The 144,179-nt window shown below is 32.8% G+C and overlaps 4 protein-coding genes and 1 long non-coding RNA gene across 14 annotated transcripts; 1 reads left to right on the top strand and 4 right to left on the bottom strand.

Annotated features, from left to right (window-relative positions):
- Positions 1-18,997: 18,997 nt before the first annotated feature.
- LOC146992866 (uncharacterized) lies at positions 18,998-20,775 on the bottom strand. 2 transcript variants are annotated; one of them, XM_085809081.1, is made up of 5 exons: positions 20,029-20,775; positions 19,593-19,952; positions 19,413-19,470; positions 19,225-19,303; positions 18,998-19,124 (listed from the first exon to the last, which is right to left on the bottom strand). In XM_085809081.1, the coding sequence occupies exons 1-2, from the start codon at positions 20,744-20,746 to the stop codon at positions 19,777-19,779; spliced, it is 894 nt and encodes a 297-aa protein (XP_085665207.1). In that variant the 5' UTR covers positions 20,747-20,775; the 3' UTR covers positions 18,998-19,124; positions 19,225-19,303; positions 19,413-19,470; positions 19,593-19,776. The 2 variants fall into 2 exon arrangements, with proteins under 2 accessions (XP_085665207.1, XP_085665206.1); XM_085809080.1 differs by having other exon boundaries at positions 19,083-19,303.
- Positions 20,776-40,421: 19,646 nt separating this feature from the next.
- On the bottom strand, positions 40,422-49,362 carry LOC146992865 (uncharacterized). Its single transcript, XM_085810100.1, has 8 exons — positions 47,954-49,362; positions 46,867-46,948; positions 45,911-46,088; positions 45,113-45,175; positions 44,773-44,838; positions 44,205-44,273; positions 44,002-44,070; positions 40,422-42,861 (listed from the first exon to the last, which is right to left on the bottom strand). Exons 3-8 carry the CDS (start codon positions 46,046-46,048, stop codon positions 42,751-42,753), a joined length of 516 nt encoding a protein of 171 aa, XP_085666226.1. The 5' UTR covers positions 46,049-46,088; positions 46,867-46,948; positions 47,954-49,362; the 3' UTR covers positions 40,422-42,750.
- Positions 49,363-68,768: 19,406 nt separating this feature from the next.
- Positions 68,769-116,467, bottom strand: LOC146992863 (uncharacterized). Of its 8 annotated transcripts, none has more exons than XR_015039229.1 (4): positions 116,326-116,467; positions 114,748-114,854; positions 104,214-104,276; positions 68,769-69,401 (listed from the first exon to the last, which is right to left on the bottom strand). It is a non-coding gene; the product is annotated as an uncharacterized LOC146992863 (long non-coding RNA). The 8 variants fall into 8 exon arrangements; XR_015039231.1 differs by having other exon boundaries at positions 116,382-116,434; XR_015039230.1 differs by lacking the exon at positions 116,326-116,467 and adding an exon at positions 115,507-115,780.
- On the bottom strand, positions 85,003-86,865 carry LOC146992864 (uncharacterized). Of its 2 annotated transcripts, XM_085809303.1 has the most exons (3): positions 85,905-86,865; positions 85,290-85,829; positions 85,003-85,180 (listed from the first exon to the last, which is right to left on the bottom strand). In XM_085809303.1, exons 1-2 carry the CDS (start codon positions 86,668-86,670, stop codon positions 85,321-85,323), a joined length of 1,275 nt encoding a protein of 424 aa, XP_085665429.1. In that variant the 5' UTR covers positions 86,671-86,865; the 3' UTR covers positions 85,003-85,180; positions 85,290-85,320. The 2 variants fall into 2 exon arrangements, with proteins under 2 accessions (XP_085665429.1, XP_085665428.1); XM_085809302.1 differs by lacking the exon at positions 85,003-85,180 and having other exon boundaries at positions 85,187-85,829.
- A 9,217-nt stretch (positions 116,468-125,684) lies between the features above and the next one.
- On the top strand, positions 125,685-135,925 carry LOC146992862 (uncharacterized). The gene is made up of 2 exons (XM_085809000.1): positions 125,685-127,279; positions 127,957-135,925. Exon 2 carries the CDS (start codon positions 129,045-129,047, stop codon positions 131,496-131,498), a length of 2,454 nt encoding a protein of 817 aa, XP_085665126.1. The 5' UTR covers positions 125,685-127,279; positions 127,957-129,044; the 3' UTR covers positions 131,499-135,925.
- Positions 135,926-144,179: the final 8,254 nt, after the last annotated feature.

Here is a 144,179-nt window from a genome sequence, read left to right as displayed (position 1 = left end):
ATTTTCTGTTTATTTAGCCAGTTTTCGATATAATGGCTAACATAAAATATAATTTATGTTAGCCATTATATAGAAATTTCTGTGTCCTGTTTTAAAAATTATGTATATCTTAATTTAAGTTTGTCTCATGTCAGATGAACAATGCTGCTAGTCTGGTTGAAAAATTAAGAAAGTCTGACCATTCCATGAAAAATCTTTTAGAACAGCTCACTGATTAAAATACATATACACACCAATTAACTGTGCTCATCAAAAGTGCTGTATTATATAATGCTTCTTCTGATGAGCAAAATTCAAAGCATTATTTCTCTTGTTTTCTGTGTATGAAGTTTGTAGCAAAATGGAATTATTATTTTTTTTAATTTCATTCAATGATATCACTATTTTGATATGTCTGATAATGATCTACTGCATAAGTAATATCTATATGCAAACATAAACCAAAATCTTGCTTTAGAAGAATACCCACCGGTGTCGGTTCTCGAATAGATAAGACACAGAATACTGGTGATACAATTTAGGTTTGAATTCTATCAAGTGGGTTAGCTACATCTCAGTTTTTACAGTTTTCCCTATGTTTAATACGAATACAAGTCAGTTTCATTCAAAAAGTGCTCAAAGAAGGGCATCTCTTCTTTTAAGCAGATAGCCCTCAGGACCTTTGCCATAAAAATTCAACAGCTGAGCATGTACTAAAAGATAACATAGTATACAAATGTCCATTTTATAACTTTCAAATGAAGTGGTCGATTTAAATTTAACATCTGGTGCTATAGCAATATATGTGAATTGGGTAAACAGCCAGTTGATATGGTCTAAGGAACAGGGTTTTTAATTTTATTTTCTTTTCGTATAGCAAACTAGCTTGCCTATGCATATATGCAAGTCTAATTTATTTTTTACAAAAGATTCATATTAAAATACATACACATATGACAAAGAAATGTATGCACATAAGCTATAACTAATAAATCAGTTGAGCAATATGTGAACATAGATGCTAATGGTTCAAGTGTCGTGTAGCAGGGTATGACTGCAAACCCTATAGTGGTGCTGCAAACAAAAATTAGTGTCTGATTCAAAGCAGGCATAAAAACTAGTATACAGTTTGTCCCCATATGATACAAAACAAAAAGTATGTAATCAGAAAAAATATCATGTAGACATTGATTTACCCAACTTATAAGCTTTGGTAAAGGCCTTATCATTCGCATTAAATCTGTAGAATGATCGGCACCCTTCTGCTTTGGAAACAGCCCCAGAAAGACATGTTAACCTAATCCACACTACAGTAGAACATGTGACTCTGAACCATTACCATCGAAACTGCGAAACTGCAATTTCAGTCACTATGTACACTAATCTCGATATTAAAGCACTGGTAGCTCTATTTGAGATTGTGCTATTGTAGATGAGTGTAGAGCACCATAGAACGGTGATGTATAATATTAGGTTTATTTAGGAGCCAAAAAAAAAAAAAAAAAAAATATTAGAAATGACCTATCCTGGATTCGAAATCTGGGCTTAAAGACTGCCATCCAGAAGTGCTTCAAATTACATCATGAAAGCATGCGTTGAGAAAAAAGAAAATTCCGTACATTCTTCCCCATTTAAAAGGCAGTTGGGGAGGTGGTAACCTAATCGCCACCTGCTGGTGGTGAAGAATTATCGTCTACCACATTTTAGTTTGGGAACCACTTGGTTAGTTGGTTGAGCCTTTAGGTATTTATTTGAAATAGAAAATATCAGCGAATGACCGCCCCAGGATTTGCATTCTGGACTTCCCTATTGCCAGCCGAACGTGCTTCTAATTAGAACTCGAAGCCAAGCGGTAAGGAAAGAGAAAATTAGTGACTTAGTATCTTATTTTATTTTGGCTGCACACAGTTCCTATATGTAGCTAAGCGAATTTCCCGGTCAGTAGCATAAATCCCAACCTTCCTAGTGGATAGCGTGCTTACGCTCCTGTAAAATATTGCGATTTAAGAAGTCGTCCACGATAGCTGATCAGTTCTGCAATTACATAAATAATAAAAATTAAGAATGAAATGGAGAAATTAATGTAACGTTAGTACAAACAAGAAGATGCAACAAAAAGATCAATTAGGAGATCACTTAGGGTCCGGTAATTGTACAGCATGCACATATACGTAGCATGACATCTATGGGGTGTAGGAGAGGGTATAAAGCATGGTGTATGCTCAAAACATGAACAGAAGCTACTACACTGTACATTCGGTTTTAACAACATCGATTTGTAGTCTCAGCGTGACAGTTCTATAGACAATATCTGGACGACTTTGTCTGGAAGTTTGAAAGAAGGCCAAAGGGGACTATACACATCATGTCAGTAGTTTGGATTACATTTCGAACAAAGGGAGCAGCTATCTGAATGTTTAGTAATGCTCATTGCCAAATTAGACTTTTATATGCCCGTAGCACTTCAAAGATTTTGCTGCCTCCACATACATCTATAGTATAACGCCTCTTTCTCATCATTCCCTCTTTCTCGGGCTTAGATTAAGTGCACTAGGTATCTTCTAAAATCTGCAGTGAGAATTTTATTTTTGTGGACCCTTTGCACTCTTTCTTTGAATCTTTAAGCACCTTTTTGTAACGCTGCCTTTACCTGATGCCCTAAGCACGTGCTTACTTTCCTTAATGGCTAATCCAACTCTGGTAGTGGTTTTCCACAAACAACCGCGCCAGGATATGAAGAACTGATATCTTCTCTTACAGATGATGAGTTGGGTTCAGTTTATTTAGTTATGGCGAAACATTCGAGGGCTACCTGTCTAAGGAAAGGGATGGCTTCGTGAAAGACTTTCTAAGGGAAATTGGACTGTATATATGTTACACATATGGAAACCATGAAAACGCTTAGTTAGCAGCCAATCTGCTCGCCGGGATTCGAGCCCCGGCCCGAGTTTATCGGCTTTACCGCTCGGCCACTGGAGAGCCGTCTTTAGATGATGCAATATCTATGCTAATGACTCCCATCATCTGGTGGTGGTGACAGTGGGTGACATCCTAAGATGCATGCAATCTATTACTGGACATCCAATATGGCTAAAGACTTGGCTATAGTTTTCAGCGCCTAAAGACAACTGCAGATTTCATACACCCTTCTGTTTTCTAAGTATGGAAACTGTTTCATTCTAAAACTTCGTCAGTTTGGCATTTCCGTGACACTACGCCCAGGGACAGTTGTCCACCCTCGCCCGTCTCTAGCTATAACACTGATATCACTACGAAACAATCCCATGGTGTTTCGATCGCTTTGCGGATTTTCATGCCTTCTCGTCGGAGGCAGTGTCTTCTGTAATGTTGCAAACAAAAGATCTGAGTAGCTCCAGTGGGAGTGGCGAGCATAACTGGCGCCCGGGGCAAAATACCTTTTTAGCGCTCTCCTTCCCGAAAAAAACACAGTGATATGATGAAAATCTTGTTTGGAGACCATTTGGCGCCTCTCTGCGACCGGCGCAACATACAACCCCTTTACGCCACTGAGTAGTTCAGCAATGGAGTTGAGCTTTAAGGATAGCAGCAGTTGCTGGCAAGACTAAACAGGTAAAGGGTGTGTCATCCAGTTTTCTAGGACAATAGAGCAGCCGCTGCAATATTATATGAGGCGTTATCATCCCGGTTCAAGAATAAGATAACAGCTTTAATCTTCCTATATTTAGATAATCTAGCCATCCTGGAAGTCTAAATATCTAGATAAAGCAGAGATTACGCAGTCGTCCCTCTGAGATCATCGAAAGGAAACAGTTTGCAAGTGCTCAAATTTTCGTTTGTGGTGTAAGGATCTTAAGTTTTACTAACGTTTATTTTATTTTAAATCTTTACTATCACTTCTTATTTTCTACTTCCGGTCAGAATTATAAGCGTTAAAGTATTTATGCAAAATTTGTCTGGCGAACGCCAAGTATTTAAGTTGTGGCTTTTTGCCAAGCGAGAGAGAGGAAGCAGTGAGTCGAAGCAGGCCGCTTACCTTAGAAGTTTTACGCAGTTGCTGGTTGCCTTCCAGGCCAGAGGTTCTAATCCTCTTGATAAATTTTAAACATATTGTAATGTTCACAGTTCTCTGTACTACATACGGCTTCCTGTTAATATAAGGCCAATCTTCCACGTTTATTATTTTAAAGTTAAATTAGAGTTTAGTTCTATTTTTATATTTTTACATTAGACCCCAAGTAGCGGGTCTGTGTATTCCGAAGTACGGAAGTTATTGTAAATAGGGAAAAATAAAGGGTTTTGTATACCCTTCTTGTGTATCCTGTCTACGTCCCACAGTTTTGAACATAGCTTTAGTAAGCTCTCTGTTCCGAGTCAGGTCCTTGCATGTTCCCGAAGAAGGTAAGACGGAACATTGATCCTGATAGTGGCGCCCAACGAAGAAGAATAACCATGGCCGAGTTTCAAGAAGAACCTGTGCTGCCTGCAGAAACGGCTCAGAATCCAGAAATGCCAGCTGCCGCCCTGGAAGGATTTGGTTACATCGTCCAGACCATGCGCGCTTCGATGAAACCAGAAGCAACATTTAATGGAAACTCACCGGTAACCAGTTTTTTTGAAAAATTGGATGACCACTTCATGCTCTACCCCGTGCACGAATTTCAAAAAGTTAGCTTAGCTACCAGCGCTTTGAGGGGCCAAGCGCTTAACTGGTTCAAATGTATAGGCAGAAGTCTCTTGGGTCAAGCAGGAAGTCCCACCTATACTTACGAGAATTTCAAGACTGCCCTACTAAAAGCCTTCCCTGTTATAAGGGATCGTGCGAAATTAGAAACGGAACTTTTTAGTATATATCAACACAGAATTAAAAACCTCTCAAGCTTTATTTTAAGAAAAATTCACGTCTTCAAACTCTTGTATGGAAACCGTCCGGATCCTGAGATAATTCAAGTGATTTTGCCGAGGTTACTGCCCCAAGTGCAAGACTTTATTGAATTAAGAAATCCGACTACACTGGAAAAGTTATTTGAGCTAGCAATCCAGTTTGAAAGTAGAAGAACGGCGGACATTGCAAGAAGACGCCAATATCAACAGCGAAACCAATTTGGTGCGCCAAAACTACAGCAAACTCAAGCACACGGCTACGGAAGCAAATCGAATCAGTGGGCAAGGAAACCCGAGCTTCAAAAACAGCCGGCGAACGTCGACAGTTCAATAGCAATCCAGGAAAAAAGTCTCAAGGCCAGTGGAAAAAGAAGGAAAGCACGGAATTGAAAAATAAGTTAAACTAAAACGGATTTCTGCTGACGGGAGTGTGCGGAAATCCGAAGGCCTAGAAAACCCCTCTTCCTTCAAGTTAAATATAGTAATAGTGAAAAATTTGACTCTTCCGAAGATTGAAGTGTTGGTGAATAATATCCCAGCCACCGCACTCCTGGAATCAGGCGCGCAGTGTTCCTGTGTAGCAGAAGAATTTTTTAGGAAGTATTTTCGGAAATACCGCATATATAATTCGGATAATACGACAGTGTTAGCGGCGCAAGGAGAAAAATGTAAGTGTATAGGTAAAGTACCTCTGTATGTCCGTATCAAGGACGAACAAGTAAAGGTGATGTTTTTTATAGTAAAGAATCTGCAAGCACATATAATTTTAGGAATAGATTTTCTTTCAGACGCACAAGCAACGCTGGATTTTAATGAAGCGTCCCTCAAGCTGACAATGAAACCAGTTCGTGCAGAAAAGGCTGAACCGCCGATGTTAAATCTTGACCACCTGCCTAATGACGAGCAAGGAAGAATCCGACAAGTTGTAAGTGAATTTGCTTCGTTATTTAGTGATATTCCAGGATTTACTCAGGTTACTAACCATAGTATTGACACCGGAGATTCAATGCCAGTTCGCCACAAAGCATACCGGTATGATAAGAATAAGGAAAAAATTATAGAATGGCATATCACCGATATGCTACGTAAAAAGATCATAACGCCCATCTCAAGTAGTTATGCTAGCCCGGTGGTTTTATGTAAGAAAAATAATGACTATCCTTTGACACATCCAAAAAGGTGGAGATTCGCGATTGATTACCGTAAATTAAACTCCATAACTAAATATCCGGTATATCCGTTACCTATTATTGAAGAAATTCTAAGGAACATAACATCCACCAAATATATGACGACTTTAGACTTAACGACTGGTTATTTTCAAATAGGGGTTAGGCCTGAGGACGTGCCTAAGACTGCTTTTATAACCAAGTCTGGCACTTATGCATTTTTGCGTATGCCGTTCGGCCTTTCAGGGGCCCCGGCAACATTTCAGCGATGTATGGACATTGTCTTAAGACCTGTTCTTGGAAAGTCCACATTTATCTATTTAGACGATATCATTATTACTAGTGATAATCTCGACCAACATGTACAGGATTTAAGACAGGTGTTTTCTTTATTAAATGAGGCCGGTCTAAAAGTTAATGTCGAAGAGTGCAAATTTGCAGCCCCTGAATTAAAATATTTAGGTTACAAGATATCTCAGAAAGGAATAGAGACAGACGAATCAAAAATAATTGCTGTACAAAAGTATCCGACTCCAAACACGGCAAAGAAGCTCTCTTCTTTTCTAGGACTTTGTTCATATTATAGGTCCTTTATAAAAGATTTTGCAGCTATCGCTGAGCCATTGTTAAAATTAAAAAGGAAAAAGGCAAGATTCTCGTGGACGGCCGAAGCCAATAGTGCTTTCGAAAAATTAAAACAAGCATTAACGCAAGCCCCTGTGTTGAAATTTCCTGAAAAGGATGAGAATTTAGAAATTTCAGCGGATGCTTCGGATTATGCGGTAGGAGCGGTACTTTCGCAAAATCAGCAGCCCGTGGCATTTTTTAGCCGAACTTTAAATCAAACACAAAGAAACTATTCCGCGACCGAGAGAGAGGCACTTGCAGTTCTGTTAGCAGTGCAAAAGTTCCGAGTCTATTTTGGAAAGGCGCCAATAACAGTGTACTCTGATCATGCGGCGGTAACTAGATTGTACTCAGGGAAAAACTTATCCCCAAGGTTAATAAGATGGGCACTCAAGCTACAAGAATATAATCTGGTAATCAAGCATACCCATCGGAAAGGAAAATATCGTAGCAGATGCCCTATCAAGAATTAAAATAGATGAACAAGGTAATACTGTAAAGGTGGCAATGCTCACAGCATGTACAATAAATTCCCGAGAAACTGTAATAACCGAACTGGGTAAGGATCCTGAGTTTGGAAGCATTTATGAGTATTTAAAGGATCCTGAAAATTTTAGCCACCAAGATATTGTGGCGATAATAAATAGGGCGACCCATTACGAACTAATAAATGGTCTATTATTTTATACAAAAACTACAGATTCCAACAACGAATTTCGACCTGTTATCCCAGCTAGTCTTATATTAAATATCCTGCAGGAGCTCCATGACAGCCCTTTAGCTTCTCATGCTGGTATTCGAAAAACTATCCAACGCGTACGCGAGGCAGTCTATTTTCCTGAACTGCAAAAGTTAACAAGGGCGTATGTCCAGTCCTGCCCAACATGTCAAGCAGTTAATTATATTAATTTCCGCCCGGCCGGGTTTCTAAATAGTATTAAATCCGAATTTCCAAATGAAATAATTGGCATCGATTTATTGGGCCCTTTCCCAAAAAGTCAGTTAAATAAAAGTCGCCATCTCCTTGTTATGGTTGATCATTTTAGTAAGTGGACCGAAATTGTTCCCTTAAAACGAGCCTCCGCGAAATTAGTTACTGATTCTATTTTAAATAAATATATTTTAAAATACGGGGCGCCCCTAAAAGTTATATCGGATAATGGTCTCAATTTGTAAGTAATATATTTGAAGACATGTGCCAAAAACTGGGCATACGTCATTTAAAAATGGTCCCGTATCGGCCGCAATCAAATATAGTGGAACGGGTCAATAGAAATATAGTGAAAATTATCTGTAGTTATGTTAAAAGTTTTCATAAAAGCTGGGATAACTATGTCAATGAATTTGCTTTCGCCCTTAGGACCGCAAAACATGATACAACGGGCAAAACTCCTGCTGAGTTATTTTTAGGCAGAAAGATTATAACGCCGTTAGATAAATTATTTTATGTGCAACAAAGAGACCCAGAATTTAAAAGGGGTGATATAGAAAAACTAATAAAAGAAGCAAAAAAGAATACGGAAGTAGCACAAAGAAAACAGAAGCTCTATTATGATTTGAAACGACGGGGAGTAACTTATAAAGTAGGGGATGAAGTTTTAAAAATTAAGCATTCACTTTCTTCAGCACCAGAAGATAAAACTGCCAAATTTTTTCCACGATTTGAAGGACCATATGTTATAGAAAAAATAACTCACGCTGTAGTAGTGTTAAAAGCCAGAAATGGTGAAACCTGCTCCGCAAACATTCATCAAATGAAACCCTACTATGATCGTAATAAAATGCAAATATTTTCAGAACTTTTGCAGGATCCGGCACGGCAGACACCGCAGGCACAAGCTCCACAGGTGGAAAAATGACAAGTACAAGGGCAAGCCATTAAGAGGCAGGAGCAAGTGAAAAGAAAGTTTCCCCGCGGAAAAATTGAAGGTAGCAAGAAAAAGAAGCCGTTCCACCCTCCAGAAAAGAGAGTTCACGAACACCCCCAGAAGGAAGAAGGGAGAAGGACGACGTATGCAAAGAGAACCAGGAGAAATGACGGCAACTATAACCCGGCTCTAAAACGGAAGATCTACTCATCCGACAGGACTCTCCGCAGCAAATGTCGCCGAACTGCGGAAGGGCCATCAGCGGCGGAGGAAAAGTTACAAGGAAAATTTAAACGGCCAGCAACGAGGTCCAAGCAGGAACACGAAAGAAGTTTCCCGGTTCCGCCAAGACCAGCTGCCATCAAACGACCAAGACCACAGGCAGAAGCGAGAAAGAAGGTATTCAAGGGTGACCGAACTGGAGAAAAAAGAAAGCATCTAGAGGAAGGCACTGAAGGGCGAGCCCGGTACAAGAAGGAGGATAAATCAAAAAACTATCTGCACTACCTTTAAGGACTGGGCCCAGAAAAGAACGTCCGAATATCACAAAGATAAGTAAAATTTTCTGTTACTTTGCAAACATTAAGTTAATCTTTCATTCTTACTGCAAGTGGCAGATTTCAAGAAGTTTTACCTCATGCGAGGTCTACCTTTATCGCCAAAAGGGCCAGAAATGAGTTGTTACCGATTTTGGTATTATGTTTTTCAATTACTCGCGCGTAAAACTAAAGTTGATGTATAATAGCGTTGTGTAAAGACTTAAATATTGTAAAAAGTTATTGTATAAATATTATTTAAAACATTCTGGCAAGAAAGAAGTTGTAGTCTGAAAGACTTTTTGAAATGTATTATTTCAATGTAGAAAGAATTGGCACTTGCTTTGAAAAGAACAGAAGTTAACAATGTACTACTAATGTATGTTTTCAAATGTATAAAATTAACGGCATGTTAATATGTTCTTATATACAGTGTGAACTGTTATTTTAAATGTTAAGAAATACCGTGATATGGTAAAAGTGAAAGTAATGTTAAAATTTTTTTTATTCGTGTGACTGTAAAAAGACTAAATCATGGTGAATATGTGTTAAAGGTTGAATGATGTAGTTAGGCTCTCTGACGCTACACTTCAGAGTTAGCCACTTTCAGAATAGTACCTCAGGGTTTAGAGTTGAAATTAGGGTGTGTTACGAGGTCTTGGTATGTTGAATTTTAACACGTTAGTGTTTTGATTGTAGGAGGAAGTGTTGAACACTTAGACATAAACACATTCGTGTTTGGTGTTCTTTTACAACACATGTCTGAGAACACGGGGAGAGATAATTAAAATATTCATGAATGAAATAAGAATGTTTAGAGAAATATAATTATACATGTTACCTGCCATTTCATTTTGTAACATTTCATTAAACTAGTTTTCCTTCCAGATCTCTGGAAGGATCCAGATTTGAATAAAAGCTCCTGTTTAGATGCAGTACAAATGAAAAAAAATTGTGTGTCCTGGGAGCTGCTATTGTAAAAACAAATTTCTTTCTTTTAAATTTCTAGTTTCTAGCGAAAAATGTTTGTAAAAGATTGGCCTCGCGTTAGATTCTAGAGCTAAAAGTTTTCAACAAGGTCGTTTTAGACCTCAGTTTTAAAATAATTAACTCTGGCGGGAAGTACGTAAGGATCTTAAGTTTTACTAACGTTTATTTTATTTTAAATCTTTACTATCACTTCTTATTTTCTACTTCCGGTCAGAATTATAAGCGTTAAAATATTTGGGCAAAATTTGTCTGGCGAACGCCAAGTATTTAAGTTGTGGCTTTTTGCCAAGCGAGAGAGAGGAAGCAGTGAGTCGAAGCAGGCCGCTTACCTTACAAGTTTTACGCAGTTGCTGGTTGCCTTCCAGGCCAGAGGTTTTAATCCTCTTGATAAATTTTAAACGTATTGTAGTGTTCACAGTTCTCTGTACTACATACGGCTTCCTGTTAATATAAGGCCAATCTTCCACGTTTATTATTTTAAAGTTAAATTAGAATTTAGTTCTATTTTTATATTTTTACGTTAGACCCCAAGTAGCGGGTCTGTGTATTCCGAAGTACGGAAATTATTGTAAATAGAGAAAAATAAAGGGTTTTGTATACCCTTCTTGTGTATCCTGTCTACTTCCCACAGTTTTGAACATAGCTTTAGTAAGCTCTCTGTTCCGAGTCAGGTCCTTGCATGTTCCCGAAGAAGGTAAGACGGAACATTGATCCTGGTAGTGGAAGTGAAATGCTTTGTCGCTATATGAAGCTCCATACATCTGAAGAAGATTAATTCACTACTGACTGCAGTTGTGCTAATGTGCTTCTCCTGACGTGCATCTTTTCCAAGATTCTTCGCGAACAATAGTGCTACACTTCATGGTATACCAACTGTCGCTAGCTTGTTAAGGAGTGAAGATATAGCACCTGTCTTAGCGTAGGCATTCTGAAGGCTGTCGTATGCTGCAACTTAATATATGGTGTATGGTCTGGGGACTTTTGACAACCCGTCGCTAGTGCCTTTCAATGCTTTCATAGCTGTAATCAGCCCTGCAAGAAGAATTGAACATAATTTCTCAGAAATTCGTGGACGATCTCGTACAGAGCATGAATATACAGTAGAGAGACTGCATCACAATTAAGTAGGATTATATCCTCTAGTGATAATTGCGTTTGTGTTACCCTTATCATATGGGCATTCACCTTCTGATTTGAGTAGAATACAGATCTATTTCGAATCTGCTTTTGTATCTTTTGCATTCCTTTCTTAGTCAGTGTTGTCACATTTCTCACTGTCTAATACGTTGACGATGTTATACTATGCTTTGCACCATTCTAATTACTACTTGCACATGAGACATAACATGTGAAAATCTATCTGTCTCAACCAATATACACCAATACCTGACAAAGAATCCAAGCACGGTATTTCAGTAGGATAAAGAACGCCACTCATAGCTTATTGCCCAAGACTGGTTACGTCATTTACTGACACTTACACTACCTACCTGCTCCAAAAATATGTCCCTTGTTGAGTATAAACCTACCAGTAAATTTGGTGAATACTGTTAGTTCGACTGGTTTGAAATTCCAGCGAACGGACTGGTCGCATGGGAGTTTTTAATGTTTTCTTTTGCGCAATGTGAATGCCAGCTAGTTTTCTTCGAAAGGACCATCATGAAGCCATCAAGAATCTTTGCTCTTCTTTAGACAAATAGCCCTCAAGTGCTTTTCTAAAATCAAACAAACCAAATCGAACCTTTAAAAAGTGCTCCACAAAAGCATCCCTGTTCTTAGGCAGAAAGCCCTTGCGGGCTTTGCAGGGATCAAAATAATGTGACTTAAGCTCTATCTGGCCTGCGTAGGCTGTGCTTCGATGTCCTCAATATGAAACACATTATCTAGCAAGTGTGGAATGTTTGCCATAGGATTATACGAGTGCCTGTTCAATTTTATGCCTCAATGCATTGTGGTCAGTACTTAATTTCTAAAAGAAGAAGGACTATGAAAGGTCGTCAACAAAGATAAAAATAAAGAAAAAATAAAAATAAAATGTAAATTAATAAATAAAATTAGATAATTCAATTTAATTAATGAAAATAGTTCAGTAGAAAATTGAAATACCGGAGCTCATCTTAATTTAGACTCCAACAGGAATTATACTTTTGCTCAAATAGTGAAAAGTACTGGGACTGGATATTAGGTGGATTAAAGACGTGACTATGACTTGAGATCGTACTGAAGATGATTTCACTGCATGCATATCCTTCTTTAATTGACCTGCTGCTCTGTTTTGATGAGCAGATCTCAAAACAAGAGAATAGATAAACAAGAGCTAACTTCAGAATCCAGAAAGCAAACGGAATTAATATTTTTTATGAAGAGCATTGCTTATAGATTATAGGTCACATAATATCATGATAAAAGGTGTTTATTACGCTAACCTGTTGACTCAACTTGTACTAGGCCCTCCAGCGGCCGAGAGGTAAATCCGCTGAATGCTAGTAATTCGCTCAGAGTTTTATCTTGACGAATAGGCTGGCTCCATAGGAGATTTTGCTGTTTTCCTCATGTATAAAGTGAAACAGAGCCAGTTTTCCTTATATTGTTCCTTTGAAAAGGCATATCTTCTTTTAGACACATAGTTCTCACATTTTTTTGACGTAATAATCCAATACAATTCCTATTAACTATAAAACTGTGTAGCAAACTCAGCAGTAAAATTCCGCTATGCATAAAAACGCTGCAGCACACAAGACTAAAATTTGCCAGATTGCTGTTCCAGGAATAATAATTTCAGCTTATACCCTATGCACAATGTTCACTAGAACTTGTCATCATTCTTTTTTGTTTCAAAAACAGAAGTATTTGCATATTTCATACTGCAGTCTGATGATGATTTGAATGATGTTCAGGAATGATCTGAAGGCTGTGATAAAAAATATTTTTATATTGGAATTCAATGCGTAATTGATTGCTGTACTAAATGCAAATGTAAAAGTCTACATAGGAATTTGAAAATGCAATTTTAGACATTTATCTTCTACAAATTTATTATGCTTAAACTTACTGAATATCTCTATATATGGAATAACATTAAGCAGAGAAAAGGAATATTTCACAAATGGCATGACATGACAAAACTAAAATGTACATAGGCTGTACAATGAAATTTTCTACCATTATGAAGATGTAAGACACACAGCTCTTAAGTTGTCTGAATAATTTAAAAATAATACACTTGTTATGAATCCAGGTAAACATTGAAATTTAAAATGGAAGTTAGATATTGAATGTTGATCATAAGTTTCAAGGCTATTAAGTTAAAATGCAGAAAACTTTTCAAAAGAGAAATTAAAAAACTGAAAACCACAAATTACAGAATTAATGTATTCACAAAAAAAAAAAAAAAAAAAAAAAATCACACGAGTTCACCAGACAAACCAGTTAAGAAAAATAATAATTGAACTAAGGAAGCAGCTGTTATTTTGGAAACAAATGAACAAAAACTTTTCATTTGAAAAATAATAAAAATATATAGAGAGATTTTAAATCATTAATGAAAAGATCATTAAAAATGCCAGTGTGGTAACTGTATTAGAAATCTCAGCTCTTCTACATATAAATCCATTAGTAACTTTAAATAAATAAATAAAGGTAATACAAGACATTCTGGTTGTTCTGATAAAGTCATACATGTGTGCTGATTCATTGCAGTTAGCAATATTTCTTGAAATGTGTTGGTCCTGAAATCAGTTTCTCATGTATTTCAAGGTTTTGAAAAGAAGTAAAAAAAGTATCAAATTGGTTAAAATTTATTCAAAGGGGTTAAAACAAAAAGAGCGGCATTTATCTCATGTACATATTTTAATTCTTTTAGAACTTGTATTTTAGAACCATCAAAAATTGTTTTCAGATTTTTTCATTAAATAGCTTCACAAAACTCACTTCATTCTCTGACAACTGAAAGTATTAAATTATACTGCTTGTATTATTTGTTACTGTACTAAAAATGGTTTGCCTTAATAGATGTTGTGTATTATTTATTTTTAGATTATTATATTAGATAAAGTTTATTCTTATAGGAAAAAAAAGTAATAATGTATATATGTTCAAGATAAGTTGATAAAAAGGTCAATTTTTTTTATTGTTTACTTAAAACATCCAACAGAAGTCATACACTTAAAATTTATATGTACTATAAATTGATTCACATATTTGCATTAAACTGAATATTTTTAAACACATTATCTTAGAATAATAATGTACTTATGTAGAATTTACTAATATTTTACTCTATATACATACAAATATATTGCATTATTTCAGACTTCCATATTTATATATTTGGATAAAAAAGGCCAAGCATTTTTAGATGTCACATCTGTAAATAGTATAAAGCAAAACTCTTACAGAAAAAAAAAAAAAAAAGGGGAAAAGAAAAGGACATTTGAAGTACAGTTCTTATACTAGAAATTAGGTGCTTTAAACCTATAAGTTCTTTTGATAAAGTTAATGATAAGACATAGTGCTGCCATTTATTTTTAAATAGAATATATAAATATGTCATCTATTACTTGAATATAATATATATATATTAATATATAAATATGCTTGAATATAATGTATAATTATCTTCAGGAAAATATTCATAACATTATAATTTTTCTAACAAAAATAATCATCTGTTTACTTACTTCAATGACTTTCCTGTATAAAGTTTTATTTTTGAGCTTATGAGGACAGGATATGATAATAAAACAAATACTGCATAAGTGATTTGTAAGCGATTATTTTCTATATTCAGAAGTCACATATATTTATAAAAAATACCTTAGAATTATCTTTATTATTATTTTGTACATATCCCCCTCCTTCTTTTCAATATTAAATATAAGAGAGTCAATTGTGTTTTTAATAAATCATCAGGTACACTATCAAAAGGTCAAAAATTTTCACGTCTTTATATTAAATCACGAAAGTGTCTCTGCGCAACTAGTCGTACGTTTAGCATTTTTACCATGTTTCAGCTAAACGTCCGACGTCGTACGGGTAGACACAGCCTAAATTTTACCACCGCCATTTTAGTTTTTTGACAGTATTGTATGCCAGCCGTTGCTCTTGCATAATATTCTAGCATTGTGTACAAAGTTATTTCATTCTGGATAGATTAATTCTTAAAAATGAAATTTGCTTTTTTTGCGAAAAGATATTTTTAATTTCGTTGTAATTTATTTCGACATTTATGTAATGTGCATGATGTACGTTCCGAATCAATAGGAAGTAGTTTAATTGGTTCATCTTACGGCAGAAATTCATTAACCTAATCAACAATTAAGAGAGCATATTGGGGATATGCACGATATTGTACTTGAATGTGATGAACTTAGATTTTCGAACTTCGAAAATAAGAAAATCTGTAGTTTATATTTATTAAAATTTCTATCATTTCTTTGAAAGTGACCTTATAATATTTCATCTTGGCCGCCATCTTGGATTTCAGAAATGCGCCAAAAAGCGCATTTCGAAATCCAAGATGGCGGCCAAATATTGTTTTCCCTATCCGAGGGAAGTGGACAGGGAAAACAATTCTGAACAACCAAAAGGAAAAATTGAACTTACCCTTGTTCATGTTGACATGATGACACCTGACATTCCCTGTTTCTTCAATGTTGTACAACATAGTTAATGTTATATTACTAAGCATGATATGATAACTTACTAATTGTAATTCAGTCTAAAGTAATAGAACAAGAAATTTTAATTAACGTGTACTTTAACGAGTGAAATGTTTTGCATGAAACGCTATAGGGCGAAGAAGTACTTAGGCTCAAACTGTAAACAATTGATTTAAAAGAAAGCTTCCAACCTAAAAATTTGACTTGCATGTAATTTCGGCATTATATTATTTGGCATTTAAATTAATAATGAATTTATATTTAAATTAATTATGTTATGCAGGTAAGTGTATGATAGTTAAACATGATATATATGGATGAGAAATGAAAAATTAGAACATTTATTAAGCTATTTGTAATATATGCTAAGTTCTTTTTAAGAAACTTATTTTTCAGTATATAGCACTCATTTTTTTTATTTATTAATCAATTTGAACATATATTTTCTATTTTTCCCTGTGTTAGAATTTCAACTTTTTTTTAATTAATCAATTTAAACATACATTTCTTAACTTATTTTTCAATATGCAAGAATTTCAACTCTTTTAATTAATCAATTTAAACACATATTTTTTAACTTTTGTTTCAATATGTAAGAATTTCACCTTTTTTAATTAATCAATTTAAACATACATTTCTTAACTTATGTTTCAATATGCTAGAATTTCATATTTTTTAATTTATCAATGTAAACATATATTGCAAAATGAAGGTACTTACCCCTAGATGATATTGCTTGTACAATCTTTGTCTTCTTAAATTATGTTATTTATATTTATATAAAAATTTCACTTTTTAACAAGAAAATTTTTATCCAGGTTATCACAGTTTCACCTTTTCACAAGAATATTTTTATCCAGGTTCTCACAGTTTCATCTTTTCACAAGAAAATTTTTATCTTGTTTCTCACAGTTTTGCAAGAAAATATGTATCCAGTTTCTCACAGTCAACAAGTTCACAAGTAACTGTGTATATGATAACCAGGGCTGGAAAGGGAGCATATGTCCGTGGGCACATCATCCAAGGGAAGCCAAAATGATGTTACGAATTTTTAGAGTTGAATGTTTTCCATTTTTGGCCAGTAGTCGGGAGGGGCACAAAATCTTCAGTTGTCCCTGGGCGCTGAAAACAGTAACTATGACTCTGCCGATAACTTATAAAATTTCATTTTTTCACAAGAAAAACTGTTATAGATTCATTCCTTGTTAAAATCCAATGCTTCGTTTCACTGAATTCCACTCTTATAGATCGAGGCCTGTTCATCAGATCTGAAAAAGAACAATTTTTACAAGCATTTTGAAATTAGAAATGATTCCATTTCCACATCACCTTAAGACTTACACGTACTTAAAAAAAGAAAAATCTTTTCTTCTGCTTTTTGACTATTCATTTTAATTGAAGCATTACCAAATTTTGTAAATTAGAGTTTTTATAATTATATTTAAATCAGTTATTTATAAAAAATATTTATGCGGGTATTATCATATAATTTCGTTTAAAAAATAGGCACTATCTATTTTCACATTACTTGACGTTACATGCAGGTTAAAGTGATTTTTAATTAAATCTAAATTTGATAAAAAAATTAGAAACAGTAAGAAATGTGATTAATGATATTAGTGAAACAAAATAGTTACAAATAATCCCAATTTTTAAGCTAGTACATGTAAGACTAGGAGATAGGAATCCTGATGCGTTTTTTTTTACGAGGTTTCGCCAGGAGCCATAATCCTCTAATTTTAATGTGCACACATATATTTTATATTACTTACCATTCAGCACCATATTTTGCATTTTTCAGCAGTATTACTTGGCAGTTCACTATTTGGAGTTTTTTGTAGAGAAAATATCCATGTTATATATGTTCAGAATACGAGATAAATAAACAAGATTTTAAATTTCATGATCGTCGAGATTTCCTGTGGTGGCTGCAGTTGCTCAGTTCCTTCGCTTTCAGGTGTGGCCCGCATCAGTCGTTTCAACTCGGATGTGTTTCTTGAAAGAAAAACCTGGCTATACCCACAGGTACTGGGTTTGTCATCCGAGTTGATTTCTCCATCTGCTTCTTCCCTCGTCTAAGTGGCAGCAAAATGTTATTTTTGAAGTCCCTAAACAAAATATCCATATTATGCATATTCAAAATACAAGATAAGTAAACAAGATTTTAAATTTCATGATCGTCGAGATTTCCTGCAGTGGCAGCAGTTGCTCAGTTCCTTCGCTTTCAGGTGTGGCCCACATCAGTCGTTTCAACTCGGATGTGTTTCTTGAAAGAAAAACCTGGCTATACCCCCAGGTACTGGGTTTCTCATCCGAGTTGATTTCTCCATCTGCTTCTTCCCTCGTCTAAGTGGCAGCAAAATGTTATTTTTGAAGTCCCTAAACAAAATATCCATATTATGCATATTCAAAATACAAGATAAGTAAACAAGATTTTAAATTTCATGATCGTCGAGATTTCCTGCAGTGGCAGCAGTTGCTCAGTTCCTTCGCTTTCAGGTGTGGCCCACATCAGTCGTTTCAACTCGGATGTGTTTCTTGAAAGAAAAACCTGGCTATACCCCCAGGCACTGGGTTTGTCATCCGAGTTGATTTCTCCATCTGCTTCTTCCCTCGTCTAAGTGGCAGCAAAATGTTGTTTTTGAAGTCCCTAAACAAAATATCCATATTATGCATATTCATAATACAAGATAACTAAACAAGGTTACGATAATGAAAACATAAGTTAGCGTATATATAAACACTTTTATTAAATGTTTTAATATTTTTCTAAAAGTGTTCTTTCTGTTGTTTAGTTTTAATCTTTTGTTAACTACATACTCTTTTGAACTAGAAAATAATAATTGAACATAGTACAAAAATACACAATTACCACAAAAGGGTGGCAAGTTTAAGAAATTAATAATGTAAGATTGAATCCTTATATTTAAAATAATAAATAAACGGTAAAATTAAAATAATAAACGTAGTATGAAAATACATACTTAAAATAAACAGGCTGGAAACATTAAAAGTAATGAATTCACCTGTATATTTTCTGATTGAAGATTCATTTATCATTTCTGCAATATTCTTTACCTGAAAGGGGTGATAAATTATCCTTAACAATAAAATGTTTTCTGGTAAGAAGTAGGCTGGAAACCTTTAAATTAATCAACTCACCTCTATGTTTGTCAATTTATCTGCCAAAATTAGTTTTCTTCTTTCTTTTATTTATTTTTTTTTGGATTACCTAATTTGCAATAAAGTTTTTTTTACTGAAAAATAAGTAGGTAAACTTATACTAATAATAACTAAATAAATTTTACAGTTGCTTTTACTGAAGGAGTAGTATTAAAATAAAGTGAAGCACTAATTTGAAACATAAGCTGTGAATGGTTAAAATTTTGTCTTACCTCTGTCATAGTATTTCATGACATTTTGGATCTGCAGCTGTGAAAGAAAGTTTATTTTAATGAAGGAATAACAAAATATATAAAGAATAGCTCTCATGTCAAAATAAAAGTTGAGAATAACTGAAATACACATTTACCTCTTTATGTAAAAGATATGCTACATTTTCGCAATATTTCCATCCTTTTGTTTTCTGGGCTCTGTTTTTTGGTTGAATTCTAAATGGAAATAAAAAATAACAATTTCATGTAGTGAAAAACAAAAAGGTATTAAATCAAAATTTGTGGACCATCTGAACATTTACACAAATTATAGTAAACAATTTACTTGTATGCTTTTCTTATCATTTATTCCAGTTTTAAAACTTGGTCTGTGTTCCCTTACTCTGAAAAATAAGCACATAGATTATAATGGTATGCAATTTAATATTTAAATGCAATTTTTGTATGTATATATATGTAAATAAATAAATTATGTCAAAAATAAAGTTATATTTGTTGGTTTTACCCCATTTATCATCATCTTCCTGAATGAATGGTATATCATCATCTTGTCGGGCAGATTTCTTTGGAGGCATCAGGTCCTCAATTCCTTCGCTTTCTGATGTTGGTTCCTCCAACATTTTAAGTTCAAGGCCGACTTTTCCATGGCCTGGATACACAGCTTTAATGTCCTGTAGAAACTGAGCAAGTCATTCTCCATCATAAGTAAAGGGCTTCAAGCGGAATTGCCTGTAATAATGTACAGCCATGTACTGCGTGCAAATATCATCTGTTCTCTTGCTCTTTATAGACCTCTTAAAAAGTTTGTTTTCACCCTCAAGATCATTTATAGTGTTCTGTTTATCATCGGGATCTACGAATACGCCTGTAAATAAAGGATTACTGAATGTTAAGGATGAAAAAAAAAATGTCACTCATTAAAAAAAAAGACACATATTTACCTTTCTTGTGATTGGTAGTTTTATGTGTTGCTGCCGGAAATAAATTTTCTATCCTTTTATATTGTGGAGCAGAGTCAGTGTATATGAAGGTGGTTTCTGGGTGAACATGATGTTTAATGTAAGGCCACAAATGCCTTTTGCTTTTTCCTTTAACCTTGAAAAATAATCCTTCTTTGTCTTCTCGACAGTAGATGCCTAAAACTACGATGGTCATATTTTTGGTTACCCTGCCGCGGTTGTACTTGCGGCGGGTCAAAAATGTTTCATCAATTAATATAGATTTTCCTTTACCAACTAACATTCTGCTATGATGAGAGGCAAAAATTTCGCATACCTCACGACAATATGATAAAAAGTCAACAATAGTCTCATTTGCAATTACTGGTAATTTTTGCTTTTCCCTCCATAGCTTTAGCTGCTGATTTATGTAGCTGAAACTGTGATCTAGAACAAAGCACACAGTTATGACTAAAGCTTCCCTTATTGGGATTTTTGTACCTTCAAAAAATGTGTTTTCAATGGGGTTAATCATGCCAGAGCAGTTGTTGCGATTTCTCAGGCTGCAGACCCAACGCCATCCCAGCTTTGATTCCTTTCTCTTGTTGCTTCTCATCGGTGCCTGGCACTTGGGGCAAGGTGGTGCCTCATCCTCTCTGGGAAGAAGTCCAGCATCGGTGGCAAACTCGAGTGCAGCTGCCTCTGTATTAATTAAATGCATGTCAGTAATTAAACAGAAATATTTCAGTTTTTCATGCAAAGAAGCCATATTCAAAAAAGTCAGTACAGTGACAGAAATAGTTTAATGAAATTTATTGTTAGAAATTTCAGAAACTTGGCAATTATGCAAAAGTCAAAACTATCAGAAATAAAAAAGTTTAATAAAGATGAAAAGTAATTATAAGTTTAATTAAACAATATTAGTTCATTATAGGAAGATAGAGAAGTGAAAAGTTCAAACTAGAAAGTAGTGTTCCACAAAAAAAAAAAAAAAAAAACGAAAATAAAAATAATAGTAATGATATGTATCTATGAAAACAAAGTATTAAAACAAATTTCAAGTGAAAAATAATATTAAAAAATGTAATGGATGAAAATAGATTAAAAGTAAACTTAGCTTTGGCAAAGTCCAAACCACGTAAGTACCAAGGTACTGATTTTTTTCAGTACCTGACAGACAGACAGACAGCTGCACGGGCTTAACCGCGGCAAAATATGATCGCGAAAAATCTTCTTTTTAAAATTTATTTAAAATATTTTCGAAAAAAAAAATATTTTACTTTACAAATAAATGTTTTTCGGTACATATGTTTTTTTAAAACATTTCTAAACAGAGATGCAGAAGAATAATAGGTATTGTTATTTTTGTGTGCAGATATGCGTGCGTGATGAACTAAAAAATGATTTTGAAGGTTTCGTGGCATATTTATCCTCTCAAAAATATGCAACTTGCTCAACTTTTCGATTTTATTAAATTAAATAAGGCCTATCGATTTTTTTTTTTTTTTTAAGCACTAACAATGAAAGCTGTTATGTTCTATTTTTGCGTTTTTATCCCAAAGCGCATTAGCCCAGAAGGGCTATTAATTTCGTTTTCGCATTTTGCGTTGAACTGTTTCTACCGAATATTATCACTGTGTGTTATATTTAAAGATATTTAATAATAAAGAATCAGCATAAATATACGTATGTTTAACGTACATAACATTTATGCAGATACTGTGATAAAACAACGGTACCTACAGCTATGAAATTTTGAATATGTACGTCACCACCCGAATATGGGCATCTGAAAGCTCAAATTTGTAATTTGTTTTATTAACTATTTAACATTTTGTAAAGCATTTATGTGTTTTTGATTAAGAAACTCGACGATTTCTAAGCGAGCAATGGCAACACCGTTCGGCGCAAGACTGTCTATCGGAAATTCTAAAGATATGCTCTTCTTTTAAATGTTTTGTCATATTGCTGCTTAAGAGAGAAGACAGTTGAGATGTACAAAATTTAAAGACCGCATGTCTGTTGATTTTGAAAATTCATTTCCAATGAATTTGACAATTGTTTTCAGTTGGCGAGAGGTATACATCTCTGTTGTACACTATTATTGGTAACCTTTAATTGTTGGTTATTTGTTACATTTTTTTGTCTTTCATATTGCCCTGGCTGCATTGGAAATTTCGTGGTTTTCCTCGTGTGTATACGAGCCAGTACAATTACACTAATGAATCATATCACTTAAATAATGTGAATAATTATAGAATTATTATATAAGTGTAGAATAATTGGGATGGTTGTTATGTTCACGAGTTGTGTGTAAATGTAATTAATTAATGAAGATTTCAGCAGCGGCCTGGCGGTAAAGTGTGTGAGCACTGGTAGTTCTGTCCGAAGTTCGAATCCCGCTAATGCGCCGGTTGCTTGTTATGTTCACGAGTTGTGTGTAAATGCGTGGCTTTGTGTGATTATGTCATTAATTAATGAAGGGTTTAGCAGCGGCCTGGCGGAAAAGTGTGTGAGCACTGGTAGTTCATCTCATTACACATATACTAGCTACGCATATATACATTATAGACAGTGGTGTAACTAGAATTCTTGGTCCCGTATGCAAAATAATTTCCTGGGTCCCTAAACCAATAAATTTAATGTGCTTAAAAATAAAAATTAAAATAAAGAAAAAAACGTGAAAAGTAAAAAAAAAAAAAAAAAAAAAAAATCAAGGATTCCTGGAGCCTATGTTTTCATGGTTTTTATCACATCTGGATTAATTGTTAAAAAATAAAAGCACGTTCTTAGGGAACCATTTGAAAGTTATGTAATATGAAGAAAGAATAAAAAGGAAAATATTTGCCCTTTGCTAACTGGTGAAATGCAAATTTGCTTTAGTCTGGGTATTTGACGTCAGATGATTTTAATTCTGTAATTTAAGACTTTTTGTGTGCGTGCGTATGAGTGATAGGTAATTGATATTGACAGACAAGATAATTGATAAACGTACAGAAAAAATATTACATCAATAGATAGTACTCTGTGATTTACTCAACTTACAAACATAATTTATGCAATAATATACAAGTAATAAATAAGAACTTTTATGATGTAAATGATACATTTGTTAAATATAAAACATATTTATCATAAACTTCATAAAGAAAACTATTTGAATATACAATTTTAGTAGAAAATATGTAATATTTTTGCTGTCCTTTTAAAAATCCTTTTGGTACACTAAACTACTTGAATACATCATTTTTATAAAAATCCATGAATGCTAAAGATTTTTCCTGTTTCTTTTTAATTTTCCCTCAGCTCGTACTGCTGTTCTTCTCTAATCCCCCCTCAATAAGTGTAATTATAACACTGGTGACCGAAATTCATCATAAAGACAAAAATCTTTTTTATTAAAATTTGCGTCTCCTAACCTTCAATTCCGCAAAATTATTTATCAATACCTGGACGTCCATTTTCACAGCCATTTCAACTTCAACGCTCAATAGAGATAGGTTTAACAACCGATCTTGTATCATAGTGTTTCTTAAATATGTTTTTATTATTGAAAATGACCTCTCTCTCGTGGCTTTGTTTACAGATAATGAATGATAAATACAATATAAGTTAATTGCACTCCCGATTAACTGCTTGTCATGTCATAGTATTTTACCATTGCTAATTTAGCTAAATCCTTAACGGATTTCAAATTTTGGATATCTGTTCTGAAAGTATTTATAAATAATAAAAGTTGTACTTCCAGTACATTAGCAAAGTCTTATTTATATTTTTTCTGTATTTTTGAAACATTATTAATAATTTCCGTATTTGTTAACAATGACAAATACGGAAATTTAAGTTCCAAAAATGAAAACATCATTGCGATTTTTGTTATTCCAGTCATTCTGTATTTTAACTGAGTATTTAAAATGTCGAGAGCAGCATAAAAAACTGTTACTTTAAAAGACATTTCGGAATTTTCAAGCCTGTTATCCTCACATAACTCATCAATATTTTCTTGTCTTTATTTTCTTCTATTTTTCAAATTTAATTTCTATGTCCCATTTATTTTATATACAAAAATTTGTATATAAATGTATTTGTATTTTTGTGAATATACAAAAATTGTATATTCAAAACTCTGCTTCTTTCATAATGTCTTCAAACTTCTTTCTCATATCTTGCATATTAATAGAAACGCTTTTTACATGTTGGTGAGCTCCATTCAAGTCGATCGATTTTCGATTGATTGATTGATAGATCCTGCAGATACAGCGCAGGACGTGTTTGTTTTTAATTTTTGGCATTTTGCCAGAAATGTTTAATAATTTGTAGTTAAGCTCATCGACACAACGTATATTTCAAGATGAGAACTCACACTCTGTCACATGGATTTTAAAAGTAGTACACATAAATACTTGTTTTATACTTTCCTAAACAAGTATAACGTTTCTTCATAATTAGTTAAAATAAAGTTGTATGAAACAAGTTTCGCGTACTTTGCAGAGAAATACGCAAAACTTCATTTAATGAAAATAGGTTTGTGGTGGATCAAAAAGCAAAAATCAGATAGGAAATGCTGATATATTTTAGGAGCATTAATATTTATGATTATTGTTTTCTGCTTTATTTGCATCTTGAAAAACTATTAATGTCTCAGAATAATGACCTCAGATTTCCAGTTTTTACGCTGCTTATAAATTAAGCAGTATCAATTTTTTTTAAATCTATCTATCATTAATTTATTAAAGACAAAAATATAAAAAAATAAATATAACGTATGGGAACATATATTAACGGAAGCTATTTATGTCTTAGAAAAGTTATGCAGTGGTTCTGAAATGAAAGATAGTAATGTACAAAGGGATTATATGAGTGAAAATCGCTTCATTTATTATTAAAACGTATTAAATAAATTTTTTAATTTGCGAAAATTATTGAAATATTGCAATAACGGGGGAGAATTCTTTTCTGAAATATTCCATTCGTTTGTGTGGTGAAAATAGCAATGTAATTCGCGTTCTTTCAAATGTTCAAATGCAACTTAAAACTATTAGGTCCAACGCTGCCATTGATATGCTTAATATTTTCAGTAATTAATTTATCGAAATTTACGAAGTAGTATATACTTTTAGTTGTGTGATACCATTATTATTATTATTATTATATTATTATTGACGGTTTCACGTACTGAATGCTGTAGAAAGTAAATTAAAAGCACCACAGCAGTACTTTTGAAACCACTACGAAGCAACAGAACTCTAACAAATCTCAGACTTCTGATAATTATAGTGTGATTAACAGTTCAACCTCACTTCGAATATTACAATACAATATAGAGAAAGCACCAATTCAGACACTTCAATATGAAATTCAAAACCTACGAAATTAATGAACAAATGCTACCCTAAACATTAAAACATATTGTGACACGTTCATGTAAAATAAATAACTAGTAAAGCTCCAATATAAAGCAACATGTGAAAAGGGATGGACAAATTATAACATTCAAGTATTTCTAGTGGAAATAAAGTTGATATAAAACAAGAATTACCAGCCACAGATGTCTTTTTGCTCTGCATTATTCATCCGTTCTTTTTCTTTTACGATATCATGTTCTGCATTCCAAGAGCGCACATTGTTACTAAAAGCATGACTGCAATGCAGGTACTCTCATCCATGAGAGAGGACAGCTTAGTCCGATATACCAGAAATTATCTTGAAATATTACCAGGTGACTTTAATGTAATTATAGAAATATTTCACTCAGGGAAAGAACATATTGTATAGCTGCCCGGGTTCGAGCCCAGCTTTAATATAGCAAGCTAAAACACATCAAATGCCATTGAATGATACAGCATTTTGAAATGTTACAAAAAATTTAAATGCAATTTCGTGGAAGAGCTATTGCAATTACCTACATACTAAAATTTTGACCAAAAATTCAAGAAAACTAAGATACTCCTTTTTCTTTTGAAGGAATCAAAGTCAAATACTAATGTAGGGATGCTCAACCTATTGTACTATGAAACCTACACATAGGAATGAAATTTTGTCACCTATGTGAGATGTCCAATACCCAGAAATTCCGTAAATTGTAGAATAGAACCTGCGTCTGAAAACAGACGAAAGGTAAAACATTATTCAAATACTTTACCTTTAGCCTTGAAGCAGGTGTTCTATATTAAACTGTGTTAATTCACATACAGAATTAGTAATATAATAGCTCAAAATATTTTAAGAACCAAACACACATTAAATAAACATTAAAAAATCTATATACATTTATTAGTGTTATGAGGGTTTATTCTGAAATATTATCAGGTCACTTTCAAAGAAATGATAGAACTTTTCACTCAGGGAAGGGACATTCTGTCTGGCTGCCCGGGTTCCATCCCAGCTTCTGTTACAAAAGTTTCATAGAAGAATTTTAAAAATCCTGAAACAAAACTTATGAAGAAATTATTGAACACTAGCTGTACCCGCCCGGCGTTGCCCGTGCATTTAGAAAATGCAGATAAGTGAATAGCGCAGGAATAGTAGTGTAGGACATGTAGACTGTCTCTCTCTCTTCCCCCCCCCACAAGCTACAAAAAAGAAATGAATTGTAATTAATCGATTTAATGTATCGTCAAAACAGCAAACTAACGCTAGAATAAAGAAATCAATTGTTACAATCGAACGTTATTTGAAAACAAATAATAATATCAGTGAGTCAAAAAAACCGTGCTTAATTAATTATAAATAATAAGCTACAAAAAAGAAATGAATTGTAATTAATCGATTTAATGTATCGTCAAAACAGCAAACTAACGCTAGAATAAAGAAATCAATTGTTACAATCGAACGTTATTTGAAAACAAATAATAATATCAGTGAGAAATCGAAAATCGGGCTTCGAGGTCTGGTGGCCAGCCCCTTTGTGCTTCCGTATAAAAAATTCCAGGTCCCTGCGTGCGATAGATTTGGCTGGAGAGCTCGGTCAGACAGACAGACACATTACACTTGCTTTTATTATTATAGATACCTGGTTCTATGATTTAGCCATTCTTACAGACATAGTAACTAAATCTTAAATTTGAGGGAGGGGGCTAGAGAACTAAACTAGAGTCTTTGAATTAAAGGGTATTATAAATTCATTTTTAATCAAAATTAATTTTGTGAAAATATTACACAAATATGAGGAATATACATTTTTACCATAATGTAATGTACGTTTTGCCCCTTTGAAAATCTGGAGAACTAAGGGGTGAAATATAAAAAAACTGAAAGAATCATTTGGAAAATCTCATCAAGCTTAAATTAGTTTCTAAATTAGATGTTTTGAGTGTATTTAAAATTAGGCTAACTACTTCATTCACTTCAAACCCATTACATAATACTAGTATTTAAGAAAAATGGTAAAAGATTGCAAATATGTTAAATAACAATTCTATTGATCTAGAAATGGAAATAACTGATTTTCATCCTAATTAAGATCAACAATATCACAAAAAGCCATTTGAATAGTCCTAGAACAGAAACATCATGAACAGTTAAAATTTTAAAAAGATAAATTCCTGCTTCCAATCTACTTAAAAATGTGAAAGAGGATTTTCAAGAATGAACTTGTTAAAATCAATGTTTAGATACAGGATAACAAATCAACATCCCAACGACTGCAAGGATTTAGCCATAACATCGCATGTATCAGAGGCAAAAAAAAAACTCGCAGAACAAATGCAGTGTTAAATTTCACATTAAAATACGATTTCCCTGTATTTAACTTTCATCTTGCTGAATTTTTTGTAAATAATACAAAGAGTATACCTTTTCTTTAACATATTATACCACACATTTTTATACTTTGTGTAATGTATTTATAACTGAAATATTAAAACTGCACTATATACTTGTGCTTGCCAAAATTTTATAAAATCAAAATTGGCTCCCTTTAAGTTAAAGTTGCACATAACTGCACTAAGGGAAGGAATCCAATTTTATTTCTTTGTCTGTATTTGGTTTCATTTTCATACAAAAAGAAGAGTTAAAAATAGGGTTATCTAATTTTGTTATCTAGGTAACAAAATTTAAACATACATTTTCAGTAAAAATTACAGAATAAAAGATTTTGTTTCCCTGAAGATGCAACACCTCGCTATTCCAGGTATGGTACAGACTGCATACTGTCAGAAAGAAATTCCTTTCTTAAACAGGGAATCCATATACTTTAATGTGTTTTTACACAAGTACTGTTTATGACTAATGGTCCAGGAGTAAAATACTTTATAGTTAATCCATCTAAATTTTTATTATTTCCAGTCATCTGTATAGACTGTTTATTTATCACGACTAAACTACCAATCTGCATTCTAGATACCTCATATGATTCTTCAAGTCACGTTTCGTAGCCTATCATTTCTAATACAACAGGTACTTGCTGAGCGCAGACTTGTAAAGCGTGATTTCGCGTATAGCAGTACCTTACAGGATTCCATTTAATTTGTCCACTGCTAGAATTTCATTCATACGTGGTTCGACATTCATCCATCAACACCAGAAAGAATTTATCTGCTACTTTAAGCAATTTCCATAGACTGAAAATGAAGTTAAAAAAAATCTTACAAATCTCAAATGCAAAGCATTCCGAAGAATTTTCACATATGGAAGATAAAGAAGTCAAACAATGAATCAGAAAATTACAAAAGAAAAATTGGGTGCTTATAAAACCCCTTGATAATAAAAGCGCTCATTACGAGAAACAGCTTTTAACTGAAGATTAGATGAAGGAATCGTTAAATAACAGAGAAGCAATGTCTGATCTTCTAGTGGAGATGGACACAATTAAAGAAAAAAACGGACACTTTAAAAGTGCTACAGACAGACAAAGTAGACAGATGTCTTGTTTTGCACCTGCTAAGTCTTTCTGCACTGATGGGCGAAAAATCAAGCATAGGTGCGAAGGAAAGGTATATAGAAAGAGGGGCAATTTCGTATTTGAGGAGAGTAAAAAGGAACTTCGTACATCTTGTACGAGTTCAAAAGGCCAGGAAGAAAAGATGGGACAAAATAAAATTTAAAATAAATGGCCCAAAAATAATAGAGGGAAAAAGAAAAAAAAAAAAAAAAAAAAAAAAAAGGGCCTATAGAAAGAAAAGGAAAGGAAGTAGAAAATATCCTAAAATACGATTGTGTCCATGAGTGTAGATAAAAGGAGAAGAAACTGTCTTCATTTACAATAAATAGTGTCTCACAGGTGTGTTTGTGTAGTGAGTGTGTTTGGTAATGGTGAATAGATGTGTTACTGGGGAAAAAACAAATATTGACGGTGTTAAAATGCTTCGTATCAAGGTATTTAGCATGGAATATAAAGTAATATGTACGCATGGAATATAAAGTAATATGTCATCAAACAAAAGTATATATTAATTTAACCAAAGTAACTTATGCTACTTTCATTCTCAACATTTTCATACATTTTTCAAAAAGCAGCAGCAGACTAACAACATAGAAACATATACAATACAAGACCACAACCGCACACACCAAATATATAATATATATATATATATGTGTGTGTAAATTACTGAGTATATGTATTAAAAACACAAATTAAACAGTATTTATTAATTTAACTATCATAATTTATTACAAGATTAATTATTTTACTATCATAATTTATTACTAGTTAAATAATGTTAATATAACACAATGAGGCTCACTGTTATTTATATAAGCTCATAGTTCTAAAAATTCATTTAAGGCGGTGAAGAATAAACCATCCCTTACATATGGACATTTAACAGATAGCAAAGAACAGTACGAGAAAAAATCGGTGAGGTATAATATTATTTATAGGCGAAACTATATTCAAGCGATCTAGAAAGAAAAGAGAATCCAGAAGATCCGAGAGGGAAATAGCGCGATGCCCAAATTATCCCTCTCATCCCCAAATTTTCCCTCTCTCGAGATTCCTTAAGGGCTTTGTAAGTGTTGACAGACGTGAACTGATAATGCTGGCGTCTGTTTCGAGTTGATACACAAAGGAAGCCACAAGCAATGGCAATTTCAAGTATTTTTTAATGCTTTAAACTGATGAAAAATTAAGATTTATTGATTTAAAGGCACTTATTTATAGAAATTTGATTTAGTTTAGATGAAAGAAAAGTACTTATCTTAAAATTCCAGTCTTTTGAAGTATATCCTTACATTGTTCGCTGTTTTATTCTCGTCAACATCGGAGCCGAAATTCATTGGAATGATATAGGTTTTGTAGAGGAAAAATAAACATTTTTCAAAGAAATTTAATTGATAATCACCAAGAGGAAAGGAAATATTTTCACTTTTTTACGGAGCGCAGCGATCGTACTGCCGCTTGCCTCGGTGATCACACAGGTCCCCCGAAACGCAAATACTAAACCTTTAAACCGCTCCTTAAAAGAGCTACTGGGAAATATGTGCTCTTTACAGCGACATGGTTACAGTTGCATCAGTCATTCTTATAAGCAAAAGACATCAGCTTTTTCAAAAAATAATTCTGTCATGTATTTGCCAAGAGAACGAAAACAAGTCCTAAAGAAACTTTCAGAGTGCTTTTCAAAACCAAGTTGAAAGTTAGTCTGCAGAATTTTACTTCGATAATAATAAAACATCTCTGATTTTATTTCAAAATGAATATTTTTTTATCGATTTTAAAGACATCTTCGCAAATTGGTTCATAAAACTTCACAATATGCCAAAATTGTTCAGATTAGGGGCAAAATATTATAAAGTATGCTTAAAACAACTAAGAAAAAGCACATTTTGAGCATCCTTAACAGAAGACAATTTGGCTCCACTAACTTTCTTTACGAGTATACATTAAATTTTTATTTACATTTCTTTTTTATTCAACACTTAACTTTCAATGGTTTTAAGAGAAACAGCAGTTGATAGAGAGACTCTAAATTCGGAAAAAAACTGAAACAAAATTGGTTTATACCCAGGCAGTGCAATTACACTGGCCTGTTGGGAAGAGAAGACCCCGTTGGACATGGAAAATATTAGGCCACACAGAGAGGAAAATGTTTAGCCTCCTCCTCGTAATGCGAAAGGAGGCCACTTGGGACAAAATTACACCACAGCAGTACTTTTGAAACCACTACGAAGCAACAGAACTCTAACAAATCTCAGACTTCTGATAATTATAGTGTGATTAACAGTTCAACCTCACTTCGAATATTACAATACAATATAGAGAAAGCACCAATTCAGACACTTCAATATGAAATTCAAAACCTACGAAATTAATGCACAAATGCTACCCTAAACATTAAAACATAATGTGACACGTTCATGTAAAATAAATAACTAGTAAAGCTCCAATATAAAGAAACATGTGAAAAGGGATGGACAAATTATAACATTCAACTATTTCTAGTGGAAATAAAGTCGATATAAAACAAGAATTACCAGCCACAGATGTCTTTTTGCTCTGCATTATTCATCCGTTCTTTTTCTTTCACGATATCATGTTCTGCATTCCAAGAGTGCACAAAAATGATCACAAATTACACTAGAAGGGGCCAAAAGGGGAAAAAAGGAATCATTAGATTTTAACTACTTTTATAATAAAGAATAATTATACACAAAGAGAAATATATAATATTGTTTCTTAATATATAAAACTTCAAGAGTCGCCTTCTTTGTTTTAAACTCCAGCAATGTGCTACATTGTTCTAAAAGCATGACGGCAATCGATAGAAAAGCTGATATTCCTAATACGACAGAAGTACAGTAAGCGAAAGGGGTTTTTAATATATGGGTACAACATGAATAATGAAAGAAAAAAAATTAGACAGTTATTACGGATACACAGAATAAAAGGGATAATGTTCTTCGAGAAGAGTAAATAATTGCAGCGCTGGTAGAAAGATGGCACCAAAAGACAAAGAGCAGGTAATTTTAAATCACAAATAATCAAAATAAACTTTACTGCTAGCTTTGAAGCAGGTGTTATATATTAGACTATCTTAATTCACACACATAATTAGTGACATAACAGATCAAAATAGAGTAATCAAACTCGCAATACATTAATATTAAAAGAGCTATACATATATACTTTTAAAGATTTTTTTTAAAAAAGGGCACAAAAACACCTCTCCAAAACCAGACTTGGAAGAACATCTTGGAAACAAAAGTCGTATACCATAGAAGAAATATTTCATTCAGAATTTTAACGTAAGAACCGTTTCTAATTTTAAGTTCTCTACTTAGGTACTCTCATCCATGAGAGAGGACAGCTTAGTCTGATATACCAGAAATTATCTTGAAATATTACCAGGTGACTTTAATGTAATTATAGAAATATTTCACTCAGGGAAAGAACATATTGTCTAGCTGCCCGGGTTCTAGCCCAGCTTTAATATAGCAAGCTAAAACACATCAAATGCCATTGAATGATACAGCATTTTGAAATGTTACAAAAAATTTAATTGCAATTTTGTGGAAGAGCTATTGCAATTACCTACATACTAAAATTTTGACCAAAAATTCAAGAAAACTAAGATACTCCTTTTTCTTTCGAAGGAATCAAAGTCATATACTAATGTAGGGATGCCCAAACTATTGAACTATGAAACCTACACATAGGAATGAAATTTTGTCAGATATGTGAGATGTCCAATACCGAGAAATTCTGTAAATTGTAGAATAGAACCTGCGTCTGAAAACAGACGAAAGGTAAAACACTATTCAAATACTTTACCTTTAGCCTTGAAGCAGGTGTTCTATATTAAACTGTGTTAATTCACATACAGAATTAGTAATATAATAGCTCAAAATATTTTAAGAACCAAACACGCATTAAATAAACATTAAAAAATCTATATACATTTATTAGTGTTACGAGGGTTTATTCTGAAATATCACTTTCAAAGGTCACTTTCAAAGAAATGATAGAACTTTTCACTCAGGGAAGGGACATTCTGTCTGGCTGCCCGCGTTCCATCCCAGCTTCTGTTACAAAAGTTTCATAGAAGAATTTTAAAAATCCAGAAACAAAACTTATGAAGAAATTATTGAACATACCTGGTTCTATGATTTAGCCATTCTTACAGACATAGTAACTAAATCTTAAATTTGAGGGAGGGGGCAAGAGAACTAAACTAAAGTCTTTGAATTAAAGGGTATTATAAATTCATTTTAAATCAAAATTAATTTTCTGAAAATATTACACAAATATGAGGAATATACATTTTTACCATAATGTAATGTACATTTTGCCCCTTTGAAAATCTGGAGAACTAAGGGGTGAAATATAAGAAAACTGAAAGAATCATTTGGAAAATCTCATCGAGCTTAAATTAGTTTCTAAATTAGATGTTTTGAGTGTATTTAAAATTAGGCTAACTACTTCATTCACTTCAAACCCATTACATAATACTAGTATTTAAGAAAAATGGTAAAAGATTGCAAATATGTTAAATAACAATTCTATTGATCAAGAAATGGAAATAACTGATTTTCATCCTAACTAAGATCAAGAATATCACAAAAAGCCATTTGAATAGTCCTAGAACAGAAACATCATGAACAGTTAAACTTTTAAAATGATAAATTCCTGCTTCCAATCTACTTAAAAATGTGAAAGAGGATTTTCAACAATGAACTTGTTAAAATCAATGTTTAGATACAGGATAACAAATCAACATCCCAACGACTGCAAGGATTTAGCCATAACATCGCATGTATCAGAGGCAAAAAAAAAAAACTCGCAGAAGAAATGCAGTGTTAAATTTCACATTAAAATACGATTTCCCTGTATTTAACTTTCATCTTGCTGAATTTTTTGTAAATAATACAAAGAGTATACCTTTTCTTTAACTTATTATACCACACATTTTTATACTTTGTGTAATGTATTTATAACTGAAATATTAAAAGTGCACTAGATACTTGTGCTCGCCAAAATTTTATAAACTCAAAATTGGCTCCCTTTAAGTTAAAGTTGCACATAACTGCACTAAGGGAAAGAATGCAATTTTATTTCTTTGTCTGTATTTGGTTTCATTTTCATATAAAAAGAGTTAAAAATAGGGTTATCTAATTTTGTTATCTAGGTAACAATATTTAAACATACATTTTCAGTAAAAATTACAGAATAAAAGATTTTGTTTCCCTGAAGATGTAACACCTCGCTATTCCAGGTATGGTACAGACTGCATACTGTCAGAAAGAAATTCCTTTCTTAAACAGGGAATCCATATACTTTAATGTGTTTTTACACAAGTACTGTTTATGACTAATGGTCCAGGAGTAAAATACTTTATAGTTAATCCATCTAAATTTTTATTATTTCCGGTCATCTGTATAGACTGTTTAATTATCACGACTAAACTACCAATCTGCATTCTAGATACCTCATATGATTCTTCAAGTCACGTTTCGTAGCCTATCATTTCTAATACAACAGGTACTTGCTGAGCGCAGACTTGTAAAGCGTGATTTTGCGTATAGCAGTACCTTACAGGATTCCATTTAATTTGTCCACTGCTAGAATTTCATTCATACGTGGTTCGACATTCATCCATCAACACCAGAAAGAATTTATCTGCTACTTTAAACAATTTCCATAGACTGAAAATGAAGTTCAAAAAAATCTTACAAATCTCAAATGCAAAGCATTCCGAAGAATTTTCACATATGGAAGATAAAGAAGTCAAACAATAAATCAGAAAATTACAAAAGAAAAATTGGGTGCTTATAAAACCCCTTGATAATAAAAGCGCTCATTACGAGAAACAGCTTTTAACTGAAGATTAGATGAAGGAATCGTTAAATAACAGAGAAGCAATGTCTGATCTTCTAGTGGAGATGGACACAATTAAAGAAAAAAACGGACACTTTAAAAGAGCTACAGACAGACAAAGTAGACAGATGTCTTGTTTTGCACCCGCTAAGTCTTTCTGCACCGATGGGCGAAAAATCAAGCATAGGTGCGAAGGAAAGGTATATAGAAAGAGGGGCAATTTCGTATTTGAGGAGAGTAAAATAGAACTTCGTACAACTTGTACGAGTTCAAAACGCCAGGAAGAAAAGATGGGACAAAATAAAATTTAAAATAAATGGCCCAAAAATAATAGAGGGAAAAAGAAAAAAAGAAAAAAAGAAAAAAAAAAAAAAAAAAAGGCCTATAGAAAGAAAAGGAAAGGAAGTAGAAAATATCCTAAAATACGATTGTGTCCATGAGTGTAGTTAAAAGGAGAAGAAACTGTCTTCATTTACAATAAATAGTGTCTCACAGGTGTGTTTGTGTAGTGAGTGTGTTTGGTAATGGTGAATAGATGTGTTACTGGGGAAAAAACAAATATTGACGGTGTTAAAATGCTTCGTATCAAGGTATTTAGCATGGAATATAAAGTAATATGTACGCATGGAATATAAAGTAATATGTCATCAAACAAAAGTATATATTAATTTAACCAAAGTAACTTATGCTACTTTCATTCTCAACATTTTCATACATTTTTCAAAAAGCAGCAGCAGACTAACAACATAGAACCATATACAATACAAGACCACAACCGCACACACCAAATATATAATATATATATATATATATGTGTGTGTAAATTACTGTGTATATGTATTAAAAACACAAATTAAACAGTATTTATTAATTTAACTATCATAATTTATTACAAGATTAATTATTTTACTATCATAATTTATTACTAGTTAAATAATGTTAATATAACACAATGAGGCTCACTGTTATTTATATAAGCTCATAGTTCTAAAAATTCATTTAAGGCGGTGAAGAATAAACCATCCCTTACATATGGACATTTAACAGATAGCAAAGAACAGTACGAGAAAAAATCGGTGAGGTATAATATTATTTATAGGCGAAACTATATTCAAGCGATCTAGAAAGAAAAGAGAATCCAGAAGATCCGAGAGGGAAATAGCGCGATGCCCAAATTATCCCTCTCATCCCCAAATTTTCCCTCTCTCGAGATTCCTTAAGGGCTTTGTAAGTGTTGACAGACGTGAACTGATAATGCTGGCGTCTGTTTCGAGTTGATACACAAAGGAAGCCACAAGCAATGGCAATATCAACTATTTTTTAATGCTTTAAACTGATGAAATATTAAGATTTATTGATTTAAAGGCACTTATTTATAGAAATTTGATTTAGTTTAGATGAAAGAAAAGTACTTATCTTAAAATTCCAGGCTTTTGGAGTACATCCTTACATTGTCCGCTGTTTTATTCTCGTCAACATCGGAGCCGAAATTCATTGGAATGATATAGGTTTTGTAGGGGAAAAATAAACATTTTTCAAAGAAATTTAATTGATAATTACCAAGAGGAAAGGAAATATTTTCACTTTTTTACGGAGCGCAGCGATCGTGCTGCCGCTTGCCTCGGTGATCACACAGGTCCCCCGAAACGTAAATACTAAACCTTTAAACCGCTCCTTAAAAGAGCTACTGGGAAATATGTGCTCTTTACAGCGACATGGTTACAGTTGCATCAGTCATTCTTATAAGCAAAAGACATCAGCTTTTTCAAAAAATAATTCTGTCATGTATTTGCCAAGAGAACGAAAACAAGTCCTAAAGAAACTTTCAGAGTGCTTTTCAAAACCAAGTTGAAAGTTAGTCTGCAGAATTTTACTTCGATAATAATAAAACATCTCTGATTTTATTTCAAAATGAATATTTTTTTATCGATTTTAAAGACATCTTCGCAAATTGGTTCATAAAACTTCACAATATGCCAAAATTGTTCAGATTAGGGGCAAAATATTATAAAGTATGCTTAAAACAACTAAGAAAAAGCACATTTTGAGCATCCTTAACAGAAGACAATTTGGCTCCACTAACTTTCTTTACGAGTATACATTAAATTTTTATTTACATTTCTTTTTTATTCAACACTTAACTTTCAATGGTTTTAAGAGAAACAGCAGTTGATAGAGAGACTCTAAATTCGGAAAAAAACTGAAACAAAATCGGTTTATACCCAGGCAGTGCAATTACACTGGCCTGTTGGGAAGAGAAGACCCCGTTGGACATGGAAAATATTAGGCCACACAGAGAGGAAAATGTTTAGCCTCCTCCTCATAATGCGGAAGGAGGCCACTTGGGACAAAATTACACCACAGCAGTACTTTTGAAACCACTACGAAGCAACAGAACTCTAACAAATCTCAGACTTCTGATAATTATAGTGTGATTAACAGTTCAACCTCACTTCGAATATTACAATACAATATAGAGAAAGCACCAATTCAGACACTTCAATATGAAATTCAAAACCTACGAAATTAATGCACAAATGCTACCCTAAACATTAAAACATAATGTGACACGTTCATGTAAAATAAATAACTAGTAAAGCTCCAATATAAAGAAACATGTGAAAAGGGATGGACAAATTATAACATTCAAGTATTTCTAGTGGAAATAAAGTTGATATAAAACAAGAATTACCAGCCACAGATGTCTTTTTGCTCTGCATTATTCATCCGTTCTTTTTCTTTCACGATATCGTGTTCTGCATTCCAAGAGTGCACAAAAATGATCACAAATTACACTAGAAGGGGCCAAAAGGGGAAAAAAGGAATCATTAGATTTTAACTACTTTTATAATAAAGAATAATTATACACAAAGAGAAATATATAATATTGTTTCTTAATATATAAAACTTCAAGAGTCGCCTTCTTTGTTTTAAACTCCAGCAATGTGCTACACTGTTCTAAAAGCATGACGGCAATCGATAGAAAAGCTGATATTCCTAATACGACAGAAGTACAGTAAGCGAAAGGGGTTTTTAATATATGGGTACAACATGAATAATGAAAGAAAAAAAATTAGACAGTTATTACGGATACACAGAATAAAAGGGATAATGATCTTCGAGTAGAGTAAATAATTGCAGCGCTGGTAGAAAGATGGCACCAAAAGACAAAGAGCAGGTAATTTTAAATCACAAATAATCAAAATAAACTTTACTGCTAGCTTTGAAGCAGGTGTTATATATTAGACTATCTTAATTCACACACATAATTAGTGACATAACAGATCAAAATAGAGTAATCAAACTCGCAATACATTAATATTAAAAGAGCTATACATATATACTTTTAAAGATTTTTTTTAAAAAAGGGCACAAAAACACCTCTCTAAAACCAGACTTGGAAGAACATCTTGGAAACAAAAGTCGTATACCATAAAAGAAATATTTCATTCAGAATTTTAACGTAAGAACCATTTCTAATTTTAAGTTCTCTACTTAGGTACTCTCATCCATGAGAGAGGACAGCTTAGTCCGATATACCAGAAATTATCTTGAAATATTACCAGGTGACTTTAATGTAATTATAGAAATATTTCACTCAGGGAAAGGACATATTGTCTAGCTGCCCGGGTTCGAGCCCAGCTTTAATATAGCAATAGTTCAACATCCTAATTCGCCGGTTCATATCACGTGACTCCAAGCGATCTCATCTCACGTAGAGCTACTAGAGATACAGGCTGACTCGTCAGCCATTTTGAATCTAAGCTTTAGGGTTGCAATTTAGGTGTGGAGCGGCAACTTTGGCTCTGTAGCGCTGTCCGCTAAAATTTAACATTCTAGAGAATCCGAATTTCAGCTTTTTTCTGCATCCATATAAAAATGTGGGGTTTTTCCCTTCTTTTGTCTGCAGTTCAGATTCTTTCTCGTATTTTTTTTTTTAAATTGCCAAATTTCTCGTATGATTCAAGTTATTTTAAAAGTTTCTAAAACATGTTCACAAATCATATTTCAAATTTGTATTTTTAGTTAAAAATACTTTCTTTTTGAATTCCTTTATTGAATTTTCAATTTTTGCTTTTAAATACACGCATAATGTTATTCATCTCAAAATGTATTTTTTGACAAGAGCTTTCCCTCAACCTCCATTAATTTAGGATAAGGTTTAATCTTTAATTCTTGTTTTTTATTTTTAATATGTTATTTGAATTTTGCTCACATGGAATCAAACGTCTATTACTGTAGCAAATTTGTTAAAAATGTTATTTTGTGTATGTTTCCAGAAAAAGCTGCTAAACACTTTATGATTTTAAATACTGATTCAGGATATACACCTTTAAATTATAATGCTTTTAGAATGAAGTGCAGAATGCTATAAAAATTACTTCAATGCTCAGATGACTGTGGGATTCATAGATTTAATAGAGTAAAAAATTCCATTAAATATTTTTTTTTTCTTTTCTTTATTTAGCTAAAAACAATATTAAAATAATACACAGAGAAATAAATAAAAATAAAAATAATACCTTTACATACAGAATTTACAGATACTATTTACTTATAAGTTTATTTGTTGTTGATGGTTACTTTTAATTATACTTGGAAAAATTATACTTACATACATATGCTCTTAATATTACACGTATCTGAATATTTAAATGATAATTCCATAACATAATAAGATTCAATCTATATCACAGCAAAGACAATACTTAAATCACAGTTCTTTTTATTAATTAATTTGCATAAGTAAAAACATAAAAATATTATTTAGCTTAAAATCTATAAAATAAGTCCTCTAGTAACAAACATATGACAAACACATATAGTGAAAATAAAGATAAATAAATAAAAATGTTTTGCTTTTTTGTTTAATGTAGTGCAATTCAGTCTATTATATTCAAATTTTATTAAAACATACTGCAGTAATTGAATTTTTTCCATTATACATCAAACTGTTTTATATAGAATGATATTATATTAGTTTTACTAGTTTTACTTTTAAAACTAATATAATATAATTAATTCTCATTTATATGCGGAGATGTTTGAATAAATGCAAAAAACCATCTGAATAAATCTTAGCCAACACTATTCAGATAGTATTCTTGTTTTCAAGGTATATCATTTTTATTTTGTTCTTTTTCCATTAAAGGAACTAACCTAAGAGACTTATTTCATTTACATATATCTCATTGATATTATAAATATAGCTTAAACATGTTTTATGTGCATACTCAAAGGGGGGTGGAAAGTAAGCCTTGATTCAAAATCTGTTTTAAAGCAATAAGTAAATAAATAAAATACACTGGTTCTATTAGAATGTCAAAAAATACTGTTATGTATTCTACAAACAAATACAAATTATCACATCATACCACATAACCCTGGTACAAAAGAAGAAATGTCTGATTAGGAACATACTCTATTTATTTGGTAAAAAAGAAGAGTAAAACATATGCAACATCTCATTATGAAAAATCCTGCAAGCCATTACAATACTATAAGACATTGATTAGTAAGGTAAACATCAGTTGATCATTCTTTCACAACAGCAATAAATGTTTCATTCAAAATTCCTAATAACATGCCAAAACAGATTCACAATTGATGCCTCATTTAAGGTCACACAAAAGTAATCCGATTTAGCTGATTATGAGATCTTCTATTGTAGAGGACTTTCTAAGGAGAACTGGCTTGTATTCACATTATACATGGGGAAAAACCACAAAAAAAAAACCATGCAGCCAGCCTGTTCGGAAATAGAACAGAAGATGGAACTCCCAGCATTCAGTAACTTTAACCATTCAGCTGTTGGTGGGCCTAATTATTATTCGAAGAGACAAGCAGTAATTTTTTCAGTGACAACTACTCTACTTTTTTACAGACAGAACTGAACAGCAAAAACTTCTTAAACTCTTGATTAGATTCTAGTTTACTTTCTTCCTTTTAAAAACAGGAGATGCAAAACTTTGCCGCTGCTGCCTTTTATTTTGAAGAAGCTTCTTGAGACCAATTCCACGGGCAGTCAAATAATATTTTATTATCTTTGTTTTGATATTGCAACAGGAGGGAATATTTACCTTGCCTGCTTTCTTACAAATCATATTAACAAATTCCACATCCATAGTTACATTTCCATGTATTATTTCGTCTCGAAAATTTTGAATTATTTTTTCACACAGAAGGCACAATTTAAAAATTTCTGGAGGACATTTAAGCCCACCTAAATTTGCAAAATTAATTATGTACTGCTTATTTTCCTCAATGGAAGGAGTATTTTGCTCACAAACTAAGAGAAACTGTGAGCATGAATTACAAGCATTTTTCAAAACAGAATTTATTGCAGCTCCTGCAATATAACAGACGTTATTTTCCTCACTAAGGGTGAGATTCTGTAGAGATACATCAGAAACTTCTGGTATGGTAACAGGCTCTAAAGCTTTTTTCTCCTACAGAAATTCAAATTCATCTTTTGCATAGTTTAATAAGTAAATATCTGAATCAGTAGCATAACTGGAGTTCTTAATGTCAGATATAAACTGAGATAAACAGATAAGTTTTAATGCTTTCACAGCTTGCAAAGCACTTGGCCTCAAACCAGCTTTTCTGCGTATCTGAGAAAATACATTTTCTAGAGCATCTTGTGTCAATCTGCTCGTCAAAATAAACTGAAAATCATTCAGAAAACATGCTTCTGCTAACTGTATGGCTGATAAAGTAGAAAGAATCAAACCAGTATGTAATGGTTTCCACCCTTTACCAATTTCTATAAGCTGTATAACATTAATAAATTCAAAAAGTAACTCAATTTTTTTGCTTTTATTTGTCACAGAAATTGAGTTCTTTCTACATCTAGAGGATAGCATTTGAAACCACTGACATATAAATCTTATCCACCATGCTGTTGTAAGAGCATTAGGGCTTATCTCTTTTAAAGCTACTGCCTTCTCCAATTCCACAGCTGTTTTAATTGAAAAAAACCTCACAGCAGAAGCAACATTCATTTTATCAAAATGTGAGGGGAAGAGGTCTTCTTTGCTGAGATGATGCAATAGTTCTCAAACCACAATTTTGGTTTGTTTCAGTAATCCAGATGTCTTTTATAAATCCTGCAGATACATGCAAAGTAACCAAATTTTCTTTACTGCAAACATAACTGGGCAGTTTTATACTATGATTAAGAGTTGCAGACCAGAGATTTTTTAAAAGATGTGGCACATCTGCAAATACATAAATAATTTTGCCCTTAATTTCAGTAGTGAAATTATTTCTTTGGTTTCGAGAAACAGATATTCCCAAAGAATTCCACAGGCTTCTATTTACTGCTGCCATATCGCTAACAATACCAACAACATTAAATCCAACAGAATTGACAGCTTCGATAACATTGACAACAAGTTGTTTGAGCTGGCATCCTGTTACCTGTCTAGTTATCTCATGGGCAACCACTTGCTTCCATTTCAGCTTCAGAGCTCTTAGTAAAATAACTAAATAGTGATTTCCTGCACCCTTTTGATTTCCTAATGTACATTTACCAATAAATTTACGTTTTGAAATATCAAAATCAGGATTGCCAGAAATCTCCATTTCATCCAATGATAAAATGCAGTCTTTATCACTAGCATTCATTTTTTTCTCATTTCATTTTCAAAAGTTCAATCATGTCACTGATGACTCCAAAATTCATTTCAAGACCTTGAAGTCTTTTATTTAAAGTGCTGTATGAAGGCACAGGAAAACCTATTCTGTGCAAGTAATTATAACCATGCTTGCCCAAGGCAAATCTAACTTTGAGGCCTTTTATTATTTCCCCGTCAGACCATTTTGCAATGCTTCTATGAGGAATTTTCAACATTGCTATTTGTTCATCTGAAAGAAATGTTTTCACTCCTTTCAGCAATTCCTCATGCTGTACTTGAAGGTCATGAAGTTGAATTTCAGTGCTATGCCATTTTTTTAAAACATTAATGTCACTTTTTTTTTTTGGTTGCTCTAAGTTCTTTCAGTAATATTTTGTTCTGGCATTGCAGAAGCGAGATCAATTCAGTCTGCTGTTTTATAAAATTCCTTAAAAGAACATCCTGGAATAAAGAAAAAATCTATATGAATAATCATCAAAGAAGGGGGGAACACAACAAACAAACAAAAAAGATCTGAAAGGTTTCAGATTTTAAATTACACCCAAAGGGGCTTTTTTTGACATTTTGTGTTTTACCTTTATTTATTAAATATCAAGTTTTTCACACTTAAACTATAAAATTCACTTCAACAGCAATATTGCAAGATAATTTTAAAATGAACATATCTTCAGAATTCCCGATTCATTGTCTCACACGCCGGAGATAAAAGTGTCTTTTCTGTACAACATTGCCATTGCCCGCTTTGAAATCCTCAAGTTTGTTAATAAAAAATTCGTTAAAGTTTTACAACATATAAAATCTATATTAAAACAAATTCCAAATTTCAAATTCGGGCTTCCAGATGTCCATATTCACAGTAGAATTAAGTCATTCAAAATTTGATGGCTCTAGGTACCGTTGTTTTATCAGAATGCGAAAAACATACATGCATTTATGCAGATTCTTCACTATATAATAGGGTGATAATATTTCGTGGCAACAATTTGAAAAGTGATGCAGCCGTTTATAGTGTTTCAATACAAAACGAAAACAATAGTCCTTCAGGGACAAAGCCCCTTTGGATTAAATAGATAAAATAGATAATAAATCTATTAATTATTAATCTATTTATTATCCTTAAACAGATAATAAATCCACAAAATAAAAATGAAACTTCCAGGTCTCTTTTCCTACACTGTGGTGGGTTTTTAAATTTGACTCTATTGTTTTCAGCATTTTCTAGATTATTTTTGTTTTATTTTCTAATATTTAAAATTTATTTCACTTAAAAATAGATTTTAAAAATTTATTTCCAGCTTTTCAAGGGATCGATTATCTCCATAATCATGAGCAATTTAATAACACTAATTATCAACTTATATCGCAGCCTTCACAAATGCTGATGAAATTAATTAAAATTAATTACAATTTGGTTGCAAGATGAGTCTAAAGGTTGTTTTTGCAAACAAAACTGAAATTTACATAGAGAATTTGCAACTATTGATGAAGTTAATTACATTCCTTTTACCAAAAAATTACTTTATAGAACATTTTAAATGTATATAAGGAAGCAATTTAATTATACATTAGTTATCAACTTACATCAGAGCCTTCACAAATAGATGGTATTTCATTGCAAAATGAGGCTAAAGGCTGTTCTTGCAAACAAACCTGAAATGTACACAAAGAATTTGTAAATGTTGATGAAATTAATTACATTCCTTTTACCCCCCCCCTCAAAAAAAAGTTAATAGAAACGTTTTGTATAAGCAAGCAATTTAATAATACACTAATTATCTACTTACATGAGATCCTTCACAAATAGATGGCATTTTATCACAAGATGAAGTTGAAGCTTGTTCTTGCAAACAAACCTGAAATATATATATAAGAAATTTAGAAATATAGATAATATAAACTACATTCATTTTAAGAAATAATTATTTTACATAACATTTTATAATTCATAAAAAGATAATAAATTGTTAACACTCAAAATTCAAAAATAATTCCATAGCACAACAGCCAGATATAGTACAGCTGTTTAGGAACCATAAGACAAACAATTTCATATTTCAGAAATCGTACAAAAATTCATCAATACATGTAAAACATATGACATTTAATAGCTGCTCAAATGAAAACATAGCATAGATTCTTTACTAGCAGCGGTTATTTAATCAGAAGGTAATGCTAAATTTTGTTGCAAACACACCTGAGATGTACTGTAATGTACACATTTGCAACCACTGGTGAAATGAAACAAAGTGCATGATTATGAAGATGGAAACATTTAAAAAAAACATAGTACAGTTTACGAATAGATGTTAAAAAACTATTAAAATTTTTTAGAAGTGCAAAATGGCAATTTACATCAAATACTTCGGCAGCAAAATTTATTTCTCCAAAATATGAAGCTGAAGGTTGTGGCAAATGAATCTAAAAGAAATTATAATATATGAAATATGTGGAAGTGAAAGAAATTATAAACTCTGATCAGATAAAAATAAATACAAATAATCATTACCATTTTAAAAGTAACTTTCAACTTATAAAAAAGCATAAATACATTGGACTGTTCATAGCATTCATACTTCTTAAACATAAGTAAATATTACGTTAACATATTTTTAAATTTTAGAAACAGTGTTAATACATTTTAGAAAAAGTTTATAATACTAAATATTTAATAACTGTTCAAATGAAGACTTACAACAGATGGTTCAGCAACAGAAATCGCTTCAGTTGATAAAGGTATACTGTGCAGCAAGCCACCCTGAAGATGCAAAAATTATGAAACACATATAAGTAAGGATACCTGAAAATGCTGATAAATAAAATATACTTAATGTAACTTTAATAATAAATAATATAAATAATCCTAATAAGTTTTGTAAATCTTTAAACAAAAAATAACAACATTCAGACAAGACATATAAGACATTAAAATATACATTTAAATCAATGTATTATAACTATATTATTGTATTACTCAAGATTAAAGTTATTAATTTCAATATTATTTCTTTTACTTATACATATTTCTCTCTATTTATCTGGAATACATATTTCTCCATACATATTTCTCTCTATTTATCTGGAATTTAAAATTAAGCAAAAAAGCAACTTTAGTTTAATACAAATTTTGATTTAAACTCTTTTGACTTTGAAGGCAATCAGATACAGGTTTCTTTCTTTTAGGAGCAAATTTGAAGAAACCAGACCCATGTATGACTGTCCTTGAAAAACTACAAAAACTTTATCCAAAAACTACATCAAATTGAGGTTTTATGCCTAATTTTCAATATATGATTATAACAAAGTACATACTTAATTACATATATAACAACAGCAAAATTTTAATTTTTTAATCTAATCTTAGGGACTGTAATTACAGCTTTATCACATAATGCCTTAATTTCAATATTTTTATTCTTTTATAAAGCAATTTAGTCCATTTGTAATAAAAACATATTTTTTTATGAAAACCATAGAAATAAAAAACACATACATTACAAAAATCGGATGTAAGTGAACGGTGCTTTGGTAAACCAATGCCTTTTAGACGCTGTGGGGTCAACAGTTGTGGGGGATTAGGCACATTGAAAAGAGTTGGCACAGCATTGGGCTTGAGTTTTTTTACGCCCATCTTGCCTAGAGCATTCAAATTGATTTTCTTCAAAATGTACCTGCATATTTAACAAAAGCATGCATGAAATTTAACATTAAAATCAAAAGCACTAGTATTTAATTACAGTTACATATATTATATTAATTTAAGAATGTAATTTTCTGATAAATTTAATTTTTTTTATGAAAATAGAACAAAATTTTTAAAAAGTAATCATGTTTGTAAAACTACTTAAAACATATTTCCTGCTCACACACTAAAAATAAATTTAAAGGACCTATAGTTAAAAATACATTAAGATTTACTACTACAATAAAGGATAATAATGGGATCAAAACGATTCATCGAATATTTAAATTAATATTTAACTTCTTAAAAATGTCTAAAAATACAGAATATATTTATCTTACTATAAAGAAAAAACAAAATCATTTATTATTTGGATCATACCATCCAGTTTTTAACATTGGCGCCAAATATCCGATTTGGCGACAATACATCAGAATCAAAACATAGAATGCTACTTTAAATCACCAATCGTACAGTAAAATTAAAGAAAAGAAAAAGGCACATCACATTTCTAACTGAGCACAAAGTTTACATGAAATGTATGATACAAATTTTACAAACGGTATAAACTTTTCACGATAACAAAAGAAACAACATGAAACAACGATATTTTACTGCATAAACACATACACATTCCGCAGTTGATTTTGTACTTATAAAATTAGTTGATAGTCAATAAGTGACAGTTAAATGAAAATACATATTTTAAAGTACCAAGAAGAGTAATTTTTCTAACATTCTATGGAAAAATACGAAGCTGAACTTACCTCACAAAGATACGCTCCTGGGCCCGGGATCCATTGACCTCGACGAGAATTAACTATCCATTTTCTTCGTCTTTCTTCATTTCTAGGGAAACGAAACATCCTAAAGTTATTTTTAGACTGATTCGAACAATTTGGTGCAGCACAACCACCCATATTTCTGAAAATTAGGTCGGAATCGATCCACAAATATGTCAACAAATCAGTGCAAATCCAATAGCGAATACCAACAAGTTAGCTTCAAAATGGATGATGATTCAGCTCCCCTTTATAGTAGCCTTAATCTCACGTAAACTACTCTAAAAAATCTAATGCTCTCAGTAATTATCTACATTAATTTCAAGTTAAATCTTAATTTGAAACACAAGTTTAAATGCAAGAAATATTTCAATGCGTACGAATAGCTTACTCAGAAATTATGTAAAACTGCAGTGCTTTACTTCACTAATGCATTCTCATTAGAACTCATGAATTTAACCCTTGACTTTCCTTTTCTATATTTTCGGCTTCGGGTAAGAGCTGTGATAGCATCCTAATTGACCTAATTACCGAAAATGGCCTTAGACATAAAACTGAACTATCTGATAAAAATTCTATGTAATTATATACCAGTATTGAAAGAAACAATCAATCTGATAAGAAAAAGCTGCGACTTGTTTTGAAAATGAGGCGTAAAAGGTTACCAGCGAGAATATTGCGTTTGGCATCGGTTGTACCATTATTGGCGACTTTATCGCTTGCGCCGGCAAAACGGAAAAGTACCAAATTTTGTCAGCTATGTGAGATGTCCAATACCGCGAAATTCCGTAAATTGTAGAATAGAACCTGCGTCTGGAAACAGACGAAACATTATTCAAATAGTTTACTTTTAGCCTTGAAGCAGGTGTTCTCTATTAAACTGTGTTAATTCACATACAGAATTAGTAATAAAATACCTGGAAATATTGTAAGAACCAAACGCGTATTATATAAACATTAAAAAATCTATCTACATTTATTAGTGTTACGAGGGTTTATTCTGAAATATTATAAGGTCACTTTCAAAGAAATGATAGAAATTTTAATAAATATAAACTACAGATTTTCTTACCTTCGAAGTTCGAAAATCTAAGTTCATCACATTCAAGTACAATATCGTGCATATCCCCAATATGCTCTCTTAATTGTTGATTAGGTTAATGAATTTCTGCCGTAAGATGAACCAATTAAACTACTTCCTATTGATTCGGAACGTACATCATGCACATTACATAAATGTCGAAATAAATTACAACGAAATTAAAAATATCTCTTCGCAAAAAAAGCAAATTTCATTTTTAAGAATTAATCTATCCAGAATGAAATAACTTTGTACACAATGCTAGAATATTATGCAAGAGCAACGGCTGGCATACAATACTGTCAAAAAACTAAAATGGCGGTGGTAAAATTTAGGCTGTGTCTACCCGTACGACGTCGGACGTTTAGCTGAAACATGGTAAAAATGCTAAACGTACGACTAGTTGCGCAGAGACACTTTCGTGATTTAATATAAAGACGTGAAAATTTTTGACCTTTTGATAGTGTACCTGATGATTTATTAAAAACACAATTGACTCTCTTATATTTAATATTGAAAAGAAGGAGGGGGATATGTACAAAATAATAATAAAGATAATTCTAAGGTATTTTTTATAAATATATGTGACTTCTGAATATAGAAAATAATCGCTTACAAATGACTTATGTAGTATTTGTTTTATTATCATATCCTGTCCTCATAAGCTCAAAAATAAAACTTTATACAGGAAAGTCATTGAAGTATGATAACAGATGACTATTTTTGTTAGAAAAATTATAATGTTATGAATATTTTCCTGAAGATAATTATACATTATATTCAAGCATATTTATATATTAATATATATATATATTATATTCAAGTAATAGATGACATATTTATATATTCTATTTAAAAATAAATGGCAGCACTATGTCTTATCATTAACTTTATCAAAAAAACTTATAGGTTTAAAGCACCTAATTTCTAGTATAAGAACTGTACTTCAAATGTCCTTTTCTTTTCCCTTTTTTTTTTTTTTTTTTCTGTAAGAGTTTTGCTTTATACTATTTACAGATGTGACATCTAAAAATGCTTGGCCTTTTTTATCCAAATATATAAATATGGAAGTCTGAAATAATGCAATATATTTGTATGTATATAGAGTAAAATATTAGTAAATTCTACATAAGTACATTATTATTCTAAGATAATGTGTTTAAAAATATTCAGTTTAATGCAAATATGTGAATCAATTTATAGTACATATAAATTTTAAGTGTATGACTTCTGTTGGATGTTTTAAGTAAACAATCAAAAAAATTGACCTTTTTATCAACTTATCTTGAACATATATACATTATTACTTTTTTTTCCTATAAGAATAAACTTTATCTAATATAATAATCTAAAAATAAATAATACACAACATCTATTAAGGCAAACCATTTTTAGTACAGTAACAAATAATACAAGCAATATAATTTAATACTTTCAGTTGTCAGAGAATGAAGTGAGTTTTGTGAAGCTATTTAATGAAAAAATCTGAAAACAATTTTTGATGGTTCTAAAATACAAGTTCTAAAAGAATTAAAATATGTACATGAGATAAATGCCGCTCTTTTTGTTTTAACCCCTTTGAATAAATTTTAACCAATTTGATACTTTTTTTACTTCTTTTCAAAACCTTGAAATACATGAGAAACTGATTTCAGGACCAACACATTTCAAGAAATATTGCTAACTGCAATGAATCAGCACACATGTATGACTTTATCAGAACAACCAGAATGTCTTGTATTACCTTTATTTATTTATTTAAAGTTACTAATGGATTTATATGTAGAAGAGCTGAGATTTCTAATACAGTTACCACACTGGCATTTTTAATGATCTTTTCATTAATGATTTCATTAATGATTTCATCCGAGTTGAAACGACTGATGTGGGCCACACCTGAAAGCGAAGGAACTGAGCAACTGCTGCCACCGCAGGAAATCTCGACGATCATGAAATTTAAAATCTTGTTTACTTATCTTGTACTTTGAATATGCATAATATGGATATTTTGTTTAGGGACTTCAAAAATAACATTTTGCTGCCACTTAGACGAGGGAAGAAGCAGATGGAGAAATCAACTCGGATGACAAACCCAGTACCTGGGGGTATAGCCAGGTTTTTCTTTCAAGAAACACATCCGAGTTGAAACGACTGATGCGGGCCACACCTGAAAGCGAAGGAACTGAGCAACTGCTGCCACCACAGGAAATCTCGACGATCATGAAATTTAAAATCTTGTTTATTTATCTCGTATTCTGAACATATATAACATGGATATTTTCTCTACAAAAAACTCCAAATAGTGAACTGCCAAGTAATACTGCTGAAAAATGCAAAATATGGTGCTGAATGGTAAGTAATATAAAATATATGTGTGCACATTAAAATTAGAGGATTATGGCTCCTGGCGAAACCTCGTAAAAAAAAACGCATCAGGATTCCTATCTCCTAGTCTTACATGTACTAGCTTAAAAATTGGGATTATTTGTAACTATTTTGTTTCACTAATATCATTAATCACATTTCTTACTGTTTCTAATTTTTTTATCAAATTTAGATTTAATTAAAAATCACTTTAACCTGCATGTAACGTCAAGTAATGTGAAAATAGATAGTGCCTATTTTTTAAACGAAATTATATGATAATACCCGCATAAATATTTTTTATAAATAATTGATTTAAATATAATTATAAAAACTCTAATTTACAAAATTTGGTAATGCTTCAATTAAAATGAATAGTCAAAAAGCAGAAGAAAAGATTTTTCTTTTTTTAAGTACGTGTAAGTCTTAAGGTGATGTGGAAATGGAATCATTTCTAATTTCAAAATGCTTGTAAAAATTGTTCTTTTTCAGATCTGATGAACAGGCCTCGATCTATAAGAGTGGAATTCAGTGAAACGAAGCATTGGATTTTAACAAGGAATGAATCTATAACAGTTTTTCTTGTGAAAAAATGAAATTTTATAAGTTATCGGCAGAGTCATAGTTACTGTTTTCAGCGCCCAGGGACAACTGAAGATTTTGTGCCCCTCCCGACTACTGGCCAAAAATGGAAAACATTCAACTCTAAAAATTCGTAACATCATTTTGGCTTCCCTTGGATGATGTGCCCACGGACATATGCTCCCTTTCCAGCCCTGGTTATCATATACACAGTTACTTGTGAACTTGTTGACTGTGAGAAACTGGATACATATTTTCTTGCAAAACTGTGAGAAACAAGATAAAAATTTTCTTGTGAAAAGATGAAACTGTGAGAACCTGGATAAAAATATTCTTGTGAAAAGGTGAAACTGTGATAACCTGGATAAAAATTTTCTTGTTAAAAAGTGAAATTTTTATATAAATATAAATAACATAATTTAAGAAGACAAAGATTGTACAAGCAATATCATCTAGGGGTAAGTACCTTCATTTTGCAATATATGTTTACATTGATAAATTAAAAAATATGAAATTCTAGCATATTGAAACATAAGTTAAGAAATGTATGTTTAAATTGATTAATTAAAAAAGGTGAAATTCTTACATATTGAAACAAAAGTTAAAAAATATGTGTTTAAATTGATTAATTAAAAGAGTTGAAATTCTTGCATATTGAAAAATAAGTTAAGAAATGTATGTTTAAATTGATTAATTAAAAAAAAGTTGAAATTCTAACACAGGGAAAAATAGAAAATATATGTTCAAATTGATTAATAAATAAAAAAAATGAGTGCTATATACTGAAAAATAAGTTTCTTAAAAAGAACTTAGCATATATTACAAATAGCTTAATAAATGTTCTAATTTTTCATTTCTCATCCATATATATCATGTTTAACTATCATACACTTACCTGCATAACATAATTAATTTAAATATAAATTCATTATTAATTTAAATGCGAAATAATATAATGCCGAAATTACATGCAAGTCAAATTTTTAGGTTGGAAGCTTTCTTTTAAATCAATTGTTTACAGTTTGAGCCTAAGTACTTCTTCGCCCTATAGCGTTTCATGCAAAACATTTCACTCGTTAAAGTACACGTTAATTAAAATTTCTTGTTCTATTACTTTAGACTGAATTACAATTAGTAAGTTATCATATCATGCTTAGTAATATAACATTAACTATGTTGTACAACATTGAAGAAACAGGGAATGTCAGGTGTCATCATGTCAACATGAACAAGGGTAAGTTCAATTTTTCCTTTTGGTTGTTCAGAATTGTTTTCCCTGTCCACTTCCCTCGGATAGGGAAAACAATATTTGGCCGCCATCTTGGATTTCGAAATGCGCTTTTTGGCGCATTTCTGAAATCCAAGATGGCGGCCAAGATGAAATATTATAAGGTCACTTTCAAAGAAATGATAGAAATTTTAATAAATATAAACTACAGATTTTCTTATTTTCGAAGTTCGAAAATCTAAGTTCATCACATTCAAGTACAATATCGTGCATATCCCCAATATGCTCTCTTAATTGTTGATTAGGTTAATGAATTTCTGCCGTAAGATGAACCAATTAAACTACTTCCTATTGATTCGGAACGTACATCATGCACATTACATAAATGTCGAAATAAATTACAACGAAATTAAAAATATCTTTTCGCAAAAAAAGCAAATTTCATTTTTAAGAATTAATCTATCCAGAATGAAATAACTTTGTACACAATGCTAGAATATTATGCAAGAGCAACGGCTGGCATACAATACTGTCAAAAAACTAAAATGGCGGTGGTAAAATTTAGGCTGTGTCTACCCGTACGACGTCGGACGTTTAGCTGAAACATGGTAAAAATGCTAAACGTACGACTAGTTGCGCAGAGACACTTTCGTGATTTAATATAAAGACGTGAAAGTTTTTGACCTTTTGATAGTGTACCTGATGATTTATTAAAAACACAATTGACTCTCTTATATTTAATATTGAAAAGAAGGAGGGGGATATGTACAAAATAATAATAAAGATAATTCTAAGGTATTTTTTATAAATATATGTGACTTCTGAATATAGAAAATAATCCCTTACAAATGACTTATGCAGTATTTGTTTTATTATCATATCCTGTCCTCATAAGCTCAAAAATAAAACTTTATACAGGAAAGTCATTTTACCTCCAAATATATTTTATGGTATTGAAGTATGATAACAGATGATTATTTTTGTTAGAAAAATTATAATGTTATGAATATTTTCCTGAAGATAATTGTACATTATATTCAAGCATATTTATATATTAATATATATATATATTATATTCAAGTAATAGATGACATATTTATATATTCTATTTAAAAATAAATGGCAGCACTATGTCTTATCATTAACTTTATCAAAAGAACTTATAGGTTTAAAGCACCTAATTTCTAGTATAAGAACTGTACTTCAAATGTCCTTTTCTTTTCCCTTTGTTTTTTTTTTTTTTTTTTTTTTTTCTGTAAGAGTTTTGCTTTATACTATTTACAGATGTGACATCTAAAAATGCTTGGCCTTTTTTATCCAAATATCTAAATATGGAAGTCTGAAATAATGCAATATATTTGTATGTATATAGAGTAAAATATTAGTAAATTCTACATAAGTACATTATTATTCTAAGATAATGTGTTTAAAAATATTCAGTTTAATGCAAATATGTGAATCAATTTATAGTACATATAAATTTTAAGTGTATGACTTCTGTTGGATGTTTTAAGTAAACAATCAAAAAAATTAACCTTTTTATCAACTTATCTTGCACATATATACATTATTACTTTTTTTTCCTATAAGAATAAACTTAATCTAATATAATAATCTAAAAATAAATAATACACAACATCTATTAAGGCAAACCATTTTTAGTACAGTAACAAATAATACAAGCAATATAATTTAATACTTTCAGTTGTCAGAGAATGAAGTGAGTTTTGTGAAGCTATTTAATGAAAAAATCTGAAAACAATTTTTGATGGTTCTAAAATACAAGTTCTAAAAGAATTAAAATATGTACATGAGATAAATGCCGCTCTTTTTGTTTTAACCCCTTTGAATAAATTTTAACCAATTTGATACTTTTTTTACTTCTTTTCAAAACCTTGAAATACATGAGAAACTGATTTCAGGACCAACACATTTCAAGAAATATTGCTAACTGCAATGAATCAGCACACATGTATGACTTTATCAGAACAACCAGAATGTCTTGTATTACCTTTATTTATTTATTTAAAGTTACTAATGGATTTATATGTAGAAGAGCTGAGATTTCTAATACAGTTACCACACTGGCATTTTTAATGATCTTTTCATTAATGATTTAAAATCTCTCTATATATTTTTATTATTTTTCAAATGAAAAGTTTTTGTTCATTTGTTTCCAAAATAACAGCTGCTTCCTTAGTTCAATTATTATTTTTCTTAACTGGTTTGTCTGGTGAACTCGTGTGATTTTTTTTTTTTTTTTTTTTTTTTTTTTTTTTGTGAATACATTAATTCTGTAATTTGTGGTTTTCAGTTTTTTAATTTCTCTTTTGAAAAGTTTTCTGCATTTTAACTTAATAGCCTTGAAACTTATGATCAACATTCAAAATCTAACTTCCATTTTAAATTTCAATGTTTACCTGGATTCATAACAAGTGTATTATTTTTAAATTATTCAGACAACTTAAGAGCTGTGTGTCTTACATCTTCATAATGGTAGAAAATTTCATTGTACAGCCTATGTACATTTTAGTTTTGTCATGTCATGCCATTTGTGAAATATTCCTTTTCTCTGCTTAATGTTATTCCATATATAGAGATATTCAGTAAGTTTAAGCATAATAAATTTGTAGAAGATAAATGTCTAAAATTGCATTTTCAAATTCCTATGTAGACTTTTACATTTGCATTTAGTACAGCAATCAATTACGCATTGAATTCCAATATAAAAATATTTTTTATCACAGCCTTCAGATCATTCCTGAACATCATTCAAATCATCATCAGACTGCAGTATGAAATATGCAAATACTTCTGTTTTTGAAACAAAAAAGAATGATGACAAGTTCTAGTGAACATTGTGCATAGGGTATAAGCTGAAATTATTATTCCTGGAACAGCAATCTGGCAAATTTTAGTCTTGTGTGCTGCAGCGTTTTTATGCATAGCGGAATTTTACTGCTGAGTTTGCTACACAGTTTTATAGTTAATAGGAATTGTATTGGATTATTACGTCAAAAAAATGTGAGAACTATGTGTCTAAAAGAAGATATGCCTTTTCAAAGGAACAATATAAGGAAAACTGGCTCTGTTTCACTTTATACATGAGGAAAACAGCAAAATCTCCTATGGAGCCAGCCTATTCGTCAAGATAAAACTCTGAGCGAATTACTAGCATTCAGCGGATTTACCTCTCGGCCGCTGGAGGGCCTAGTACAAGTTGAGTCAACAGGTTAGCGTAATAAACACCTTTTATCATGATATTATGTGACCTATAATCTATAAGCAATGCTCTTCATAAAAAATATTAATTCCGTTTGCTTTCTGGATTCTGAACTTAGCTCTTGTTTATCTATTCTCTTGTTTTGAGATCTGCTCATCAAAACAGAGCAGCAGGTCAATTAAAGAAGGATATGCATGCAGTGAAATCATCTTCAGTACGATCTCAAGTCATAGTCACGTCTTTAATCCACCTAAAATCCAGTCCCAGTACTTTTCACTATTTGAGCAAAAGTATAATTCCTGTTGGAGTCTAAATTAAGATGAGCTCTGGTATTTCAATTTTCTACTGAACTATTTTCATTAATTAAATTGAATTATCTAATTTTATTTATTAATTTACATTTTATTTTTATTTTTTCTTTATTTTTATCTTTGTTGACGACCTTTCATAGTCCTTCTTCTTTTAGAAATTAAGTACTGACCACAATGCATTGAGGCATAAAATTGAACAGGCACTCGTATAATCCTATGGCAAACATTCCACACTTGCTAGATAATGTGTTTCATATTGAGGACATCGAAGCACTGAGCCTACGCAGGCCAGATAGAGCTTAAGTCACATTATTTTGATCCCTGCAAAGCCCGCAAGGGCTTTCTGCCTAAGAACAGGGATGCTTTTGTGGAGCACTTTTTAAAGGTTCGATTTGGTTTGTTTGATTTTAGAAAAGCACTTGAGGGCTATTTGTCTAAAGAAGAGCAAAGATTCTTGATGGCTTCATGATGGACTTTTCGAAGAAAACTTGCTGCCATTCACATTGCGCAAGAGAAAACATTAAAAACTCCCATGCGACCAGTCCGTTCGCTGGAATTTCAAACCAGTAGAACTAACAGTAGTCACCAAATTTACTGGTAGGTTTATACTCAACAAGGGACATATTTTTGGAGCAGGTAGGTAGTGTAAGTGTCAGTAAATGACGTAACCAGTCTTGGGCAATAAGCTATGAGTGGCGTTCTTTATCCTACTGAAATACCGTGCTTGGATTCTTTGTCAGGTATTGGTGTATATTGGTTGAGACAGATAGATTTTCACATGTTATGTCTCATGTGCAAGCAGTAATTAGAATGGTGCAAAGCATAGTATAACATCGTCAACGTATTAGACAGTGAGAAATGTGACAACACTGACTAAGAAAGGAATGCAAAAGATACAAAAGCAGATTCGAAATAGATCTGTATTCTACTCAAATCAGAAGGTGAATGCCCATATGATAAGGGTAACACAAACGCAATTATCACTAGGGGATATAATCCTACTTAATTGTGATGCAGTCTCTCTACTGTATATTCATGCTCTGTACGAGATCGTCCACGAATTTCTGAGAAATTATGTTCAATTCTTCTTGCAGGGCTGATTACAGCTATGAAAGCATTGAAAGGCACTAGCGACGGGTTGTCAAAAGTCCCCAGACCATACACCATATATTAAGTTGGAGCATACGACAGCCTTCAGAATGCCTACGCTAAGACAGGTGCTATATCTTCACTCCTTAACAAGCTAGCGACAGTTGGTATACCATGAAGTGTAGCACTATTGTTAGCGAAGAATCTTGGAAAAGATGCACGTGAGTAGAAGAACATTAGCACAACTGCAGTCAGTAGTGAATTAATCATCTTCAGATGTATGGAGCTTCATATAGCGACAAAGTATTTCACTTCCACTACCAGGATCAATGTTCCGTCTTACCTTCTTCGGGAACATGCAAGGACCTGACTCGGAACAGAGAGCTTACTAAAGCTATGTTCAAAACTGTGGGAAGTAGACAGGATACACAAGAAGGGTATACAAAACCCTTTATTTTTCTCTATTTACAATAATTTCCGTACTTCGGAATACACAGACCCGCTACTTGGGGTCTAACGTAAAAATATAAAAATAGAACTAAATTCTAATTTAACTTTAAAATAATAAACGTGGAAGATTGGCCTTATATTAACAGGAAGCCGTATGTAGTACAGAGAACTGTGAACACTACAATACGTTTAAAATTTATCAAGAGGATTAAAACCTCTGGCCTGGAAGGCAACCAGCAACTGCGTAAAACTTCTAAGGTAAGCGGCCTGCTTCGACTCACTGCTTCCTCTCTCTCGCTTGGCAAAAAGCCACAACTTAAATACTTGGCGTTCGCCAGACAAATTTTGCACAAATATTTTAACGCTTATAATTCTGGCCGGAAGTAGAAAATAAGAAGTGATAGTAAAGATTTAAAATAAAATAAACGTTAGTAAAACTTAAGATCCTTACGTACTTCCCGCCAGAGTTAATTATTTTAAAACTGAGGTCTAAAAGGACCTTGTTGAAAACTTTTAGCTCTAGAATCTAACGCGAGGCCAATCTTTTACAAACATTTTTCGCTAGAAACTAGAAATTTAAAAGAAAGAAATTTGTTTTTACAATAGCAGCTCCCAGGACACACAATTTTTTTTCATCTGTACTGCATCTAAACAGGAGCTTTTATTCAAATCTGGTTCCTTCCAGAGATCTGGAAGGAAAACTAGTTTAATGAAATGTTACAAAATGAAATGGCAGGTAACATGTATAATTATATTTCTCTAAACATTCTTATTTCATTCATGATTATTTTAATTATCTCTCCCCGTGTTCTCTGACATGTGTTGTAAAAGAACACCAAACACGAATGTGTTTATGTCTATGTGTTCAACACTTCCTCCTACAATCAAAACACTAACGTGTTAAAATTCAACATACCAAGACCTCGTAACACACCCTAATTTCAACTCTAAACCCTGAGGTACTATTCTGAAAGTGGCTAACTCTGAAGTGTAGCGTCAGAGAGCCTAACTACATCATTCAACCTTTAACACATATTCACCATGATTTAGTCTTTTTACAGGTACACGAATAAAAAAAATTTTAACATTACTTTCACTTTTACCATATCACGGTATTTCTTAACATTTAAAATAACAGTTCACATTGTATATAAGAACATATTAACGTGCCGTTAATTTTATACATTTGAAAACATACATTAGTAGTACATTGTTAACTTCTGTTCTTTTTAAAGCAAGTGCCAATTCTTTCTACATTGAAATAATACATTTCAAAAAGTCTTTCAGACTACAACTTCTTTCTTGCCAGAATGTTTTAAATAATATTTATACAATAACTTTTTACAATATTTAAGTCTTTACACAACGCTATTATACATCAACTTTAGTTTTACGCGCGAGTAATTGAAAAACATAATACCAAAATCGGTAACAACTCATTTCTCGCCCTTTTGGCGATAAAGGTAGACCTCGCATGAGGTAAAACTTCTTGAAATCTGCCACTTGCAGTAAGAATGAAAGATTAACTTAATGTTTGCAAAGTAACATAAAATTTTACTTATCTTTGTGATATTCGGACATTCTTTTCTGGGCCCAGTCCTTAAAGGTAGTGCAGATAGTTTTTTGATTTATCCTCCTTCTTGTACCGGGCTCGCCCTTCAGTGCCTTCCTCTAGATGCTTTCTTTTTTCTCCAGTTCGGTCACCCTTGAATACCTTCTTTTTCGCTTCTGCCTGTGGTCTTGGTCGTTTGATGGCAGCTGGTCTTGGCGGAACCGGGAAACTTCTTTCGTGTTCCTGCTTGGACCTCGTTGCTGGCCATTTAAATTTTCCTTGTAACTTTTCCTCCGCCGCTGATGGCCCTTCCGCAGTTCGGCGACATTTGCTGCGGAGAGTCCTGTCGGATGAGTAGATCTTCCGTTTTAGAGCCGGGTTATAGTTGCCGTCATTTCTCCTGGTTCTCTTTGCATACGTCGTCCTTCTCCCTTCTTCCTTCTGGGGGTGATCGTGAACTCTCTTTTCTGGAGGGTGGAATGGCTTCTTTTTCTTGCTACCTTCAATTTTTCCGCGGGGAAACTTTCTTTTCACTTGCTCCTGGCTCTTAATGGCTTGCCCTTGTACTTGTCATGTTTCCACCTCTGGAGCTTGTGCCTGCGGTGTCTGCCGTGCCGGATCCTGCAAAAGATCTGAAAATATTTGCATTTTATTACGATCATAGTAGGGTTTCATTTGATCAATGTTTGCGGAGCAGATTTCACCATTTCTGGCTTTTAACACTACTACAGCGTGAGTTATTTTTTCAATAACATATGGTCCTTTAAATCGTGGAAAAAATTTGGCAGTTTTATCTTCTGGTGCTGAAGAAAGTGAATGCTTAATTTTTAAAACTTCATCCCCTACTTTATAAGTTACTCCCCGTCGTTTCAAATCATAATAGAGCTTCTGTTTTCTTTGTGCTACTTCCTTATTCTTTTTTGCTTCTTTTATTAGTTTTTCTATATCACCCATTTTAAATTCTGGGTCTCTTTGTTGCACATAAAATAATTTATCTAACGGCGTTATAATCTTTCTGCCTAAAAATAACTCAGCAGGAGTTTTGCCCGTTGTATCATGTTTTGCGGTCCTAAGGGCGAAAGCAAATTCATTGACATAGTTATCCCAGCTTTTATGAAAATTTTTAACATAACTACGGATAATTTTCACTATATTTCTGTTGACCCGTTCCGCTATATTTGATTGCGGCCGATACGGGACCATTTTTAAATGACGTATGCCCAGTTTTTGGCACATGTCTTCAAATATATTACTTACAAATTGAGGACCATTATCCGATATAACTTTTAGGGGCGCCCCGTATTTTAAAATATATTTATTTAAAATAGAATCAGTAACTAATTTCGCGGAGGCTCGTTTTAAGGGAACAATTTCGGTCCATTTACTAAAATGATCAACCATAACAAGGAGATAGCGACTTTTATTTAACTCACATTTTGGGAAAGGGCCCAATAAATCGATGCCAATTATTTCATTTGGAAATTCGGATTTAATACTATTTAGAAACCCGGCCGGGCGGAAATTAATATAATTAACTGCTTGACATGTTGGGCAGGACTGGACATACGCCCTTGTTAACTTTTGCAGTTCAGGAAAATAGACTGCCTCGCGTACGCGTTGGATAGTTTTTCGAATACCAGCTTGAGAAGCTAAAGGGCTGTCATGGAGCTCCTGCAGGATATTTAATATAAGACTAGCTGGGATAACAGGTCGAAATTCGTTGTTGGAATTTGTAGTTTTTGTATAAAATAATAGACCATTTATTAGTTCGTAATGGGTCGCCCTATTTCTTATCGCCACAATATCTTGGTGGCTAAAATTTTCAGGATCCTTTAAATACTCATAAATGCTTCCAAACTCAGGATCCTTACCCAGTTCGGTTATTACAGTTTCTCGGGAATTTATTGTACATGCTGTGAGCATTGCCACCTTTACAGTATTACCTTGTTCATCTATTTTAATTCTTGATAGGGCATCTGCTACGATATTTTCCTTTCCGGGGGTATGCTTGATTACCAGATTATATTCTTGTAGCTTGAGTGCCCATCTTATTAACCTTGGGGATAAGTTTTTCCCTGAGTACAATCTAGTTACCGCCGCATGATCAGAGTACACTGTTATTGGCGCCTTTCCAAAATAGACTCGGAACTTTTGCACTGCTAACAGAACTGCAAGTGCCTCTCTCTCGGTCGCGGAATAGTTTCTTTGTGTTTGATTTAAAGTTCGGCTAAAAAATGCTACGGGCTGCTGATTTTGCGAAAGTACCGCTCCTACCGCATAATCCGAAGCATCCGCAGAAATTTCTAAATTCTCATTCTTTTCAGGAAATTTCAACACAGGGGCTTGCGTTAATGCTTGTTTTAATTTTTCGAAAGCACTATTGGCTTCGGCCGTTCACGAGAATCTTGCCTTTTTCCTTTTTAATTTTAACAATGGCTCAGCGATAGCTGCAAAATCTTTTATAAAGGACCTATAATATGAACAAAGTCCTAGAAAAGAAGAGAGCTTCTTTGCCGTGTTTGGAGTCGGATACTTTTGTACAGCAATTATTTTTGATTCGTCTGTCTCTATTCCTTTCTGAGATATCTTGTAACCTAAATATTTTAATTCAGGGGCTGCAAATTTGCACTTTTCGACATTAACTTTTAGACCGGCCTCATTTAATAAAGAAAACACCTGTCTTAAATCCTGTACATGTTGGTCGAGATTATCACTAGTAATAATGATATCGTCTAAATAGATAAATGTGGACTTTCCAAGAACAGGTCTTAACACAATGTCCATACATCGCTGAAATGTTGCCGGGGCCCCTGAAAGGCCGAACGGCATACGCAAAAATGCATAAGTGCCAGACTTGGTTATAAAAGCAGTCTTAGGCACGTCCTCAGGCCTAACCCCTATTTGAAAATAACCAGTCGTTAAGTCTAAAGTCGTCATATATTTGGTGGATGTTATGTTCTTTAGAATTTCTTCAATAATAGGTAACGGATATACCGGATATTTAGTTATGGAGTTTAATTTACGGTAATCAATCGCGAATCTCCACCTTTTTGGATGTGTCAAAGGATAGTCATTATTTTTCTTACATAAAACCACCGGGCTAGCATAACTACTTGAGATGGGCGTTATGATCTTTTTACGTAGCATATCGGTGATATGCCATTCTATAATTTTTTCCTTATTCTTATCATACCGGTATGCTTTTTGGCGAACTGGCATTGAATCTCCGGTGTCAATACTATGGTTAGTAACCTGAGTAAATCCTGGAATATCACTAAATAACGAAGCAAATTCACTTACAACTTGTCGGATTCTTCCTTGCTCGTCATTAGGCAGGTGGTCAAGATTTAACATCGGCGGTTCAGCCTTTTCTGCACGAACTGGTTTCATTGTCAGCTTGAGGGACGCTTCATTAAAATCCAGCGTTGCTTGTGCGTCTGAAAGAAAATCTATTCCTAAAATTATATGCGCTTGCAGATTCTTTACTATAAAAAACATCACCTTTACTTGTTCGTCCTTGATACGGACATACAGAGGTACTTTACCTATACACTTACATTTTTCTCCTTGCGCCGCTAACACTGTCGTATTATCCGAATTATATATGCGGTATTTCCGAAAATACTTCCTAAAACATTCTTCTGCTACACAGGAACACTGCGCGCCTGATTCCAGGAGTGCGGTGGCTGGGATATTATTCACCAACACTTCAATCTTCGGAAGAGTCAAATTTTTCACTATTACTATATTTAACTTGAAGGAAGAGGGGTTTTCTTGGCCTTCGGATTTCCGCACACTCCCGTCAGCAGAAATCCGTTTTAGTTTAACTTATTTTTCAATTCCGTGCTTTCCTTCTTTTTCCACTGGCCTTGAGACTTTTTTCCTGGATTGCTATTGAACTGTCGACGTTTGCCGGCTGTTTTTGAAGCTCGGGTTTCCTTGCCCACTGATTCGATTTGCTTCCGTAGCCGTGTGCTTGAGTTTGCTGTAGTTTTGGCGCACCAAATTGGTTTCGCTGTTGATATTGGCGTCTTCTTGCAATGTCCGCCGTTCTTCTGCTTTCAAACTGGATTGCTAGCTCAAATAACTTTTCCAGTGTAGTCTGATTTCTTAATTCAATAAAGTCTTGCACTTGGGGCAGTAACCTCGGTAAAATCACTTGAATTATCTCAGGATCCGGACGGTTTCCATACAAGAGTTTGAAGACGTGAATTTTTCTTAAAATAAAGCTTGAGAGGTTTTTAATTCTTTGTTGATATATACTAAAAAGTTCCGTTTCTAATTTCGCACGATCCCTTACAACAGGGAAGGCTTTTAGTAGGGCAGTCTTGAAATTCTCCTAAGTATAGGTGGGACTTCCTGCTTGACACAAGAGACTTCTGCCTATACATTTGAACCAGTTAAGCGCTTGGCCCTTCAAAGCGCTGGTAGCTAAGGTAACTTTTTGAAATTCGTGCACGGGGTAGAGCATGAAGTGGTCATCCAATTTTTCAAAAAAACTGGTTACCGGTGAGTTTCCATTAAATGTTGCTTCTGGTTTCATCGAAGCGCGCATGGTCTGGACGATGTAACCAAATCCTTCCAGGGCGGCAGCTGGCATTTCTGGATTCTGAGCCGTTTCTGCAGGCAGCACAGGTTCTTCTTGAAACTCGGCCATGGTTATTCTTCTTCGTTGGGCGCCACTATCAGGATCAATGTTCCGTCTTACCTTCTTCGGGAACATGCAAGGACCTGACTGGGAACAGAGAGCTTACTAAAGCTATGTTCAAAACTGTGGGACGTAGACAGGATACACAAGAAGGGTATACAAAACCCTTTATTTTTCTCTATTTAAAATAACTTCCGTACTTCGGAATACACAGACCCGCTACTTGGGGTCTAACGTAAAAATATAAAAATAGAACTAAACTCTAATTTAACTTTAAAATAATAAACGTGGAAGATTGGCCTTATATTAACAGGAAGCCGTATGTAGTACAGAGAACTGTGAACATTACAATACGTTTAAAATTTATCAAGAGGATTAGAACCTCTGGCCTGGAAGGCAACCAGCAACTGCGTAAAACTTCTAAGGTAAGCGGCCTGCTTCGACTCACTGCTTCCTCTCTCTCGCTTGGCAAAAAGCCACAACTTAAATACTTGGCGTTCGCCAGACAAATTTTGCATAAATACTTTAACGCTTATAATTCTGACCGGAAGTAGAAAATAAGAAGTGATAGTAAAGATTTAAAATAAAATAAACGTTAGTAAAACTTAAGATCCTTACACGACAAACGAAAATTTGAGCACTTGCAAACTGTTTCCTTTCGATGATCTCAGAGGGACGACTGCGTAATCTCTGCTTTATCTAGATATTTAGACTTCCAGGATGGCTAGATTATCTAAATATAGGAAGATTAAAGCTGTTATCTTATTCTTGAACCGGGATGATAACGCCTCATATAATATTGCAGCGGCTGCTCTATTGTCCTAGAAAACTGGATGACACACCCTTTACCTGTTTAGTCTTGCCAGCAACTGCTGCTATCCTTAAAGCTCAACTCCATTGCTGAACTACTCAGTGGCGTAAAGGGGTTGTATGTTGCGCCGGTCGCAGAGAGGCGCCAAATGGTCTCCAAACAAGATTTTCATCATATCACTGTGTTTTTTTCGGGAAGGAGAGCGCTAAAAAGGTATTTTGCCCCGGGCGCCAGTTATGCTCGCCACTCCCACTGGAGCTACTCAGATCTTTTGTTTGCAACACTACAGAAGACACTGCCTCCGACGAGAAGGCATGAAAGTCCGCAAAGCGATCAAAACACCATGGGATTGTTTCGTAGTGATATCAGTGTTATAGCTAGAGACGGGCGAGGGTGGACAACTGTCCCTGGGCGTAGTGTCACGGAAATGCCAAACTGACGAAGTTTTAGAATGAAACAGTTTCCATACTTAGAAAACAGAAGGGTGTATGAAATCTGCAGTTGTCTTTAGGCGCTGAAAACTATAGCCAAGTCTTTAGCCATATTGGATGTCCAGTAATAGATTGCATGCATCTTAGGATGTCACCCACTGTCACCACCACCAGATGATGGGAGTCATTAGCATAGATATTGCATCATCTAAAGACGGCTCTCCAGTGGCCGAGCGGTAAAGCCGATAAACTCGGGCCGGGGCTCGAATCCCGGCGAGCAGATTGGCTGCTAACTAAGCGTTTTCATGGTTTCCATATGTGTAACATATATACAGTCCAATTTCCCTTAGAAAGTCTTTCACGAAGCCATCCCTTTCCTTAGACAGGTAGCCCTCGAATGTTTCGCCATAACTAAATAAACTGAACCCAACTCATCATCTGTAAGAGAAGATATCAGTTCTTCATATCCTGGCGGGGTTGTTTGTGGAAAACCACTACCAGAGTTGGATTAGCCATTAAGGAAAGTAAGCACGTGCTTAGGGCATCAGGTAAAGGCAGCGTTACAAAAAGGTGCTTAAAGATTCAAAGAAAGAGTGCAAAGGGTCCACAAAAATAAAATTCTCACTGCAGATTTTAGAAGATACCTAGTGCACTTAATCTAAGCCCGAGAAAGAGGGAATGATGAGAAAGAGGCGTTATACTATAGATGTATGTGGAGGCAGCAAAATCTTTGAAGTGCTACGGGCATATAAAAGTCTAATTTGGCAATGAGCATTACTAAACATTCAGATAGCTGCTCCCTTTGGTCGAAATGTAATCCAAACTACTGACATGATGTGTATAGTCGCCTTTGGCCTTCTTTCAAACTTCCAGACAAAGTCGTCCAGATATTGTCTATAGAACTGTCACGCTGAGACTACAAATCGATGTTGTTAAAACCGAATGTACAGTGCAGTAGCTTCTGTTCATGTTTTGAGCATACAGCATGCTTTATACCCTCTCCTACACCCCATAGATGTCATGCTACGTATATGTGCATGCTGTACAATTACCGGACCCTAAGTGATCTCCTAATTGATCTTTTTGTTGCATCTTCTTGTTTGTACTAACGTTACATTAATTTCTCCATTTCATTCTTAATTTTTATTATTTATGTAATTGCAGAACTGATCAGCTATCGTGGATGACTTCTTAAATCGCAATATTTTACAGGAGCGGAAGCACGCTATCCACTAGGAAGGTTGGGATTTATGCTACTGACCGGGAAATTCGCTTAGCTACATATAGGAACTGTGTGCAGCCAAAATAAAATAAGATACTAAGTCACTAATTTTCTCTTTCCTTACCGCTTGGCTTCGTGTTCTAATTAGAAGCACGTTCGGCTGGCAATAGGGAAGTCCAGAATGCAAATCCTGGGGCGGTCATTCGCTGATATTTTCTATTTCAAATAAATACCTAAAGGCTCAACCAACTAACCAAGTGGTTCCCAAACTAAAATGTGGTAGACGATAATTCTTCACCACCAGCAGGTGGCGATTAGGTTACCACCTCCCCAACTGCCTTTTAAATGGGGAAGAATGTACGGAATTTTCTTTTTTCTCAACGCATGCTTTCATGATGTAATTTGAAGCACTTCTGGATGGCAGTGTTTAAGCCCAGATTTCGAATCCAGGATAGGTCATTTCTAATATTTTTTTTTTTTTTTGGCTCCTAAATAAACCTAATATTATACATCACCGTTCTATGGTGCTCTACACTCATCTACAATAGCACAATCTCAAATAGAGCTACCAGTGCTTTAATATCGAGATTAGTGTACATAGTAACTCTGAAATTGCAGTTTCGCAGTTTCGATGGTAATGGTTCAGAGTCACATGTTCTACTGTAGTGTGGATTAGGTTAACATGTCTTTCTGGAGCTGTTTCCAAAGCAGAAGGGTGCTGATCATTCTACAGATTTAATGCGAATGATAAGGCCTTTACCAAAGCTTATAAGTTGGGTAAATCAATGTCTACATGATATTTTTTCTGATTACATACTTTTTGTTTTGTGTCATATGGGGACAAACTGTATACTAATTTTTATGCCTGCTTTGAATCAGACACTAATTTTTGTTTGCAGCACCACTATAGGGTTTGCAGTCATACCCTGCTACACGACACTTGAACCATTAGCATCTATGTTCACATATTGCTCAACTGATTTATTAGTTATAGCTTATGTGCATACATTTCTTTGTCATATGTGTATGTATTTTAATATGAATCTTTTGTAAAAAATAAATTAGACTTGCATATATGCATAGGCAAGCTAGTTTGCTATACGAAAAGAAAATAAAATTAAAAACCCTGTTCCTTAGACCATATCAACTGGCTGTTTACCCAATTCACATATATTGCTATAGCACCAGATGTTAAATTTAAATCGACCACTTCATTTGAAAGTTATAAAATGGACATTTGTATACTATGTTATCTTTTAGTACATGCTCAGCTGTTGAATTTTTATGGCAAAGGTCCTGAGGGCTATCTGCTTAAAAGAAGAGATGCCCTTCTTTGAGCACTTTTTGAATGAAACTGACTTGTATTCGTATTAAACATAGGGAAAACTGTAAAAACAGAGATGTAGCTAACCCACTTGATAGAATTCAAACCTAAATTGTATCACCAGTATTCTGTGTCTTATCTATTCGAGAACCGACACCGGTGGGTATTCTTCTAAAGCAAGATTTTGGTTTATGTTTGCATATAGATATTACTTATGCAGTAGTTCATTATCAGACATATCAAAATAGTGATATCATTGAATGAAATTAAAAAAAAATAATAATTCCATTTTGCTACAAACTTCATACACAGAAAACAAGAGAAATAATGCTTTGAATTTTGCTCATCAGAAGAAGCATTATATAATACAGCACTTTTGATGAGCACAGTTAATTGGTGTGTATATGTATTTTAATCAGTGAGCTGTTCTAAAAGATTTTTCATGGAATGGTCAGACTTTCTTAATTTCTCAACCAGACTAGCAGCATTGTTCATCTGACATGAGACAAACTTAAATTAAGATATACATAATTTTTAAAACAGGGCACATAAATTTCTATATAATGGCTCACATAAATTATATTTTATGTTAGCCATTATATAGAAAACTGGCTAAATAAACAGAAAATCTAAAAAATACAGCCGCCTATTCCACAAACCAAAAAAAAAAAAAAAAAAAAAAGGACAAATAATCTTAAAATGAACTCAATGATTGCAGACTATAGTAATAACAATTTATTCAAAATGAATGTAGATACACTATTTTACTTTTAAATATGTCAAGAAACTTGTAGTGATCATCCAGCTAATTCAGTCTGCTTTTAAAAAAGTGTGCATTGAAATAAATAAATAAATAAATAAAAAAAAAAAAAAAAAAAAAAAAAAAAAAAAAAAAAAAAACAAGAATTTAAAGAAAAAAGAACAAGAGCTTTTCATTATTAAAAACTGTTATGACCTAGAAGAAATCTAATCATATCCTTTCACATTACCATCCATGCACACCAATCACATAATCATCCACCTAGTTGGAGAAAAATGGTTTTAGGTAATGAATGTATTTTGCTTTTTTAATTCCCCTGATATGAAACTCAGCCAGATCAGGTTCATGAATTTAATTGTAAAATACGGGTATTGAGAAGCAACTGTCATTGGCGAAGGGCTTGGGCATACTGTAGATGACAGTAGGAATCTGCCCCATAGTTATCCCTATGGGATGGATGGATAGAGGACTAATGTCAATTTCAAAAATATGTCTCTGCAGTAATATTTTACTAAATTAATTATGTGAGGTTTGTTTGGTGCATTATGAAAAATGAGCACTATTTATGAACAACTTAAGATACTTAACAGTAAATTATCATCACATACATCACAAAAAAGAAAAGTATCTCTTTGAGTGCGCATATAGTGAGCTTGGATATATATATATATACTATAAAAGTATATTTTATTTAGTATTATAATATATTATTCTTTTTCATATTTTTATGTTAAATGATAATTCTTAAATAGATAAAAATGAATGAATTTATAAAAACAATCATCTCAACCTTTATAATAAATGACACCTAAAGGTTTCCTCAAAATTTAATACAGTTATTCCCATACATGTTGATTTGGCATCCATAGTTGTTATGGCCAATCTATTATAATGCAAATAACAGAAGAAAAAAAATACAAAATGCATTTTAAATGAGAACAGGCCACATCATAATAATCAAAATAATTTGTACTAAAATTCCAATCATAAGCAAAAATATACAAGTATAAAATAAAAAATAAAAAAATATATTGTTCTGACATCAAATACAAAACTGCTTACTTTGCTTATAGTACTTAACATTTCATTCAGGGTTAAATTAAAACATCAAAATTCTCAACATTAGAGATACAGAAAATATATTTAAAAAATGTATATGATATAGTATACAATCTCAGCATGCACAATTTATCAATTAAATTTGACTTCCTTTATACGTATTTTTCAAATCATGAGAAACAGTTTTTGGCTGATTTTTGTGATGAAACATTAGAAGATGTTTTCCAAGAAGGGATGCTTTAAGGCAAACTGGCTTGCATTCATCACGTGGAAAAATCATGACGATGCTTATGCAGGCAGTCCATTCACCAGGATTCAAGCTATTAGTGTTCAGCTTCTCACCAGCTTGTCCACTGGCACACAACAGCCTCTTGTAATACATTATCTGCAGACATGAAATCCTTCTGTATTTATATGAAAAGAAAAAGTTATACATTCAATATTAATTACAAAACCCATTTTCATACATGCCTACTGACAAATTATAAGTAATCCGCAACTCATGATGAGTATTGTTCCAATAGTTCCATCATAAGTTCATACTGATGTAACTCAGGGTCTTAATAAAATTATACCTTGGTATGTTTGATTATATTGTTATGAATAAGGCTTCTGTTTCACATGAAAATGGTTTAAGGAGGGATAAACTTATGTGACATTTATAAACAATTTATTTGCATACATTCACATGAATTTTATAAAATTAATACATATACATCCCTTTCATTAGTTGATAAGAACAAAAATATATACAAAATTCTTTTAATTAAAATAATGGATAAGTAATTGTTACTTATTTAAAAGAATTACATATTGTAAAATACAACTTAGTGAAAAATTATTATTCAGGTATGATCAGAATCCTATAAAAACAATGCATGTATGCATAAGCTGTTTATATTTTTCTGTAAAATAAACATTTGATCTGGACAACTGCATACTTTTATTTCAAGATGCTTTTTTAGTTAGGACTACTTAATATACACTAATGTTTGTGAAAATCACAACCATGAAGGAATTATGCACTTTGAACCAAACTTACATGAAATGTAAAGTGAGTTAAGACATACAAATGATTAGAATTACAAAGGGATTATGCATGAAAAGAGAAATGGCAGTTGTAAAGGACTGTAAAGTTGTGCTGAAATCTGTTTATCATCCTCCGTCTGCAGTGAACATTTAATTTGTGCTCAGTATGCCTCGTCAACAGCAGAGGATGCCATACCAACAAGTTTGAACGAGGACACATCGTCTGTATGCAAGAGGGTGGACTTTCATATCAAACAATCACAGCCCGCACGCAGCACAATGCCACAACAGTGATGCATGTTTGGAAGAAATGGACAGGGAGAACTAAACAAGGTGAAATCCTGGCAATGGGTCACACAACAAACACCTCATCTGCATGGCTGTGATAGATTGTAGAGCATCCTCTCGTATGTTAGTACAATATTGGAGCACCGTTACAAGTGTTCGTCGCTGTCTGCTGCAACATGAACTACATGCAAGGGTTCCTCTACGCAGGATTGCCCTGTCGCTGAGTAACAAATGCCTTCGACTTCAGTGAGCACTGCAACTCAGTGCGTGGCGTGCTCTGTGGCAACAAGTTGCTTTCTCCAACAAATCTTGCTATAATCTGGAGTATAATGATGACAGAGTATGCATTATTTGATGCATTCCAGGCACTATATTTTAGGGAAAAAAATGCCTGTGCACAAGCCTTCTTTAAGGTACAACAGGTTTTGCATCTTCCTCAGATATGTTGCTCAATCAGCATGCCTAGGATTTCATCGGTCAGCGACTCGCACGTACAGCTAGTGGGCCACACACTGAAACTGAACTTTCACATCAAGTCAAAGCTATTCCCCAGGATTACATTCAGAACCTATACGATTCAATGCCACGATGTGTACAGGCTCTCGCTCAGCATGACAGAAACCCAAAGTACTGATTTTCCAACTTTCGTTTTTTTTTTTTTTGTTTTTTGTTTGTAAATGTGATCGTTTACTTGTATCACTATCGGTAATATGCGGAATAAATTTCATTCATTTCTGACAATTCCTTCATGGTGTTGCATTTTTCACAAACATTAGTGTCTACAGCTTCCAGTGCCTGCTCAGCATCCTCTCGTATGTTACTGAAGATAAATGACTAACTGAAGACAATTTTTAATCTCTATTGAAATGCCCGTAATGATTCATTGCTAAGCACAGAATCTTAAATAACACTTGTAACTCCTAGCAATGCCTCATTCTGCCTCTAGTCCACCATCAGAAAACTCCATCAACCTGCTGAGGAGGAAGCTCCACGTTTATAAATTCATTGCCATCATCTTCAAAGGCAGAATTACAGAGGTTCTGGGAATCCCATATTATCTTTAAATTCTTTCAAAGCTTTTCTCAAGCCTTTTCTTGTACAATGCAATCATAAAATGCTTGTTGAAATTCTACTCAGTATCAACTGTAATCTCCAAATGCGGCTTTATGAATTTGTGTCCATCATCTATACAAATTACACTGACCAAAAAAAAAAAAAAAAAAGCGTTATCTAATTTTTAAAATTACATCTTTCGGCTATGCCGAACTGGATGACGAAAGGGGCAATTCTCAGAACCCGCACATTTCCAGGAAACCCGTGTAGCTAGGTTACCATTTTCACTTACTACAAAGACAACGCCAAACAATAATCGATTATCGCTCAGATTGGGACCACGTGATCCTTCAGAAGCAGAACTTTCATCTGATTGGTTCATTTCTACCCCGGACAGAGTTTCAGCTGAAACATTTTTGGCAAGGTTTGAAGAAATATCACATAGCCGCTACATTGTTTCTGTAGCTAGGTGGGATTCTTTTTTTTTTCTAAGAATCCTCCCATTTAAACCAGTGCTACCAAAAACTTGTTTCTCAGGAAAGTCCCGTCTAGCAGGGACTGTTGATAGAAGTAAACAACCGCTTTAATCAACACTCACTAATAATATAGTAAAAAACAATGACCAAAATTAGCCTCAATCCACTATGTCTAATCCGTTTTCAAAACACATGTTTCACTTTTGTGATAAGAGGAGAGTGGAATGTTGAAATAAACATGAGCTCAGCATAAGAGCGTATAGGTAGTGATCACTTTAGGTTTTCTACAAATGACATTCAGTGGATGAGTTGAATGTTGCCTTTTTTTCCCTCCGAGATAGCTAGATGGTGTTACTAGGTGGCTTAAAGTACAGTCAAAAGTCTTTAATCTGGAATGATCTATAATCCGGACCTCAAAGCTACAAACTTTCTGCACATGTTTAAACGCATGCGCATATGCGTTTAATGTATAATGGACGGTATAAGCTAAGCTAAAATTATCTATTTCAGTTAATGTTGCAGATCGCGTCGTTCCTTATTCTTCTAATTGGATCCGGCTTATTATTTTTTGCAGACTGTTAGAGCAATTTTATAAAAAGGAAGCTTGAACTTCGATTATGTCAAAAAGAGTTTCCGATTCTGGAGATATCAAAGGATTTACAAGCGAAAGCATGTTTTGATGTCCATGAAACAAAAAGTGGAATTGCTGCAAAAAATGGTTAAAGGCATGAAGAAAGTGACAGAGAGGTGATTTGTTTCTCTAACCATTCCGAAATCTGTTTATCAATTTCGCGCTGCTCTGCGGGAGAGGAGGGGGAGCGTTGCAGCACACAATGAACTGGAAGTTGATCTGTCAGCACTATCCTCATCTTCAGGGCAGATGTTTTTATTTTATTCGGCTTATAATTCCTCACTAAATGCAGTATTTCATCTCGATGTACTCCGTCTTTGATATGATTTAAATCAAATTCATCATTATAAATATCACGAATACACATGAAATAGTTTTCTGGTTGCAATTTTCTAATTTGAACTATGCGTAATGTATGCTTTACGCATGCGCATGTTGAAAGAAAAGTTTATTAAAGTAAACAAATAAATATTAAACTTTTTTTTGTAAATTTTGATACCCTTTAGATCATAATTGCTCTTTATTTTATATTTTTAATTTTATAATTTCTCCATGCCATCTTAAAAGATTTAAACTGATGAGCTATAATACAAAAAAACCGATAATCTGAAATCGCCGAAGAGTCCAAATTAAAGACTTTTGACTGTTTATGATAACCAAATGAGCACCACAGCATTTAATGGGTTAATATATGACATAATTACACAGATTGGAATTTGCTAGCAAGTTTGCCCTTGAAACAGAAAAGAAAATTAAAAATCCTGCTCCAGAGGACATTCCAGCTGGCAACTTTATGAAATTTATATACTACTGTTACGAAATAATTTGATCCAGTTTTGTGAAATTAACAAAATATATGGCATTAATGAACTATACAATCATCTGATGCATATTTTAACTTTGAATGTCAAATCAGAATAGGGATTTTTTTTTTTTTTTTTGCACTGTGGCTGATTCTTACCTTTAGTCATAAAGATGGCTATTATGATGCATGTTGCTTTATCGAAGACCTGCCAATGATGGATTACTATATTCCTGCCCCACTTTACAGTGCTGAAATTTATTAAAAATATTTCCCTCATTTTCCACTTTTTTCAATAAATTAATTAGAATGAGCTTTCCTATAGTTTAAAATGTATTTGTTGATGTGGTAATCATTGTCTTACTTACAAAGACAAAATCCCATAAATACATACAAAGGTTACATTGAACCTTTCTTCTTGTAATTTTTTACCTTAATGCCAACTTAACACAAGAACTGTTGAAACACAGTGAAGCAAACTCAAACTGACATTCATTCTATGATTTCAGCTGCATACTCAACTTCTCGCCTACGACTCTGCAGTTGTGCAATTCTAAGATGTTTCTTCAAGTAAAAAATTGGTCGATGTGTACATGGATACCGAGGATGTGTAATTCTTAAAAACGCACCAAGCAGTCGGTGATTTTTCATTGTTTTTCTTGAAGTCCTGTTTTAGATATTTTTGCATGTTTACAGAATTAATTCAAATTTGTAACCGGCGATATGATGAGTCAGTGATTTTCTAAAACACACGAAAACAATCGATTTGGCGACTTGGCAATTTTTTTAAAACTCGCCAATCTGGACCGTAATATCTAGTTTTACCATATTGCTGTTGTGAAAAGACATGTTTGAAGATGAATACAAGTTTAACAATTTAAAAATACTGTAATCCTAAAAACAAATCATATGGACCATGGTAGACAAAAAAATAAGAAAGGCACTGCAAAAGCATATGGTTAGACATGGCCAGAATCTCATAAAAAATAGCAGACATTAGCTTCTTGGCAAAACATACTTTGGCTCAACTTCGATGTTAATGTTTCTGGTTAAGTAGAAGCAACATTAAAACTGGTTTGCAGTAAATGCTGCCAAATGAACACATAACTGAAATATTCGCTGATATTAAGAAAAATATTAATTTGTTCAGCTAGACATTTAGCACCAATGCTCATCTAATAATAACAACAAAATTATAAATTTGTTCACAGAATGTAATAAGAAATTTGTGTAAATAAGTACATAAGCAGCAACAACAACAACAACAACAACAAAAGGCACATCAATATCACTGCCACACCATACAATTATGTTTGAATAAGAAAACAGAGTTATGCGCACAGCATTGAAAGAATACCTTTGAAGTACACCATATTCATTTCTTACCCTGAATCGAGCAGAACCATGTAATTATTTAATCTGCAACTACATTTTGAAATTTAATAATACACACAAATTATATACATTTAATACACATTTTTTACCGAAATTAAATAATTACAAATATAGTTTTTACTAACCTATACATGCAGAAATTCAGGGAAAAAAGATCGCCAGATCGCATTTACCAGTTTGCTTTAAAAAAATGAATTAACATAAATAATTACAATTGAAAACCTATTCATTTAAGCAAATAATGGATTATAAATTTTAATTTTACCTTACAATCAAGAATGAGAATAGCCACATCACACCCAACAGGCAAGAGAACATTAACTGGGCTGAATAACAAAACAACCATCACAGCAAAAGCTACTGCTTCTTGCTGCAATTTTTAATTTCGCTACAAATAACAGAATAATACTAGAATTGCTTACAATAAGTGTACATAGAATGTTAGGCTTTTGGTATTAATATTACACACTCTAGCTCGGCTGAAGTTAATATGTTAATGTTTCTGGCTAAGCATGTTCAACTAGATGCATTATTAAAGCTGATTTCGGCTCATTTCGGATACCCGGCTCTTGGCTGAATTTGGCGAGTCTTGGCCGCCATCTTGGATTTCAGAAATGCGCCAAAAAGCGCATTTCGAAATCCAAGATGGCGGCCAAATATTGTTTTCCCTATCCGAGGGAAGTGGACAGGGAAAACAATTCTGAACAACCAAAAGGAAAAATTGAACTTACCCTTGTTCATGTTGACATGATGACGCCTGACATTCCCTATTTCTTCAATGTTGTACAACATAGTTAATGTTATATTACTAAGCATGATATGATAACTTCCTAATTGTAATTCAGTCTAAAGTAATAGAACAAGAAATTTTAATTAACGTGTACTTTAACGAGTGAAATGTTTTGCATGAAACGCTATAGAGCGTAGAAGTACTTAGGCTCAAACTGTAAACAATCGATTTAAAAGAAAGCTTCCAACCTAAAAATTTGACTTGCATGTAATTTCGGCATTATATTATTTGGCATTTAAATTAATAATGAATTTATATTTAAATTAATTATGTTATGCAGTTAAGTGTATGATAGTTAAACATGATATATATGGACGAGAAATGAAAAATTAGAACATTTATTAAGCTATTTGTAATATATGCTAAGTTCTTTTTAAGAAACTTATTTTTCAGTATATAGCACTCATTTTTTTTTTATTAATTAATCAATTTGAACATATATTTTCTATTTTTCCCTGTGTTAGAATTTCAACTCTTTTAATTAATAAATTTAAACATATATTTTTTAACTTTTGTTTCAATATGTAAGAATTTCACCTTTTTTAATTAATCAATTTAAACATACATTTCTTAACTTATGTTTCAATATGCTAGAATTTCATATTTTTTAATTTATCAATGTAAACATATATTGCAAAATGAAGGTACTTACCCCTAGATGATATTGCTTGTACAATCTTTGTCTTCTTAAATTATGTTATTTATATTTATATAAAAATTTCACTTTTTAACAAGAAAATTTTTATCCAGGTTATCACAGTTTCACCTTTTCACAAGAATATTTTTATCCAGGTTCTCACAGTTTCATCTTTTCACAAGAAAATTTTTATCTTGTTTCTCACAGTTTTGCAAGAAAATATGTATCCAGTTTCTCACAGTCAACAAGTTCACAAGTAACTGTGTATATGATAACCAGGGCTGGAAAGGGGGCATATGTCCGTGGGCACATCATCCAAGGGAAGCCAAAATGATGTTACGAATTTTTAGAGTTGAATGTTTTCCATTTTTGGCCAGTAGTCGGGAGGGGCACAAAATCTTCAGTTGTCCCTGGGCGCTGAAAACAGTAACTATGACTCTGCCGATAACTTATAAAATTTCATTTTTTCACAAGAAAAACTGTTATAGATTCATTCCTTGTTAAAATCCAATGCTTCGTTTCACTGAAGTCCACTCTTATAGATCGAGGCCTGTTCATCAGATCTGAAAAAGAACAATTTTTACAAGCATTTTGAAATTAGAAATGATTCACCTTAAGACTTACACGTACTTAAAAAAAGAAAAATCTTTTCTTCTGCTTTTTGACTATTCATTTTAATTGAAGCATTACCAAATTTTGTAAATTAGAGTTTTTATAATTATATTTAAATCAATTATTTATAAAAAATATTTATGCGGGTATTATCATATAATTTCGTTTAAAAAATAGGCACTATCTATTTTCACATTACTTGACGTTACATGCAGGTTAAAGTGATTTTTAATTAAATCTAAATTTGATAAAAAAATTAGAAACAGTAAGAAATGTGATTAATGATATTAGTGAAACAAAATAGTTACAAATAATCCCAATTTTTAAGCTAGTACGTGTAAGACTAGGAGGTAGGAATCCTGATGCGTTTTTTTTACGAGGTTTCGCCAGGAGCCATAATCCTCTAATTTTAATGTGTACACATATATTTTATATTACTTACCATTCAGCACCATACTTTGCATTTTTCAGCAGTATTACTTGGCAGTTCACTATTTGGAGTTTTTTGTAGAGAAAATATCCATGTTATATATGTTCAGAATACGACATAAATAAACAAGATTTTAAATTTCATGATCGTCGAGATTTCCTGTGGTGGCAGCAGTTGCTCAGTTCCTTCGCTTTCAGGTGTGGCCCGCATCAGTCGTTTCAACTCGGACGTGTTTCTTGAAAGAAAAACCTGGCTATACCCCCAGGTACTGGGTTTGTCATCCGAGTTGATTTCTCCATCTGCTTCTTCCCTCGTCTAAGTGGCAGCAAAATGTTATTTTTGAAGTCCCTAAACAAAATATCCATATTATGCATATTCAAAATACAAGATAACTAAACAAGGTTACGATAATGAAAACATAAGTTAGCGTATATATAAACACTTTTATTAAATGTTTTAATATTTTTTCTAAAAGTGTTCTTTCTGTTGTTTAGTTTTAATCTTTTGTTAACTACATACTCTTTTTAACTAGAAAATAATAATTGAACATAGTACAAAAATACACAATCACCACAAAAGGGTGGCAAGTTTAAGAAGTTAATAATGTAAGATTGAATCCTTATATTTAAAATAATAAATAAACGGTAAAATTAAAATAATAAACGTAGTATGAAAATACATAATTAAAATAAACAGGCTGGAAACATTAAAATTATGAATTCACCTGTATATTTTCTGACTGAAGATTCATTTCTTTCCATGATTCATTTATCATTTCTGCAATATTCTTTACCTGAAAGGGGTGATAAATTATCCTTAACAATAAGATGTTTTCTGGTAAGAAGTAGGCTGGAAACCTTTAAATTAATCAACTCACCTCTATGTTTGTCAATTTATCTGTCAAAATTAGTTTTCTTCTTTCTTTTATTTATTTTTTTTGGATTACCTAATTTGCAATAAAGTTTTTTTTACTGAAAAATAAGTAGGTAAACTTATCAGGTTCAATGTTCCGTCTTACTTTCTTCGGGAACATGCAAGGACCTGACTCGGAACAGAGAGCTTACTAAAGCTATGTTCAAAACTGTGGGAAGTAGACAGGATACACAAGAAGGGTATACAAAACCCTTTATTTTTCTCTATTTACAATAATTTCCGTACTTCGGAATACACAGACCCGCTACTTGGGGTCTAACGTAAAAATATAAAAATAGAACTAAATTCTAATTTAACTTTAAAATAATAAACGTGGAAGATTGGCCTTATATTAACAGGAAGCCGTATGTAGTACAGAGAACTGTGAACACTACAATACGTTTAAAATTTATCAAGAGGATTAAAACCTCTGGCCTGGAAGGCAACCAGCAACTGCGTAAAACTTCTAAGGTAAGCGGCCTGCTTCGACTCACTGCTTCCTCTCTCTCGCTTGGCAAAAAGCCACAACTTAAATACTTGGCGTTCGCCAGACAAATTTTGCACAAATATTTTAACGCTTATAATTCTGGCCGGAAGTAGAAAATAAGAAGTGATAGTAAAGATTTAAAATAAAATAAACGTTAGTAAAACTTAAGATCCTTACATACTTCCCGCCAGAGTTAATTAGTTTAAAACTGAGGTCTAAAACGACCTTGTTGAAAACTTTTAGCTCTAGAATCTAACGCGAGGCCAATCTTTTACAAACATTTTTCGCTACAAACTAGAAATTTAAAAGAAAGAAATTTGTTTTTACAATAGCAGCTCCCAGGACACACAATTTTTTTTCATCTGTACTGCATCTAAACAGGAGCTTTTATTCAAATCTGGTTCCTTCCAGAGATCTGGAAGGAAAACTAGTTTAATTAAATGTTACAAAATGAAATGGCAGGTAACATGTATAATTATATTTCTCTTAACATTCTTATTTCATTCATGATTATTTTAATTATCTCTCCCCGTGTTCTCTGACATGTGTTGTAAAAGAACACCAAACACGAATGTGTTTATGTCTATGTGTTCAACACTTCCTCCTACAATCAAAACACTAACGTGTTAAAATTCAACATACCAAGACCTCGTAACACACCCTAATTTCAACTCTAAACCCTGAGGTACTATTCTGAAAGTGGCTAACTCTGAAGTGTAGCGTCAGAGAGCCTAACTACATCATTCAACCTTTAACACATATTCACCATGATTTAGTCTTTTTACAGTCACACGAAGAAAAAATAAATTTAACATTACTTTCACTTTTACCATATCACGGTATTTCTTAACATTTAAAATAACAGTTCACATTGTATATAAGAACATATTAACATGCCGTTAATTTTATACATTTGAAAACATACATTAGTAGTACATTGTTAACTTCTATTCTTTTCAAAGCAAGTGCCAATTCTTTCTACATTGAAATAATACATTTCAAAAAGTCTTTCAGACTACAACTTCTTTCTTGCCAGAATGTTTTAAATAATATTTATACAATAACTTTTTACAATATTTAAGTCTTTACACAACGCTATTATACATCAACTTTAGTTTTACGCGCGAGTAATTGAAAAACATAATACCAAAATCGGTAACAACTCATTTCTCGCCCTTTTGGCGATAAAGGTAGACCTCGCATGAGGTAAAACTTCTTGAAATCTGCCACTTGCAGTAAGAATGAAAGATTAACTTAAGTTTGCAAAGTAACATAAAATTTTACTTATCTTTGTGATATTCGGACATTCTTTTCTGGGCCCAGTCCTTAAAGGTAGTGCAGATAGTTGTTTGATTTATCCTCCTTCTTGTACGGGCTCACCCTTCAGTGCCTTCCTCTAGATGCTTTCTTTTTTCTCCAGTTCGGTCACCCTTGAATACCTTCTTTTTCGCTTCTGCCTGTGGTCTTGGTCGTTTGATGGCAGCTGGTCTTGACGCATACGTCGTCCTTCTCCCTTCTTCCTTCTGGGGGTGTTCGTGAACTCTCTTTTCTGCACGGTGGAACGCCTTCTTTTTCTTGCTACCTTCAATTTTTCCGCGGGGAAACTTTCTTTTCACTTGCTCCTGCCTCTTAATGGCTTGCCCTTGTACTTGTCATTTTTCCACCTGTGGAGCTTGTGCCTGCGGTGTCTGCCGTGCCGGATCCTGCAAAAGATCTGAAAATATTTGCATTTTATTACGATCATAGTAGGGTTTCATTTGATGAATGTTTGCGGAGCAGGTTTCACCATTTCTGGCTTTTAACACTACTACAGCGTGAGTTATTTTTTCTATAACATATGGTCCTTCAAATCGTGGAAAAAATTTGGCAGTTTTATCTTCTGGTGCTGAAGAAAGTGAATGCTTAATTTTTAAAACTTCATCCCCTACTTTATAAGTTACTCCCCGTCGTTTCAAATCATAATAGAGCTTCTGTTTTCTTTGTGCTACTTCCGTATTTTTTTTTTGCTACTTTTATTAGTTTTTCTATATCACCCATTTTAAATTCTGGGGCTCTTTGTTGCACATAAAATAATTTATCTAACGGCGTTATAATCTTTCTGCCTAAAAATAACTCAGCAGGAGTTTTGCCCGTTGTATCATGTTTTGCGGTCCTAAGGGCGAAAGCAAATTCATTGACATAGTTATCCCAGCTTTTATGAAAATTTTTAACATAACTACGGATAATTTTCACTATATTTCTATTGACCCGTTCCGCTATATTTGATTGCGGCCGATACGGGACCATTTTTAAATGACGTATGCCCAGTTTTTAGCACGTCTTCAAATATATTACTTACAAATTGAGGACCATTATCCGATATAACTTTTAGGGGCGCCCCGTATTTTAAAATATATTTATTTAAAATAGAATCAGTAACTAATTTCGCGGAGGCTCGTTTTAAGGGAACAATTTCGGTCCATTTACTAAAATGATCAACCATAACAAGGAGATAGCGACTTTTATTTAACTGACTTTTTGGGAAAGGGCCCAATAAATCGATGCCAATTATTTCATTTGGAAATTCGGATTTAATACTATTTAGAAACCCGGCCGGGCGGAAATTAATATCATTAACTGCTTGACATGTTGGGCAGGACTGGACATACGCCCTTGTTAACTTTTGCAGTTCAGGAAAATAGACTGCCTCGCATACGCGTTGGATAGTTTTTTGAATACCAGCATGAGTAGCTAAAGGGCTGTCATGGAGCTCCTGCAGGATATTTAATCTAAGACTAGCTGGGATAACAGGTCGAAATTCGTTGTTGGAATTTGTAGTTTTTGTATAAAATAATAGACCATCTATTAGTTCGTAATGGGTCGCCCTATTTCTTATCGCCACAATATCTTGGTGGCTAAAATTTTCAGGATCCTTTAAATACTCATAAATGCTTCCAAACTCAGGATCTTTACCCAGTTCGGTTATTAGAGTTTCTCGGGAATTTATTGTACATGCTGTGAGCATTGCCACCTTTACAGTATTACCTTGTTCATCTATTTTAATTCTTGATAGGGCATCTGCTACGATATTTTCCTTTCCGGGGGTATGCTTGATTACCAGATTATATTCTTGTAGCTTGAGTGCCCATCTTATTAACCTTGGGGATAAGTTTTTCCCTGAGTACAATCTAGTTACCGCCGCATGATCAGAGTACACTGTTATTGGTGCCTTTCCAAAATAGACTCGGAACTTTTGCACTGCTAACAGAACTGCAAGTGCCTCTCTCTCGGTCGCGGAATAGTTTCTTTGTGTTTGATTTAAAGTTCGGCTAAAAAATGCTACGGGCTGCTGATTTTGCGAAAGTACCGCTCCTACCGCATAATCCGAAGCATCCGCTGAAATTTCTAAATTCTCATCCTTTTCAGGAAATTTCAACACAGGGGCTTGCGTTAATGCTTGTTTTAATTTTTCGAAAGCACTATTGGCTTCGGCTGTCCATGAGAATCTTGCCTTTTTCCTTTTTAATTTTAACAATGGCTCAGCGATAGCTGCAAAATCTTTTATAAAGGACCTATAATATGAACAAAGTCCTAGAAAAGAAGAGAGCTTCTTTGCCGTGTTTGGAGTCGGATACATTTGTACAGCAATTATTTTTGATTCGTCTGTCTCTATTCCTTTCTGAGATATCTTGTAACCTAAATATTTTAATTCAGGGGCTGCAAATTTGCACTTTTCAACATTAACTTTTAGACCGGCCTCATTTAATAAAGAAAACACCTGTCTTAAATCCTGTACATGTTGGTCGAGATTATCACTAGTAATAATGATATCGTCTAAATAGATAAATGTGGACTTTCCAAGAACAGGTCTTAAGACAATGTCCATACATCGCTGAAATGTTGCCGGGGCCCCTGAAAGGCCGAACGGCATACGCAAAAATGCATAAGTGCCAGACTTGGTTATAAAAGCAGTCTTAGGCACGTCCTCAGGCCTAACCCCTATTTGAAAATAACCAGTCGTTAAGTCTAAAGTCGTCATGTATTTGGTAGACGTTATGTTCCTTAGAATTTCTTCAATAATAGGTAACGGATATACCGGATATTTAGTTATGGAGTTTAATTTACGGTAATCAATCGCGAAACGCCACCTTTTTGGATGTGTCAAAGGATAGTCATTATTTTTCTTACGTAAAACCACCGAGCTAGCATAACTACTTGAGATAGGCGTTATGATCTTTTTACGTAGCATATCGGTGATATGCCATTCTATAATTTTTTCCTTATTCTTATCATACCGGTATGCTTTATGGCGAACTGGCATTGAATCTCCGGTGTCAATACTATGGTTAGTAACCTGAGTAAATCCTGGAATATCACTAAATAACGAAGCAAATTCACTTACCACTTGTCGGATTCTTCCTTGCTCGTCATTAGGCAGGTGGTCAAGATTTAACATCGGCGGTTCAGCCTTTTCTGCACAAACTGGTTTCATTGTCAGCTTAAGGGACGCTTCATTAAAATCCAGCGTAGCTTGTGCGTCTGAAAGAAAATCTATTCCTAATATTATATGTGCTTGCAGATTCTTTACTATAAAATACATCACCTTTACTTGTTCGTCCTTGATACGGACATACAGTCGTACTTTACCTATACACTTACATTTTTCTCCTTGCGCCGCTACAGGAACACTGCGCGCCTGTATCCAAGAAAGCGGTGGCTGGGATAATATTCACCAACACTTCAATCTTCGGAAGAGTCAAATTTTTCACCATTACTGTATTTAACTTGAAGGAAGAGGGGTTTTCTTGGCCTTCGGATTTCCGCACCCTCTCGTCAGCAGAAATCCGTTTTAGTTTAAAATATTTTTCATTTCCGTGGTGCTTTCCTTCTTTTTCCACTGGCCTTGAGACTTTTTTCCTGGATTGTTATTGAACTGTCGACGTTCGCTGGCTGTTTTTGAATGCTCGGGTTTCCTTGCCCACTGATTTGCTTTGCTTCCGTAGCCGTGTGCTTGAGTTTGCTGTAGTCTTGGCGCATTAAATTGGTTTCGCTGTTGATATTGGCGTCTTCTTTCAACATCCGCCGTTCTTCTACTTTCAAACTGGATTGCTAGCTCAAATAACTTTTCCAGTGTAGTCGGATTTCTTAATTCAATAAAGTCTTGCACTTGGGGCAGTAACCTCGGCAAAATCACTTGAATTATCTCAGGATCCGGACGGTTTCCATACAAGAGTTTGAAGACGTGAATTTTTCTTAAAATAAAGCTTGAGAGGTTTTTAATTCTTTGTTGATATATACTAAAAAGTTCCGTTTCTAATTTCGCACGATCCCTTACAACAGGGAAGGCTTTTACTAGGGCAGTCTTGAAATTCTCGTAAGTATAGGTGGGACTTCCTGCTTGACCCAAGAGACTTCTGCCTATACATTTGAACCAATTAAGCGCTTGGCCCCTCAAAGCGCTGGTAGCTAAGGTAACTTTTTGAAATTCGTGCACGGGGTAGAGCATGAAGTGGTCATCCAATTTTTCAAAAAAACTGGTTACCGGTGAGTTTCCATTAAATGTTGCTTCTGGTTTCATCGAAGCGCGCATGGTCTGGACGATGTAACCAAATCCTTCCAGGGCGGCAGCTGGCATTTCTGGATTCTGAGTTGCTTCTGCAGGCAGCACAGGTTCTTCTTGAAACTCGGCCATGGTTATTCTTCTTTGTTGGGCGCCACTATCAGGTTCGATGTTCCGTCTTACTTTCTTCGGGAACATGCAAGGACCTGACTCGGAACAGAGAGCTTACTAAAGCTATGTTCAATAATTGTGGGGAAGTAGACAGGATACACAAGAAGGGTATACAAAACCCTTTATTTTTCTCTATTTACAATAACTTCCGTACTTCGGAAATACACAGACCCGCTACTTTTGGTCAAAACGTAAAAGTACAAAAATAAAACTAAACTCTAATTTAACTTTAAAATAATTGACGTGGAAGATTGGCCTTATATTAACAGGAAGCCGTATGTAGTACAGAGAACTGTGAACACTACAATACTTTTAAAATTTATCAAGAGGATTAAAACCTCTGGCCTGGAAGGCAACCAGCAACTGCGTAAAACTTCTAAGGTAAGCGGCCTGCTTCGACTCACTGCTTCCTCTCTCTCGCTTGGCAAAAAGCCACAACTTAAGTACTTGGCGTTCGCCAGACAAACTTTGCATAAATACTTTAACGCTTATAATTCTGACCGAAAGTAGAAAATAAGAAGTGATAGTAAAGATTTAAAATAAAATAAACATTAGTAAAACTTAAGATCCTTACAAACTTATACTAATAATAACTAAATAAATTTTACAGTTGCTTTTACTGAAGGAGTAGTATTAAAATAAAGTGAAGCACTAATTTGAAACATAAGCTGTGAATGGTTAAAATTTTGCCTTACCTCTGTCATAGTATTTCATGACATTTTGGATCTGCAACTGTGACAGAAAGTTTATTTTAATGAAGGAATAACAAAATATATAAAGAATAGCTCTCACATCAAAATAAAAGTTGAGAATAACTGAAATACACATTTACCTCTTTATGTAAAAGATATGCAACATTTTCGCAACATTTCCATCCTTTTGTTTTCTGGGTTCTGTTTTTTTGGTTGAATTCTAAAAGGAAATAAAAAATAACAATTTCATGTAGTGAAAAACAAAAAGGTATTAAATCAAAATTTATGGACCATCTGAACATTTACACAAATTATAGTAAACAATTTACTTGTATGCTTTTCTTATCATTTATTCCAGTTTTAAAACTTGGCCTGTGTTCCCTTACTCTGAAAAATAAGCACATAGATTATAATGGTATGTAATTTAATATTTAAATGCAATTTTTGTATGTATATATATGTAAATAAATAAATTATGTCAAAAATAAAGTTATATTTGTTGGTTTTACCCCATTTATCATCATCTTCCTGAATGAATGGTATATCATCATCTTGTCGGGCAGATTTCTTTGGAGGCATCAGGTCCTCAATTCCTTCGCTTTCTGATGTTGGTTCCTCCAACATTTTAAGTTCAAGGCCGACTTTTCCATGGCCTGGATACACAGCTTTAATGTCCTGTAGAAACTGAGCAAGTCTTTCTCCATCATAAGTAAAGGGCTTCAAGCGGAACCGCCTGTAATAATGTAGAGCCATATACTGCGTGCAAATATTATCTGTTCTCTTGCTCTTTATAGACCTCTTAAAAAGTTTGTTTTCACCCTCAAGATCATTTATAGTGTTCTGTTTATCATCGGGATCTACGAATACGCCTGTAAATAAAGGATTAATGAATGTTAAGGATGAAAAAAAAAATGTCACTCATTAAAAAAAAGACACATATTTACCTTTCTTGTGATTGGTAGTTTTATGTGTTGCTGCCGGAAATAAATTTTCTATCCTTTTATATTGTGGAGCAGAGTCAGTGTATATGAAGGTGGTTTCTGGGTGAACATGACGTTTAATGCAAGGCCACAAATGGCTTTTGCTTTTTCCTTTAACCTTGAAAAATAATCCTTCTTTGTCTTCTCGACAGTAGATGCCTAAAACTACGATGGTCATATTTTTGGTTACCCTGCCGCGGTTGTACTTGCGGCGGGTCAAAAATGTTTCATCAATTAATATAGATTTTCCTTTACCACCTAACATTCTGCTATGATGAGAGGCAAAAATTTCGCATACCTCACGAGAATATGATAAAAAGTCAACAATAGTCTCATTTGCAATTACTGGTAATTTTTGCTTTTCCCTCCATAGCTTTAGCTGCTGATTTATGTAGCTGAAACTGTGATCTAGAACAAAGTACACAGTTATGACTAAAGCTTCCCTTATCGGGATTTTTGTACCTTCGAAAAATGTGTTTTCAATGGGGTTAATCATGCCAGAGCAGTTGTTGCGATTTCTCAGGCTGCAGACCCAACGCCATCCCAGCTTTGATTCCTTTCTCTTGTTGCTTCTCATCGGTGCCTGGCACTTGGGGCAAGGTGGTGCCTCATCCTCTCTGGGAAGAAGTCCAGCATCGGTGGCAAACTCGAGTGCAGCTGCCTCTGTATTAATTAAATGCATGTCATTAATTAAACAGAAATATTTCAGTTTTTCATGCAAAGAAGCCATATTCAAAAAAGTCAGTACAGTGACAGAAATAGTTTAATGAAATTTATTGTTAGAAATTTCAGAAACTTGGCAATTATGCAAAAGTCAAAACTATCAGAAATAAAAAAGTTTAATAAAGATGAAAAGTAATTATAAGTTTAATTAAACAATATTAGTTCATTATAGGAAGATAGAGAAGTGAAAAGTTCAAACTAGAAAGTAATGTTACAAACAAACAAACAAAAAAAAAAAAAAAAAAAAAAAAAAAAGGGGAAATAAAAATAATAGTAATGATATGTATCTATGAAAACAAAGTATTAAAACAAATTTCAAGTGAAAAATAATATTAAAAAATGTAATGGATGAAAATAGATTAAAAGTAAACTTAGCTTTGGCAAAGTCCAAACCACGTAAGTACCGAGGTACTGATTTTTTTCTGTACCTGACAGACAGACAGACAGCTGCACGGGCTTAACCGCGGCAAAATATGATCGCGAAAAATCTTCTTTTTAAAATTTATTTAAAATATTTTCGAAAAAAAAAATATTTTACTTTACAAATAAATGTTTTTCGGTACATATGTTTTTTTAAAACATTTTTAAACAGAGATGCAGAAGAATAATAGGTATTGTTATTTTTGTGTGCAGATATGCGTGCGTGATGAACTAAAAAATGATTTTGAAGGTTTCGTGGCATATTTATCCTCTCAAAAATATGCAACTTGCTCAACTTTTCGATTTTATTAAATTAAATAAGGCCTATCGATTTTTTTTTTTTTTTTAAGCACTGACAATGAAAGCTGTTATGTTCTATTTTTGCGTTTTTATCCCAAAGCGCGTTAGCCCAGAAGGGCTATTAATTTTGTTTTCGCATTTTGCGTTGAACTGTTTCTACCGAATATTATCACTGTGTGTTATATTTAAAGATATTTAATAATAAAGAATCAGCATAAATATACATATGTTTAACGTACATAACATTTATGCAGATACTGTGATAAAACAACGGTACCTACAGCTATGAAATTTTGAATATGTACGTCACCACCCGAATATGGGCATCTGAAAGCTCAAATTTGTAATTTGTTTTATTAACTATTTAACATTTTGTAAAGCATTTATGTGTTTTTGATTAAGAAACTCGACGATTTCTAAGCGAGCAATGGCAACACTGTTCGGCGCAAGACTGTCTATCGGAAATTCTAAAGATATGCTCTTCTTTTAAATGTTTTGTCATATTGCTGCTTAAGAGAGAAGACAGTTGGGATGTACAAAATTTAAAGACCGCATGTCTGTTGATTTTGAAAATTCATTTCCAATGAATTTAACAATTGTTTTCAGTTGGCGAGAGGTATACATCTCTGTTGTACACTATTATTGGTAACCTTTAATTGTTGGTTATTTGTTACATTTTTTTGTCTTTCATATTGCCCTGGCTGCATTGGAAATTTCGTGGTTTTCCTCGTGTGTATACGAGCCAGTACAATTACACTAATGAATCATATCACTTAAATAATGTGAATAATTATAGAATTATTATATAAGTGTAGAATAATTGGGATGGTTGTTATGTTCACGAGTTGTGTGTAAATGTAATTAATTAATGAAGATTTCAGCAGCGGCCTGGCGGTAAAGTGTGTGAGCACTGGTAGTTCTGTCCGAAGTTCGAATCCCGCTAATGTGCCGGTTGCTTGTTATGTTCACGAGTTGTGTGTAAATGCATAGCTTTGTGTGATTATGTCATTAATTAATGAAGGGTTCAGCAGCGGCCTGGCGGAAAAGTGTGTGAGCACTGGTAGTTCATCTCATTACACATATACTAGCTATGCATATATACATACATTATAGACAGGGGTGTAACTAGAATTCTTGGTCCCGTATGCAAAATAATTTCCTGGGTCCATAAACCAATAAATTTAATGTGCTTAAAAATAAAAATTAAACTAAAGAAAAAAACGTGAAAAGTAAAAAAAAAAATCAAGGATTCCTGGAGCCTATGTTTTCATGATTTTTATCACATCTGGATTAATTGTTAAAAAATAAAAGCACGTTCTTAGGGAACCATTTGAAAGTTATGTAATATGAAGAAAGAATAAAAAGGAAAATATTTCCCCTTTGCTAACTGGTGAAATGCAAATTTGCTTTAGTCTGGGTATTTGACGTCAGATGATTTTATTTCTGTAATTTAAGACTTTTTGTGTGCGTGCGTGTGAGTGATAGGTAATTGATATTCACAGACAAGATAATTGATAAACGTACAGAAAAAATATTACATCAATAGATAGTACTCTGTGATTTACTCAACTTACAAACATAATTTATGCAATAATATACAAGTAATAAATAAGAACTTTTATGATGTAAATGATACATTTGTTAAATATAAAACATATTTATCATAAACTTCATAAAGAAAACTATTTGAATATACAATTTTAGTAGAAAATATGTAATATTTTTGTTGTCCTTTTAAAAATCCTTTTGGTACACTAAACTACTTGAATACATCCTTTTTATAAAAAAACATGAATGCTAAAGATTTTTCCTGTTTCTTTTTAATTTTCCCTCAGCCCGTACTGCTGTTCTTCTCTAATCCCCCCCTCAATAAGTGTAATTATAACACTGGTGACCGAAATTCATCATAAAGACAAAAATCTTTTTTATTAAAATTTATGTCTCCTAACCTCCATTTCCGCAAAATTATTTATCAATACCTGGACGTCCATTTTCACAGCCATGTCAACTTCAATGCTCAATAGTGATAGGTTTAACAACCGATCTTGTATCATAGTGTTTCTTAAATATGTTTTTATTATTGAAAATGACCTCTCTCTCGTGGCTTTGGTTACAGATAATGAATGATAAATACAATACAAGTTAATTGCACTCTCGATTAACTGCTTGTCATGTCATAGTATTTTACCATTGCTAATTTAGCTAAATCCTTAACGGATTTCAAATTTTGGATATCTGTTCTGAAAGTATTTATAAATAATAAAAGTTGTACTTCCAGTACATTAGCAAAGTCTTATTTATATTTTTTCTGTATTTTTGAAACATTATTAATAATTTCCGTATTTGTTAACAATGACAAATACGGAAATTTAAGTTTAAAAAATGAAAACATCATTGCGATTTTTGTTATTCCAGTCATTCTGTATTTTAACTGAGTATTTAAAATGTCGAGAGCAGCATAAAAAACTGTTACTTTAAAAGACATTTCGGAATTTTCAAGCCTGTTATCCTCACATAACTCATCAATATTTTCTTGTCTTTATTTTCTTCTATTTTTCAAATTTAGTTTCTATGTCCCATTTATTTTATATACAAAAATTTGTATATAAATGTATTTGTATTTTTGTGAATATACAAAAATTGTATATTGAAAACTCTGCTTCTTTCATAATGTCTTCAAACTTCTTTCTCATATCTTGAATATTAATAGAAACGCTTTTTACATGTTGGTGAGCTCCATTCAAGTTGATTGATTTTCGATTTTCGAGTCGATTGATTGATTATAGATCCTGCAGATACAGCGCAGGACGTGTTTCTTTTTAATTTTTGGCATTTTGCCAGAAATGTTTAATAATTTGTAGTTAAGCTCATCGACACAACGTATATTTCAAGATGAGAACTCACACTCTGTCACATGGATTTTAAAAGTAGTACACATAAATACTTGTTTTATACTTTCCTAAACAAGTATAACGTTTCTTCATAATTAGTTAAAATAAAGTTGTATGAAACAAGTTTTGCGTACTTTGCAGAGAAATGCGCAAAACTTCATTTAATGAAAATAGGTTTGTGGTGGATCAAAAAGCAAAAATCAGATAGGAAATGCAGATATATTTTAGGAGCATTGATATTTATGATTATTGTTATCTGCTTTATTTGCATCTTGAAAAACTATTAATGTCTCAGAATAATGACCTCAGATTTCCAGTTTTTACGCTGCTTATAAATTAAGCAGTATCAATAATCACTATCATTAATTTATTAAAGACAAAAATATAAAAAAATAAATATAATGTATGGGAACATATATTAACGGAAGCTATTTATGTCTTAGAAAAGTTATGCAGTGGTTCTGAAATGAAAGATAGTAATGTACAAAGGGATTATATGAGTGAAAATCGCTTCATTTATTATTAAAACGTATTAAATAAAGTTTTTAATTTGCGAAAATTATTGAAATATTGCAATAACGGAGGAGAATTCTTTTCTGAAATATTCCATTCGTTTGTGTGGTGAAAATAGCAATGTAATTCGCGTTCTTTCAAATGTTCAAATGCAACTTAAAACTATTAGGTCCAACACTGCCATTGATATGCTTAATTTTTTCAGTAATTAATTTATCGAAATTTATGAAGTAGTATATACTTTTAGTTGTGTGATACCATTTTTATTATCATTATTATATTATTATTGACGGTTTCACGTACTGAAGGCTGTAGAAAGTAAATTAAAAGCAAAAGTAAAGTAAATTGTAAAATTTAATTTCAAATAACAATTAGAAAGGCGTTCTTGCCCTTCGGCTTAATAGTGTAAATAACAGAGAAAAAATATATCTGCCTTTAACTTTGCCATTTTGTAATGTCAATCGTAATTCTAAATCCAAACTTTTTCTGTCCCTAACCACAGCAGTACTTTTGAAACCACTATGAAGCAACAGAACTCTAATAAATCTCAGACTTCTGATAATTATAGTGTGATTAACAGTTCAACCTCAATATTACAATACAATATAGAGAAAGCACCAATCCAGACACTTCAATATGAAATTCAAAACCTACGAAATTAATGCACAAATGCTACCCTAAACATTAAAACAATGTGACACGTTCATGTAAAATAAATAACTAGTAAAGCTCCAATATAAAGCAACATGTGAAAAGGGATGGACAAATTATAACATTCAAGTATTTCTAGTGGAAATAAAGTTGATATAAAACAAAAATTACCAGCCACAGATGTCTTTTTGCTCTGCATTATTCATCTGTTCTTTTTCTTTCACGATATCATGTTCTGCATTCCAAGAGTGCACAAAAATGATCACAAATTACACTAGAAGGGACCAAAAGGGGAAAAAAGGAATCATTAGATTTTAACTACTTTGATATTAAAGAATAATTATACACAAAGAGAAATATCTAATATTGTTTCTTAATATATAAAACTTCAAGAGTCGCCTTCTTTGTTTTAAACTCCAGCAATGTGCTACATTGTTACTAAAAGCATGACTGCAATCAATAGAAAAGCTGATTTTCCTAATACGACAGAAGTACAGTAAGCGAAAGGGGTTTTTAATATATGGTTACAACATGAATAATGAAAGAAAAAAAAATTAGACAGTTATTACGGATACACAGAATAAAAGGGATAATGATCTTCGAGAAGAGTAAATATTTGCAGTGCTGGTAGAAAGATGGCACCAAAAGACAAAGAGCAGGTAATTTTAAATCACAAATAAACAAAATAAACTTTACTGCTAGCTTTGAAGCAGGTGTTATATATTAGACTATCTTAATTCACACACATAATTAGTGACATAACAGATCAAAATAGAGTAATCAAACTCGCAATACATTAATATTAAAAGAGCTATACATATATACTTTTAAAGATTTTTTTTAAAAAAGGGCACAAAAACACCTCTCCAAAACCAGACTTGGAAGAACAATCTTGGAAACAAAAGTCGTATACCATAAAAGAAATATTTCATTCAGAATTTTAACGTAAGAACCGTTTCTAATTTTAAGTTCTCTACTTAGGTACTCTCATCCATGAGAGAGGACAGTTTAGTCCGATATACCAGAAATTATCTTGAAATATTACCAGGTGACTTTAATGTAATTATAGAAATATTTCACTCAGGGAAAGAACATACTGTGTAGCTGCCCGGGTTCGAGCCCAGATTTAATATAGCAAGCTAAAACACATCAAATGCCATTGAAAGACACAGCATTTTGAAATGTTTCAGAAAATTTAAATGCTATTTCGTGGAAGAGCTATTGCAATTACCTACATACTAAAATTTTGACCAAAAATTCAAGAAAACTAAGATACTCCTTTTTCTTTCGAAGGAATCAAAGTCATATACTAACGTAGGGATGCTCAACCTATTGTACTATGAAACCTACACATAGGAATGAAATTTTGTCAGCTATGTCAGATGTCCAATACCGAGAAATTCCGTAAATTGTAGAATAGAACCTGCGTCTGAAAACAGACGAAAGGTAGAACATTATTCAAATACTTTACCTTTAGCCTTGAAGCAGGTGTTCTATATTAAACTGTGTTAATTCACATACAGAATTAGTAATATAATAGCTCAAAATATTTTAAGAACCAAACACGCATTAAATAAACATTAAAAAATCTATATACATTTATTAGTGTTATGATGGTTTATTCTGAAATATTATAAGGTCACTTTCAAAGAAATGATAGAACTTTTCACTCAGGGAAGGGACATTCTGTCTGTCTGCCCAGGTTCCATCCCAGCTTCTGTTACAAAAGTTTCATACAAGAATTTTAAAAATCCAGAAACGAAACTTATGAAGAAATTATTGAACATACCTGGTTCTATGATTTAGCCATTCTTACAGACACAGTAACTAAATCTTAAATTTGAGGGAGGGGGCGAGAGAACTAAACTAAAGTCTTTGAATTAAAGGGTATTATAAATTCATTTTAAATCAAAATTAATTTTCTGAAAATATTACACAAATATGAGGAATATACATTTTTACCATAATGTAATGTACGTTTTGCCCCTTTGAAATTCTGGAGAACTAAGGGGTGAAATATAAGAAAACTGAAAGAATCATTTGGAAAATCTCATCAAGCTTAAATTAGTTTCTAAATTAGATGTTTTGAGTGTATTTAAAATTAGGCTAACTACTTCATTCACTTCAAACCCATTACATAATACTAGTATTTAAGAAAAATGGTAAAAGATTGCAAATATGTTAAATAACAATTCTATTGATCTAGAAATGGAAATAACTGATTTTCATCCTAATTAAGATCAACAATATCACAAAAAGCCATTTGAATAGTCCTAGAACAGAAACATCATGAACAGTTAAAATTTTAAAAAGATAAATTCCTGCTTCCAATCTACTTAAAAATGTGAAAGAGGATTTTCAAGAATGAACTTGTTAAAATCAATGTTTAGATACAGGATAACAAATCAACATCCCAACGACTGCAAGGATTTAGCCATAACATCGCATGTATCAGAGGCAAAAAAAAAACTCGCAGAAGAAATGCAGTGTTAAATTTCACATTAAAATACGATTTCCCTGTATTTAACTTTCATCTTGCTGAATTTTTTGTAAATAATACAAAGAGTATACCTTTTCTTTAACATATTATACCACACATTTTTATACTTTGTGTAATGTATTTATAACTGAAATATTAAAACTGCACTATATACATGTGCTTGCCAAAATTTTATAAAATCAAAATTGGCTCCCTTTAAGTTAAAGTTGCACATAACTGCACTAAGGGACGGAATCCAATTTTATTTCTTTGAATTTGGTTTCATTTTCATATAAAAAGAAGAGTTAAAAATAGGGTTATCTAATTTTGTTATCTAGGTAACAAAATTTAAACACACATTTTCAGTAAAAATTACAGAATAAAAGATTTTGTTTCTCTGAAGATGCAACACCTCGCTATTCCAGGTATGGTACAGACTGCATACTGTCAGAAAGAAATTCCTTTCTTAAACAGGGAATCCATATACTTTAATCTGTTTTTACACAAGTACTGTTTATGACTAATGGTCCAGGAGTAAAATACTTTATAGTTAATCCATCTAAATTTTTATTATTTCCGGTCATCTGTATAGACTGTTTATTTATCACGACTAAACTACCAATCTGCATTCTAGATACCTCATATGATTCTTCAAGTTACATTTCGTAGCCTATCATTTCTAATACAGCAGGTACTTGCTGAGCGCAGACTTGTAAAGCGTGATTTCGCGTATAGCAGTACCTTACAGGATTCCATTTAATTTCTCCTCTGCTAGAATTTCATTCATACGTAGTACAACATTCATCCATCAACACCAGAAAGAATTTATCTGCTACTTTAAACAATTTCCATAGACTGAAAATGAAGTTAAAAAAAATCTTACAAATCTCAAATGCACAGCATTCCGAAGAATTTTCACATATGGAAGATAGAGAAGTCAAACAATGAATCAGAAAATTACAAAAGAAGAATTGGGTGCTTATAAAACCCCTTGATAATAAAAGCGCTCATTACGAGAAACAGCTTTTAACTGAAGATTAGATGAAGGAATCGTTAAATAACAGAGAAGCAATGTCTGATCTTCTAGCGGAGATGGACACAATTAAAGAAAAAAACGGACACTTTAAAAGAGCTACTGGGAAATATGTGCTCTTTACAGCGACATGGTTACAGTTGCATCAGTCATTCTTATAAGCAAAAGACATCAGCTTTTTCAAAAAATAATTCTGTCATGTATTTGCCAAGAGAACGAAAACAAGTCCTAAAGAAACTTTCAGAGTGCTTTTCAAAACCAAGTTGAAAGTTAGTCTGCAGAATTTTACTTTGATAATAATAAAACATCTCTGATTTTATTTCAAAATGAATATTTTTTTATCGATTTTAAAGAGATCTTCGCAAATTGGTTCATAAAACTTCACAATATGCCAAAATTGTTCAGATTAGGGACAAAATATAATAAAGTATGCTTAAAACAGCTAAGAAAAAGCAAATTTTGAGCATCCTTAACAGAAGACAATTTGGCTCCACTAACTTTCTTTACGAGTATACATTAAATTTTTATTTACATTTCTTTTTTATTCAACACTTAACTTTCAATGGTTTTAAGAGAAACAGCACTTGATAGAGAGACTCTAAATTCGGAAAAAACTGAAAAATTGGTTTATACCCAGCCAGTGCAATTACACTGGCCTGTTGGGAAGAGAAGACCCCGTTGGACATGGAAAATATTAGGCCACACAGAGAGGAAAATGTTAAGCCTCCTCCTCGTAATGCGAAAGGAGGCCACTTGGGAAGAAATTACACCACAGCAGTACTTTTAAAACCACTAGGAAACAACAGAACTCTAACAAATCTCAGACTTCTGATAATTATAGTGTGATTAACAGTTCAACCTCACTTCGAATATTACAACACAATATAGAGAAAGCACCAATCCAGACACTTCAATATGAAATTCAAAACCTACGAAATTAATGCACAAATGCTACCCTAAACATTAAAACAATGTGACACGTTCATGTAAAATAAATAACTAGTAAAGCTCCAATATAAAGCAACATGTGAAAAGGGATGGACAAATTATAACATTCAAGTATTTCTAGTGGAAATAAAGTTGATATAAAACAAGAATTACCAGCCACAGATGTCTTTTTGCTCTGGATTATTCATCTGTTCTTTTTCTTTCACGATATCATGTTCTGCATTCCAAGAGTGCACAAAAATGATCACAAATTACACTAGAAGGGGCCAAAAGGGGAAAAAAGGAATCATTAGATTTTAACTACTTTGATATTAAAGAATAATTATACACAAAGAGAAATATCTAATATTGTTTCTTAATATATAAAACTTCAAGAGTCGCCTTCTTTGTTTTAAACTCCAGCAATGTGCTACATTGTTACTAAATGCATGACTGCAATCAACAGAAAAGCTGATTTTCCTAATACGACAGAAGTACAGTAAGAGAAAGGGTACAACATGAATGTAATATATGGGTACAGCATGAATAATGAAAGAAAAAAAAAAAAAATTAGACAGTTATTACGGATACACAGAATAAAACGGATAATGATCTTCGAGAAGAGTAAATATTTGCAGCGCTGGTAGAATGATGGCACCAAAAGACAAAGAGCAGGTAATTTTAAATCACAAATAAACAAAATAAACTTTACTGCTAGCTTTGAAGCAGGTGTTATATATTAGACTATCTTAATTCACACACATAATTAGTGACATAACAGATCAAAATAGAGTAATCAAACTCGCAATACATTAATATTAAAAGAGCTATACATATATACTTTTAAAGATTTTTTTTAAAAAAGGGCACAAAAACACCTCTCCAAAACCAGACTTGGAAGAACATCTTGGAAACAAAAGTCGTATACCATAAAAGAAATATTTCATTCAGAATTTTAACGTAAGAACCATTTCTAATTTTAAGTTCTCTACTTAGGTACTCTCATTCATGAGAGAGGACAGCTTAGTCCGATATACCAGAAATTATCTTGAAATATTACCAGGTGACTTTAATGTAATTATAGAAATATATCACTCAGGGAAAGAACATATTGTCTAGCTGCCAGGGTTCGAGCCCAGCTTTAATATAGCAAGCTAAAACACATCAAATGCCATTGAATGATACAGCATTTTGAAACGTTTCAAAAAATTTAAATGCAATTTCGTGGAAGAGCTATTGCAATTACCTACATACTAAAATTTTGACCAAAAATTCAAGAAAACTAAGATACTCCTTTTTCTTTCGAAGGAATCAAAGTCATATACTAATGTAGGGATGCTCAACCTATTGTACTATGAAACCTACACATAGGAATGAAATTTTGTCAGCTATTTGAGATGTCCAATACCGAGAAATTCCGTAAATTGTAGAATAGAACCTGCGTCTGAAAACAGACGAAAGGTAGAACATTATTCAAATACTTTACCTTTAGCCTTGAAGCAGGTGTTCTATATTAAACTGTGTTAATTCACATACAGAATTAGTAATATAATAGCTCAAAATATTTTAAGAACCAAACACGCATTAAATAAACATTAAAAAATCTATATACATTTATTAGTGTTATGAGGGTTTATTCTGAAATATTATAAGGTCACTTTCAAAGAAATGATAGAACTTTTCACTCAGGGAAGGGACATTCTGTCTGTCTGCCCAGGTTCCATCCCAGCTTCTGTTACAAAAGTTTCATACAAGAATTTTAAAAATCCAGAAACGAAACTTATGAAGAAATTATTGAACATACCTGGTTCTATGATTTAGCCATTCTTACAGACATAGTAACTAAATCTTAAATTTGAGGGAGGGGGCGAGAGAACTAAACTAAAGTCTTTGAATTAAAGGGTATTATAAATTCATTTTAAATCAAAATTAATGTTCTGAAAATATTACACAAATATGAGGAATATACATTTTTACCATAATGTAATGTACGTTTTGCCCCTTTGAAAATCTGGAGAACTAAGGGGTGAAATTAAGAAAACTGAAAGAATCATTTGGAAAATCTCATCAACCTTAAATTAGTTTCTAAATTAGATGTTTTGAGTGTATTTAAAATTAGGCTAACTACTTCATTCACTTCAAACCCATTACATAATACTAGTATTTAAGAAAAATGGTAAAAGATTGCAAATATGTTAAATAACAATTCTATTGATCTAGAAATGGAAATAACTGATTTTCATCCTAATTAAGATCAACAATATCACAAAAAGCCATTTGAATAGTCCTAGAACAGAAACATCATGAACAGTTAAAATTTTAAAAAGATAAATTCCTGCTTCCAATCTACTTAAAAATGTGAAAGAGGATTTTCAACAGTGAACTTGTTAAAATCAATGTTTAGATACAGGATAACAAATCAACATCCCAACGACCGCAAGGATTTAGCCATAACATCGCATGTATCAGAGGCAAAAAAAAAACTCGCAGAAGAAATGCATTGTTAAATTTCACATTAAAATACGATTTCCCTGTATTTAACTTTCATCTTGCTGAATTTTTTGTAAATAATACAAAGAGTATACCTTTTCTTTAACATATTATACTACACATTTTTAAACTTTGTGTAATGTATTTATAACTGAAATATTAAAACTGCACTATATACTTGTGCTTGCCAAAATTTTATAAAATCAAAATTGGCTCCCTTTAAGTTAAAGTTGCACATAACTGCACTAAGGGAAGGAATGCAATTTTATTTCTTTGTCTGTATTTGGTTTCATTTTCATATAAAAAGAGTTAAAAATAGGGTTATCTAATTTTGTTATCTAGGTAACAAAATTTAAACACACATTTTCAGTAAAAATTACAGAATAAAAGATTTTGTTTCCCTGAAGATGCAACACCTCGCTATTCCAGGTATAGTACAGACTGCATACTGTCAGAAAAGAAATTCCTTTCTTAAACAGGGAATCCATATACTTTAATCTGTTTTTACACAAGTACTGTTTATGACTAATAGTCCAGGAGTAAAATAATTTATAGTTAATCCATCTAAATTTTTATTATTTCCCGTCATCTGTATAGACTGTTTATTTATCACGACTAAACTACCAATCTGCATTCTAGATACCTCATATGATTCTTCAAGTCACGTTTCGTTCAGGCCTTTTAATTTTTAATATGGAAATTCTTCCTTTTTGAATTGCGTTATATACCAGGCTCTGTTTTATTTCAAATAAAATTTAAGAAGTAAACATTATTTGCCGATAGCTTTGAGGGAACGCTTTGATGATTAAAAATGTCTTATTGCAACATAATCTCTCTCCAAAAATTCAAAATATTTTAAAACGCCGCAAACTCTTCCAAGCCCGCATCTGTTAACATAATTAGTACCTAATTTACCTGCTGAAATCTACATGTGTGTGCAAATTAAATGCCCATCACTTGAAACTGTACGTTGCTAAAAACGAAGGATCAAATATTTCGAATCATAAATTCGTCACAATCAAGAATAACGCCATAATAAAAAAAAAACTGAATGATTTTTTTTTAAAGTACAAATTTGGTAAATTACTTTAGAAGTTCCAAAAACTCTTGATTTGGAATATTATTTTTCGTCCTATCTAACGGTACAAAAATCGTAATTCTGCACTGTTTAGAACAAGGATATGAGAGAAAATACATTACCCAACATTGTAAAATGCAGCACCAAGCAGGACAGGCCTAAAAATTACGCAAATTTCAAGGTAGACGCACCTCACCGAATTATGCGAATGATGTGAAATGTGCAGCTCTCCAACGCAGGTTGAAAAAGATATAAGGGAAGGAACCTGCAGAATGTTCAACTTTAGTGCCGTTATTTCTGCTAGGGAAATCATCGTACAAAATCTGTTCTTATCTTAGGGGACGCGTCTAATAGCAGAGAATGCCAGAATGGGTAGAACTCAGTACGCGTTATTTCGTTTAACTTTCTGTAATCAATACACGGCCTAGGATCCCTACCTGGTGCTTCAACAAGGATCATGGGTGAAGTATACTCAGAGGGTCCTGGTTCAATAATCTTGTATTTTAACATTTTTTCAATCTCGACTTTCAAGAAATCAAGAATTTCGTTCTGTCGATTTGTCATTCTATAAGGCTTATGCTGTACGCGTTTATCACTAATTAGTTCGATATCATGTTCGACTAAATTTGTTTTCCCTGGAATATTCGAAAATATAGCAGAAAACTTTACCAACAACTTTCCCAACTGCAGGATTTGTTCATCACTAAGTCTTTCTTTAAGATTATCTTTTGCTATTATTTCATTAAAATCAAACACATTGGGGTCGGTTAACATATAAGGAAAATCCTCCTCTAATTCCGAGGGTTCAATTATCTCCTCGTTGTCAAGGAGCACCATATTCAAAAGTTCAGGTCTCTTATGATAAGGTTTTAACATATTGATGTGATACACTTTATTCCCTTCCTGATTCCCTTCAAAACTAACCACATAGTTTGTTTCTGATAATCTTTTCTCTATTTTTCCCGGCCCTTTCCATTGAGGAGCGAGTTTATGGGGTTGGTTCACTGCTAATACTAATACAGAATCTCCTTGCTGGAATTCCCTTTTCACGGCATTTTTGTCATACCATTTCTTCCTTTTGTCTCTCACCTCTTCCATTTTCTCTGTAGCTAATTCTCTACTTTTCTTTAACCTATTGATTAATTCGAAAACATATTCTATTACGGTATCTTCTTTTTCCTGGGGATCTAACCATTTCTCATACAATAATGCGACAGGTGTTCTGAGGTTGGTCCGTACACTAATTCAGCTGGACTAAATCCTGTACTATCATGCGTTACTGTCCGCAGGGCAAAGAGAGCAGCAGGTAATTGTACTTCCCAATTTGGGGCAGCTTCAATACATAATACCTTTAAGACCCTTTTTATTGACCTATGGAACCGTTCTACAGGATTGCTCTGAGGGTGGTAAATCGAACTTCTGGAAATTTTTATACCAAACCTCTTCAAAAATTCAACGGTTAAGCGACTCATGAAAGATTTTCCTTGATCAGTTTGAACCTCCCTTGGAAAACCCATCCGACTAAATACCTGCAAGAGTGCACTTACAACAGATTTCGACGTTATATCCGGTACCGGGACGGCGTCAGGATATTTAGATGCTAAGCACATAACTGTAATAAGATATTTATTACCTTCAGTAGATGTAGGCATAGGCCCGCAAGCATCTACATTAACCTTACTAAAGACTTCAGATATCACAGGTACTATTACCAACGGTGCTTTCTTTTTGTCACTTGCTTTTCCTACACGTTGACAGGAGTCGCATGTTTTAACGAATTCCTCAATGTCTTTATAACAATTTGGCCAGAAAAAATGTCTTAGTAACCGGTCTTTTGTTTTCAGAACTCCTAAGTGACCTGAAGTTCCTTCATGACAAATTGCTTTAATTTTCTCTCTGAGGTTTTCTGGAACAACAATTAAATGTTCTTCTCCTCCTAACTTATTTACCTTCTTTTTTACTAAAACCCCATTTTTAATCCCATAACTTGTTTTACTTCCGCTTTTTACTAGTTCTAATAAAGGCGCAAGTTCTTTACTTTTTTGTTGTTCATCAATAAAAGTACTTGAGTCTATTTGAATCGCAGGACTTGTGGGGACACAAAGGTTGACAGGAGGTAATATCTCTCTGTTTTCAGACCTCTCATGAGCATCGTCCTCCTCTTCCAATTCTAAATCATTCTGCTCAGAATTTTGATTCGTCTCACTTAAATTTTCCGCTTCCTTAAATTGTCGTGCTTGAGATCGAGTAACGACCGCATTAACATTACCGACATACGACGAATAATTTTTCTCAATTCCTCTGAGAAGAGCCGCTGTCTGGTTGCCTAATATATATCGTCCTTGGTCTAAGTGGTCTCCTATAACAGCTGCTTTGGTGGTTACTGTACCCAAATCGCATTCAATATCTACTTCAGCAACATGTAAACAAGTCATATGATCATCCAACAAATGTCGAACCCACACGTGTTCTCCCTTCATTCGATCTATGTCTACATATTTCTGACAAATAATATCTACCGTTGCTCCTGTATCTCTTAGAATAGGTACTTCAAAACCATTTACTCTTCCATTTAACGTATAGGGATCTAACAGATTCTTCTCTGATCTCCCGCTTATCCGATACAAATCTGTCTTTTTAGTTTTAAAATTAGGGCACTGAGGACGTAAATGGTCAAAAGATCCACATTCATAGCACTGGAGTCTTTTTCTCCTATCAAAATTCGAGTCTGACTTTTTCCCAACATTGCGTGCATCATCATCTTTTTTAAATTGTGTACCTTGAGGGTTTTTTCTATTTTTGAAAACGTTACCAGTGGACTGAAAAACACCCATTTGTCTACCTGATATTTTCGTTTTCCCAACCATCGTCTTTTTCGCATCTTCAAATTCCTCTATTTTACCCACCAACTGTTTTGGTGAAGTGATCGTGGCCCATTCATCTATAAAATGTTCCTTAAACTCATTAGGCGTGCGCCTTTTAATCTGATCTACCAACATTAAATCCTTGAGTTGGTCAAATGTTTCGATTTTTAATCCCTTGAGCCACCCATCTAAAAATGTTTTAATTTCGTGATAAAAATCGTACCACGTAGAATCCGGATTTTTTTTAGTCTTAACAAGAAGTTGCCGAAACTTCTCCACACTTAACTTAAATCTTTTAAGTAGTAATTCTTTAATATGTTGGTAATCTCTAGCCTGTTCTTCAGGCTCCCTAGCAATTATATTATTTACCTCAACCGGAAGGACACCAATGAGATATGACACCCATTGATCCGTGGGCAATTTTAGAACTTTAGCTTGCCTCTCAAAAAGTTCTAAGAATAAACTGATATCATCAGTTTTTAAATTAAACTTGGGCATTAGTTTCTGAAAATTCTGATTAAATACCGTTTCACCTCCAGGTTTAGCAGATTCAGTGTTCTGTTTTGCTTTAAGGCATTCTAGTTCTAACTGTTGCTTTTCAATTTCTTTATTTTGTTGTAGTATCTGAAATTCCCTCTCCCTAGCTTCCTGTTCTAACTGTAATTCTTTCGCTTTTGTTTGCTTCTCTAAGTTTTCCTTTTCTATCCTATCAGTCATAATACTTTCTAACAAATTTTTAACAAATTCTTCCTCATAATTTTTACTATTCGTTATTAAATGTTTTAAATCTATCACTTTCATATCTTCTAAAGCTATTTCCCCAAGTTCTGAAGCGACAAGGAATAGATCCCTTTTCTTAGCTTTCCCCAAAAATGCCATTTTTACAAAAGTAATTGCTCAAAACAAATAAGAACTCAAATAGTTATTCACAAGTAATACACATAAAAATATATCAGAGATATAAAAAACACTTTCTTCTTTCTTACAAAATTAGGCAAATAAAAATAAAAGGTTAATAAAAGCATTAATCATTTTGGATTTATTTCCATTCAAACATAAAACGAATAAACAACCTTACTGAATACTTCGTATAAAAAATTAATAACAAATTCTTTTCATTTAGTACAGCCAGACAGAAAAAAAACCAGAGTGGCGCCAATAAATATAAACACCTTTAATTAACTATCGTTTCAGATACTTCCGTTAGCAACCACATGGCCAACGCAAATACTACGTAAATTCGATAGGCGCAGGTTTAAATCAGAACACTATTAGAACTTTTCTTTACTGCTCAAAGCTTTAAAATGTAAAATGAAATGATAAAATTTAACATTCTACTTCTCAGAAAATACGCATCCTATTAAAATACAGCACTGGTGTGCTTTCATGAGAAAACAAAAGTAACAAGTTTTTAATATATTCAACAACTTATTTCTTTCATAAGAATTTAACATAAATTTTCTTCTAATGACTTAGAAATGAAAATTGCAACTGATTTGAAATTGATATTGCACTGATGTGCTTTCACATATACACAAAATAAACAGTTCAGATTCTATCACACCAATTTATAGCGAAACGTTAAACATAAATACACTGATGTGCTGTTTATTTATGGGAATGGATTTTCGCCATTATCATACAAAGGAAAATATCTCGTTAGATGTATAAATGCAACACTTTGATTGTTTTAAAAAAAAACTCTTATGCACTGACGTGCTATAAAATGCACTGGGAAATTTTCCGTAACCGGCCCTTGGCTATTTTTTGGCCGCCATCTTGGATTTCAAAAACGCGCCTTCCAAGATGGCGGCCAATATTGTTTTCCCTGTCCGAGGGAAATCGGACAGGGAAAACAACTCTGACCTACCAAACCTGGAAAGAACAAGAAAAAACGAACTTACCGAATTTATGATGCCATCCTGAAGGCTACTCATCGCTGTTCCTTCAGATATCTATCAGGATACCTGCAAATAATAAGAAAAACAAAATATAATATTTTTTTGCTGAGCACAAGTTTAAGAAATATTAAATGAAATTGTTTAAATTACATTAAATACAACTGCTTAGCAGAAATGCAAATTATAAAAAATATATATATAATATTTTTTTGCTGGGCAAAAGTTTAAGAAATAATAAACGAAATTGCTTAAATTACATTAAATACAACTGCTTAATATTTTCAAATATGCGATTATAAAAAAAAATATATATATAATATTTTTTTGCTGGGCAAAAGTTTAAGAAATAATAAACGAAATTGCTTAAATTACATTAAATACAACTACTTAATGTTTTCAAATATACGATTTGCAGAAATCAGCTTTACAATATAGTTTCATGCTTTAAAACTAAAAGAAATATCTATCATAAAATTAATCAAGAAACCTACTCTTTTATAAATACATAAACTATTTTTATAAATCTAGAAATACTTAAAAACGCTTAAAACATACAGTAAAAGCAAAAAAAAAAAATTCTCAGTATCGTAAGTAAGGGATAAGTTAAGTAATCGTTTTAAACTACGAATTTACTTTATTCTCGTTAGCATCCTCTGACAATATATGAAATTAAATTTAATTTATATCATAATATATATAAATAATAATATTAAATTGCATTAATAACAAATTAGCACTTACTTTGTACACGAGACATCCTTTCCGCGCGCGATCGATTAGACAAGACAGACAGACAGACAAAGTAGACAGATGTCTTGTTTTGCACCCGCTAAGTCTTTCTGCACCGATGGGCGAAAAATCAAGCATAGGTGCTAAGGAAAGGTATATAGAAAGAGGGGCAATTTCGTATTTGAGGAGAGTAAAAAGGAACTTCGTACATCTTGTACGAGTTCAAAAGGCCAGGAAGAAAAGATGGGACAAAATAAAATTTAAAATAAATGGCCCAAAAATAATAGAGGGAAAAAGAAAAAAAAAAAAAAAAGAGGGGCCTATAGAAAGATAAGGAAAAGAAGTAGAAAATATCCTAAAATACGATTGTGTCCATGAGTGTAGTTAAAAGGAGAAGAAACTGTCTTCATTTACAATAAATAGTGTCTCACAAGTGTGTTTGGTAATGGTGAATAGATGTGTTACTGGGGAAAAAACAAATATTGACGGTGTTAAAATGCTTCGTATCAAGGTATTTAGCATGGAATATAAAGTAATATGTACGCTTGCATCCTGAGATATCAACAAAGGTCATCAAACAAAAGTATATATTAATTTAACCAAAGTAACTTATGCTACTTTCATTCTCAACATTTTCATACATTTTTCAAAAAGCAGCAGCAGACTAACAAACATAGAACCATATACAATACAAGACCACAACCGCATACACCCAAAATAAATAAATAAATAAATAAAATAATATATATATATATATATGTGTGTGTGTGTGTAAATTACTGAGTATATGTATTAAAAACACAAATTAAACAGTATTTATTAATTTAACTATCATAATTTATTACAAGATTAATTATTTTACTATCATAATTTATTACTACTTAAATAATGTTAATATAACACAATGAGGCACACTGTTATTTATATATAAGCTCATAGTTCTAAAAATTCATTTAAGGCGGTGAAGAATAAACCATCCCTTACATATGGACATTTAACAGATAGCAAAGAACAGTATGAGAAAAAATCGGTGAGGTATAATATTATTTAAAGGCGAAACTATATTCAAGCGATCTAGAAAGAAAAGAGAATCCAGAAGATCCGAGAGGGAAATAGCGCGATGCCCAAATTATCCCCCTCATCCCCAAATTTTCCCTCTCTCGAGATGTAAGTGTTGTCAGACGTGAACTGATAACGCTGGCGTCTGTTTCGATTTGATACACAAAGGAAGCCACAAGCAATGGCAATTTCAAGTATTTTTTAATGCTTTAAACTAATGAAAAATTAAGATTTATTGATTTAAAGGCACTTATTTATAGAAATTTGATTTAGTTTAGATGAAAGAAAAGTACTTATCTTAAAATTCCAGGCTTTTGGAGTATATCCTTACATTGTCCGCTGTTTTATTCTCGTCAACATCGGAGCCGAAATTCATTGGAATGATATAGGTTTTGTAGGGGAAAAATAAACATTTTTCAAAGAAATTTAATTGATAATCACCAAGAGGAAAGGAAAAATTTTCACTTTTTTACGGAGCGCAGCGATCGTGCTGCCGCTTGCCTCGGTGATCACACAGCCCCTTCCGCGCGATCGATTTGGCGCCCAAAGTTACGGTTGCAGTGAACGATGAACTCGGATCGTTAAGTTAATAATTTTGGCAAAATTTATTAAGAAGTTCTGCAAGTTCTTGTAAATAGAATTATTGAAATTAGAACTGCTATTTATTGCCAATAAACAAATATAAAATTGTTACATAGTATAATTTTTCTTATATTCCTACTCTTATGTTTATTCACAATCTACATTTGATTATATTTAAGGTCTTGTTTTTACAGTTCAGAATGTATAATTAATAATACTGCTTTCTAATTTGATTAAAATAAAATACAGTAAATTATTTCAAACAGAATGGTATAGGTTATTTCGCTGCAAACAATTATACTAAATATACTTATTTATGTACATTTGAGAATTTAGCGCCGAGCAGTTATTAATCATCCATGATGCTCTTCTGTCTGCCTATTTACAATTCTAAATTACATTTTTGGAAAGAAAAATTAAATTCAAGATTAAAAAAACTTTTTTTTTAATGAAAATGTAACTTTTTTAAAAGCTTCATTTATTAGCTAGAATGATTCCAGTTTACTTATCTGTATTATCACAGTGAATCAAATATTATTACTGGCTTATCAAACATTAATAACAGTATAAATAGAGCTTTGGCCCGATTGAATAAACGTAAGAAGACCAGCTAACAAAACTTGTAGCCGCATAATAGGGTTTTAAAAACGATGTTTGAAATTTCAGCTAATTTCTGTAATGCAAATCCGTCATTAACTCCACATGGATTGCCAAATATTTACAAAGGCACCTTCAATTTCGTAGCTTAATAGTAGCTACTTTTGCAGTTATTCCAGCAAGCCCTAGATCAGAAACAACAGCCATTTAATGCACATTGGTCTCAAGTGTCTTTCCAGTGCAGGATTTACGTATAAGCTACACATATAAGCTACTATTATATATAGCTTAGGACCCCCACTTTCTTCGCCCCCCTAAAATTAAAATATAGTATAACAGACTTATAAAGGGCCCTATATTTCAAACAGCCTAGAGCCTTATCAAGTCTAAATCTAGCTTTGTGTCTTCCTCAGAAAGGAATTCGTGCTAAATAATTCATGTGAATATGGGAGCTTCGACAGAGGTTCATCATGCCCCAACCCATTGCTTTACAAAATTTCACTTAATACTCACATGCATGAATGACGTAATGGGCTGGAGCCACTCGGGTTGGAATCATAAACAGTGGCTCAGAGTCATGGGATTATCTTCAGAAATCATGTGAAATCTCGCCTACAAAAATCTTACTCTCCCATCTTGGGTAGTAGTAGGTATAGGCTCAGTAAACAGTCATCCACTTACATATTAAAAATGGCGAAGCGGTGTCACGCAACATGGGACTGAGTAGCAGTGAGTTCATCTGAATCCACAGTCTGCGCTGAGATCTAGAAGACCTCTTTATAAGAAAGGAGGAAAACTGAACTTACATAAGTGCATCCTTATGTAAGTTCAATTTTTGTTTTCATTACTGACTAATTAATTAAGCAAAGGATCAAATAAATCTTCGGCACCTTTATGCAAATTCACTTTACTGGACTTTATCATCTATAAATACAGCTTCTAAATTCTAGATCACAAGGGCTCTGTTAAAAGAATCAAGCAAGCCAACTAGATATCTAGTTTGCCTTGAATCAAGATGGTTTGATAAGGAGTACATCATAACTGGGCCGTTCCTAGGCCATTAGATGCCCGAGTACATTCGAGATTGCCGCCCCCAAATTTAAAACAAAATGCTCAATGATTAATAAAATTTATATTTCATACTCACTAAGTACTTACATATGACACATTGTATAACAAGTACTGACATAATATGACAAGTATTTACAATGAATTTGAAATATTTAGGTATCGCGGAAGTCCGGCCGCCCCTGATTTTCGAAGCCCGCTTACTTTTACGCTCTCCACCTTCACTAGGAACGGCCCTGCATCATAAAGATACTTGCACACCTGTGCAAATCGCTGTTGTTTGATAATCCTTGTTACCTAAAGAAATTGTTAGAAATGCGCCTGCCTTGAAGACGAGTGTCCCTGATGAGTATCATTTTCTAACTTCAGAAAAGCACTCTTCATAAAAGTGCATACTTATGTAAGTTCAATTTTTGTTTTCATTACTGACTAGCAGTGGAGTAGCTAGGGTGGGGCAAGGGAGGACATATATCCCCTGGCGCAGAATTCAGGGGGCGCGAAATTAATGTTACGAAATTTTAGAATGAAATGTTTTCCGTTCTTGACACAGAGAAAGGGGCGCAAAATCTTCGGTTGTCCCCGGGCGCCGAAAACCCTAGCTACGCCTCTTCTGACTAATTAATTAAGCGAAGGATCAAATAAATCTTCGGCACCTTTATGCAAATTCACTTCACTGGACTTTGTATAAATGTACCCTTTGAGAAATGTGTGACGAGCGTTTCCGTAGAAAGATCTTGTTTTTCACAAAAGTGCCGAAAATTAATTCCATCCACTGCATCATTAATTAATTAATCTGCAATGCAAATGAAAACCCCATTCGCATAAAGAGACCTGCCTTAAATTGTCCGTATCCTTACAGAGGTTGCATTTTTCAAAATTACAGATTGATTTTTTGTAAGGTTCACATGCCTTTATGCCAAGGCACCCTTACAAAGAATTTTATTTTTTCGAACAGCGATCGATCTTTATAAAGGTGTATTCACCATTATATCTGGGTGCTATTATGAAGGTGTCTCTAAGAACCACCGCAAAAAAATACCATACATCGCAGATTATCATCGCAATAACTGGGCACATTGCAGATAAAATTAAAGAAAGGCAAGGTGAGCTGCATAATATCCATTGATTCTAGATACTCCTGTTGGAGCCACAATTGCATATATGTTTGTGCATTTTAATTTTGGTATAAGCATATACACAGCTTCCATAACATGCGACCCATCCTCCTATATACCAGGTGTTTCGGTTGATCTTTGCCATTTGACATTCTATATTCTTACCCTGAAGAGACCATGTTCATTGAAACAGGTTCTGATGCAAATGTGCAAACATTAATATTATGATACACATGTGGTTGGGCACCTTTTCCCATACATTCTTACAGTGGCTCCTCCATTGCCGTCAGCTGTTTGATACACGAAGTGAATGTCTGCAAACTCTGAATTCGTAAAACGGTATATACTCTGTGGTTGGAATCAGAAAGCTCTCCAAGTGCCTACCAGGAGCACTGGTACTAAATACAGATTTATCTGTTTTTCCATTTCTGGCCTTGTTGCTCCATATAAATACGGTTTATTTCGTTTGATTTTTATTAAAGATGAGTCAGCCTGTATATATAACAGAAAGATGAATTGTATTTTGCGATGCATATGAGAGGTTATCTTTAAAGTGGGGGAACTTAACAAAGCAAGGTTATTCGTAATTATGTCATAACGAAAAAAAAATTGTTTTTAATATTATATAATCCTAACTAATATTATAAATGCGAATGCGAGTTTGTTTGTGCGTTTGTTTATTACCCTTTCACTTTTTAATTACTTAACCGATCACCATGAAATTTTCAAGAAAGATGAGAAAAGGTTATAGGCTATATAATGTAACTTATCAGTTGAAACTTAAACTATACAATAAGTTTTATAGTTAAAATGATTGCCGTTGTATAAACATTAAATGTTAAACGATATAAAAGTTTGTCTGCGCGCACAGGTACTTGGCTTGTCTATAAAATGTTTGCGTGGTTTAAGCCACGCAAACATTTTATAGACAATAAATATTTAATAAACATTTTATTTATAACCTTTTCTAATATACAGGGGCATAGCTAGAGTTTCCAGCGCCTGGGGACAACTGAAGCATTTGCGCCCCATTCTATGTGCCAAAAATGGAAAACATTTCATTCAAAAATTTCGTAGCATCAACAAGGCGCCCCTTGGATGCTGGGCCCAGAGACAGATAGCCTCACCCTAGCTACGCCACTGCTAATATATCAAAAATATTTCTTGAAAATTTCATGATGATCCGTTAAGTAATTAAGGCGTGAAAGCGTAACATTTATAAATTTTTCCTTGTTTAATTTTATTATTTGAAATCCTTCAGGATTTACGGGTTTCGGGTCATCTTTCACAAAAATTTCTCAGTCATTAAGAAAATATACGTAGCAGTTTTACTAGATTTCATGGCGATACACTCCACGTAAATACAAAATATCCGCGGTCTATAGGTATAGAAGAAGGGCAGTATTTACTGAAATTTTACGCAGAGTGTATTTTTAAAATTCACGCGAAGTTAAAACTTATTTAAGGACATTAACGCGAGCGAAGCCGTGGATAAAAGCTAGTAAAACTATAAAACATGAAGCCACATTAAATTAATTAACTGGAAAACAAGGGGCCCACCAGCGGCCGAGCGGTAACGTCGCTGAACACTGGTAGTTCGGTCCGAGGTTCGAATCCCGCGAACGGGCTGGCTGCATGGGTGTTTTCGTGGTTTTCCCCATGTGTGACGTGTATACGAGCCAGTTTCCCTTAAAAAGTCCTCCACGAAGGCATCCCTCCCTTAATGCAGATAGCCCTCGAGTGCTTTGCCGTAATTTAATAAGCCAAACGAAGTCTGAGAAAAACTAATCATTATTAATAGGAAGAGTTATAGGTATTTTTTCCTCTTTAAAGCGGTCTTTAATGGTATAATTGGAAGCCCGCCCGCCTAGAAATCATGAGGTTAGGAGTTCGAAACTCGGCGAGGGCAACGTATATTTTCCCTGCCTATTGGCGCCTGAAGTAAAATGTGGTAGCCTATAATATGTCACTATCAGGATTTAGCAACTGATCCTTACCTTCCTTGTCGCCCTAGAAGTGGGGGAGAATGCAAGGAATTTTCTCCTTTATTACCGCAATGGAAAATTTGGCTAGGGTATTGCACCTTTTTCATATTCTGGCTAGGCAGAAGAGTACCAGGGGGAGCAGAACAGCCAGGCCACTGATTAAGAGGAGAGGCCTCCGAAGAACCTTAAGTTTTTAAGTACAGTCAAAAGTCGTTAATTCGGACACCCATAATTCGGAATGATCTATAATCCGGACCTCAAAACTAAAAAACTTTCTGCGCATGCGCCGCGTTGACACATGCGCATAGGCGTTTACGCGTGCGCGTAAGACCTTTTACGACTGCGCATATGAGTGTGCGCAAGTGCAGAATACGTTTTCGCGTGCGCGTTTTATGTATAATGGACGTATAAGCTAAAATTATCTAATTATCTATTTCAGTTAATGTTGATGATTGCGTTGTTCCTTAATTTTCGAATTGGATCCGGCTTATTATTTTTTGCAGACTGTAAGAGCAATTTTATAAAAGTAAGCTTAAACTTTCGATTATATCAAATAGAATTTCCGATATATATTTGTTAATATGTAAAGGATCTAAAGCGAAAGTATGTTTTGAAATCCGAAATCTGTTTATCAATTTCACGCTGCTCGGCGGGGGAAACGCCGCGCGGCGGGCGCGTAATGAATTGGAAGTTGATCTGTCAACACTATCCTTATCTTCAGGGCAGATGTTTTTATTTTATTTGGCTTATAACTGAAGATCAGATGTTTTTATTTTATTTGGCTTATAATTCCTTACCAAATGTAGTATTTCATCTCGATATGCTCCGTCTTTGATATGATTTAAAACAAATTCCTCGTCATTATAATTCGCTTCCGATAGCGAAGAAAAGTAACAGAGGTTATTGAAAACGAAAAAATTTCGATTGACAAATTAGTCGGTGTTCTTGACACAGCAATTATAGGACTTGAACAGCGGAACTTTGTAACTGAACAAGAAATTATGTCTGTTTAATAGAATTAAAGAGAAAGTATTATCACATGGAACGAAGCAAAACTTAAACAACTTACATTGAAAGAAATGTTTATTTAAGTAAACAAATAAATATTAAGCTTTTTCTTTTTGCAAATTTTGATACCCTTTAGATCATAATTGCTCTTTATTTCATAAATTACGGTTTCATATTTTTAATTTTAGAATTTCTGCATGCAATCTTACAAGATTTAAACTGATGATCTATAATCCGGAAAAATCGATAATCCGGAATCGCCGAAGTCCCGACGAGTCCGGATTAACGACTTTTGACTGTATATATTTAAAAAAAATGAAGCTAAAATGTGGTCTGTATTGGGAGAATCAATCCCTAACTCATAATTGGCACTAAAGATATCTTTGGGACGGTGTATGTTTCAGTTGTTCCATGCTAGAGAAGCTTTTTGAAGTTGAAGTGGATTAAAAGCTATCTTCGATCAACAAGGTGCCAAGATTTAATGGCTTGTCAGTCTTTTTGCATTGAACATACGGTAGCTAAACATGTTAATGAATTTTTGACAAAACTATAAACAAACTTTCGTAAGTCAAAATTCACTAAAAACAGTTATAGCTTTTTTATTTTTAGAAAAGTTAACAATATTTTTTAAATCATCAAAAATAGCTGATTAATAAGCATTTTTAAATATAAATTTGTTTTCTAAATGTAATTTTCCCCCTTAATCTTAAGACTTGCTTTTCAAATCAATTCAAATATTTAATTTTAATTAAATAAATGTTAATTTTATATTTGTGTTGACATTTTGTATGGTGATCATTCCGATATAGGGTGACCAAGTGAGATTTCCATCCTGAGCATCGATAATTAAGTCTGGCACTGCAGATAGAATTTTGCATATTTGCCCTATTTCTTACTTTGACAAATGTAATGATTTTACAAAATTACATGTTCTATTTGCACAACTTTTCCATCCTTAGATCAGTCAATATACTAAGCAAAAAACCTATTTCAAAGATTCTGCGTGTGTGTATTTATATTTTATTTAAGCTAATAGAAAATATTTAATAATGGAAATTTCCTTCATCCAGAGTCAGTTTACAATCCATAAAAGATAATAAGATTAATACCAGTAATAATGTATAAATAATGTAAATAATGAGTAAAATGCATAATATATTTTAATAAATGAAGCTGGAAATTGCAGATGTGTGAATTGACATTCTTCAGCTTTATTACTTTTGAACTTTAACAAATTAATATTTAAGTACTAAAAATTAAATATAACACAGTTACAGCTCTGAAGCTATGTGACAGATGCGACGAGCGAAAGCTCTGAAGTCAGATTCCATTCAGTCTGGGTTGTATTTATTTTGCATATAAAACAATACATGTGAATTCTAGTTAAATAGAACCAATGACTAAAAAGCACTTGTTTTAAAAAATACATAATAAAAATGTATTTTTCATATTACATATCAATACAAAATAGCATATTAAAATAAAGTCGTAGCTGCCCGGATGGTATAGTGATTAGGGAAGCCTGAGTACAATACTGAGGGACCCGGGTTCGAATAACGAACAAGGCATGGATGTAAATTATCTGTCCCTTCATAGGAGGCAAAGGTGGCCTGCCTATTAGGTGCCTCCATAATAGATCACCATATCTGATTTTAGGAGTGGCCAATGCCGGCATAGGCAAGCATCCACCATTGGAAACAAAAAGTACATGTGCAAGAAATGGAGTTATTCTGATGCTAATGGTTTCATAAAATTAATTATTCTTTTCTGATAACTCGATTCATAATTATAATGTGGGGAAAAAAGAAGAAATATAGAATATCAAATCCCATTTACTTTCCTGAACCAAAGTATGAAAGTAACAGCACAGTGTATAAAAATGTTGAACAACTGCATCGTCTGTTAACACAGTTATAACTGAAGTACTGTTTTGAAGAAGGGTATGGAGTTTTATGGCAATTAGCATATACTTTGATGCTTCTTATTTCATTAAAGCTAATTCTTATATATAGGCATAGTAATGTTTTCATTAGCATTTTATGAATTATTGACAATTTCAAAACAACAAGTATAAATATGCAAAATAAAATAAGGAGCTGTACGACTTAAAGCTCATATAAATTGGAATACCTTATGTTGGAGCATTGCTGAACTCATACTTAAAACAGAATAAAATGATAAATGAAAATCAAAACACTACTATATATGCACTGTATGTTACTTCCTTATTAAAGCAGACAGTCTGGATATATTTAAATGTTACAAGTTACAAATTTGGTGATTCAATCAGCTTATTTTGTTATGGTGTCTTTATTAAACAATAATCAAATGTCACCTATGGATATTCTAATATATTTTAAGAACATTAGGCTTAAATAAAAAGTTAAACTTTACCTTTCTGGATTTTGGAAAGCCTAACAGATTTCAGTTCACAAAAGTCCCATTTATTGCTATTACAGGCCACACATCGAGCAAAAGCTTTCATTGAAGGGCAGTTCAACCTGAAAAAAGAAATTAAATCACCATTTAAAATTTCATGATCAGGGTAACAATACAAAGGTTTAGCACTTGGCTTATAAATAATCCTGCTCTTTCAGAAAAATTTAATTGCCATGACAATAGATTTAGGTTGGTAACTTATTTCTGTAAAAAAATGTTATGCCCTTTCCAGGAAAAACATGAGCACACATATTTACCATATAACATATTCCTCGAAGTATAACACAATGGCTTCAAATCACATTAATTAGAAAGTTTGATTTCATTTCTGCTTTAACCAGGTTGCCTTCATGGCCATATGACATACAATATATTCTTTAAAATAAAGACTAATGTAACAGATTCAAATAACAAATTTAAAAGTTTTGCCCCGTAAGTGAAAACATAACTTTGTGAAATAAATCTTGCATCCAATTTAAGGCCATGAGAACTGATGTTTGACAAATACTAAAGAAAGTTTATTTATATTTTTGTTGCATTAGACATGAACCTGATTTAATCAAAAAAACTTTAATATGGGGGATAGGTTGGAATAGCTTTAACTTCTTTGATAAGCTGAAGCATGTTTAGAACAAAATGTTTTAATGACAAGTAAATTTCCATCATTTGCAAATCATTATATTATTAGAAAATACATTTTAATGAGATACTAACAACTATGACATTTTATGCATAAAAAGAGTAAAAATTAAGCCAGTTATCATTTGGCTTTGTGGTGTCATCGAAGCTTTGCTTCTTCTCCCAGCATAAATTCTTTGGTGGTACACTACTATACTGTCAACAATATTGTTTTCATATTAGTTCCACAACAGTAAATTAACATGTTCCAGTTCAGAGTTTGAATGCATCTGAAATGTTTTGTGCACAGTTTGAATTTAAGAAAAATCTCTTTCTTTCAGACTTATATTTTCAGCTTAATATTCTAATGATTTACTTTTTTTGAAATCATATACTACAGCTATATCCATTTGACTCTGAAGGGAAGATTAACAATTTTTATCTTCTTATATCCTACCCATATATCTTTCTTTCTAAGTAGCTATGTGCAGAGTTAAAAAATGTATAGACATATAAAAATAATAAGGATAGCTTAATTATTTTTATTGAGAAAAATTAAATGTGCATAGCTATATATGTAAGAATACATAATTAAATTAGTCCAAATCATATTTAATGCATCTCCATATCTATTTTAATATTTTCATTTAATATGTATTTAAATGCACTAATCATTTTATCATTAGAATTCTAGTAACAGTAAGAAAAAAGCTATAATAAATTAAATGCTGTTGTTGTTGGTATCATTTTAACTTTGCCCAGTTTGTCTTCATGGCAATAGCAATATTTATAACATATATAATACCTAAAAAAGGAACATTTTGTTATGTTAATAATAATAATTTGCTGCATTTTTTAACTCCCCAAACCCCATAAACGTTTTGCGAAAATATAAAAAACTTTATTTTCTTTTACCGTAATAATCCGTAATGTTCGTTGCGAAAATATAAAAAACTTTTATTTTCTTTTACCGTAATGTTCGAAAAATAAACCCCATAAACGTTTTGCGAAAATATGAACTAATAATGATTTGCGACTTTCAAACTTTATTTTCTGTTACCGTAATGTTCGAAAAGTAAACAGAAAATTTCCCTTTTCCTTCTTCAGGAAAATTCCCTGTGTGGGTTGCAACAATTATCAGGGTTACCATATTCTGGCGCACGTACGCTCACTTCCGATGTAAACAAATCCGCAATTTTGCCAAGTAGTGTACCACCAAAGAATTTATGCTGGGAGAAGAAGCAAAGCTTCGATGACACCACAAAGCCAAATGATAACTGGCTTAATTTTTACTCTTTTTATGCATAAAATGTCATAGTTGTTAGTATCTCATTAAAATGTATTTTCTAATAATATAATGATTTGCAAATGATGGAAATTTACTTGTCATTAAAACATTTTGTTCTAAACATGCTTCAGCTTATCAAAGAAGTTAAAGCTATTCCAACCTATCCCCCATATTAAAGTTTTTTTGATTAAATCAGGTTCATGTCTAATGCAACAAAAATATAAATAAACTTTCTTTAGTATTTGTCAAACATCAGTTCTCATGGCCTTAAATTGGATGCAAGATTTATTTCACAAAGTTATGTTTTCACTTACGGGGCAAAACTTTTAAATTTGTTATTTGAATCTGTTACATTAGTCTTTATTTTAAAGAATATATTGTATGTCATATGGCCATGAAGGCAACCTGGTTAAAGCAGAAATGAAATCAAACTTTCTAATTAATGTGATTTGAAGCCATTGTGTTATACTTCGAGGAATATGTTATATGGTAAATATGTGTGCTCATGTTTTTCCTGGAAAGGGCATAACATTTTTTTACAGAAATAAGTTACCAACCTAAATCTATTGTCATGGCAATTATTTTTTTCTGAAAGAGCAGGATTATTTATAAGCCAAGTGCTAAACCTTTGTATTGTTACCCTGATCATGAAATTTTAAATGGTGATTTAATTTCTTTTTTCAGGTTAAACTGCCCTTCAATGAAAGCTTTTGCTCGATGTGTGGCCTGTAATAGCAATAAATGGGACTTTTGTGAACTGAAATCTGTTAGGCTTTCCAAAATCCAGAAAGGTAAAGTTTAACTTTTTATTTAAGCCTAATGTTCTTAAAATATATTAGAATATCCATAGGTGACATTTGATTATTGTTTAATAAAGACACCATAACAAAATAAGCTGATTGAATCACCAAATTTGTAACTTGTAACATTTAAATATATCCAGACTGTCTGCTTTAATAAGGAAGTAACATACAGTGCATATATAGTAGTGTTTTGATTTTCATTTATCATTTTATTCTGTTTTAAGTATGAGTTCAGCAATGCTCCAACATAAGGTATTCCAATTTATATGAGCTTTAAGTCGTACAGCTCCTTATTTTATTTTGCATATTTATACTTGTTGTTTTGAAATTGTCAATAATTCATAAAATGCTAATGAAAACATTACTATGCCTATATATAAGAATTAGCTTTAATGAAATAAGAAGCATCAAAGTATATGCTAATTGCCATAAAACTCCATACCCTTCTTCAAAACAGTACTTCAGTTATAACTGTGTTAACAGACGATGCAGTTGTTCAACATTTTTATACACTGTGCTGTTACTTTCATACTTTGGTTCAGGAAAGTAAATGGGATTTGATATTCTATATTTCTTCTTTTTTCCCCACATTATAATTATGAATCGAGTTATCAGAAAAGAATAATTAATTTTATGAAACCATTAGCATCAGAATAACTCCATTTCTTGCACATGTACTTTTTGTTTCCAATGGTGGATGCTTGCCTATGCCGGCATTGGCCACTCCTAAAATCAGATATGGTGATCTATTATGGAGGCACCTAATAGGCAGGCCACCTTTGCCTCCTATGAAGGGACAGATAATTTACATCCATGCCTTGTTCGTTATTCGAACCCGGGTCCCTCAGTATTGTACTCAGGCTTCCCTAATCACTATACCATCCGGGCAGCTACGACTTTATTTTAATATGCTATTTTGTATTGATATGTAATATGAAAAATACATTTTTATTATGTATTTTTTAAAACAAGTGCTTTTTAGTCATTGGTTCTATTTAACTAGAATTCACATGTATTGTTTTATATGCAAAATAAATACAACCCAGACTGAATGGAATCTGACTTCAGAGCTTTCGCTCGTCGCATCTGTCACATAGCTTCAGAGCTGTAACTGTGTTATATTTAATTTTTAGTACTTAAATATTAATTTGTTAAAGTTCAAAAGTAATAAAGCTGAAGAATGTCAATTCACACATCTGCAATTTCCAGCTTCATTTATTAAAATATATTATGCATTTTACTCATTATTTACATTATTTATACATTATTACTGGTATTAATCTTATTATCTTTTATGGATTGTAAACTGACTCTGGATGAAGGAAATTTCCATTATTAAATATTTTCTATTAGCTTAAATAAAATATAAATACACACACGCAGAATCTTTGAAATAGGTTTTTTGCTTAGTATATTGACTGATCTAAGGATGGAAAAGTTGTGCAAATAGAACATGTAATTTTGTAAAATCATTACATTTGTCAAAGTAAGAAATAGGGCAAATATGCAAAATTCTATCTGCAGTGCCAGACTTAATTATCGATGCTCAGGATGGAAATCTCACTTGGTCACCCTATATCGGAATGATCACCATACAAAATGTCAACACAAATATAAAATTAACATTTATTTAATTAAAATTAAATATTTGAATTGATTTGAAAAGCAAGTCTTAAGATTAAGGGGGAAAATTACATTTAGAAAACAAATTTATATTTAAAAATGCTTATTAATCAGCTATTTTTGATGATTTAAAAAATATTGTTAACTTTTCTAAAAATAAAAAAGCTATAACTGTTTTTAGTGAATTTTGACTTACGAAAGTTTGTTTATAGTTTTGTCAAAAATTCATTAACATGTTTAGCTACCGTATGTTCAATGCAAAAAGACTGACAAGCCATTAAATCTTGGCACCTTGTTGATCGAAGATAGCTTTTAATCCACTTCAACTTCAAAAAGCTTCTCTAGCATGGAACAACTGAAACATACACCGTCCCAAAGATATCTTTAGTGCCAATTATGAGTTAGGGATTGATTCTCCCAATACAGACCACATTTTAGCTTCATTTTTTTTTAATATATACAGTCAAAAGTCGTTAATCCGGACTCGTCGGGACTTCGGCGATTCCGGATTATCGATTTTTCCGGATTATAGATCATCAGTTTAAATCTTGTAAGATTGCATGCAGAAATTCTAAAATTAAAAATATGAAACCGTAATTTATGAAATAAAGAGCAATTATGATCTAAAGGGTATCAAAATTTGCAAAAAGAAAAAGCTTAATATTTATTTGTTTACTTAAATAAACATTTCTTTCAATGTAAGTTGTTTAAGTTTTGCTTCGTTCCATGTGATAATACTTTCTCTTTAATTCTATTAAACAGACATAATTTCTTGTTCAGTTACAAAGTTCCGCTGTTCAAGTCCTATAATTGCTGTGTCAAGAACACCGACTAATTTGTCAATCGAAATTTTTTCGTTTTCAATAACCTCTGTTACTTTTCTTCGCTATCGGAAGCGAATTATAATGACGAGGAATTTGTTTTAAATCATATCAAAGACGGAGCATATCGAGATGAAATACTACATTTGGTAAGGAATTATAAGCCAAATAAAATAAAAACATCTGATCTTCAGTTATAAGCCAAATAAAATAAAAACATCTGCCCTGAAGATAAGGATAGTGTTGACAGATCAACTTCCAATTCATTACGCGCCCGCCGCGCGGCGTTTCCCCCGCCGAGCAGCGTGAAATTGATAAACAGATTTCGGATTTCAAAACATACTTTCGCTTTAGATCCTTTACATATTAACAAATATATATCGGAAATTCTATTTGATATAATCGAAAGTTTAAGCTTACTTTTATAAAATTGCTCTTACAGTCTGCAAAAAATAATAAGCCGGATCCAATTCGAAAATTAAGGAACAACGCAATCATCAACATTAACTGAAATAGATAATTAGATAATTTTAGCTTATACGTCCATTATACATAAAACGCGCACGCGAAAACGTATTCTGCACTTGCGCACACTCATATGCGCAGTCGTAAAAGGTCTTACGCGCACGCGTAAACGCCTATGCGCATGTGTCAACGCGGCGCATGCGCAGAAAGTTTTTTAGTTTTGAGGTCCGGATTATAGATCATTCCGAATTATGGGTGTCCGAATTAACGACTTTTGACTGTACTTAAAAACTTAAGGTTCTTCGGAGGCCTCTCCTCTTAATCAGTGGCCTGGCTGTTCTGCTCCCCCTGGTACTCTTCTGCCTAGCCAGAATATGAAAAAGGTGCAATACCCTAGCCAAATTTTCCATTGCGGTAATAAAGGAGAAAATTCCTTGCATTCTCCCCCACTTCTAGGGCGACAAGGAAGGTAAGGATCAGTTGCTAAATCCTGATAGTGACATATTATAGGCTACCACATTTTACTTCAGGCGCCAATAGGCAGGGAAAATATACGTTGCCCTCGCCGAGTTTCGAACTCCTAACCTCATGATTTCTAGGCGGGCGGGCTTCCAATTATACCATTAAAGACCGCTTTAAAGAGGAAAAAATACCTATAACTCTTCCTATTAATAATGATTAGTTTTTCTCAGACTTCGTTTGGCTTATTAAATTACGGCAAAGCACTCGAGGGCTATCTGCATTAAGGGAGGGATGCCTTCGTGGAGGACTTTTTAAGGGAAACTGGCTCGTATACACGTCACACATGGGGAAAACCACGAAAACACCCATGCAGCCAGCCCGTTCGCGGGATTCGAACCTCGGACCGAACTACCAGTGTTCAGCGACGTTACCGCTCGGCCGCTGGTGGGCCCCTTGTTTTCCAGTTAATTAATTTAATGTGGCTTCATGTTTTATAGTTTTACTAGCTTTTATCCACGGCTTCGCTCGCGTTAATGTCCTTAAATAAGTTTTAACTTCGCGTGAATTTTAAAAATACACTCTGCGTAAAATTTCAGTAAATACTGCCCTTCTTCTATACCTATAGACCGCGGATATTTTGTATTTACGTGGAGTGTATCGCCATGAAATCTAGTAAAACTGCTACGTATATTTTCTTAATGACTGAAAAATTTTTGTGAAAGATGACCCGAAACCCGTAAATCCTGAAGGATTTCAAATAATAAAATTAAACAAGGAAAAATTTATAAATGTTACGCTTTCACGCCTTAATTACTTAACGGATCATCATGAAATTTTCAAGAAATATTTTTGATATATTAGCAGTGGCGTAGCTAGGGTGAGGCTATCTGTCTCTGGGCCCAGCATCCAAGGGGCGCCTTGTTGATGCTACGAAATTTTTGAATGAAATGTTTTCCATTTTTGGCACATAGAATGGGGCGCAAATGCTTCAGTTGTCCCCAGGCGCTGGAAACTCTAGCTATGCCCCTGTATATTAGAAAAGGTTATAAATAAAATGTTTATTAAATATTTATTGTCTATAAAATGTTTGCGTGGCTTAAACCACGCAAACATTTTATAGACAAGCCAAGTACCTGTGCGCGCAGACAAACTTTTATATCGTTTAACATTTAATGTTTATACAACGGCAATCATTTTAACTATAAAACTTATTGTATAGTTTAAGTTTCAACTGATAAGTTACATTATATAGCCTATAACCTTTTCTCATCTTTCTTGAAAATTTCATGGTGATCGGTTAAGTAATTAAAAAGTGAAAGGGTAATAAACAAACTCGCATTCGCATTTATAATATTAGTTAGGATTATATAATATTAAAAACAATTTTTTTTTCGTTATGACATAATTACGAATAACCTTGCTTTGTTAAGTTCCCCCACTTTAAAGATAACCTCTCATATGCATCGCAAAATACAATTCATCTTTCTGTTATATATACAGGCTGACTCATCTTTAATAAAAATCAAACGAAATAAACCGTATTTATATGGAGCAACAAGGCCAGAAATGGAAAAACAGATAAATCTGTATTTAGTACCAGTGCTCCTGGTAGGCACTTGGAGAGCTTTCTGATTCCAACCACAGAGTATATACCGTTTTACGAATTCAGAGTTTGCAGACATTCACTTCGTGTATCAAACAGCTGACGGCAATGGAGGAGCCACTGTAAGAATGTATGGGAAAAGGTGCCCAACCACATGTGTATCATAATATTAATGTTTGCACATTTGCATCAGAACCTGTTTCAATGAACATGGTCTCTTCAGGGTAAGAATATAGAATGTCAAATGGCAAAGATCAACCGAAACACCTGGTATATAGGAGGATGGGTCGCATGTTATGGAAGCTGTGTATATGCTTATACCAAAATTAAAATGCACAAACATATATGCAATTGTGGCTCCAACAGGAGTATCTAGAATCAATGGATATTATGCAGCTCACCTTGCCTTTCTTTAATTTTATCTGCAATGTGCCCAGTTATTGCGATGATAATCTGCGATGTATGGTATTTTTTTGCGGTGGTTCTTAGAGACACCTTCATAATAGCACCCAGATATAATGGTGAATACACCTTTATAAAGATCGATCGCTGTTCGAAAAAATAAAATTCTTTGTAAGGGTGCCTTGGCATAAAGGCATGTGAACCTTACAAAAAATCAATCTGTAATTTTGAAAAATGCAACCTCTGTAAGGATACGGACAATTTAAGGCAGGTCTCTTTATGCGAATGGGGTTTTCATTTGCATTGCAGATTAATTAATTAATGATGCAGTGGATGGAATTAATTTTCGGCACTTTTGTGAAAAACAAGATCTTTCTACGGAAACGCTCGTCACACATTTCTCAAAGGGTACATTTATACAAAGTCCAGTGAAGTGAATTTGCATAAAGGTGCCGAAGATTTATTTGATCCTTCGCTTAATTAATTAGTCAGAAGAGGCGTAGCTAGGGTTTTCGGCGCCCGGGGACAACCGAAGATTTTGCGCCCCTTTCTCTGTGTCAAGAACGGAAAACATTTCATTCTAAAATTTCGTAACATTAATTTCGCGCCCCCTGAATTCTGCGCCAGGGGATATATGTCCTCCCTTGCCCCACCCTAGCTACTCCACTGCTAGTCAGTAATGAAAACAAAAATTGAACTTACATAAGTATGCACTTTTATGAAGAGTGCTTTTCTGAAGTTAGAAAATGATACTCATCAGGGACGCTCGTCTTCAAGGCAGGCGCATTTCTAACAATTTCTTTAGGTAACAAGGATTATCAAACAACAGCGATTTGCACAGGTGTGCAAGTATCTTTATGATGCAGGGCCGTTCCTAGTGAAGGTGGAGAGCGTAAAAGTAAGCGGGCTTCGAAAATCAGGGGCGGCCGGACTTCCGCGATACCTAAATATTTCAAATTCATTGTAAATACTTGTCATATTATGTCAGTACTTGTTATACAATGTGTCATATGTAAGTACTTAGTGAGTATGAAATATAAATTTTATTAATCATTGAGCATTTTGTTTTAAATTTGGGGGCGGCAATCTCGAATGTACTCGGGCATCTAATGGCCTAGGAACGGCCCAGTTATGATGTACTCCTTATCAAACCATCTTGATTCAAGGCAAACTAGATATCTATTTGGCTTGCTTGATTCTTTTAACAGAGCCCTTGTGATCTAGAATTTAGAAGCTGTATTTATAGATGATAAAGTCCAGTAAAGTGAATTTGCATAAAGGTGCCGAAGATTTATTTGATCCTTTGCTTAATTAATTAGTCAGTAATGAAAACAAAAATTGAACTTACATAAGGATGCACTTATGTAAGTTCAGTTTTCCTCCTTTCTTATAAAGAGGTCTTCTAGATCTCAGCGCAGACTGTGGATTCAGATGAACTCACTGCTACTCAGTCCCATGTTGCGTGACACCGCTTCGCCATTTTTAATATGTAAGTGGATGACTGTTTACTGAGCCTATACCTACTACTACCCAAGATGGGAGAGTAAGATTTTTGTAGGCGAGATTTCACATGATTTCTGAAGATAATCCCATGACTCTGAGCCACTGTTTATGATTCCAACCCGAGTGGCTCCAGCCCATTACGTCATTCATGCATGTGAGTATTAAGTGAAATTTTGTAAAGCAATGGGTTGGGGCATGATGAACCTCTGTCGAAGCTCCCATATTCACATGAATTATTTAGCACGAATTCCTTTCTGAGGAAGACACAAAGCTAGATTTAGACTTGATAAGGCTCTAGGCTGTTTGAAATATAGGGCCCTTTATAAGTCTGTTATACTATATTTTAATTTTAGGGGGGCGAAGAAAGTGGGGGCCCTAAGCTATATATAATAGTAGCTTATATGTGTAGCTTATACGTAAATCCTGCACTGGAAAGACACTTGAGACCAATGTGCATTAAATGGCTGTTGTTTCTGATCTAGGGCTTGCTGGAATAACTGCAAAAGTAGCTACTATTAAGCTACGAAATTGAAGGTGCCTTTGTAAATATTTGGCAATCCATGTGGAGTTAATGACGGGGATGCATTACAGAAATTAGCTGAAATTTCAAACATCGTTTTTAAAACCCTATTATGCGGCTACAAGTTTTGTTAGCTGGTCTTCTTACGTTTATTCAATCGGGCCAAAGCTCTATTTATACTGTTATTAATGTTTGATAAGCCAGTAATAATATTTGATTCACTGTGATAATACAGATAAGTAAACTGGAATCATTCTAGCTAATAAATGAAGCTTTTAAAAAAGTTACATTTTCATTAAAAAAAAAGTTTTTTTAATCTTGAATTTAATTTTTCTTTCCAAAAATGTAATTTAGAATTGTAAATAGGCAGACAGAAGAGCATCATGGATGATTAATAACTGCTCGGCGCTAAATTCTCAAATGTACATAAATAAGTATATTTAGTATAATTGTTTGCAGCGAAATAACCTATACCATTCTGTTTGAAATAATTTACTGTATTTTATTTTAATCAAATTAGAAAGCAGTATTATTAATTATACATTCTGAACTGTAAAAACAAGACCTTAAATATAATCAAATGTAGATTGTGAATAAACATAAGAGTAGGAATATAAGAAAAATTATACTATGTAACAATTTTATATTTGTTTATTGGCAATAAATAGCAGTTCTAATTTCAATAATTCTATTTACAAGAACTTGCAGAACTTCTTAATAAATTTTGCCAAAATTATTAACTTAACGATCCGAGTTCATCGTTCACTGCAACCGTAACTTTGGGCGCCAAATCGATCGCGCGGAAGGGGCTGTGTGATCACCGAGGCAAGCGGCAGCACGATCGCTGCGCTCCGTAAAAAAGTGAAAATTTTTCCTTTCCTCTTGGTGATTATCAATTAAATTTCTTTGAAAAATGTTTATTTTTCCCCTACAAAACCTATATCATTCCAATGAATTTCGGCTCCGATGTTGACGAGAATAAAACAGCGGACAATGTAAGGATATACTCCAAAAGCCTGGAATTTTAAGATAAGTACTTTTCTTTCATCTAAACTAAATCAAATTTCTATAAATAAGTGCCTTTAAATCAATAAATCTTAATTTTTCATTAGTTTAAAGCATTAAAAAATACTTGAAATTGCCATTGCTTGTGGCTTCCTTTGTGTATCAAATCGAAACAGACGCCAGCGTTATCAGTTCACGTCTGACAACACTTACATCTCGAGAGAGGGAAAATTTGGGGATGAGGGGGATAATTTGGGCATCGCGCTATTTCCCTCTCGGATCTTCTGGATTCTCTTTTCTTTCTAGATCGCTTGAATATAGTTTCGCCTTTAAATAATATTATACCTCACCGATTTTTTCTCATACTGTTCTTTGCTATCTGTTAAATGTCCATATGTAAGGGATGGTTTATTCTTCACCGCCTTAAATGAATTTTTAGAACTATGAGCTTATATATAAATAACAGTGTGCCTCATTGTGTTATATTAACATTATTTAAGTAGTAATAAATTATGATAGTAAAATAATTAATCTTGTAATAAATTATGATAGTTAAATTAATAAATACTGTTTAATTTGTGTTTTTAATACATATACTCAGTAATTTACACACACACACATATATATATATATATATATATATTATTTTATTTATTTATTTATTTATTTTGGGTGTATGCGGTTGTGGTCTTGTATTGTATATGGTTCTATGTTTGTTAGTCTGCTGCTGCTTTTTGAAAAATGTATGAAAATGTTGAGAATGAAAGTAGCATAAGTTACTTTGGTTAAATTAATATATACTTTTGTTTGATGACCTTTGTTGATATCTCAGGATGCAAGCGTACATATTACTTTATATTCCATGCTAAATACCTTGATACGAAGCATTTTAACACCGTCAATATTTGTTTTTTCCCCAGTAACACATCTATTCACCATTACCAAACACACTTGTGAGACACTATTTATTGTAAATGAAGACAGTTTCTTCTCCTTTTAACTACACTCATGGACACAATCGTATTTTAGGATATTTTCTACTTCTTTTCCTTATCTTTCTATAGGCCCCTCTTTTTTTTTTTTTTTTTTCTTTTTCCCTCTATTATTTTTGGGCCATTTATTTTAAATTTTATTTTGTCCCATCTTTTCTTCCTGGCCTTTTGAACTCGTACAAGATGTACGAAGTTCCTTTTTACTCTCCTCAAATACGAAATTGCCCCTCTTTCTATATACCTTTCCTTAGCACCTATGCTTGATTTTTCGCCCATCGGTGCAGAAAGACTTAGCGGGTGCAAAACAAGACATCTGTCTACTTTGTCTGTCTGTCTGTCTTGTCTAATCGATCGCGCGCGGAAAGGATGTCTCGTGTACAAAGTAAGTGCTAATTTGTTATTAATGCAATTTAATATTATTATTTATATATATTATGATATAAATTAAATTTAATTTCATATATTGTCAGAGGATGCTAACGAGAATAAAGTAAATTCGTAGTTTAAAACGATTACTTAACTTATCCCTTACTTACGATACTGAGAATTTTTTTTTTTTTTGCTTTTACTGTATGTTTTAAGCGTTTTTAAGTATTTCTAGATTTATAAAAATAGTTTATGTATTTATAAAAGAGTAGGTTTCTTGATTAATTTTATGATAGATATTTCTTTTAGTTTTAAAGCATGAAACTATATTGTAAAGCTGATTTCTGCAAATCGTATATTTGAAAACATTAAGTAGTTGTATTTAATGTAATTTAAGCAATTTCGTTTATTATTTCTTAAACTTTTGCCCAGCAAAAAAATATTATATATATTTTTTTTTTTATAATCGCATATTTGAAAATATTAAGCAGTTGTATTTAATGTAATTTAAGCAATTTCGTTTATTATTTCTTAAACTTTTGCCCAGCAAAAAAATATTATATATATATTTTTTATAATTTGCATTTCTGCTAAGCAGTTGTATTTAATGTAATTTAAACAATTTCATTTAATATTTCTTAAACTTGTGCTCAGCAAAAAAATATTATATTTTGTTTTTCTTATTATTTGCAGGTATCCTGATAGATATCTGAAGGAACAGCGATGAGTAGCCTTCAGGATGGCATCATAAATTCGGTAAGTTCGTTTTTTCTTGTTCTTTCCAGGTTTGGTAGGTCAGAGTTGTTTTCCCTGTCCGATTTCCCTCGGACAGGGAAAACAATATTGGCCGCCATCTTGGAAGGCGCGTTTTTGAAATCCAAGATGGCGGCCAAAAAATAGCCAAGGGCCGGTTACGGAAAATTTCCCAGTGCATTTTATAGCACGTCAGTGCATAAGAGTTTTTTTTTAAAACAATCAAAGTGTTGCATTTATACATCTAACGAGATATTTTCCTTTGTATGATAATGGCGAAAATCCATTCCCATAAATAAACAGCACATCAGTGTATTTATGTTTAACGTTTCGCTATAAATTGGTGTGATAGAATCTGAACTGTTTATTTTGTGTATATGTGAAAGCACATCAGTGCAATATCAATTTCAAATCAGTTGCAATTTTCATTTCTAAGTCATTAGAAGAAAATTTATGTTAAATTCTTATGAAAGAAATAAGTTGTTGAATATATTAAAAACTTGTTACTTTTGTTTTCTCATGAAAGCACACCAGTGCTGTATTTTAATAGGATGCGTATTTTCTGAGAAGTAGAATGTTAAATTTTATCATTTCATTTTACATTTTAAAGCTTTGAGCAGTAAAGAAAAGTTCTAATAGTGTTCTGATTTAAACCTGCGCCTATCGAATTTACGTAGTATTTGCGTTGGCCATGTGGTTGCTAACGGAAGTATCTGAAACGATAGTTAATTAAAGGTGTTTATATTTATTGGCGCCACTCTGGTTTTTTTTCTGTCTGGCTGTACTAAATGAAAAGAATTTGTTATTAATTTTTTATACGAAGTATTCAGTAAGGTTGTTTATTCGTTTTATGTTTGAATGGAAATAAATCCAAAATGATTAATGCTTTTATTAACCTTTTATTTTTATTTGCCTAATTTTGTAAGAAAGAAGAAAGTGTTTTTTATATCTCTGATATATTTTTATGTGTATTACTTGTGAATAACTATTTGAGTTCTTATTTGTTTTGAGCAATTACTTTTGTAAAAATGGCATTTTTGGGGAAAGCTAAGAAAAGGGATCTATTCCTTGTCGCTTCAGAACTTGGGGAAATAGCTTTAGAAGATATGAAAGTGATAGATTTAAAACATTTAATAACGAATAGTAAAAATTATGAGGAAGAATTTGTTAAAAATTTGTTAGAAAGTATTATGACTGATAGGATAGAAAAGGAAAACTTAGAGAAGCAAACAAAAGCGAAAGAATTACAGTTAGAACAGGAAGCTAGGGAGAGGGAATTTCAGATACTACAACAAAATAAAGAAATTGAAAAGCAACAGTTAGAACTAGAATGCCTTAAAGCAAAACAGAACACTGAATCTGCTAAACCTGGAGGTGAAACGGTATTTAATCAGAATTTTCAGAAACTAATGCCCAAGTTTAATTTAAAAACTGATGATATCAGTTTATTCTTAGAACTTTTTGAGAGGCAAGCTAAAGTTCTAAAATTGCCCACGGATCAATGGGTGTCATATCTCATTGGTGTCCTTCCGGTTGAGGTAAATAATATAATTGCTAGGGAGCCTGAAGAACAGGCTAGAGATTACCAACATATTAAAGAATTACTACTTAAAAGATTTAAGTTAAGTGTGGAGAAGTTTCGGCAACTTCTTGTTAAGACTAAAAAAAATCCGGATTCTACGTGGTACGATTTTTATCACGAAATTAAAACATTTTTAGATGGGTGGCTCCAGGGATTAAAAATCGAAACATTTGACCAACTCAAGGATTTAATGTTGGTAGATCAGATTAAAAGGCGCACGCCTAATGAGTTTAAGGAACATTTTATAGATGAATGGGCCACAATCACTTCACCAAAACAGTTGGTGGGTAAAATAGAGGAATTTGAAGATGCGAAAAAGACGATGGTTGGGAAAACGAAAATATCAGGTAGACAAATGGGTGTTTTTCAGTCCACTGGTAACGTTTTCAAAAATAGAAAAAACCCTCAAGGTACACAATTTAAAAAAGATGATGATGCACGCAATGTTGGGAAAAAGTCAGACTCGAATTTTGATAGGAGAAAAAGACTCCAGTGCTATGAATGTGGATCTTTTGACCATTTACGTCCTCAGTGCCCTAATTTTAAAACTAAAAAGACAGATTTGTATCGGATAAGCGGGAGATCAGAGAAGAATCTGTTAGATCCCTATACGTTAAATGGAAGAGTAAATGGTTTTGAAGTACCTATTCTAAGAGATACAGGAGCAACGGTAGATATTATTTGTCAGAAATATGTAGACATAGATCGAATGAAGGGAGAACACGTGTGGGTTCGACATTTGTTGGATGATCATATGACTTGTTTACATGTTGCTGAAGTAGATATTGAATGCGATTTGGGTACAGTAACCACCAAAGCAGCTGTTATAGGAGACCACTTAGACCAAGGACGATATATATTAGGCAACCAGACAGCGGCTCTTCTCAGAGGAATTGAGAAAAATTATTCGTCGTATGTCGGTAATGTTAATGCGGTCGTTACTCGATCTCAAGCACGACAATTTAAGGAAGCGGAAAATTTAAGTGAGACGAATCAAAATTCTGAGCAGAATGATTTAGAATTGGAAGAGGAGGACGATGCTCATGAGAGGTCTGAAAACAGAGAGATATTACCTCCTGTCAACCTTTGTGTCCCCACAAGTCCTGCGATTCAAATAGACTCAAGTACTTTTATTGATGAACAACAAAAAAGTAAAGAACTTGCGCCTTTATTAGAACTAGTAAAAAGCGGAAGTAAAACAAGTTATGGGATTAAAAATGGGGTTTTAGTAAAAAAGAAGGTAAATAAGTTAGGAGGAGAAGAACATTTAATTGTTGTTCCAGAAAACCTCAGAGAGAAAATTAAAGCAATTTGTCATGAAGGAACTTCAGGTCACTTAGGAGTTCTGAAAACAAAAGACCGGTTACTAAGACATTTTTTCTGGCCAAATTGTTATAAAGACATTGAGGAATTCGTTAAAACATGCGACTCCTGTCAACGTGTAGGAAAAGCAAGTGACAAAAAGAAAGCACCGTTGGTAATAGTACCTGTGATATCTGAAGTCTTTAGTAAGGTTAATGTAGATGCTTGCGGGCCTATGCCTACATCTACTGAAGGTAATAAATATCTTATTACAGTTATGTGCTTAGCATCTAAATATCCTGACGCCGTCCCGGTACCGGATATAACGTCGAAATCTGTTGTAAGTGCACTCTTGCAGGTATTTAGTCGGATGGGTTTTCCAAGGGAGGTTCAAACTGATCAAGGAAAATCTTTCATGAGTCGCTTAACCGTTGAATTTTTGAAGAGGTTTGGTATAAAAATTTCCAGAAGTTCGATTTACCACCCCCAGAGCAATCCTGTAGAACGGTTCCATAGGTCAATAAAAAGGGTCATCTTGGATTTCAAAAACGCGCCTCTTGGCGCATTTTTGAAATCCAAGATGGCGGCCAAAAAATAGTTAAGGGCCGGTTACGGAAAATTTCCCCAGTTCCAGTGTTTTGGATGTATTGGATTTTCCAGCTCTCGAATGTACTGTCCACACTACATCAGGTGTTTTAAATTCTACTGGATTTCAACTTCCTGATACTGCAGCTATTACAGAACTTCCTGGAAATTCAGTGTCTAATTCTCAACCTTCAGGCTCTTCGGATTCCAATTCATCATCATCTCATCTTGGTATCAGTTTCAATTCTTGTACTTCCATGTCGAATTTTCCAGTTTTTAAGGGTTCATTTGTTTGCTCTGATTCAGATTTGCAGAAGGCTACTATATCTGTATCTAAATTTTCTTTTATGTCGTTAGTCGCTTCTCAGCCTACTGGCTTTTGAGGCTCTGTTTCATCTACTCGGCTTGTCACCAATTCCAATACTTGCCCATCAGTTGTTGGTTCTTGTGCAATTTCATTTTAACAAGTTTTCTATTCTTAAAAATTATTCAGAATGTTCTAACATTAAGTTTGGGGGTGCAAATAATTCTAATCAGGGTGAAAGTAATGTACAGAAATCTGAAAATGGGTATGTTGAAGAAAACTGCAAAGTTATTACCTCTGTTAACCCAAATATAAAGACTATAATTTGTCCATGTTGTAAGAAAGATTTCTCTTTTAAAGAAACTTTATCAAGACACAAACGTAACTGTAAAATTTTAAATAAGGATAATTTATGTACTACCATAAAGAATAATGAAATAGAAAATAAATATCCAAGAACGTGTGAGGTATGCATGAAGTCATATGCTTCAAGACGGTCGTTTTTTAATCATAAAAAAAGGTGTAAATCTGTGTCTTCTGAAATTGATTAAAAATCATATATTTGTGACAACTGTGAAATAGACTGTAAAATCCGCAGTAACCTTTTTCATCAAAGAAGTTTTGCTGTTCTAAAAATAATTTAAATATTCATAAACCGTGTGTTTTTCCTGATTGCAAGGCATCCTTCCAGTTTATTAGTGATCATAATAAACATTTGGCTGAATTTCACAATTCTGAGATGGATGTGAAGGAGCTTACATTTTCATCAATGGTGGAGTTTCAGCTGTGATTAGAATGTCATTCTAAGGAAACATTCAGTTCTTTTAAGAAGTGTTCTGGGAGTAAACATAAAGTTAATAAAGCATACCATTATTATTGTTGTCACTTCACTGTAACACAAAAAAAAAACCAGGGCCAATTTCAAGTAGAAAAAATCTTAAAGGTTCTTTACCATTAGGCTTCAGATGTCCATCCAGAATTTTAGTTTCTGAGGAACAAGATCTTGCGACAGCTATTTTTTATTCAGGTCACAATCATGAGCTGTCATTTGGAAATACCAAATTTCAAAAGCTTAGTCAGAATTGTCGTGATCAAATCAAAACTTATGCTCAGTTAGGTGTTTCCACCGATCAAATTCAAGAATTTATCTGAGATGGAAGTGGATCACGTGATAATAGAGAGATCTTAAGTATTAAAGATAATTTTGTAACATGTAGGACTATAAATTACTATGTAAAGCGTGTAATGATTTCTTCTCTTAGTGATGATTCACTTTCTGTTGCTGCCATAGTTGAGAAACTTAGGCAGGAATCGTATGACCCTATTCTTATTTACAAACCTCAAGGAAAACCAACATTGTATGGTCCGAAAGGCCGTGACACACTGTCTTTTGCACTAGGATTGCAGACAAAAAGAAATGATGATTAAAGGTTGTAGCAGGATTTTATGTATAGATTCTACTCACAAAACAAATCAGTATTATTTTTATTTGCTAAATTTAATTGTCCCAGATGAATTTGGTAGTGGTTACCCCGTAGCACATTTTATTTCAAATCAGTTGGATCAGGATACGATGTACAATTTATTTCTTAGTATCAAATGTGTAATACCTGAGTTTAATATTAATTGTTTAATGACAGATGATGATAAAACTACACATCCTGCATTTGAAAAACCATTTGGTCCAGGTATTAAACATATACTATGTAAATGGCATGTACATCGTGCATGGCAACGTAGTTTATTTCGAATGGTTTCAAGTCAAAAACTTAGGGATGAAATTAATTTTAATTTAGTTATATTGCTTGAAGAAACTAATTCTTCTTTATTTATTTCTATGATGGATAATTTCCTTCAAAAGTTTCGAGCTGTTGCACCATCGTTTGTAAATTATTTTGAGGAGTATTATTATCTGTGGTCAATGGCATACAGAAACTTCCCTCATGCATTCACAGATACTAACATGTATTGCAAGTCATTTCACAATAAATTGAAAACTATGTACTTAAAACGTAAATTTAACAGACGCCTCGATAATTTAATTAATGTGCTTTTAAAAATTGAAGAAGATATTTACATGGCTTATAAGTATAAAGTTTAAATTAACTGTAAAGAGAGCATCTACCTGCCAACTTATAATAAATGACATGAATCTGGAATGAAAATACCTGATAGTGATGTAACAGAAACACATCCTTGTTTGTGGTCTATAAAATCACAGACACGTAAAAATATTCAATATACAGTTAAGTGGTTGCATGAAATATGTTCAGAAACAGATCATTGTTATTCAAAGTGTATTAACCTCTCCTGTCTAAATCTGTGTCATCATTTATATAATTGTAATTGTCCAGATTTCAGTACACTATGTAAACACGTACATAAAATACACTCAATTACATGCAGGCAACCAAGTCCTTCTGTAATTGCAACAGATATCCTCAAAGCAGAAAACTCCTCCCCTCTAGAATTGATTAAAAAATCTATTGCTATTTCAGATACTGTTGTGTGTAACACTGAACCTAAAATTAACACTTGTAAGACTTTAATGTCTGAATTATTAGTTATGTTGCCGCATCCGACAATCCAAAAGATATTAATACCTAGTATAACAAAGAATTTAAAAGATATAGTTTCTAATTGTAAAGGTGCAATAAAATCAAACCATTTGAAAGATTTTTTTGATAAAATGCTATTTATTCAGGTTGCTCCAAATTTAAAATTATCACGTCAAACTCTGTTTCGTACAACATCTGTGAAAGGTATAAAACGTAAAATTCTAGATTATCCCGATACTTATAATAAAAAAAATGTCAAGGAAGGTTTGTTAGGGTTATCAAATAATATTAATGTGAATGATCATAAATCATCACAGGATACCACAATTAAGGGTAGCAATTTACTTAAATATAATTCTTTTACCTCTGAGCTTAATGTATCCGATATTTCAAAATGTGTTCTGCGAGCTGGGGAAACACTTCTAACATTTCTCGATATAAAATCTCTTGATCCTTATATTTCAAATGAAGAAATTTTAGCCCTGAAGGCTGTAAATAATAATTTTCAGCTTGGCTGGCTTGGTGACAATATTATTGATGCTTTTTTTTTTTTTTTACCATTCTTCATAATACTTCTTCCATAGCTGCCAAATGTTACCATACACCATTTTTTCAGTCAGGTAATAAAACTCAAAATGTATGGAAAAAAGCTGATTTTGCATCTGTTGATTTCTTTTTTATTCCAGCTCTTATCAATAATAATCATTGGGTTTTACTTGTTGCAAAGATTAAAGATAGAATGTTTCAGTTTTATGATCCACTTGGTTTTAATGCCGTTCAAAATTCTGTGTATTCATTAATTCATTTGTGGCAAAGTATCCTTAATAATGTTTTAGATACATGTGATAATTGGTATTGTTCGTTTCCCAATCACGCTATTCAGAATGATGGCATGAGTTGTGGAGTATTCATTTGTTATTATGCCTATCAGATTAGCAGAAATTTAGATGCTAAACAGGCTTTAAATTCATATGAATTTAGGAAGTTTATTTTTACACAATTAGGTGGAGAGATTGTGAAAATGTAGATGTTAAATATATAATTCATTTGTTTTAAATATTATTTAATTTTTGTTTTCTGACCTATTGATATAGCATTAAACTCACGTAGGTAGTATTTTATCTTGTGTTTCCTGTGCCCTAAGCTTTTTTATATATTTTACTGTCGTAACTTGTAAATTCAAAGACTGCATTTAGTATGAATTTTCTTTTTTCTTGCTTTAAACCTTAAATTGAGTGTTTGTAAAATTTAATTCCGAAATGTATTTCCCGTATTAAATTGGTCTTGTCTTGTTATTTTTAGTAACACTTGATGGTACTTAGCTTCAAAATTGTCTGTTTAAAGCCTTGTAACATAGTTTTTATATAGGCCTTAAATTATCATTTTTCTTTCAACTAGCTGATATAATTTTCTTTGAATGTTCAGAATTGACGTTACCAAAAGAGCAGCTATGTAAAAATGTTAGTTTAGGGGAACCAGCATGGGAACGAGCTTGCACAGTACCTCTTGGGTGGCATGGAAACCTGTGTATTTTTATATTGTCTCAATGGATTTGAAAAAAAAAAATTTAAGTATTCTTTATAGTTAATGCTTAAGTTAGATTTTCACAATGTGTTATGTGTTAAAATACTGTTTTTATGCTTTTCTAGTACTATAACCTTTTAACAGTGACAGGAGGATAAAAGCACCAAAAATAAACCTACTGTGGTTATTGCCTATGCGACAAAAGTAAATTCTTCTAGCTATTGCCTATGATCTAAAGTGATACTTCGGTTCCTTTGCAAAGTAGTATAAACACAAAGTAAAGATCCAATTGTAATTCAAAAAGTAAAAACTCAAAATATATGAAATACTAATTAAGAAAATTAGAAAATGGTGAAAGCTTAACTTGATTCAAAGTTAAAAGTTTATATGTATGTAGAATAAAGTTTAAGCTATCTCAAAACATATTAGAAAAAATAGTATAAAAAATGTTAAAAAACAAAAACTACTACTAAGCAGCGGTAAATGGGAAAATGCAAGGCGACGCTGCTTAGCTGTAGTTTTTTTGGGGGGGGGGGTAGTATTTTTTCTAATGTGTTTTGAGATAGCTTAAACTTTACTCTACATATTAACTTTTAAGTTTAAATCAAGTTAAGCTTTCTAATTTTCTTAACTATTATTTCATATATTTTATGTTTTTACTTTTTGAATTACAATTGAATCTTTACTTTGTGTTTATACTACTTAGCAAAGGAACCAAAGTATCACTTTAGCTCATAGGCAATAGCTAGAAGAATTTACTTTTTAAATTTTATTTACATAAATATATTTAATGTACATGTAAAATTTCTTTTTCATACATTCTTAATGTTAAATTTTCATTTTTGTCTTGTGAGAATATGTTTTTGTACACTTGTTTTTACAAAGTTTGCATTGTTTTTAAATAATCAAAGGCAGAAGTGTCATAGAGCAATTTTTTCAGGTGAGAAAATAAAACTTGCTCTTATAAGAATTATATATTCTGATTTGAAGATTGCATTTCAAGTTTGATAGAATGACCAGTTTCTGTTTTTTTATGAGCAATTTGAATAATTTTACTAAACAGCTTTTTAAATCTTGATTTTTACTGGAGAAAAAGATGAAACTCTTTCGCATCTATTAATTATAAAAGTCAACTAATTTCTGGTCAGGACAATAATTACTTGGTTTGTTGATTGCACTTCGCTTTTAATTCCATTTTAAATATGTTAATGAGTAAATTCATTCCTTTTAATAGAATTCTATTTTTATTTTTCAAAGAAGAAAATGTATTCAATAATCCCCCTGAGAAAATTCGTAATATCTCAATTTAATTTTTATTATTACTAATATTGGGAGAGTCGGCGGTGGTCCTAAACTGACTGAGTAGTCTTAATTTTTCACTTGTCAGATATACTTTCTTAACTCATTAGCAGATGTTATTTCGTTGACATTTTTAAATTAAGACAAGTTGTTAATCAAATTTATTACTTATAGCTATATATCAAAAGTGCATATACTAGTTTCAAATTTTCTGTTTTTTTTTAAATGAACCATTAAAACCCAGCAGGTAATCGAATATATGTTTATCAGTAGCTATCTGTAGAGTGAAACAGTAACTGCCAGCAGTGTGAAGCTAAAACACAACTTTTAAATGTTTTAATTTTAATAAAATACAATAAGGTATTTGTATTTGCATAGAGTTGGGGATTATCATCAAGATAAAAAATTTGGCAATTAGGGCATTAATGTTTTAGAGCTTAGGATAAAAATGCAGATTTAAAATAGTTAATTTTCATGGTGTTCCAAATGGAGGAAATGTAGATTGTATTTATAAAACTACCTTTTAATACGTTTTTGAATTGCCACAAGAAGGCATGCAGCTTCTCTTAAAAGATCACAAGATAAACTATTTCGTATTTCAAAATTTCACAAAGGACATTATGTGACCTCTAATGCAAAAGGATATTGTCTGATTTTGACTTAGCAAGAAAGGAAGGTAAGAAAACAGTTATAAAGCAATTCAAGAAAGGGCCAGCTTACCAAAAATTTTAGTTCAAGGAATTCGACTTTCAAAAAAGATGACTCTTAGTTTGTAATAAGTACTATTTTCACAATAAAAACTTCTTAATATTCAGTTAATTGATTAAAAAAAAAAAAGCATACGACTGCTGTCACAAACATCCTGAGGGTAGTTGACCCTATCAGTTTTACCTGTGGCTAAGTGAATAAAACAGCTCTAAACTTTTATCACTTAACAAAGGTTTGAATGCTGGCAAAGAGGTTAGTTTCACATTGCTTTTATAGCTTTGCTCATACTGTGTATGTAAATATGAGCCAGTCTTTATGAAGTCCTCCATGCTGTGACGAATTTAGAAGGCAATAGGTAGTGTAAATAAATTTATTGGGGTTCTTTCTAGGCTATATGCAAAAATAAATAAACTCACTGTAGGGTGAGGGGGGGAGAACTATAACAACCAGACATTGTGAATAAAGTTTCCATTTAGCACTGATTCTAGATAAAAGCTCCTGTTTCAAAATAATTCAAGACGAGGCTGTTTCGAATTAATCGTCTCTCCAAGTCAGTGGTTCCCGGACTGAGTTGGATGCTGTCTGGTAAGGTAACGCAAGCCCGGCTACCTCACTGTAAACTCTTGGCAGAGATACTAATGTCACTCTACGCAGAGCGAAATAAAATTTGCGCATGGCCAAGCTGGAAAAACCAAGATAATGTTTCTCTCTTCACTTACTGTAACTCACTCTCACTCCTTCTCTAAAACTGTGTTCCGTGATTTTGTTCCATTTGTCCTGGGCATGTTGAAAAAATATTGAGGATCCTCATTTGTTCGTAATTTTAAAAGTGCCTCTTGACTGGCAAGAGAACCTTGATTAAAAACCGGATATAATGAAGACAGCCTGGAGACTCAAACCAGGTGGTCTGAGACAACGCACCTATAAACTGATGAAAGGGAACAGAACAATGTCTCCCTTCCGACAACTATAAGAGGAACAAAAACTTGAGTTTGTTTTGTGGCTGCTGGTCACTTTCTTTCTGAGAATTCGTTAAGAAATGCTCTGTCCATGGGAACTTTCAAAGCCGCCATTCTTTTTCTCAGAATGTTGTGGTGGTCGATACAATAGCTTAAGCCGTTACAATGCCCTGTTCTGTTAATCAATTAAACATTAACTTTTGCAAAGTTCGAACATAGATAGAATTTTTTTAAACAGATCAGTGCATATTTTGCTGATTGGAGATTTTTCTCTCTGGGAGCTATAGAAAAAGTTATTTTTTTAATCAAAATCCTCAATGTCTTGGAGTCAGTCTTCATCTTATTTTGAAAAATTCCATAAGTGGAAGAATGTATATTGGATCAGTTTTTAAGCTAATAAATCAGTTCATGTATGCATAGGGTATGAAGAAATATGCTCTGTGTAAGTAAACTGAAAGCATTTTCCCAAATAACTTTAAAATAAGAATCGCAAAAAAACGCTTCTTGAAGTGTTACATTGCAATAGGTAATAAAGAAGAAATATTAAGAATTATTTCCTTCAAGATTGAGCCAACTTGAATAAAATGTAAAATTATTTACTTCCAGGCATTCTTCCTTTCAAAATAAATCTGAGCATGTAACTTAAGTGAAGATTGAAATATCAAAAAATTCAGTACATAAATGAAATAAAATTGGTATATTCAGTAAGCATCAGGGATGTAATTTTTAAGCTTTCTCTTTTATGTAGGCAACAAAAAAAATCTATCCCTAACTAAAGGAATATGTGAAAATAATTAAATTTCAATGAAATGGTAAAATTTGATTTAACTGCAGTAATTAAGTTTGTATGATTTTATTGCTATTTTATTTGCACATTTACTAAAAATTTGTATATTCAGTAAGCATCAGGGATGCAATTTTTAAGATTTCTCTTTTATCTATCCCTAACTAAAGGAATATGTGAGAATGATAATAAAATTTCAATGAAATGGTAAAAATCGGTTTAACTGCAGTAATTAAGTTTATGATTTTATTGCTATTTCATTAGCACATTTGCTACTATAATAATACATATTTTGACTCTCGTATATATTACACAGTAAGAGATGGACTATGAAATGCTTGGGATATGCAAATTCTTGATAAATAAAATTTCCAGATAATAATACATAAAATGCAATTGGCAAAAAGTCCTGTTAATGGAGAAAGAAATTTCAAGTCTAATACTATAAAAACTGTCTTCTTATTTGTTATCAGCTTCTAATCAAAAGCCTACAATTAATCATGTAATGTTTAAAAAAAACTTCACACATAAATTTGTATGTATTTGCTATGCTTTTGGCATATGAAATTAAAATATCTTCTTATTAAATGTCATCATGAAAATTAAAGGAGATGTTGCCAAATTTGCACCATTCATTCCAGTGGGAGCTTAAAGAAAATGGCCAATTTTTATTTAATATCATGATTCAAGTTAAGGATATAGCATATCAAAAACTTAAATTTTGTATGATAATTTTGCACTTTGTATCACCATTGTTCATTCATCCTTTCCCAGTTTAATGTCATAAATTATAATTAATCCGATGCTAAAGTCTTTCATTAAATTTTGCTTGTTTTCACCTTTTTCAAAACTTAATTATTTTGTTTTTTATATGTTTAAGAATTTTCCATTTTTGCAGTCAAGTTCTGGCAAAGATTTTCAGTCAGTAGATGGATAATTAATCAAAATAGATACAATATTAATTTCCTGTCACACTAAAAGATGTTTAGAAATTGTTACCTATAGCCTATTCAACTTGAGGACCAATTTAATGAAAAATCTGTTAGTAAAACAGGTGAAAACAATTTCTGATAGAGCACCTGTGTTCTAGTGCACTTCCAAATTCCACTCTATGCAGTGACCTTGGTCCTTTTTGCTCACCACAAGAAATCTATGTTCCCCTCTAGTAGTAACAAAGGACTTCTAATGGGAACTGAACTGTGTAACTTCCCACAACTGGTGAGAAGAATGAGAGCCAACAATAAGGACTATTATAGTTACTGTTAGTCTTGGGTGAGGCCTATTCTCTGGAGGAATTCTTAGAACAGTATGATGGATATAACAGTGGGGAAGAGGGAATGTAAGAAAGGTGTGTAAATGTAAATCTGTTCACAATTTAGAAGTTATCAGCAGGGTTTCTGGAGGCATGTCCCTGCTTTATATGTCACTTAAATTTTCTGAAATTAAAAATTTTCCAGTTAGTTGATTGTCCAGCTTTTACTGTATTTTAACATTTAAATGTTATGGATATATAATACTGCTGTATTTAATAATTATTTAAGTAAATTATATTCATAAGAGTGTCACTGGCTGCTATCCACATAGGTATTTGTTGCACTGGCAAGTATCACAATGGGATTTGTCCAGTGGTCTTTTATCCAGGAACCTATTTTAACTTGTTCTGGAATTTTCAAATATATTTTAGGAAATGACTGAAAAGAATTAAGCATAATTTCCTGCTTTTTATATGAAAACCAGATTTCTATTTTTCGGTAACTTATTGGGAATTTCTTCTTGTATGACTGGTTTCATAAAGGCTGATTACATACAACATATACAGATGATTGATGAATTAGATATTAATGAAGTTTTTAATTTGGTTTCATAAAGGCTGATTACATACAAAATATACAGATGATTGATGAATTAGATATTAATGAAGTTTTTAATGTAACAGGATATTTAATCTTGATTGTGCTGTTATTAAGGATTTAAATTTTGTGTAACATTAAAAGTGAAATTATAAATTTAAGTTTTTCTTTATGTAACATATTTTTTTATGCTTTAAAACACTTTTTTGTTGAAATAATTTTTTTTTTTTTTAGTTGCATGGTAGCTGAATGATCTCTTATATGGATGGATGCCATGCCAGTATAAGAAGAGATTAAGTCCCAATGGCAATTGTTTTTGTGATTGACTGTGCAATATATTTGTAAAGCTTTCAGAAAATAATTGCTTTTAGGACATATAAAAATATGTTCCCCATATAGAATTTAAAGAACATCTGGTAAAGTTACATTTGAATTCTTGTTAATTGTTAAAAAAGCAGATGGTATATTTCACAGAAGATGGATGATATGTTTCACTTGTTTTTATTCCAGATTTCTGTTATTTTCAAATATTGCAACTATAAATATTCCTCAGATTTAAGAAATGTGGCCAGCACATCTCTAACCATTTTGAGACGTGGAATTGACAGAATAATAACGAGCTTTAAGTGAACTATCAGTATCTAGTTGATCATTTATAAATGAAATCTAATTAATTTGTTAACTTTATGGCTGAGTCTTAATTATAAACACTAGTCATTTTTTAGTATTCATTCCTCCCATCAAATATAAAAAAAAAATAATGATACATGAAGTCATCCTGTGGTCATATATGGTTCCGGATTCACAAATCAATGACTTAATCATATATTTTTTTAAATCTTTAGAATTCTCAATATAGTGTCAACTATGTCAGTCCATTTCTTTGTGTAGTTGCTAAATTGTATCCTTAAAAATAACACATAACAGTAACATTTGGTGGAAGCATTTTTATTGGAAAAGTGAAATAAATATGAAATTATAGACTAAGGCTAATACATTTAATTGCTTCATAATGAATTTATTCTCATAGCATTTAGCACAATTCCAAAATACATTTAACGCTTATAAATATAATACAGTCAAAAGTCGTTAATCCGGACTCGTCGGGACTTCGGCGATTCCGGATTATCGATTTTTCCGGATTATAGATCATCAGTTTAAATCTTGTAAGATGGCATGCAGAAATTCTAAAATTAAAAATATGAAACCGTAATTTATGAAATAAAGAACAATTATGATCTAAAGAATATCAAAATTTGCAAAAAGAAAAAGCTTAATATTTATTTGTTTAATTAAATAAACATTTCTTTCAATGTAAGTTGTTTAAGTTTTGCTTCGTTTCATATAATAATACTTTCTCTTTAATTCTATTAAACAGACATAATTTCTTGTTCAGTTACAATGTTCCGCTGTTCAAGTCCTATAATTGCTGTGTCAAGAACACCGACTAATTTGTCAATCGAAATTTTTTCGTTTTCAATAACCTTTGTTACTTTTCTTCGCTATCGGAAGCGAATTATAATGACGAGGAACTTGTTTTAAATCATATCAAAGACGGAGCATATCGAGATGAAATACTACATTTGGTAAGGAATTATAAGCCAAATAAAATAAAAACATCTGATCTTCAATTATAAGCCAAATAAAATAAAAATATCTGCCCTGAAGATAAGGATAGTGCTGATAGATCAACTTCCAATTCATTACGCGCCCGCCGCGTGCCGTTCCCCCCGCCGAGCAGCGTGAAATTGATAAACAGATTTCGGATTTCAAAACATACTTTCGCTTTAGATCCTTTACATATTAACAAATATATATCGAAAATTCTATTTGATATAATCGAAAGTTTAAGCTTACTTTTATAAAATTGCTCTTACAATCTGCAAAAAATAATAAGCCGGATCCAATTCGAAAATTAAGGAACAACGCAATCATCAACATTAACTGAAATAGATAATTAGATAATTTTAGCTTATACGTCCATTATACATAAAACGCGCACGCGAAAACGTATTCCGCACTTGCGCACACTCATATGCGCAGTCGTAAAAGGTCTTACGCGCACGCGTAAACGCCTATGTGCATGTGTCAACGTGGCGCATGCGCAGAAAGTTTTTAGTTTTGAGGTCCGGATTATAGATCATTCCGAATTATGGGTGTCCGAATTAACGACTTTTGACTGTATGTTGTTCTCAATCACGTACCTATTTTAAATACCAAATTTCAGAAGTTTCTCTTGTCTTTTTAGAAAAGCTTGTTCCAAGTGTTAAAAGTATCACTTCCAGTGTATTAATATTAAGAAAAATCTAGTTGTTCCCATTGATATAAAAGTCTTAAATGCCAAAACTGGAAAGTAAGAAAATCCAGATTTGATATAGTATGGAGAAAAACTGTAAAATTAAAAAAAAATATGAATGGGTGCATTAAATACAAAGTAGTGGTTTTTGCTTATTATTAAAGCAAAAAGCATTACTTTGTATTTAATGCACCCATTCATATCTTTTTTTTTACTTTATATCTTTTTTTTATACTAAGTTCTAATACAGCTTGCAAAAGAATTTTTTTTTATTAAAAGAAAAAAAAGATAAGACCGGATTTTAACCATATTTAGGCATAAAACTCTTGAAATATATGAGTTAAATATAATGGGAAAAGAAACTTTATTTAAAAAATTCCATAATTTAGAGCTTAATCTTACTAAGCATGCT

The sequence above is a fragment of the Stegodyphus dumicola genome, chromosome X2 (assembly GCF_044657685.1).
Source record: "Stegodyphus dumicola isolate Sdum_Otavi_A_Nest chromosome X2, ASM4465768v1".
NCBI lineage: Eukaryota > Metazoa > Arthropoda > Arachnida > Araneae > Eresidae > Stegodyphus > Stegodyphus dumicola.
The sequence above is the reverse complement of the archived record's forward strand: the minus strand, read 5'-3'. Positions and strand labels throughout refer to the sequence as shown.

What these genes read in the sequence shown, in the direction of transcription:
- LOC146992866 (XM_085809081.1), bottom strand. Translation starts at nt 20,746, where the DNA reads ATGCATTTAATTAATACAGAGGCAGCTGCACTCGAGTTTGCCACCGAT. An exon ending in AACTACCAATCACAAGAAAG is followed by an intron (nt 19,953 to 20,028) that starts GTAAATATGTGT and finishes CTTTATTTACAG; the next exon opens with GCGTATTCGTAGATCCCGAT.
- LOC146992865 (XM_085810100.1), bottom strand. Translation starts at nt 46,048, where the DNA reads ATGGGCGTAAAAAAACTCAAGCCCAATGCTGTGCCAACTCTTTTCAAT. An exon ending in CTGTTGCTGAACCATCTGTT is followed by an intron (nt 44,839 to 45,112) that starts GTAAGTCTTCAT and finishes AATTTCTTTTAG; the next exon opens with ATTCATTTGCCACAACCTTC. An exon ending in CTATTTGTGAAGGCTCTGAT is followed by an intron (nt 42,862 to 44,001) that starts GTAAGTTGATAA and finishes TCTTTATTCCAG; the next exon opens with GATGTTCTTTTAAGGAATTT.
- LOC146992864 (XM_085809303.1), bottom strand. Translation starts at nt 86,670, where the DNA reads ATGGCTTCTTTGCATGAAAAACTGAAATATTTCTGTTTAATTAATGAC. An exon ending in AACTACCAATCACAAGAAAG is followed by an intron (nt 85,830 to 85,904) that starts GTAAATATGTGT and finishes CTTTATTTACAG; the next exon opens with GCGTATTCGTAGATCCCGAT.
- LOC146992862 (XM_085809000.1), top strand. Translation starts at nt 129,045, where the DNA reads ATGGCATTTTTGGGGAAAGCTAAGAAAAGGGATCTATTCCTTGTCGCT.